Source organism: Mirounga angustirostris, unplaced genomic scaffold (assembly GCF_029215605.1).
Source record: "Mirounga angustirostris isolate CCGP_5_RB_7025 unplaced genomic scaffold, mMirAng1.0.hap1 SCAF_2, whole genome shotgun sequence".
NCBI lineage: Eukaryota > Metazoa > Chordata > Mammalia > Carnivora > Phocidae > Mirounga > Mirounga angustirostris.
The window spans coordinates 167,950,855-168,052,366 of NW_026991710.1; the positions used below are offsets into that span (position 1 = coordinate 167,950,855).

The window sequence follows — 101,512 nt, forward strand, 5'->3', positions numbered from 1 at the left end:
ATCCATTCATCTGTCGATGGACATCTTGGCTCTTTCCACAGTTTGGCTATTGTGGACATTGCTGCTATAAACATCGGGGTGCATGTACCCCTTTGGATCCCTACATTTGTATCTTTGGGGTAAATACCCAGTAGTCCTTTGCCCATTTTAAAATTGGATTGTTTGTCTTTTTGTTTTTGAGTTGCAGAAGCTTTTTATATATTCTGGATATTAAATCTTTATTAGATGTATGATTTGCAAATATTTTCTCCTACACTGAAGACTGTTATTTCCTTTTTTTTTTTTTTTAAGATTTTATTTATTTATTTGAGAGAGAGAGAATGAGAGACAGATAGCAAGAGAGGGAAGAGGGTCAGAGGGAGAAGCAGACCCCCAGCCGAGCAGGGAGCCTGATGTGGAACTCGATCCCAGGACTCCAGGATCATGACCTGAGCCGAAGGCAGTCGCTTAACCAACTGAGCCACCCAGGCGCCCACTGAAGACTGTTATTTCTCTCTCTCTCTCTTCTTTAAGATTTTATTTACTTGACAGAGAGAGAGAGAGAGAGAGCACAAGCAGGGGAGTGGCAGGCAGAGGGAGAAGCAGGCTCCCCGCTGAGCAGAGAGCCCAACTTGGGGCTCGATCCCAGACCCTGGGATCATGACCTGAGCCAAAGGCAGACGCTTAACCAACTGAGCCAACCAGGCACCCCTGTTATTTCACTCTCTTGATAGTGTTCTTTGATGCACAAAAATTTTTAATTCTAATGAAGTCCAATTTATCTATTTTTCCTTCTGATGCCTGAGCTCTTGGTGTTATATTTAAGAAACTGTTGCCAAATCTAAGGTCATGAAGATTTGTCCCTATGTGTTTTTTTAAGAGTTTTATAATTTTACTTAAATTTAGGTCTTTGATTGATTTTTAGTTAATTTTTGTATATAGTATGTCAAAAGTTCAGAAATAGAAGTAAAACCAATGAATCACCTAAGTAGTAATTAGTAGAAGTTTATTGTGCACACACAAAAAGGATACTTCATGAACCGGTAGCACTCAAACCAAACATGCAATGAGGTTCAGAAGTATATTGTTATAAACCAACTTATATAGTGAGGAGACAGGACTGTTTATTCTTTGCAGTGATTGGTTATAATGTTAGAAAGTTTTTAAGTGACAAGGAATTGGTTAGTGGTTACTTCATATCAATTTTGGGAAAGAGTTTTAAGTTATGATTTTCAAAGGCATAAGCGAGGAGTGACCCAGGTCAAGTTAGTCTCACTTGTCTTGCAAAATAAGCTAAATTAAGCTTTGCTTGTATGATTTAACTGGTTTTGTCTGCTCAGGGAATTTTCAAGTCTGGTCTCTATTTGTGTTTGATTTTAACAGTTGTAATATAAAGGTCCAATTTTATGCTTTTATAAGTGCATACCCAGTTTCCCCAGCATCATTTGTTGAAGAGACTGTTTTTTCTTTATCGAATGGTTGTGCCCCCTTCTTAACAATCAGTTGACCATGTGAGGGTTCATTTCTGGACTCTCAATTCCATTCTATTGGTCTGCATATTTATCTTAATGCCAGTACCACACTGTTTTGATTACTGTTGCTTCACAGTAAGTTTTGAAATCAAGAAGTATGAATCCTCCACTTGGTTCTTCTTTTTCAAGTTTGTTTTGGCTATTTGTGGTTTCTTGAGATTTCATACGCATTTTATTAATTTAATTTTTAATTTAATTTTAATTTAATTTTTGAGGGGGAGGGGCAGAGGGAGAGGGAGAGAATCTCAAGCAGGCTCCATGCTCAGTGCAGAGCCTGACACAGGGCTCAATCTCATGACCCTGAGATCATGACCTGAGCTGAAATCAAGAGTCAGATGCTTAATTGACTGAGCCACCCAGGCACCCCTCATATGAATTTTAAGATGGGATTTTCCATCTCTGAAAAAAGCATCATTGGAATTTTTTTCCATTGCTTTTTTTTTTTTTTTAAGATTTTATTTATTTATTTGACAGAGAGAGACACAGCGAGAGAGGGAACACAAGCAGGGGGAGTGGGAGAGGAAGAAGCAGGCTTTCTGCAGAGCAGGGAGCCCTATGGGGGGCTCGATCCCAGGACCCTGGGATCATGACCTGAGCTGAAGAGCTGAAGGCAGAAGCTTAACGACTGAGCCACCCAGGCGCCCCCCATTGGGTTTTCTTAAGTTTATTTTTTTTTTAGTAATCTCTACACCCAACGTGGGGCTCAAACTCATGACCCCAAGATCAAGAGTCACATGCTCTTCCACTGAGCCAGCCAGGCACTTCTCCATTGGGATTTTGATATGGATTACATTGAATCTGTAGATCGCTTTGGATACTACTGTCATGTTAACAATAGTGAGTTTCCCAATTCAGGAACGTGGGATTTTTTCCATTTATTTAAGGCTTTCTTAATTTCTTTCAGTAATGTTTTGTAGTTTTCAGTGTACAGGTCTTTTGCATCCTTGGTTAATTTTATTCCTAAATATTTAATTCTTTCTGATGTTATTGTAAATGAAATTATTTTCTCAATTTCCTTTTTGGATTGTTCAGTGGTAGTGTATAGAAATACAACTAATTTTTGCATGCTGATTTAGTATTCTACAACTTTGCTGAATTCATATATTAGCACTAACAATTTTTTTAGTATGGATTCTTTACTGTTTTCTACATGTAAGATCATGCTATTTGTGAACAGAGATAGTTTACCTTTTCACTAAGGATGCTTTTTATTTCTTTTTCTTACTAATTGCTCTGGCTAGGACTTCTAGCAATATGTTGAATAGAAATGGCAAAGTGGGCATCCTTATCTTGCTCTTGATCTTAGGGGAAAAGCTTTCAATCTTTTATCATGTTGAGGAAATTCCCTTCTATCTTTGGTTTATTGAGTGTTCTTATTATGACAAGGTTTTGGATTTTGTCAACATCAAACTTTTTCTGCATCAGTTGAGATGACCATGTGCTTTTTTCCCCTTCATTCTATTAATGTCACATATTACATTGATTTTATATTTGCATTCTTGGAATAAGTCTTACTTGGTTATGATGTATAATCTTTTTAATATGTTGCTAAATTTGGTTTGCTAGTATTTTGTTGAGGAATTTTGCATATCTATACACAAGGGACATTGTTCTATAGTTTTCTTTTCTTGTAGTATCTTTGTCTAGCTTTGGTATTGAGGTAATGCTGGTCTCATAGGATGAGTTAGGAAGTGTTCCCTCCTCTACAGATTTTTGGAAGAATTTGAGAAGCATTAGGATTAATTCTGCTTTAAATGTTTGGTAGAATTCACCAGTGAAGCCATAAGATTTTGTTTTGTTTTTTTCTTTGGTGAGAAGGTTTTTTTCTTTCATTAGATTTTTATTTAAATTACAGCTAGTTAATATACAGTGTAATATTAGTTTCGGGTGTAGATTTTTTTTTCAGGTATAGAATTTAGTGATTCATCACTTCTCTACAACACCCAATGCTCATCACAAGTGCCCTCCTTAATCCCCATCACCTATTTAACTCATCCCTCCACCCTGCTGGGAGGTTTTGATTCCTGATTCAGTCTCCTTGTTATTGATCTATTCGAATTTTCTATTTCTTCTTGAGTCAGTTTTGGTAGAGATTTGTGTTTCTAGAATTTGCCCATTTTTTCTAGATTGCCCATTTTGTTGGCATACAGTTCATATAATCCTTTATAATCCTTTTTATTTTTGTAAAGTTGTTAGTAATGTCCCTTCTTTCATTTCTGATTCTAGTAACTTAAGTCTTCTCTCTCTCTTTTTTTTAAGATTCTTTATTTATTTATTTGTCAGAAACAGAGAGAGAGCGCACACAAGCAGGGGGAGCAGCAGAGGGAGAGGGAGAAGCAGGCTTCCCGCTGAGTTGGGAGCCCAATGCGGGACTTGATCCCAGGACCCTGGGATCACGAACTGAGCCGAAGGCAGACACCCAACCAACTGAGCCACCTAGGAGTCCCCCCACTTTTTTTTTCTTAGTCAAGGTGCCATTCACTTCTATTGCATTACATTGGAAGGCATGTAAAATCTGGTTGTCTCTTTTTTGATAATTAAAATTGATTAGTGGGGTTTGCTTATTGTCAGTCCAATTGGCTCATCATAAAACTCTCCTTCAGCTCTCACCTAATGGTTTTATCAGCTTTTGACAATCATTGCCTACATCCATATTTCATAAGGAAATGCTGAAGTTTTAAAGAGGAACATATTTTAATGAACTCAAATGTGCCAAGACAGAATGAAAGATGTATTTTCAAAGTCCAGCTTTCTGGTTCTGAAACTCAGTGTGGTAGAAAGGAAACACATCCAAGAGTGAAGAACTTGGGGAGCAGTCACATGCTGTAAGATCTTATTAGATAAATCACTTGCCTCTTTAAGTTTCAATCTGTGAAAGTAGGGCACTGAATGAGATGATCCGTCAAAGCACCTCACAACTTTGACTCTTCAGAGGTCTATTATTTTAATTTTACATGTAATTAAGGTTATGAGCAGTTAGCTTAGCGTTCAGAATACTGAACCCTTAGTTCCTCTCCCTCATTTTACCAAGACTTCTTTTTTTTTTTTAAGTAGGCTCCATGCCCAATGTGGGGTTGAACTCACCACTCTGAGATCAAGAGTGGCATGCTTGGGGTGCGTGGGTAGCTCAGTCGGTTAAGCGTCTGCCTTCGGCTCTGGTCATGATCCCAGGGTCCTGGGATCAAGCCCCGCATCGGGCTCCCTGCTCGGCGGGAAGCCTGCTTCTCCTTCTCCCACTCCCCCTGCTTGTGTTCCCTCTCTGTGTCTCTCTCTGTCAAATAAATAAATAAAATCTTAAAAAAAAAAAAAAAGAGTAGCATGCTCTACTGACTGAGTCAACCAGGTGTCCCTGAAAGAATTTCTTGTTTCAAAGTTTCATTTAAGATTATGGTTCAATCTACTCCACTTCCATGGTTATGTTTATCACGTGAGACATCACTCCAGACAAGCTGCTCAAAGGGAAGGGACCATCCCATCCCTTTATCAAAGTGCTCATTCCCCCAAACACTGCCCACACTTGGGCTGTGCAGAAAGAAATTTCTCCCATTCTCCCCAAGAATGTCAAATGTCTTCACATGTTCTACCTCTTGGGCAATCTTTTCTCAGGAAAGGATCTTGTAAAGTCATTCACCCCAAGGAATAACTGACCAAGAGACTTTCCCTTTCAGAGTCTTTTCATTTTATTTTTTATTTTTTAAAAGATTATTTATTTATTTGACAGAGAGAGATACAGAGAGAGAGGGAACACAAGCAGGGGGAGTAGAGGGAGAAGCAGGCTTCCCGCCGAGCAGAGAGCCCGATGTGGGGCTCAATCTCAGGACCCTGGGATCATGACCTGAGCCAAAGTCAGATGCTTAACCACTGAGCCACCCAGGCACCCAGAGTCTTTTCATTTTAATACAAGCTTCAGTAAAAAGTATGCATTTATAATGATGGAATTTTAAGAAGAATTTTTTTTCTGGGAGGAAGGCAACTTTCTATCTCCCCCAAATCACTTTATATCATCCTTAAAACAGCAGGGGCCTGACAATGGTTCTAACAACATTTCTTTTCTTTTTTTAATTAAAACAAATGTTTTAAGTTTATTTATTTAAGTAATCTCCATACCCAATGTGGGGCTGGAACTCATGACCTCAAGATCAAGGGCCACATACTCTTCTGACTGAGCCAGACAAAGGCCCCATCTAATAGCATTTCTTGATCCATTGTTCTTTCTGGTGTGCTACATTGTCTTGGAAGGTGTACCCAGGAAAGGTCTCCTTTGGAATCTTCTCCAAAGGGGGTTCCTCAACCCCAGGGGGTTCCTCCTAGGATAGTGAATCAGGGAGGGAGCTACCCTTGGAGGAGGTGATAGTGGATGAGAGTCCTAGGGGCAAGTCAATCAGGGAAAGAGTGTTCAAGAAAAACTGGTGGGATATCTAGCCTTGGGAATGAGGAAACTTTTCAACAGGAAGGTATTACCTTTTGCCAAATTCAAGATGAGAGGGGAGAACCAAAATTTAATGAATATCATATCTGTAAGTTTGAATGTAACTAGGAATGAATGGATAAAGGTAAGGCATCCAGGATTGAGGCTGAGAATGGTGAGTAGATGACAGTGGGCCCTTTTCCAATGTGCCTGGCTTATTAACCAAATCAGGCAAGGCAGCTTAAAGAAGCCACACCAATCCAGAACTTTTGCTTATGCCAGTCCTACCATCCAGGATGCCATTTGTCCTTTTCTATGCCTTTCTCCATCTTAATCATCTGCTAAACATTCAACTCTAATTCCCGTCTCCGTGAAGTTTTTTCCTGACCACCCGCATCTGGAAGTAATTTCTTCTTCCTCAGAATCTGGCTATCACTGATGCCCACTTCCCTCCTTCTGCCCTTGTCATATGGCAGTTATTCTCTTGTGTGTAAGTCTCGCCTTCTAGAATGAAATCTGTTTGAAGGGAGCTCTCACGTCTGATACCTCTTGGCCGCTCCCAGCACCTAGCCTGGTGCCCAGTGCACGGTTGTGGCAGTAACGCCGACTGATGAATAGGTAGTCAACACAATGGGGCAGGCATTCTTTCTCAGCGGTCTTCTTCCAAAAGAAGGACTTGCCTGTGGAATTTCCCTGGGACAAATGACAATGAAACAGGGAGAGCTGGCTAGCCAGCGACTTGTTCCCTCTGAGCAAGCAGGGCTGGTGCTGGGTTTAATTTAGGCTGCGCTGCCTTTCATGCTTTAAAAGGACTTTCCCACGACAGACTCGGGACCTGCATTTCTGTGTCATTAACACCACTACTGAGAGATGAGTGGGGAGAGATGCAGCCAGGTGTGCTGGCCTCTGACCTGGCTCCGCTTCTGCGCTGGGCTTGGAGCTTTTGGCAGCCACGCGGTTTGCGGTTTCATTCCCAGCTCAACAGACGGAGTGCGCCCATAAGGAGTGCAAACTCTGGGCTTTGGTGTGGGGGTGTGGGTTTGCATCTATGGGTGGGTGGACTTCAGCTGGGTGCACATGAGTATGCATACGGATGTGATGACTCTCTTTGGTGTACATCAGAGTATTTGAGTTTCTGTAGATTGTGTGTACGTATCTCTGAGTGTGTGGGTCTCTGAAGGTGGGGTGTACTTACCTGTATGTGCGTGTGTGTGTGTGTGTGTGTTGTGTGCATGTGATACGTGTACCTATCCAAAGTGAAAGGAAGCGGCTCTCCAACTGGTTTTCAAGAACAATGGCTCCTTTTTGTCCTCAGACCCTAACCATGGCATGACATGAAACAGATTCCAATTGGACCGTTGGCTCCTCCTTCTCCTTCCTGAGAGGGGAATGAAGGAATGGAGGGGTCCCACCCTGCCCCTAGCAAGGACTCTTTTCCTTCCTAATGCTATTTCTTCTTGGTACTCTGTGGTTCTGAGAGGGCCCCGGGACCCACAGGAGCCCTAGGCTTTGAGTGTCCATGGCATCATTTGGATATTTTAATGGGGTCCAGATGCCAAAAAGGGAAGACCCTTTTTAGAAATCCAGGGCTGTCTTCCACTGCCCCCACCTCCCAGGAGAGAGCTGACATTCTTAGCACTGTTTACATTCTTCTCCTCCTTGCTTCTCTGTTCCCGCCCCTTCCAGGACCTTCTCACTTTGGGCTTGCAGATAAACTGTGCCCCTATAAACAAAGCCCTCCTTCCTGCTCTGGAGGAGCCCAGGCCCACCCTGACCACAGCAGCTCAGAATCCTACTCATCCTTCACCCATTCTTCTACACCCTCCTTCACCACTGCATTAATCCCTTCATCTCCTTCAGGGGATCAGGGGGCAATTCCAATAATTCCAGGAAGCAGAGGAGGTCCATGTTAATGACCTTGCTTCCCGTCTCCAGCCCTCCCTACACCTCTACTCCCCTACCCTAAACCCCAAACTGCTCTCCAGCAGAGAAGATGGAAAAAGCTGCCAGTCAAGGCCAGAGGCTGGAGATCCAGGACAACTGGTTTCGCTTCCCAGCTTCATTGTGCCATTCCTTTGTGACCCTGAACAGTTTCCTCACTTCATCTGAATAGCACAATTTGAAAAAGATACGTGATCATCCCAGCCTCCTCTCGCTAATATCCCAGCTTCGTCTCTGCTAATATCTTGTGAAACAACATCTTCACAGAAGTCCAGGACTGCTGGGGACAAGCTCAGGCATATGGGAGGTTGTGAGTGTGACCCAGGATTGAGTGCAGAGGGTTAAATTCTAACTATCTCACCAGTGGGAAAGGGCCTTTCTGCTCATGGGGGGCTGGGTAAAATGTACAGCAGGTTCTCCTCTAAGATGTCACCTTGATGTCCCCAAGAGATGCCCTCCTTGCTTTCTTTCTTTTCTCTATCATGGGATAAAGCCACCCTATCCGATGTCTATGCCCAAAGCTGCCTACCGCAGCACTGGCAGGAACAAAGTGAATCCCAACTCCCTCTTTGGGGGTTGGAGCTTTCTACCCAGTGGGCAGGGGATGGGTCCTAGTCACCTGTCTATCACTGGGGACTGGCACAAGAGAAAGTGTGCAGAGCTGTGACCGAGAGGCTGGAAGACCCAGGCTGCCACACCTCCACCAGAGAGGTCCAGCCTGATGACTCAGGCTGAATGGAGAGCCTGAGGATGTCTCCTCCTCCTCCTATTGCTCATTTATCATGGGAGAGGAAGACAGCCCCCTCCTGCCTGGAAGCAAAATGTCTTGCCTTTTCTTGGGATTAAAAAAAAGTGGCCTTTTCCCCATCCATGACTTCTTCAAAAACAGGAAACATTTTCCTCTTCCCCCTGCCACAGCCTCTCCCGTGGCATCTGGATCTTAACTACCCCCAGACTTGATTCTCCCCTGATGGGCTTTTGGCCATCTCCTAGGGTTTGTGGGGCTTGGCTTCCTTCCTCTTTCTAGCCCAGGATAGCTCCTTGCTCCCGGCTCAGTTGGAGGGGTCGATTCCTGCGAGGCATTGGTTTCTTTGGTAGAGGAGAAACTATCCTGGTTGTTTTGTTCCCTTTCTTTCCAAGCACCAGCCACCCTTGCCTCAGGATCTGCTTCCTCAGGGAAGGTATGGGTTGATGTGAGAGAAGGGGCTGGAGCATATTCAGCTTGAGTACCACCCTCTTGAGCCAGACAAGCTCCAGCCTTGTTTGAGCTTTCCCTCAAGAGTAAGGAGAGAGATCACAGATCTAAGAGGTGTGGTGGACCTGCCCTCTCCACGCTGACTCCTTCTCCTGATCAAAGAAAGGAGGTGCAAAGAAATCAGCCAAAACAGTATCCTTGGAAGGCCAGGAGAGAAACTTATCTGTGGGTTGGTGGGCACATCCTCTCGTGCTCTCTCCCTCCCATACTGGATTGGTTTCTCCCCTACCTCCCTGGGAGATGGTGCTTTACTGAACCCCAAAGAAGTCTTGTCTGGGCTGCAGGTGGGGCGTGTGACCTTTCCCATCCCCTGGGGAGCAGCTTCGCCAAGAGTCAAGGACCTTAATGATGACTCAAAGAGACTAGAACAAGGATTTCTTTTTCTCCTTTAGGAGTGAAGGAAATATTTCCTGGTCTCTTCTTCTGTTGATGGCTAGAAACAAAGAGAAAAGGCATTGCTAGAAAATCCTAAATGTCCACTCTTTCTCTGCCTATATAAAGCCTTGTCCCAGGCTAGCACTTAGGCACCAGAGGACCTTTTGTCTCCCAAGAATGGAGGCCTCTTCTCTGCCTCCCTTCAAGCTCCTTTCCTTGGGAAACGTCAGATGTGTGTCGAGTTGGCCATGGCATGTTGCAGAACACAAGGAAAGTCTTAGGTTAGGAGCTTCTTTTCAGTTCCAGAGGCAGGGCGGTGGTCTATTCTGGGGCCCGGCTGGGAGTGGGGGGTGAGGGGGGGAGGTACTCTGGAAAAGGATCCAGCTCCTTGGATGCCTGTGCATCTGACAGGAATGAACTTCACTGTGGGATCGTGGCCAAGACTCAGTTTCCCCTCTGGGCCTTGGCCTTTTAATTCTGTAAAATGTTGTGTTGGATTTTATCTTTAAGACCCCTTTAGCTCCAATTCTATGTTCCCACCATCTTGTCTCCGTGGACTAATTGGAGAAGATAGGCAGGGTAAAGAATGGGGAGAAACTTCCACCTCATTTGTGGTCTCTTTCAAGAACTTTAAAGCAAGATGGAGAGATTATAAATCATAGACTATAGCACCTCTAACACATGTAGTCTTGGATGAGGTATAAGGCTCAGACACCTGAACTCCCCTAGGCTTCCTTATACCCTATCACATAGGCACACACACACACACCCAGTTGTGATGTGCATAAGACCAACCACAAGCTACTCAAGCAAGGGAGGGACAGCAACCCCCATTCCTTCCCCTGCACCCTGTTATTAGAACTTCTACCCAGCAGGCAGCCTCTGCCTGTTCTGGTTCTACTGACCACATATTCTAAATCACAGGCCATCACACAACTGCCCTCTTGCACAACAGGGTTACTTGCCTGCCTGGAGCCCCCAACACATCAACAGTCCAGGGGGCCTGAATTCGGCAGCTTCAGAGGTGCACATTCACTGCTTCCAAGGGCACAGAACAAAGGTCATCTGGGGCCCCGGGCCAGGGTGAAGCTCTCTCTGGGCACTGTATGCTTCTGCCCAGAGTTGGATGACCTTTACAGACTAGGCAGCTCTAACACCCCTGGGGCTAGTCATTAGGACCACTTCCCAGAGCAGCAGGTCACTTGCCTCCAACCTCTGTCTGGCCATCAGAAATGATGGCAACAGTATAATGGGTACATCGCCTGGGGAGGGTAATTTGGCAATAAATTTTAAATTGCAAATACATGTACCTCATGATACAGCAATTTTGTCTTTAGGAATGTATTCTACAAATTCAGTCACACACATGTGAAATGACATGTTTCAAGTGACTCACTGCAACATCATCTATTAGTAGAGATTGCAAGTAAATCAGTTGTCCACTAGCAGCCAACTGGCTTCATAGAGTATGGTATAGCCATGCAATGGAATATTAGAAATGGGACATTATTGCGTATTGGTATGGAAGGATTACAGATATATGTTATTAAGTGAAAATAAGCACGGTGCAGAACAGTGGGCATATTCCACTATCATCTGTGTAGAAAGGAGAGGACATATATTCATATTGACTTGTTTACATATAACATATCGCTGGAAGAAAAAACAAGAGACTAAGGGTGATTACTCCTAAGGGAGTTGAAAACCCCTTGATGAAGGCAACTTTCTATCACGTGCATTTGGAATATTTTGATGGTTGAATAATGTGAATGCATTACCTATCCAAAAGATTAAGTGAAAAAACACAAAAGCTGGGAAAAGAGAGAACAAAGTGGCAAAGTGGGGAGCCCTTCTCCCTGTCAGCCTCTTGGGCAGGGGGAGGCCAGACTAGGAATGGGAGTGGGGCCGGGCAAGCAGAGACAAGCACGCCAGGTGCTTAAGCATTGCTCTGCTTGCTCATAGAAGCCTTCACTAACTGGGGCCTGGAATTCCTCTGCTCACACTCTCCTTCAGTTATTGGCCTAATCAGACCCAAACTCAAGCATACTCATGTGGCTTGGGAAATCTTGTCTGTTTTGAAAATGTAAACATTTTTAGACACTTGGTCAGAATTCGAGGTCACCCCCTAAAGCAATGACATCCTTTGAGGTTGCTTGACTTCCTTGCCCACTTACCTCACCCAGCCCCCCAACTCTGATGTCCTGGAAAAAAAATTGCTGAATGACATGTATTTGTTTTAGAGATTACTCTTTAAGAATCTTATGATATCCCTTTGAGATAACTGGCAACACTCTGGGGTGTTGCAAAACCCAACTTGGAAGTGATTGCTTTGATGACCAGCAAGAGGCCACAGCCAAGACTCAAGTCCAAGTGGGGCCTACACCACTCGGGCAGGACTGGGGGTGGGGGGCAAAGGCTAGGCTCTTGACCTCCACCCATTGGGCAGCTCCGTGGATCCAAAGACCTGCTTGGGGGTACTGCATGTGTGTGGAAGGCATTGATTTGGGGGCCACGGACAAACCCTGCTTGTGGGTGAGCTGCTGGGTCCCTGGGAGACAAAATTGGTTCTTTCTCCTCAGGGATAATTTTAGGTCCTCACGTCTCTTCCCAACCCCTGGCTCAGCCTCCCAGAGGGATTGCTTCGACCAGTGACTATACAACGTTCTTTTGAAATATAGAGCTGTTCAAATGAGATATATGAGGGTATGGCCCTGGAGGCATTTTCCATGATAATTTTTCCCCTTTTGTCCCATTGTTACAGGCGAGGAAGGAAGACAGCTCCAGGATCAGGTTTTCTTTAATAAAGGTATTATGTCTTCCTGCCTCTCACCTTGAACCCAGGGGCTTCTTTTCCAGCCTCACCTGCCCACACCCTGCTTGACAAGAACTGGCTTTGAGATTGGGAGAGCTTGGCTGGCAGAAGCAGCCTGAAGTCTGGGGGAGAGAAAGAGCTTTGGGCTTGTCAGGTGAGGGAGCCTCTGATGGGGCTGTAGGAGAAACTTCAAGAGGCCTTATGATACTAGGCCTATCCTTTCACACACTAGAAGATGCAACATGTGAATTCCTCAGCTGAATGTCTTCTAATTTTTAAAAGTTCATGAATAAAACCTTCCAAGGAAGTAGAGTGAACATTTTACTATTGGGAGGGTAGTGATGGAAGATTTGTGGATAGCTGGGGGGTGATGGTGGACAGGCCTCATGCCTTAACCTCAAACCCATTTGTTCACTTTCAACATGTCTTTAAAGAATTTTAAAATGTAAAATATTAAAGAATTTTGAAATTTAAAAATTTTAAAGAATTTTAAAAGAACGGACCCATCTAGAAATTTCCTAGGTGGAAAGGTGTGTGGAAGGGGCAATGTGCAATGGGGAAGATGGAGAAATCGAAACTCTCAGCATCCCAGACTACATGAAGCCAAATCAAAATTTAAATCAGTAGGCAATGCTAAAGATTCTTGGAAAAAGTCGAATTTCTCCAGTAACTGAAAAGAGCAAGAACAACAAAAAGACAACCGAAAACTGGAGGAGCAGGGAGGGTAAATGAAATAGAAGAAGGGAAAGGGCACAAATTTCATCAGAATGAGGTCTTGGGAGAAGAGAGAAGACACTGGCTGACCTCTTTTACTTACAATATTTTAGAGAAGGACACTCAGGTAGATGAGGTGGTACCGTGGATCATTTTGCTTGCCCTGGGAGGGTTACCTTTTCCTCTAACAAGGTAAGGTGGTGGTGGGGGGGGAGTGCGTGCGGGGCGTGGTCTTCATTAGTCTTCAGCTAGCGTTGCTGCTGGATCTTCCCGGGGAATTGGTGCAGAGTTCCAAGAAATCAGTGCCGACGGAGTGCTGCGCTGAGTGGGTGCAGTGGTTATAGCAGGAGTGGGCACAACGGGGCAGAGAAGTCCCGGTGTCCGTACTCCAGATATATTTAAAGGAAAACTCAGACATCCATCTCTCTTCCCTCCCCTCCCTCCAGTTCCCTTCCTGACGCCCGGGCGTCGAGACTATTGGCCGCTGCCCCTTTAAGGGCCTCCACTCCTCCCCCCCTACCCGCCCCCCCAAGCGGTGGCACCAAGCGGGTTGGGGGTGGGGGGGAGGCTGAGCGTTCTCCGCCGGTCAACTAGGGAAGATGGCCCAGGCCGAGGAAATCGCTCCCACGCCCCGTTGTCCCCTCCCCTGAGCAGGGGGGAAGGGACCCATCTAGAAGGGAGACCCCCTCTCTCTTTCCCTCCCGCCCCACGCGCGCCGCGGGAATGGCTCCGTGGCCTCACGGGAACAGCTCTCTGGCCTCGTGGCCGGCTGCCCCCACCCCGACGCCCAGTACTGCCAACACGAGTGGGCTGCCAGGGGTGCCGTGGGCGGTGGCCTTGGCGGGGGCGCTGTTGGCGCTGGAGGTGCTGGTCACCGTGGGAGGCAACCTGCTGGTAATCGTGGCCATCGCTCGGACACCGAGACTCCAGACCATGACCAACGTGTTCGTGACTTCGCTGGCCACAGCAGACCTGGTGGTGGGACTGCTGGTAGTGCCGCCGGGGGCCACCTTGGCGCTGACCGGCCACTGGCCGCTGGGAGCCACTGGTTGCGAGCTGTGGACCTCAGTGGACGTGCTGTGTGTGACAGCCAGCATCGAAACCCTGTGCGCCCTGGCCGTGGACCGCTACCTGGCAGTGACCAACCCGCTGCGCTACGGCGCGCTGGTCACCAAACGGCGCGCGCGGGCGGCAGTGGTGCTGGTGTGGGTCGTGTCCGCCGCGGTGTCGTTTGCGCCCATCATGAGCAAATGGTGGCGCGCGGGAGCCGACGCCGAGGCGCAGCGTTGCCTCTCCAACCCGCACTGCTGCGCCTTCGCCGCCAACGTAGCCTACGCGCTGCTCTCCTCCTCCGTCTCCTTCTACCTCCCGCTTCTGGTGATGTTCTTCGTCTACGCGCGCGTTTTCCTCGTGGCCACGCGCCAACTGCGCCTGCTGCGCCGGGAGCTGGGCCGCTTCCCGCGGGAGGAGTCCCCGCCGACTGCGTCTCGCTCTCTGTCCCCCGCCCCGGCCGGGCCGTGCGCTTCGCCCGCAGGGGTGCCTTCTTACGGTCGGCGGCCCGAGCGCCTTCTGCCTCTCCGGGAACACCGGGCCCTGCGCACCTTGGGTCTCATCATGGGTACCTTCACTCTCTGCTGGTTGCCCTTCTTCGTGGCCAACGTGATGCGCGCTCTCGGCGGCCCCTCTCTGGTTCCCAGCCCGGCTTTCCTGGCCCTCAACTGGCTAGGCTATGCCAACTCCGCCTTCAACCCGCTCATCTACTGCCGCAGCTCCGACTTTCGCCGCGCCTTCCGCCGCCTCCTGTGCCGCTGCCGGCGGGAGGAGCACCGCGCCGCCGCCTCCCGGCCTGGCGACCCCTCGGGCGCCCCTGCGGCCCTGACCGGCCCCGCGGAGTCCAGGCAGCGCCCACCGCTCGACGGGTAGGTAACCGAGGCGAGGAGGCCGGCGGCTCAGGATCAGGAAGCATTCGGTGTCTCGTTTGGTCATTTCGAGTTTGGGGTTCGGTAGGATAAGGTGGGGTTGGAGAGGTCTCTGCAGCGAAAGAAGGGGGGACATGGAGTAGGGAACCAAAATGGAACCCAGGGCCCTTTCTTCTCCCGCATCCGAGCCACCTGCCCCAGGGTTGAAGCAAAGGAGGACAGAGGATTGTCCTTCACCCCAGGACCCACCCCGTGTGCGCCAGGAAGTGTGGCTGTATCCTGAGCCTGCCTGGTCAGCTCTAGATTTTCTAGCTCCGTTCTTTGGCCGCCCAGATTTCTTGCCACCACTTGGGCTGGCTTTGACTTGCAGAGAAGACTAGAGGCCTTCCCAAACTCTCGGCCTCAGGTTTGGATTCTTTGAAAAGTTTGACAGCTACGGAGTGATAGTGAGAATCCCCTTGGGTATGAAGGATAAACGGGAGTGGGGGGACCCGTGAGTGTCAGTTCTCCCTGGAAGGAGCAGGGCTGGGTTGGAGTTGGGGGTGGGTATTTTGTGGCTGGGTGGAGCCCGAATGCTTTTTTGTGTGATTACATGCATATGCTTTCCAGGGTCCCTGACTTTTAGTCCTTTCCTCTAGTGCCCCTGTTCCCACCCTGTGCCCCTCACCCCAAGATATGTTATCTACGTTTTTCAGGGCTTCCTGGGGAATTTCTTAAGTCCTGAACGACAAGAAAGAACTCTGTTGATCCAGAAATTTTGGAAAGCCTCCAGTCCCTGTTTAGAATGAGCCCTGTGGAGTTTCCCAGCTGGAAATCTTTGACCTCCAGAAACTGATGACTTGGCCTCGGGATAGGGAGGGGGGCCAGTTGGGGAGGGGAAATCCTTACCAAGTGGGTTTTCACCATCCTCTTGTCTCTCTCTTTCTGAGTTTTCTAAACCCCACTCCTGAACTTCACCACTACCTCAGCGGCCGAAGTATCCAGCGGCCTGAGCTCAGATGCCTCAAGCAGCGGGACTATCACCTTGCTCGTTTCTGTGCTGTGTGTTTAGGGCAAAGGGAGCACTCCTCCTTCCATTCCTTCTGCTGCCTGCACCTGATAGACCACGCAGTGCTCTTCAGGCTCGGTGGCCGAGGCTGGGAGCGGAAAGCTAGAAAAGGTCCAGGTTTGGAGTTTTGTCCCCAACTCCATCAGTACGGATTTCTAAGCACCAGCCTCCCCCACTTTGGACACAGGACAGCTCTGATCTACCTCACAGCAGTGTCAGAAGGACTTCTTCAGGGTTTTGGGGGGCTGGAGGGTGAGCCATTAGAATGGATTCCTTCTTTTCCTTTAAACATCAGATTAATAAATAGTACTGAATGCAGTTCATCCCCTGCCTTCTTTTCTCCATTTCTTTCCCCTATAATCCACTTACTCCCTTCTTAGAGCTGGCTTTTGAGCAACGCAATAAATTAGGACTAATCCTTGCCCCTTTCTTCCTCATCGTCATTAAACAAAAGATGAAAATTCTGTTTGGGTGAAGGGGAGTGAGCTTAAGCCTTTGCCACTCCTGCATCCCCATCTTTCCGAAATTCATGGAATCCAGTTGTAAGTGGGTAGCAAAGTCAAGCTGCGCAAAGGACTTGAGTGCAGTGCTCATGGGAGAACATAGTTTGCTGTGCTCAGGAGCAGGGTCTATGGGGTATACGTCAGCTCCCATGCTATAAGCCAGTGGTGCATTCGTAAGACCCCATTGCCACTGGGAACGAGTTTTGCCTAGTGTTGTGTGTGTGTGTGTGTGTGTGTGTGTGTCTGGAGGCACAGGGCATTGTTGGTGTTGGGCAAATGTCTTTGGTTATAAATATATTCTGATGTTTCCCATCCTTTCCACAACCTCTCCCTTTCCTGGGCTGCAGAAATCAGTGTTATCCTTTTGAAGTAAAACTGGAGTTACAAGTTTGAATTAGTTGATAATTTCCCCCCCCTTATTCCAATTCTTAAGAACCTTATCAGGCAGTTTCCTATGGAAAGAAAATTGCTGTGGAAATCGCTGAATCATTTTGTGAGTTCTTATTTAAACTCCGTAAGCAGAGACCGTCGTCCAGGCTGATTTATGGGATGGTTAGTAAATCATCAAATGTTTAACGTGCTGTGTTACAGTAAGGTACGATGCACCAGCTGGGTTCAGGGGCTCCAGAGTTACAAAGCCTCGATCTGCCCTGAGGCTAAGCTCAGTGGATTTCCACATATGGGTGTTCCCTGTGAATTGGACCCAGGCTCTGCTGCTCCCTTTTCTCCAGGAGCCCAGGTTTTATTTCTTAGGATGTTTGCATGCCAAAGATGACTTTCTCCTTCTCAATCCAGAGCTGTGTGAGATCTCTGGAGTCTGAGGTGTGGGAGGTTTCTTGGCAGGGACTCAACTTTTGAATACTTAGTGGAGAAGGCAGTCTTGCTTTGGCCTGGGAAGAAGTACGAGGGCCTCCTCTCTCCATCTCTGGATATTTTTCCAACATCACTGAGGAAAGTTGTCCAGTCAGTCCTAGGCAGGGAAGAAGGATGATGTTTGGGCGGGGCAGGGGTGGGGGTGGGGGGAGTGGGGCTCTGGTTTGTAGAAATGTCCTTGAACATTATCCAAGAGCTCATACTGCGTGAGTCTTGCTTGACACACACCCATGTGTCAGCTGTCAGGCCCCCTTAGAGTGTTTAGACTTGCACTGGATTGTGGACTCCGTCTGCAAATTGTCACCAGGGCATCCGACAGATGGAGAGTCAGCCATTCTGGTCATCCCCCCAGCACCTTGTGGCCAGGTGTCAGGCTGAGGGAGATTTACACCTTGGATGCCGAGCAGGCTGCTTTTGCTAGCATGGGCCCTGAGCACTTGACCTGTGGAAGACAAACAACCATCCTCCGAACCCAGAGAGGTGAAGACTTACAGACCAGTGAGAACGAAAGAGCCTGTGGGACGCTGGCCTTGCTAGAGTTTGTTAGCAGGAGCTGGGCATGGGCAGAAATGATGGGGCGAAGGGGGGTGAGCTCAGTAGAGAGGGAATGAGGAGTGGCTGGGTTTTCCAGAGGTGACTTAACCTTCTGCATCAGGTCATCAGGTGGAACCGCTAAGGAGGAGGCAGAATTACGGTAAGGAGGAGGTTGAGAAAGGCTTTCCTAGGACTCTCCCCATGGTAGATTCTTCTGGGGGATGGTGGTAGGTGCAGGCTGTGGGCCTCACGGGTAGTCATAGGGCTTTAATCCCACACCAGCTTTATCCCTCAACTCTTAGAGAGTAGGAGCAGCTTCTCCCCTTTCATTCGGGGGCACAGGTGAAGGCCACAGGAATAGTGCTCCTTTATGCTTTGATCCTGAAAGCCAATCATCTGGGCCCCCTGGGCTCCCTCTCGTGCTTCCTGGCTGCAGACCTATGTCTGTGTTTGCATGTCTCTCCAGAAGTGGGGACCTGCAATGGGGAGGGGGTACAGCTGATGCTCTCCCCCACCCCATGCAAAAAGCCCTGGATCCACTGTTGGCTAATTAGTTGAAACATAATATGCAACTCAGTTAAATTAGCAGAAACTCCAGGAGGCCATCTAATTTTCATAGCTATTATGACATTAAGGAAAATCAAAACGCTTTCCTCAGCGTCCTCATCTATAAAGTAAAGGGAGAAAGGTTGACTTTCTCTCTTCTCTTGCCTTTAGAGGGGGAATGAGGGTGCCTGGGATGGCTGGCTCTCCTAAAGCTCTGTACAGTCCAAGGCAGAGAGAGCGTCCAAGTTTCCGTCTTGCTCCACCCCAGGCCGTGCGCCCCCTGATGGTTATAGGAGGTACAACAGGTGTGGGCTTTGCAGTGTCGGTCTGTTGACTAGAGGGGCTGCAGGAATGCGGTTTTCCTAAGGCCAGGGACTATCAGAGCTGGGAGAGATTGTAGAAATGATTTAGTCCAGTCCTTTGATAAAGTGGATGAAGAAACTAACTTCTAGAGAGGTGAACTGTAAGTAGCCAAGATTACTTTAGTCTGAGAAAGGCAACACTGGTAGTTTAGAGAGCACCAAATTTGGGTCTGGAGAAGCAAGGAAGGGAAAAGGAAGGAAATGGCCATTTATTGAGCACCAATCCACATGCCGATACCATAAGAGGTGATCTACAAATGTTACGTTAAGTGACAACAAACAGTAGAGCCTCATAGAAATCAAATATCTTTTAACCCAGTCTACCAGACTCCAAAGTTCATTTTATTTCCCTTCCACACACACTGATAATCAGTTATGTGACACTGAGCAGGTTACTTGGCAATTTTTTTGCCTGTGAATCAAATGGAGATTCCATTATTGTTCTACTCAGCTCACGCAGACTGGTTTTGAAGACCAAATGGGAGACCGCATATAGAACAGTTTGGAAACCGATAAGGCTCCTCTGGTGTAGTGTCATCGGAGTAGGGAGCAAGGATTCGTCTCAGGCCTCCTGGTTTTGGTCTGTGGATAGTCCTACTTCCACAGACAGCCTAGATCTTGGACTTGTTTTTGGCCAGGGTGGGCATATCCCTCCTGATTTTTCTTCTGCAGGTTCACCCCTGCCTCAGACAGATGCCCCTGGTTTCATATTCACATCACGGCGCACACACACACACACACACAGCTCTTTTTTCACATTCAGACTCTGGTCTGGCCTGTGCCTGACATTTGGTCCTGGTTTGACTCACCCGTCCACTTCCCATGCAGCATTTGTGATGAGCTAAATCTTAAGGATGGACAGGAGTTTAGGATAGAGGGCACTTCTGGATGTGAGAGCTTTAGGGCACATTATAGGAAAGGTTCATTAGAATTGAGCCCTAAAGAACCAGAAAAGAAGATGATCTCTTAGTTTGCTAGGCCCGGTATAACAAATTTCTTTTCCCATGGTTCTAGAGGCTGGAAGTGAAAAATCAAGGTGTTGGCAGGATCATGCTCTCTCTGAAGGCTCTAGGGGAGGACTCCTTGGTTGGCTCTTGTAGCTTCTCACGGCTGCAGGCAATCCTTGGCATTGCTTGGCTTGTAGCTGTGTCATTACAACTTCTGCCCCCATCTTCACACGGCCGGCTCCCCTTGTGTGTCTGTGTCCACATTTTCCCTCTTCTTGTAAGGACACCAGTCATTGGATTAGGGCCCGACTTAATTCAGTATGAGCTCCTTTTAACTTGATTACATCAGCAAAGACCCTATTTCCAAATAAGGTCACGTTCACAGGTTCTGGGAGTTAGGACTTCAGTGTATCTTTAAGGGGGACATGGTTCAACCCACAACAGAGGGTATCATGGGGAAGGAGGAATACTATCATCCTAGCTTTTCTGTGTTCATCTTATTCCTGCTGTTTTAAACCCACATTTTCAAGGTTCTGCTTCATCCTGTACTCAGTTAGAAGGGTGGTTGGGGTGCTATCTATTCGTGGATTTCCACTTCTGGACCTTTCTTCCCTTCTTCCTGGGCCCCAGATTTGAGAAGCCACTGAGCAAGTCAGACCTTGTGTTTGTTGTCTCCTGTGGACAGAAGTTGCTCTCCATTCCCCATTCTTCCCTTCTTCCTTTAGTGATAGAACCCCTAAGTTTTAGCTGGGCACATGGTCTTGCTAAAGACATTACAGCCTCCTGGCAGATACAGGTGTGACTATGTGACTACGTTCTAGCCAATTGAGGTATTCAGCTTCCAGGTCTGCCATTAAAGGGAGAGGGCATATCCTCCACATCCACTTCTCCCATTCCCACTGGCTGGAATGCAGGTGTGATTGTAGGAACTGAAGCAGCCATCTTAGGTCATGACTCTGTGTTACAGGTGGCAGAAGAACCAGATAGGAGGAGCCCGGGTGTTCAAAAGTGTGCAGTCACCATGTCCACCATGGATTGCTTATGCTTAAGACTCTTACATGAAAGAAAAATAAACTTGTATCTTGTTTAAGCCAGAGTTATTTTAGCCTTTTTTTTTTTTTAAACAGCAGCTGAATCAAACAAATTCATCAATGAAGGGATAATAAAGGAGGGTATAAATGAATGGGCATCTGCTGACCTTCTGTGATGAATGTAGCTTGGGTGACAAAGCCGCCTTGTTTTGGTCCTCTTAGGGCATCCCTGATCTCTGGGAATTGGCATCTCTATAGAGTTGGAGTTCATGTGGCCCCCGAGACCACCAAGTCTGTCTCTTTGACCTTGATTAGCACAGGGACAATGATCAATGAGTGTATTCATTTTCCAAGGCTGCTGCAACAAGTTGCCATGATCTTGGTGGCTTAAAACAACAGAAATTTATTCTCTCATAATTCTGGAAGCCAGAAGTCCGAAAGCAAGGTGTCAACAGAATTGGCTTCTTCAAGAGGCTCTGAGGAGGAGTCTGTCCCATGCCTCTTTCCTAGCTTCTGGTGGCTCTGGCAATTTTTAGCATTCCTTGGCTTGTAGACATATCTCACTCCGATCTCTACCTCTTTCCTCACTTTCTTCCTGTGTCCATGTATGTCTTTTTTCTGTCTCTTATAGGGACACACATCATTGGATTTGGAGCCTATCTTAGTCCAGGATAATCTCATCTCAAGATCCTTACCTTAATTATATCTGCAAAGACCTTTAATCCAAATAAGGTCACATTCTGAGATTCCAGGTTGACATATATTTGGGGACTACCATTCCACCCACTATAGTGAGAGACACTTATAAATCCTTTCACTGAGAGTTCTCATCTTGAAGATTATCATCCACTCCAGTCGCCCCTCAGGAAAGGGCTGTTCTCTCCAGAAGCTCATGCTCTGTGGTAGGCAGAACTGAGAACTCTGAAGGACCCCTGTCCTCGTATAATTCCCTCCCCTTGAATGTGGGTGGGACCTATAATTTGCTTCTAGGAAATAATAATATGGCAAAGGTGATGGGATATCACTCCTGGGATTATGTTATATTAGATGGCAGAGGTGAAAGGATTTCAAAGATGTAATTAAGGTCTCTAATCAATTGACTTAAGTTAATTAAAAGGCAGATTAGCCTGCGTGGGCCTGACCTAATCAGACAAGCCCTTTAAAAGGAGGTCAGAGGTCAGAGATGGAAGAAGTCAGAAAGATACTCTGGCTGGCCTCCATGAAGCTAGCCACCATGAGTTCCACAAGTGCAAGGAAGTGGATCCTGCCAACCACCACGTGAGTTAGAAGAGGACACTGAGCGTCAGATGAGACTGCAGCCCTGGCTGACATCTTCACTGTAGCCTGGTGAGACCCTGAGCAGAAGATCCAGCTCCCCCGTACACAGACTCTTGAGACATGGAAACTGTGAGGTAATAAATGTGTGTTGTTCTAAGCTGTTAAATTTGTAGTAATTTGTTACACAACAATAGAAAACAAATGCAGATTCACTGCACAATTCTGCCCGAAGGCTGCTCTTTATAACAGTCCTTCTCTGGTGGTGTTTTGTTTTGTTTTGTTTTGTTTTTTAAAGTTTATTTACGTAAGCAATCTCTACACCCAACGTGGGGCTCAAACTCACGACCCTGAGATCAAGACCTGCACACTCCACTGACTGAGTCAGTCAGGTACCCTTCTCTGGTGGTGTTTTTAAAAGTTTCCCATCAGAAACAAAACTCCAGTGGGACCACAAGCTCAGGAAGATCCCATGACCTGCCATGGTTTACTATTCTTTCAAAGGACTATCAGAGACTCTTGCTTGAGTGTCTGAGGAACGGGGTCCTTTAGTCTTTGTCCTTCATGAAGGCCTGAGGGAATGACTAGTCATTCTATGATTCCTTGGCCCACACACACCTTTTTAAGAAAATGGGAAGCTAAAGGTTCAAAAGTGATTTATTTCTGAGTTGCTAGTGAGGAGCCATCCTTTATACCACAAAGACACAGCAAACACATTTACCAAAAATCTCTTTAGCAAGAACCAAGAATTGTTGTTTCCACTGTTGGTATTCCCAGAAGGGAGAAGGGATGGGTCACTTCTTCCCAGGGAAGAGAGAAGTGGGAACAGGAGAGCTTTGGATCAGCTCAGCACCACCCACAGTGTCTCTGGTTTCTCTCCAGTCACTGGATCATGTGAGTGAGCCCTTCCTCCCAGGCCTCCCCCTGGACCCAAGTCTGAACCTAATTGATGTTGGAATATTCTCCCAGAACCACAGGGAGGGGAACTAAGGGAAGAAGTATAGACAGCTGCTTTTCCAATGGAGAAATTCCTACCATTTTTGGGGAAGGAAAAACATATGGAGCTGATGGCGAATTTTACTGCTCCAGCAACCTCAAGATCTAGAATCTAGCTTCCCATTTTCGAGGGAGGAACTTTTTTTTTTTAAGATAGATTTATTTATTTATTTATTTATTTATTTATTTATTTATTTATTTGAGAGAGAGAGAGCGCACATGCGTGCAAGAGAGCGTGCTCGAGTGGGGGAGGGGCAGAGGGTGAGGGAGAGAGAATTTCAAGCAGAATCCCTGCTGAGCGTGGAGCCCGATGGATGGACAGATGGACGGACAGATGGACAGGACATGGGGCTGGATTCTAGGACCCTGAGATCATGACCTGAGCCAAGATCAAGAGTCAGATGCTTAACCGACTGATCCACCCAGGCGCCCCGGGAAGAACTAGTCCTAAGAACAAACTAGTTCTTACCCCTAACCCACTCTCATGCTCCTCCCCTTGGTAGGGTTGCTGGCTAGCTGGTATTGACCTGGGTGGTCTAGTATTGGACTTTTGACCTCACGAAACGAAAAAATATTTAAACTTTGCCTTTTCTGTCCTTTAACATTTTTTTGCAAGTTGTTGTAATAAAAAATTCTTTAAAAAACAGGAGATAGAAAAGTTGTAAAAAAAAAAAAGTGGAAATTATTATTGACACACAAGATATTGTTTAAATTAAGTGGATATTTTTCAGGACTGCCCCTGCTCGTCAACACCTTCCTCGATGCTTGGTCTGGTGCCTGGTATTTTTAGGGAGGACATCTGGCAAGTTTACCCATTAGCCACTGCCATAGCTCGGGCCTTCATCACTTCTTAACCAAATTAACTAAAATAGTCCCCACTTGGCCTGCCGAGTTCTGGCTACCCTCCAATTCATTTTCCACAAGCACCCAGAGAGATTCTTCTAAAATATAAATCTGACAATGTCATTCCCTTTCTTAAAATCATTCAATGGCTTTCTAAAGCATTTGGGGTAAGATTCAGACCCCTCAACACAGAGGTGTGGCATTAAATGGGCAGTGCCTACCTTCCTTACCTGATTTCCCACCTCTCTCCTCCCCCATATACTGTTAATGCAACCACACTTATATTTACTAAAGAACTCATTTTCTTTGTATCTTCACACAGTACCCTCTGTCATCCTTCTAAACACAGATTGTACACTGTGCTCATCCACTCATCCACCCATCTTGGCAGTAACAGTGAGAATAGACTCTAGATATATTACAGGGTAAAACTGATACAGTTTGCCAAAGACTTGAATGTAGGGTATAAGAGAAAAAGACATCAAGGATGAGACCAAGACTTTTGGCCTGACCACCTGGCAGAATGGACTTGCCATTTACCAAACTTGGGTGGGGCGGGTGATAAGGGAAGTGGGATATGAAACTATGAGTTAGTTTTTGGACACAATAAATTTGAAAAGTCTATTAATTATTTGTTGGAATATCAATAGGCATTTGGATTTCCAAACCTATAGGTTAGGAGGAAAGTTGGAACTGGATAGATAAATTTGACAGATGGATATTTAAGCTCATGGAAGTTGATGAGCTCATCGGTATGGTGACCATAGAAAGAGAAGAGAAAAATTCAGAGTGTATCCTACTGTTTTTTTTTTTTTAAGATTTTATTTATTTGACAGAGAGAGATACAGTGAGAGAGGGGACAGAAGCAGGGGGAGTGGGAGAGGGAGAAGCAGGCTTCCCGCGGAGCGGGGAGCCCGATGCGGGGCTCGATCCCAGGACCCTGGGACCATGACCTGAGCCGAAGGCAGACGCTTAACGACTGAGCCACCCAGGCGCCCCCAGAGTGTATCAAATCAATATATTGTACACCTTAGACTTACACAATGTTTGTTATATGGCAGTTAGATCTCAATAAAGCTGGAAAAAAATAAAACAACTTCAGGCATGGGGAAAAAAAAAAAAAGAAAGAAAGAATTCCAAGGACCGAGGCCTGGAGCATTCTAACATTTAGAGATCAGAAATAGAAGGAACTGGGGCACCTGGGTGGCTCAGTCGTTAAGCGTCTGCCTTCGGTTCAGGTCACAATCCCAGGGTCCTGGGATCGAGCCCCGCATCGGGCTCCCTGCTCGGCGGGAAGCCTGCTTCTCCCTCTCCCACTCCCCCTGCTTGTGTTCCCTCTCTCGCTGTGTCTCTCTCTGTCAAATAAATAAAAATAAAATCTTAAAAAAAAAAAAAAGAAATAGAAGGAACCAGCAAAGGCAACTGAGAAGCAGCGCAGTGGGGAGAAAGGAGAAGCATCAGTAAGTAGTATCCTGGATGCCGTGGGAGGAAAGTGTTTTAAGGAGGAAGAGGCCAGTTGTGTTATCTGCTGCCGACACATCAAATAAGAGGAGGAGGACCGAGAACACACCATTGTCATCTGTGACCTCGATGAGAGCAGCTTTGATGGCATGGAGGTGATGGAGTGGGCTCGACAGAACTTGGGAGGTGAAGAAGTGGAGCTAGAAAGTATAAAACATTCTTCCTATAGCTACTGTTCTGAAGAAGATCAGAGAAATGTGGTGGGTGGATGATCTCGTTGTCATCTTAATGAATCTGGGCATCCTGTTTCCCAGAATTCTTGTTAGATTTTGGGTTAGAGTTGACCAAAAGAGGAGAAACCTGCCGAAGATATGAGAGGCAGAAGAGAAGTGGCACCCCTTAATACCCGAAGGACTTCAGAGTGAGATATAGAAAGCAGAGGTGCTGGGCAGGGCCTGGCTTGTCTTCAGACTGTCCTCCGTGCCAGGTCCAGAGCAGGTGCTCTGCTTCCAGAGTGTGAGCTCTGCCGACTGTCGGATCACACACCACTGAGCATGTGGCTACAGACCCACAGATGTGGGAGCTGCAGAGAAGCCCTATCCTCCCATAGACCTCTCCACGCATTTCCCCTCTGAGTCCCAATTCAGCAGGTGGATGTGTCTGGCTTCTCAGATTTCCCTGTAAACTCTGATTTGCCCACCTGGGGGTGCTTCGGGAAGCCCGATTAAGGATTTTTCTTTATTATTTTTTTTAAGATTTTATTTATTTGACAGAGAGAGAGAGCATGCAAGAGAAGGAACACAAGCAGGGGCAGAGGGAGAGGGAGAAGCAGGCTTCCTGCTGAGCAGGGAGCCCGATGCAGGGCTCGATCTCAGGACCCCGGGATCATGACTTGAGCCGAAGCCACACAATCACTGAGCCACACAGCGCCCGGGGATTTTTCTTTAAATCTCCAATTCCCTCCCCTGGACCTTCCTTTCCCTGGGTCTTCTTTCAATTGTGTGAGGTCTAATTCCTACAATACCCACATCGCTCACAGCAGTTCTGCTTCTTTGGTTGAATTCTGACTCACGGGGTAACAGCTGGAGAGGGGAGGGGAGGTCACCGGAGTGTTGTTTGTTTTTTAAGATGGGAGTTTCGCTGCCTGTTTGTATGGTCAAGAGAATGTTCTAGTGAAGAGGGGGGACTGGCGACAGAGGAGAGGAAAGACAACTGCAGGACAGTGTAGCCAAGACACAGGGCACAAAGGCAGAGGGTGGACGGAGACGGGGCCCAGAAGAGGTGGGCTCAAGCACGGTACTAAGAGAAAAGACAGAGGAGGCGGGTACTTATGCAAGTAGATGGGCAGCTGTGATGGGCGCCCGTGAAACTCTCTTCCGATAGCTTTTCCTGTCTCTGTGAAACAAGTACCCTCAGTAGTTGACTACTGGGAGGAAGTGTGGGGTGTTGGAGGAGAGAGGGAAAGGGGTGATATAATTGTGAAAACTGTCTTTTTTTGGCTGCCCATCCTGTGCACCTCTTTCTAAAGTTTGGAGAATTCTCCATTTTCTGACTCTCTTTGGAAGGCAGTGTCCACCTGCCGTAACTGAAGCTGTAAAGACCAGACCCTCTCTCCCACCCTTTAACTAGCGCCTTGGGGGCGGGGCAGAGGATCACGTGAGTGGGTTCAGCCAATCAGGCACAGACTTCCTGGTCTGTGGTCCTTCAGAGCCGGGAAGTTGGGAAGGAAGGACCATGGAGGGTCCTGATCCGCAGCAGTAGTTGTGGCAGCAAAGACCCATATCTGGGACCTGCAGTGGCAGCCGGCCTTGGTGGCCAAGCAGAGGACTGTGAGGGTGGGGCCAGTCACTGCATCATCTGATGTTCAGCAGTAGGGTCCCCACCTGCTTCCTTTCATGGGGCTTCCTGCTCCCAAATCTCCAGCCTCCCTATCAATTATGTGAGCCACTATATATATTTTCAGTAAGTCTCTCTTACACATAAATCAGCTAGAGACCATCTCTGTTGCTTGCAACCAAGAATCTAAACGGGTACTGACAGGAGACTTGAGCCAACTAACATGCTTTTTTCCAATTCCTCTTCACTGGCAGTTGGCGTCATTTTGGGGGTTTCCTACATGGCGGGGTCAGTAGCTTCTGAGACTTTAAAGTCGTTCCCTTATAGCTCTATGACTAGAGAGTAATGAATGGCTCTTCTCTGTCAGCTCCAATAAGACTCCAAGAGCCCAGGTCTGAGCCACATGCCTGTTCTCCGAGCAAGCTCTGGTGCTCGGGATTCAGGGACCAAAGCTGGAGAGTGGGGTGGGACCTGCAACCAGAAAGAATAGGGAAAGGGTTTCTGGTGGACTTAGTGAAAAATCACCACCTTCCACCTTTTGGAAGCTTATCAGCCCATATTTTTTTTCCCACAAACATGTAATTTTAAGAATGGTCAAAACTAACATAATACGATGTTTCTGCATGCAAGTAAAAACTCACTCTCTCCTCCCCAAAAGCAACAACCCAAACTCATGTCCAATATCCAGCTCAGAGTCAGGATCTCTGGGTGAGGTGCATTTTCTTCATCTGAAAGCAACTAGCCATAATACTGCAGCTTATGGACTAAAACTGAATTTATTCCCTAATACATCCAATGTTCAATGCTGGGAGAGAAACGGCTATAAAGGCCATCTAGAAAAGCAGGGAAGGGGAGCAACACACAGTGATCACTTGTCCAGAGCACGTACCACATTTATGTGGACAGGGACCTCAGGTGCAACCATTTTTTGGATCCATGTTCCTAGCAATGGAATGAGCTCTTTGGATCAGCTAATAAGGGCACCCTCCTCTCCCAGCTCTTTAGGATTTTTCTTTACCCTTTGTCCTCCTTGGCTGAGCCTGTGAGGACTATTCCACTTTAGCAGCCAACTTCTGTGAGCATGGTTACTAGAACCTGTTCAAATGTTAGTTTGAACCACCAAATACTCTATATTCTATAGTCAAAACTTCCTTAGACATTGATTTTGTAGTTTCTGTCTCTCTTGGTAGCCTGAGGGACATGCTCATTTCCATAATAAACCTCACACAATTCTATAATATTGGTTTATCCGCATTTTAAAATGCATGGGGGTGCCTGGGTGGCACAGTCAGTTAAACGTTGGACTCTTGGTTTTGGCTCAGGTCGTGATCTCAGGGTCATGAGATTGAGCCCCATGTTGGGCTCTGTGCTCAGTGCAGAGTCTGCTTGGGATTCTCTCTCCCTCTCCCTCTGCCCTTCCCACTCATGCATACACTCTCTCTCTCTCAAAATAAATAATAAATCTTAAAAAAAATAAAATGCACACACTGAGGTGGAGATATTTTAATTTTTTTTTTTAAGATTTTAGTTATTTGCGAGAGAGAGAATGAGAGACAGAGAGCATGAGAGGAAGGAGGGTCAGAGGGAGAAGCAGACTCCCTGCTGAGCAGGGAGCCTGATGTGGGACTCGATCCCGGGACTCCAGGATCATGACCTGAGCCGAAGGCAGTCGCTTAACCAACTGAGCCACCCACGCGCCCGAGGTGGAGATATTTTAAACCACTTACCTAAGAGTATATAGGTACTAAGGGGAAAAGCTGAGATGGAAAGCCAGATCTGCCTAGCACCAAAGACCCTCCTCTGTCCATTCCACTATGAGGCTCTAGTTGACAGCGGGGGGTGGGGATGGGGGTGGGCCTTACATCTGAGTGCTGTGGCCAAGAGGGAGGTAGATAAGAGCTGAAGGAACTATTTTCAGGGGACTCTGAGGGTTATAGACATGTACTGACTGCTCTGGTAGGTGAGAGTATGGCTTTGGAGGCTTTAAGAGAATGGATCCTCGGCGTTCACACTGAGGTCCTGTAGTTGTCAGAATGGGCACCTGTGGCAGTGGGAAAACGCCGCACCCAAGTGATGTCCTGCGAAACAGATGTGGACGAGGAGGCTAGGACTGGATGAATGTGAAAGAATTTTCCCCAAAGTCACACAAGAACACCCTAAGAATAGTCAGGAACAATGGGGGAAGACTAAGATCAGCTAGTGGTCCATACTGTGTAGGAAAAGGCAGGTTATTCTAGTTAATTGAACCATGTTTGTGCCTGGGCTGCCGAGAGATGGCTGATCAGCTCCCAGGCAGAGCCTCTGGCCCAAGCCAGCCAACTCCTCCATGATGACTGCCCACCTGCTGTCACAGTCTATAGCCTGGGGTGGTCCAGAGAAAAACATTCCCTGCGTCCCATGGCTGCTGAGACAGCAACGGGGACCCTGAATGATTATCGGATTTGGAAGTACAAGGCCAACACACATAAAAATAGGCATTAAAACTGGTGGTTTTTAAGACTTCAGAATGGATGATGCAGTGAACACTTGCTGACTGCCTTCCCAGCATCCCTTCCCCCCATTCCCATTTTTAAGAACCCTTGAGATCTCTTTTAGGGAAACCTTCTGTCCTTTCTTAGTTGTGTGGTCTGGGAGGGATCCACCCCACCCTCAGCTCTAGGTAGTTGGCTTAAACTCACTAGAGTATCCCATCCTCAGCCATGATAAGGTCAGAGATGGGCCAGTGACTCACTGCAGCCAAGAGAAAGGAAAAAGGAGGCTGGGGGCTTCAGGGAAGAAAACGTCCTCATTCTTCCAGGGGCCTATGAGAAAAGATGCTCTCCCTTCCTCTGGGCTGTAAGGGTGTGATGTCCAAAAGGCTGCAGCCATTTTTAAAAACATGAACACGGTTTTTGAATGGGAAATCTGTGCGTTTGGTTTAGCATTTCCCAAGTACATAATGGCGTACAGTGAAAAGCAAGTCAGCTTTCTTCCCTATCCCTGTCCATCAGCCACTCAGTTCTGCTTTCCAGAGGCAGAACTGCTACTGGTGTGTATCCCTCCGGAGATTTTCCATGCCTATACATGCAAATGTATCTTTTATTCCCCCCCCCATATGTCCCCCCAAATGTGGCTCCACTTTGCTCTCTATTTTGTACCTCCCTGGTTTTTACTTACGGAGGTATCTTGGAGATTTTTCCACATCTGTACACAGAGGGCTACATTTAAGAGCTGCATAGAATTCTATTATATGGATGTCCCATTATTAATTCAAACATGCCTTTAGTAATTGGCATTTTGTTTATTTGCAAATAGAGCTGCGTTGTAAATTTCTTTCAAATGGGTATCATTTTGCACTCACTACATTCACTTTTGCTCCTGTGCCCAGAGCAGAAGAACAAAGCTGAAGCATCCAGAAGAGCAGAGCCAAGGAAATCACAGGGAATGAAGCTGGAGCTCTGGTGACACGTTGATACTCGGGACTGAACTGCGATTGAAGTCAGATGTACCCTGGCCTGCCCAGTTATAGAGCCAATAAAAGATCTCTCTTGCTCAAGCTAGTGGCTTGGGTTTTTTATTACTTGCAACAGGAACAGTTCTGATTGGCGCACATGTTAGCATCCTCACAACTGAAATGTGAAGTGAAAAATGTATGATGCCAATTACATGTACATTTTGATTTCAATTGTCTTAAAATATAAACATCATAGAAGAGAAACTGAAAGGGGGTGCACCAAAATGTTAAGTGTGGTTGTAGATTGATTGTAGCAAATCGGTGTTCGTCATTATAGTTTTTTGAGGTTTTAAGGTTTTCTACAATTATAGGGATGATTTTCATAGTCATTTGCCATAAGGTGAGTTCCCCGGAAGCATAGCCTGAGAAGGGGATTTGGGGCTCACGATTTGCAGAGGGAGCACAATGTAGGAGGAACCTGTAAGGAAGCAGAATTGTGACGGGGAAACAGGCCTTACAAGGATGTGGTCCCAGGTGAAGTCTAGCCTTGACCTTTTTGGGGTGGGCCGTGCAAAGGGTATCTGCGTGAGACACCAGCAGTGTCTACAACAATCACTTACAAAGTTATTTTTTTAAACAAATTTTATTTTAAAGATTTTATTTATTTGACAGAGAGACACAGCGAGAGAGAGAGCACAAGCAGGTGGAGGAGCAGAGGGAGAGGGAGAAGCAGGCTTCCCGCAGAGCAGGGAGCCCGATGCGGGGCTCGATCCCAGGACCCTGGGATCATGACCTGAGCCGAAGGCAGACGCTTAACGACTGAGCCACCCAGGCGCCCCCTACAAAGTTATTTTTAAAAAAATAAAAAAAGAAAGCAAATCACAAGACTGATCCTACAGAGGCCAGCTCTTTGCGCCCTTGATTTCTGCCATCTACACTTGCTGCTGGGCCACCAATGAATAGGTTAACAAGTGTAGAAGTCTTGGCTCTAGAACTGAGAGAAAATAGGATTGGCTTGCGGAGTTGCTGCTTATCCTGTTTCTAAACATAGGATTCTTTATTTAAAATAACTATGGAAGGAAACAGTGCTTTCTTTCTATTCCTTTTAAAATGTGGGGCCCTTAGCAAAACAAAAGTAGAAGCTTTTTAAATGTATCCCTCAACTTGCATTACTGCTGGGTCTGAGGTTTTCACTTCTGCACCCGGTTCCTGGGCTGCCGGGCTTGCCCTATCTTCCAAGGGCTGCCTTGTTACTTTGGATTGGGCAACTGGGAGCCAGAGAAGGCAGTGAGTTAAAGAGAGGTCCCTGGAAATTCCAGGTCCTCCCTCCCTCCTCCCCCATCTCTGCCCACTCTCTCAGGGGATCCTCCTCAACTGCCATGGAATATTCCCATAGGCTTTGGGGATCGCCACCACGGAGACTGGGGATTGTAGGGTTCTGTTGCTCTGGTGACCAGGTGTCCAGAGCCTCTGTATTGGATCTGCCAGGGTTCCGGGAAGAGGCAGGCCTGGCTGGGCCGGTCTTGGAGGAAGGCTCTGGAACAGGAGCAGGGAACAGAGTAGGCTTGGCTGTACTTGTATTTCAGTGATGCCTACCCTTTCGGTGTTCATGGATGTGCCCCTAGCCCAGAGGCTAGAAGGCAGCTTGTTAAAGACCTACAAGCAAGACAATTGTCCTAACAAGATTTTCCTGGCCTTTAGAGGTAGATGCCTTACGGTTTTGGAGCGTTTTAAGACTCTTATCCTGACTGCCTCTAGGAGAACAGTCTGCCCTTGCCACGGAGGAATCAGGAGGTAGCCACGCCTCTGCAAGTGGAGAGCTCTGTTCTTGTTAACAGAATTGCCCGGTGGGGAAAAGTGCAAAAAATGTCCCGGGTCATTCTGTGCCCTTTGCCCTTAGCTGGGGGCTTCCGGGGATTTGGTAAGAGCTACGCCTTCTCCTCCAGTTCGATGCTTCGGGGTCTGCATGGGCACTCTACTTTCTTCAGCCTCTTCCTTCTCCCCTCCCCTTCCTCTTTTGTTCCTGAACTAAGAATGGTTCCCCAAATGGACCCTTCTGAAATGCAGCCAGCCCTAGCCACTGTGAAAGTTGGGGTTACCTTTGTTTAGCCTCATGGGTCTAGAACTCCCATGTGGTATGTCATGTTTGCCCTTTAAAATGACGCAGGTTTTAAAAAAAATGGCATAAGCTTCAGCTGTCTTCTTTAAAAAGACAAAAATTATACACATTCACTCGGCACATTGTTTTTATAAAGGGGAAGGAAAAAAAAAAGAAAGTTGTCTTTTCCTGGGCAACTTTCCAAAGCCCCAAGAAAGCTGGGCCCGATGTTTGTTTGTGGGCTGTCTGCAGAGCCCTGACTCGGAGGCCCTGAGGCTGGGCATCCAGAGCTCCCTCTGTGGCTTCCCTCACAGTCTGCATGACCAGCGAGGGCCATCCTTGGGTGTCTTCCGTGGTGCCCAAGATCCGACTGCAGATCGCGTATGATCCCTCTCTGAACTACGAGTATGTGCCCGTGAAGGGCATGAAATCATTCACTGAGGCCTCCTTGAAGCTCCTCTTTGGAAAGCACAGCCAAGTCATTGTGGAGAACAGGGTGAGATGAAGGGCCCTTTGCTGACTCACCCGGACTCAGCGAGTGGAGCTCCGGGGCTGCATAGTCCTTATCCAGAAAGGGGCGTTGGAGGGCTTCCTGGCATCGACAGAGGGGGCCGGGAGACTCAGAGTCCGGAGACTTGGTCGGTGGCGGACAGAGCCAGGATCCGAACCTGAAGCCACTGTTCTTTGCATCAGCCCACATTGCTGATGTACAGGTTCTTTCCAGGAAGGAATCATCTGAACCTGAGGCAGTAATAGCATCATTATCACTCTTTTAAAGAGTTACTTCTGTTTATTTTCTGTTGGCAGGTAGGGGGTGTGCACTCGGTTGGTGACAATGGAGCCTTCCAACTTGGGGCCCAGTTCCTCAAAATCTGGCGAAAGGATTCTCAAATAGTGTACATTATTTCTTCCAAAAAAGGTGAGTTATTATGCAAAACGGGGGTGACAGAAGGTCCCTCTCTCCTGTTCCTGAGTCCCACCCCATTTGCAATCTTCACTGTTGCCCTTCTCACTCTCTGTCATGAGCAAGATGGTAGACAAGCCAAGTATGCTTGTCCTTTTCCTGTTATTGTCCCACCTTCCACCAGTGACCCTCAGACCCATTCCCTGGCGTGTCTGCCTCCATTTTCTCAGTACCAGCTGGAGGGGGGCTGTGTTCCCACAGAACCCTATGGACTCGTCTTCCAGGACATGGGCTTTACAGTTTGTGAATACTCCTTCTGGGACTCCAAGCAGCTGTGCATAGACTCCAACGTGCTCCTCGATGTGGTAGAGGTAGAGGGGCCCCGCTCAGAAACTTCTCCGCAGACCCGATTACAGTTTTATTTTCCTTTCATCCCCACCACCCCTGTTGTCATGAAAGGCCTTTTCTAGGCTTGGATTTGCCTGGCCCTTTAGTAGGAACCAACATGGAGGATGATTTCTCCTCCATATGCCCTAGTGCCACTCCCACTTGGTAGGGGAAGTGCCTGATGAGACAGTGTCTACCTGCAGCAGGCCCCACATGGCTGTATCTTCGTGATTGGGAACCTTGGTGACTGCAACTTGACACAAAGTCAGTGGGCAAGGTTGATGGCCAGCATGAAGGTGAGCCCAACATCCGCCGGACTTTCTTCCCTCTCGCCATCTACCATCTCCTCCACCAACTTCATCCTTTTTCCAATCTTCTTTCTCCTACAGAGCAAGCAGATATTCCCATTTTTTGACATTCCCAATCAAGGTTTATCCACCGGGGACTTGGAAGAAGATACTGGATTCTTACAGTACTTCGTGTCTCAAGGCTTTGAGTTCTTCTGCAGCCAGTCTCTGTCCAAGACTTTTGGCATCTATGGTACGGAATGGGCCAAAGGGGAGGGGAAGGCCTCGTGCTGACGTGGTGCCTTAGCCATGGCATAAACGTTGTGCTTGATATCTCCTACCCTCTGGAGAGAGCCAAGGCCTCCAGAGAGAGTACCATGGAGGCAGAAGGGAAGAGCACTGAGGTACGAGTCAGGTTCTGCGGTATTGTCTCAGCTCAGTTCCTAAAACTAGCTACTAAAACTGACTCCAGTTTTTTTTTTAATTTTATTTATTTATTTATTTATTTATTTATTTATTTATTTATTTAATTTTAGAGAGGGAGAGAGGGAGGAGAGGCAGAGGGAGAGGGAGAGAGAGAAACTCAGGGGGGTTGATATCATGACCCTGAGATCATGACCTGAGCTGAAATCAAGAGCCAGACGCTTAACTGACTGAGCCAACCAGGTGCCCCAAGACTGACTCCTGCGAAATCATTTTGCCCCTTTGGGCCTCTCTTTCCTCAGCTATAAGGTGAGGGGGAGGGCTTGGTGATCTTTCAAGTGCTTCCCATCTTTGAGACTCTTTACATTTTATTTATTTTTAATTTTTTTAGATTATTTATTTATTTATTTGTCAGAGAGAGAGAGAGAACACAAGCAGGGGGAGCAGCAGGTAGAGAGAGAAGCGGGCTCCCCGCTGAACAGGGAGCCCGAAGCGGGACTTGATTCCAGGACCCTGGGATCATGACCTGAGCTGAAGGCAGACACCCAACTGCCTGAGCCACCCAGGCATCCCCCATCTTTGAGACTCTTATTTATAGCTACTTTTTTCTGGAAGAAGAGGCTCTGGCAACTTCCTGGGATCTGGATACCTGCTCGGCTGGGCTGGGAGGGGGGCCCGGTAGTCCAACCCTCTCTTCTGCAAGGTTGGAGGTAAAGTCATCAGGGAAGGCCCTGGTAATGGAGAAGGAGACTGAGGGGTTGTCTGTCCCAATGCTGCAGATGAAGGAGTTGGGATCCTGGTCGTGGTAGCACTCAGCAACCAGCTCCTGCTATGCGTCCTCTCCCAACTGATGAAACTCACCCAGGCCCTGTGGCTAAACCCCCCTACTACGGGGGCTCGCATTATCACCTCCGTCCTCTGTAACCCTGCTCTTCAGGAAGAATGGTAAGGGCAAAGGGTGGGGGCGGGAAGGGATGGCAGAGCCTCTAGACATACATATAGACTTGCCCATTCACAGGATTCTTCCTGCCCAGTTGCCTCTTTGACTCCATTCATTCATCAACATTTGCTGAGGACTCATTGTGTACCAACACCTTGGGGGAGTGGGCAAGAGGACATTCTTTTGGGACATAGGCCAATGAATTATTTGAAGTCTTCCAGATTGCAGGAGATTAGGCAGCATCAAGGACTTGCTACTCTGGCAAAATCTGCCTACAAGCCTGCGTGGCTGGCTTAAATTAACATGGGCTGAAACTCCTCTCCCACTTGTAATCAGATTCTGGGCTCCACCAGTATGCCCTCGGGCACTATCCTTGGGGCTTTTGAAGGCAAGAAGAGTGCAATGGCAATGAGGAGCTTGACAGCAGGGAAACCTCATACTTTAATTTCTTGCTGTCTTTTCTTTGGCAGGAAGCAGAGTCTGAAAGGGCTTGTAGAGAACATCATGCTGATCAAGGAAAAGGTGAAGGAGAAGCTCCGGCTCCTGGGAACGCCTGGTTCCTGGGATCATATCACAGACCAGAATGGGCCCCATAGCTATCTTGGACTCAACTGTAAGTGTCTAGGAGGGGGTAGCTCCCCCTTTTCTGACCTTGGGATTGTATTTGAGCATTAAGCTTCACTGACTAGGTGACCAGTCCCTAGCTGTTTGATTTGAGGGAAGTAGAGTTGCTTTAAAGACCCTTCTGGATCCCCAGAAATGCTGGCACTTCCTATGACCTCTAATCCACCCTGGGCTAGAGGGGAGTTAGTATCTCAGACCCTGGGATGATCACCAGTCCAACAGGTGGAATACCTGGTCAAGAAAAAGCATATCTACCTTCCCAAGAATGGTCGGATCAACTTCAGCTGTATCAATGCCTGCAACATAGATTATATCACTCAGAGCATCAATGAGGCTGTCCTCTCCACCAAGGGCTCAGAGTAACATCTTCAGAAAATTGATGACTCCGGGTCGGAATAAAAAGCTTTAGTCTTTGCAAAAACTCTGTGCTGAGTATTCATTCCTATAATTCATTTCTCTGCAAAGCATTCTCTCTTTCCACCTGTTTATGAAGCACTGGTCTGGCCTCAGCAGAGAGAAGTTAAAAAGGCCCAGAGAAGAAGGGAATGTCTATCTTCAGTGACCATCTCATATTTATTTAATAGCTACTATATTAAGGCCCTGACCTGGTGCCTTAGTTTGTTTGGGCTGCTACACCAAAATACCAGCAAATTCAGGGTCTGGTGAAGGCCCTCCTCCTGGTTCATAAACAGCATCTTGTAACTGTAACAGCACATGGTGGAAGAAGCAGGGCGTCTCCCTAGGGCTTCTTTTATAAGGGCACTAATCCCATTCATGAAGGCCCTGCCTCCATGATCTAACCACATCAAAACACGATCACATTGGAGATTAGGTTTCAACATATGACTTCTGAGGGGACAGGAACATTCAGATCATAGCATCTGGGCATCAAAGGGAAGGCAAAAAACCAAGTACAATCCGGTCCTTTTTCTCCAGAAGCTTAGAGTCTAGTTGGGAGAAGAGCCTTAGTCCTATGAAAGCTAAGTAACATTTCAAGGTTGAATATAATAAAAAGTCACATCGATTATCTGGACAGGAAATATGTCAAGAATTTAGGGAAGAAAAACCTTAATATGGGCCAGAACAGTTGGGGAAGATCTCACAAGAAACTACAAATTGGTTTGTGTACTGATGGACAGCTAGGAGTAGTGATAATAGGTAGAAGGGATCTAGAAGGATATCCTAGGCACAGAGCAACCTGAGCAAGGGCCACTGACATGATTGTAAAATATGATTATTTATTGGGCATCTATCTGCTAATATATGGAATTCTTCAAGCCCCCGAGATACTAAAAGTTATGGCAGTTGCTTCTCTTATGTTGGCCTCCATCCTAGCTGGGGAGACACCACCTACATGGTAAAAATGTCATTAAGAATAAAAGGTGACATGGGGCACCTGGGTGGCTGAGTGGTTTAATCATCTGCCCTTGGCTCAGGTCATGATCCCAGGGTGCTGGGATCGAGTTCGGCATCGGGCTCCCTGTGCCACAGGGAATCTGCTTCTTCCTCACCCTTCCCATCCCAACCCTGCTCTCTCTCTCTCTCTCAAATAAATAAATACAATCTTAAAAAAAAATAAAGGGTGACATGTAATATGTGCTAGATGAGTGTCAGTAAATGGTTAACTCAGGAGGACTTGCTTGCTCAAACTGTGTACATCTCAAAAGTCTTTGGGACTGGTCCTTGACTGGTTCCTGGGAAATGAACTCTGAGCCCTTGCAGTATCCTGCTTGATAAAAGTGGCTTTGTATGCCCAAGATCTTGAGACAAGTTTGACCTCTGGGGGCTGGAGATTGACTGGTTAAGGTCAGTTACACGGGCACTGCATGCCTATGTGACTGACCCCCAATAAAACTTTGGATCCCAAAGTTTTGGTATCCCTGATTGGCAACACTTTATACACATTATCACCATTGGTGCTGAATTGAGCTCTGTTTGTGCTGGGTTTAGCACAAGGACTTGGGCAAATACAATGCAAGCTTCCTTGCATTCCATGAAGACCATTCTTACAGGGCATGCAGACAAGTGATCAGCCTCATGGGGTTGGGCTTCAGATCCCAAAGCCTGTCTGCCAAGACTAGTGGGTTCCTGCCTGGAAAATAAATAGTACCTTTCCCATAGATTGTAATTCTTAGGATAGGAGGCGGAGCCTCTGTCTACAGGTCTCATAAGTGAGAAGGATTGCAAGCAAGTTCATGGAACAAGTGGAGCCCGCTCCTGTTGCTTACAGATGGATTTATCTTGAGTCCCTGTGCTTCCCCACAGATGCAGGTTCTTCTCTTAGGTCTTCAGAAGACCCTTTTTGTCCTTAGCTTTTAAGGGCTTCTAGCCTCAATGTCAGAAGAACTTTTGCGGAACACTCAGTGCATATGGGTGGTATGTTTTAACCACTCTTGAAGGTGAGTTAGCATGAAAATAGAATTTATTCAACCAGGTTTTCTCAATCTCTAGGATTCTTGCTTTTGGAACCCAAGCCACTGGTCTGTGGACAATCCAGGCAGGCTCACTGGGAGTCATGTGCAGGTATTTTGGCCCTGGCCCTCGTGGAGATCCCACTGACTTGAAAATACGAATTAAGATTAGAGACTTGATCAGATTCTGGTTTATTGTTATTATTCCTTGTCTTAGTAAGGTCACATCATAGATGGTGGTGGTATGTTTCATCAAGAAGCATATGATACTAGCTGTTTTTCTGTGATGTTAGTAGTTATTGATGATCATTGCCTAGCTTCATTAATTCATTAGTATTGCAGAATAGTGATATTCTAAGTCTAACATTATTTATTCATTTTTTAGCTAGAATACTTTTACAAATAGGAATTTCCGCTCACCGTGATTTGATGAATCTGAGCTGCATTTTATAGAGGAAAGGCAGAATTAATGCTTGATTCTGTCCCGCCATTTACCAGTTTTTAAATCAATGAGTTATTATACTAGCATTCTCTAAAGGTGATTGATGAGATATTTTATTTATTTTTTTAAGATTTATTTATTTATTTATTGACAGAGAGAGACACAGAGAGAGGGGGAACACAAGCAGGAGGAGTGGGAGAGGGAGAAGCCGGCTTCCCGCGGAACAAGGATCCCGATGTGGGACTCGATCCCAGGACCCTGGGATCATGACCTGAGCCGAAGGCAGACGCCCAACGACTGAGCCACCCAGGCACCCTGATGAGATATTTTAAAAGGTGTTATGAATGTATGGGTTTAAGCCTATTTTTTTTAAAGATTTTATTTATTTATTTGACAGAGAGAGACACAGCGAGAGAGGAAACACAAACAGGGGGAGTGGGAGAGGGAGAAGCAGGCTTCCCGCGGAGCAGGGAGCTGGATGCGGGGCTTGATCCCAGGATCCTGGGATCATGACCGGAGCCGAAGGCAGACGCTTAACGACTGAGCCACCCAGGCGCCCCGGTTTAAGCCTATTTTATGTGTTTTATTCCACTGCAAACATCACCCTTATTGATATTAAAAATGTCCCATCTTTGACCTGCAGGAGCCAATTCAAATTAGTTTCTGAGATCTTTTGATACAACCCTAGTACTCTGATGGCTCCTCTGCTTTCTGGCATGACAAGATGTTCCAGGAAATTTTGAACATCTTCTGCCCCAGACCTGGAATCAGTCATTTCTCAAAGGAGCTGTAATCGCTTTTAGCAGATAAAAGGATTTATAACACCACAATCTGGGCTCTTAAAGTGTTCATTGCTGCTGGACTGGTCATCATTTCCAAGCCTTTTCAGTAACATAAAATACATTGAGTGCATACTGATGTTCCAGTCACAATTCAGAACTTCAGTGTTTTTATTGACCCCAATGATTCTACATCTCCTTACAATCTCCTTTCTCTCATGCTCCAAGTCCTAGTGTTTTTGACAACACCAGTATGATTACTTGTTTTACCTGACACCACCTACACAGTAGCTTCTGAAAAATAATACCAATACCAGTACTGATATGATTACTAAAAACAATTAAAAATATATTTTTTTGCAGAGTTTTTGTCCTTGGGTTACATCCCACTGGGGATATATACCTGAATTACTTGTTTTAAAGATACTTAGAATAGTTCCTCTGTGTGGTTATGCCACCAATTCAATCTACAGTTGAATTCATTTGTTTTATTTCACTGTTGTTTTAGAGAATAATTTTTACTTTTCTTTTATGATTATGTAAAATACTTACATAAAATCAGATCTGTACTCTCCATGCTACTCCCTTCTCCCTCATAGATAACATTTGTACAAATTTTATGGTTTATTCTTCTATTTTGTTTCAAATGGTAATCAAATATCTATGTGCGTGTGTGTAAGTATTCCTAACTTTTCTTAGGCAGTAGCCTACTAAACATATAAGTAGTATTTCATTGGTTGATCTCAAATTTAAATGCTTCAGTCTCAAGAAGTATCTACATCCAGGGTGCCTGGGTGGCTCAGTCGTTAAGCGTCTGCCTTCGGCTCAGGTCATGATCCCAGGGTCCTGGGATCGAGCCCCGTATCGGGCTCCTTGCTCATCAGGAAGCCTGCTTCTCCCTCTCCCACTCCCCCTGCTGTGTTCCCTCTCTTGCTGTCTCTCTCTGTCAAATAAATAAATAAAATCTTAAAAAAAAAAAAAGAAGTATCTACATTTACCCTATCCGCATCCTATGTTCATTTGGCTTTCATCTTTCTAGACTGGAGTCTAACTTTGCAATTTGAAGTCCATTCATTTCATGAATAACCAGTGAGATTCTAACTAGATGTGTATCTTTGACTAGTCATTTCCTTTTTCTGGGGCTCATTTAATAAATGATAGGTTGGAATAAAATTTTCTCAAGATCTTTTTTTACCTGGAAACTTTATTATTCCCTACACTTTCTTTAGCTGGTTATCCTTTTCTTAAATTTCTTAATGTAATTTTTAAATTATCTTAAATTTTTCTTTTCTTTTATTTTAGAGAGAGACAGAGAGAGCATGTGAGAGTGGTAGGGGGAGGGGTCGAAGGAGAGGGAGAGAGAGTATCTTAAGCAGGCTCCATGCTCAGGGTAGAGCCCAACATGGGGCTCAATCTCACGACCCTGAGATCATGATCTGAGCCAAAATCAAGAGTTGGACGCTTCACTGACTAAGCCACACAGGCGCCCCTTAAATTTTCTTACATTATCTTAAATTTTCTTAAATTGCCCAGAATGAAATATATCATCTCCTAAACTTTCTTCTGGTTCTTAAATTCTACAAGACTATGTCAAGCATTTGCCAGGCTGTCTTCTCTAGAAAACAGCCTTTGGGAATTAGGAACCTTTTGCTCCAAGATATTCCTGTATCATTTCAGTCATCATCCACAGTAAATTTTGAACCTCCTTTATGTTTTGTATGAGGAACATTTTTAGCTCATTGGGATACAAAGAGGTATAGGACATTACGAGTTGTGTTGTTTAAATGTCATTAAGAAACACCAATTCTGACCAATAGTATTTGCTTTCGGTTCCAAAGTAAAACACACATACACAAACTTGTTGATTTGCAACATATATGACAACAAGAAAAATAATACATACCTTGGGGTGCCTGGCTGGCTCAGTTGGTAGGACATGTGACTCCTCTCTCGGGGTCGTGAGTTCTAGCCCCATGTTGGGTGTAGAGATTACTTAAAAATAAAATCTTTTTTTTTTTTAAGATTTATTTTAGAGAGAGAGAGTGAGTGGGAGGAGAGGCAGAGGGAATCTTCAAGCAGACTCGCTGCTGAGTGCAGAGCCCCACATGTGGCTTGATCCCATGACCCATGAGATCATGACCTGAGCCGAAACCAAGAGTCAAATGCTTAGCCGACTGAGTCATTCAGGCACCCCACTTAAAAATAAAATCTTGAAAAAAAAAAAAACCTTGATGGAAAATGGACATAAACAAGCAATTTATTAAAGGATTTAGGACATTAGCAAGCAATTTACTAAAAAGGAAACATTTAACCTGAAGAAATTATTATTCATTATTAGTTAAAGAATGCAAACTAAAATAATTGGCAAGAGTATGGAGAAAGATTCAACAGACAATAAGGATAAAACAGTTAATCTCATCAGCATCTGAGGGCAGGAAATGAGATACATATATCTGTGATACTGCATGGGAACTGAAAACTTAGGAATCAATACCCATTTCTCTACTTCTCTTTAAGAGAGGGAAAGTATTGATTAATTATAGTAAGACTGTCTGCTTTTGTGGAATGCTCACTTGAGTAAGGTTTTATGGTTTCCTCCAGCAAAATTCAGTTACTTATGTGCAGGCTTGGAGTAAGAAGGCAACCAGGTGTGATCAGGATGGGGATCCTGCAGTAAAGAGTATGACAGAAGAGAGGAAGGCAAGAGGGACACGAGAACATGAGGCAGCCGCTGGTGTCTGGACATGGCACCAGGGCTGGCTGTGAAGGAAAGTTGACGTGAAGGGAGGAAGTGATGTCAATGAAAATGGTGCTGTAAGGACCTCTGAAAATTCTCTCCTCCGTAAAAGCAATGAGAAACTGGCAAAAATTATCAGAAGCAACTTTTTCATAACTCTGGAAATTAATCAAAGGTTTGCAGCAACTTAGGGAGTGTTTATTCAAGAAAAAACAGCTGACTCTTGATAAGAGCAGTGAGCGTTGTGGGATTTTAACTTGCCATGTTCTCATCCCCTCTCTCTAGCTCTGCATAGTCTTAAAAACCAACAGTGAAAAACCAAACCAAACAAAACAAACCAACAGTGACAAACATGGTGAACGCCAGCATGTTGGAGCTCCTTCAAAGCCTTATTCTCAGCTGGTGTGCAGCTGAGATTCTCCTAGTGCTTCTTGCAGAAGAAATTGCACCTAAGTTATGTTCAAATTATTCCCTAATATATCAATTGTGTTGGAACAAATTCAAGTTTTCAAAACAAGCATTATAGCAGAACTGCTGTCCCATCGGCCTTTTTCAAAAAATAGATATTGAGGAGCTGATTCTAAAACCACAGTCAGATATCACCTCACACCAGTCAGAATGGCAAGAATCAAAAAGATAAGAAATAACAGGTGTTGGTGAGGCTGTGGAGAAGAAGGAACCCTTGTGCACTGTTGGTGGAAATGAAAATTGGTGCAACCACTGTGGAAAGCAGTGTGGAGGTTCCTCAAAAAATTAAAAATAGACCTACTATGGGGCGCCTGAGTGGCTCAGTCGGTAAGGCTCCAACTCTTGGTTTCCATTTCAGGTCATGATCTCATGGGTTGTGAGATCAAGCCCTGCATTGGGCTTCGTGCTCAGCAGGGAGTCTGCTTGGGATTCTCTCCCTCTGTTCTTCCCATCCCTACTCTCTCTCAAATAAATAAATAAATAAAATCTTTAAAAAAATGGAAATACCATATCATCTAGTAATTCCACTACTGGGTGTTTACCCAAAGAAAATAAAACCATGAATTCTAAATATACATGCACTCCTACATTTTTTGCAGCATTGTTTACAGTAGCCAGGATATAGAAGCAACCCAGGTGTCCATCGATAGATAAATGGGTAAAGAAGATGTGGTACAATATATATAATAGAGTATTACTCAGTCACAAAAAAGAATGAGATCTTGCCATTTGCTACAACAGGAATGGACCTGGAGGGTATTATGCTAAGTGAAATAAGACAGAGAAAAACAAATACCATCTGATTTCACTTATATGTGGAATCTAAAAAAAAAAAAAAAAAAGCAAATGAGCAAACAAGCAAAATAAACAGACTCTTAAATATGGAGAACATACTGATGGTTGCCAGAGAGGAAGTATGTCGGGGAACGGATAAAATAAAACCAACAGACAAGCAAACAAACAAATAAATAAAATTCATGTGGAAATGCAAAGGACCATGAATAGCCAAAACAACTTTGAGAAACAACAAAGTTGGAGAACTAACCCTACTTGATTTCAAGTCTTATAAAGCTATAGTAATCAAGATGGTGTGGTATTGGTGTAAAGGTAGACCGGAATAGAGTTTCAGAAATAAACACACACATGTATATGGACAACTAATTTTTTTCTTTAAAGATTTTATGTATGTATGTATTTATTTATTTATTTATGCATATAGAGAGCACAAGCCGGGGGAGGGGCAGAGGGAGAAGGAGAGAGAGAATCCCAAGCATACCCTATGCTGAGCACTGAGCCCAATGCTGGGCTGGATCCCATGACCTGGAGATCATGAACTGAGCCAAAAATCGAGAGTCAGACGTTTAACTGACTGAGCCACTCAGGGGCCCCTGGACAACTGATTTTTTATGAGATGCAAAGGCAATGTGACAGAAGGGGCTGTAAATGTTGGATATCCACATGCAAAAAAAAAAAAAGGAAAAAAAGAACTTCAGTCTTTGCACCACATATAAAATTTAACGCAAAATGGATCATAGGCCTAAATGTAAAATGTAAAACCTAAAAATATAAAACTTGTAGAAGAAAGCACAGGAGAAAATCTTCGTGACCTTGGGTTAGGCAAAGATTTCTTAGATATGACATCAAAATATGATCCATAAAAGAAAGAACAGACAAATTTGAATTTATTGAAGTTAAACATTTCTTTTTTTTTTTAATTAAACATTTCTGCTATTTGAAGTCATTGTTAAGAGAGTGAAAAGACAAGTCACAGACTGGGAAAAAATTTGCAAATCGTATATCTGATAAAGGACTTGTGTCTAGAATATTTAAATAACTATAAACTTAGTAATAAGAAAACACAATTTTTTAAATGGGGAAGATTTGAACAGATACTTCACCAAGAAAAAACAAGATCTACTAATGGCAAAATAAAGCATGTGAAAAGATGCTCAACATCAGTAGTCAATAAGGAGAGTCAATAAGGAAATACAAATTAAAAGACTGACCAAACTAAGTGTTGGTGAGGATGTGGAGAAACTGAAACTCTCATACAATGCTGCTGGGGATATGAAATGAGAACCCCACTTTGGAAAACATTTTGGCAGTGATTTAAAGAGTTAAACACTACTTACCATATGATCCAGTTATTCCATTACTAGGTATTTACCCAAGAGAAAAAGAAATATACATCCATATAGAATCTTGTGCATGAATGTTCGTGGCAGTTTTATTTGTAATAGCCAATAACTAGAAACAACTGAAATGCCCACCAACAGGTGAATGGATTTGAACAGATTTATAAATTGTGGTACAATGGAACATGACTTAGCAATGAAAACTGAATGTCCGTATCGAGATACATGAACATGAATAAATTGCAAAATATTTATGCTGAGTAAAGGGAACTAGACAAAAAAGTGCATACTGTATGATTCCATTTGTATAATATTCTAGAAAGCACAAACTAAGCTGTAGTGGCAAAAAGACCAGTGGTTGCCTGGGAGGGACGGATTACCAAGGGACACAAGAAAACTTTTGGAGGTGGTAGATTCGTTCATTATCTTGACCATAGTGATGATTTCATAGGAGTGTACATATGTCAAAGCTTATCAAACTGTATACTTTAAATATGTGTAGCTTAGGGCGCCTGGGTGGCTCAGTTGGTTAAGCGACTGCCTTCGGCTCAGGTCATGATCCTGGAGCCCTGGGATCGAGTCCCGCATCGGGCTCCCTGCTCAGCGGGGAGTCTGCTTCTCCCTCTGACCCTATCCCCTCTCATGTGTTCTCTCTCATTCTCTCTCTCTCAAATAAATAAATAAAATCTTAAAAAAAAAAAGATTTCATTAAAAAAAATATGTGCAGCTTATTATGTCGATTATAGTCCACTTTAAACAAATTATGAGAGGAGTGATAGAAAGTGAAAAAGTCACCGGAGCCAGTGAATTAGAAGTCTTGGAATCAGATCAATATAGAAGGTGATGGTCTGCGGGTGGGAAGTTAGACAGGATTTCCATTTTCTGGTGGAGTCAACATGGGAAAGAATACGTTTTCACTTTTTGTTCTTAGTGGCCTCTTTTCCTTTGTAACCCAGCCTAGGACACCGGAAATATGGGTACCTAGGTTGAGTAACCGCCTGCGCCCTGCGGAGAAGGAAGAGCTGCCCAACTGCGTCCCCATCGGAGCAGATACAGTCCTCTGCGTTGGGGGTGGGGGACACTTGGCGCACAGAGGGGCTGGTAGGGACAAGGAGATACAGGAACAGGTAGGAGGGACAGAACGGTCAACAGGCTTTCTTGGGACCGGAAAAGCGCGGGGAAGTACGCGCGGCGCCGCCAGCCACTCGGGAGCAGCCGCGGGCGCGGGTGGCTGCAGAGAAGCCCGCCAGCGGCCGAGCCTCGAGGCGGGGTCTGCACAGCCCCTGCGGCCCCGCCTTTTCTGGAGGCAGTCGAGCTCCTCTCCGGCGTTGCTGCCCGCCAACGTGGGCCCCGCTAGCGCAGGCTTCTTCTCGGATCTGTGCGTCGGTGCTGTGGGTAGGACTCGGAGGAAGTATTCCGAAGGGCAGTAATCGGCGCCCCGCGGCGAGCCCTGACCTGCCGTCGGGGAGCTGCATCTCTAAGGGAATCCGCCTCTGAAAGTGCCTTGCAACTCCGACGTTCTCCCAGTGGGGGCACGCTGAGATTCCAGAGGGTTCCGTGGCATCCCGACGACGTGCGCCCTCGGGTTTACTGAGGGGTGCGGGCGCCCGAGCCCAGCAGTTTGTGGGTGCGCGCGCTGAGCTTTACCCAGCATTTCTTGGGCTGCCTTCTCCCCTTTTCCATGGGCCGTGGGTCCCCGCAAGACCTCGTAGTGAAAGAAAAGGAGGTGGGGGCAGGTAGGCCTGCCCTGGTCAACAGACGGCTGCGGACGCACAGGAGGAAAGCCTGGCACTGGGGCGCTTTTTCCAGGCCGGGGCCCGGTTCTCCGCTCTCTGCAGGCAGAGACCGCCCCAGGCTTGGGCCCCAGCTCCCCCCCCCCGCGCGCGCGTGTGTGTTGGCGGGGGTGACCCCTCGCTTCGGCTGAGAAAAGCCGAGGATGGGGTTCTGGGGCGGAGCAAGGGCTCAGCCTCCAGGACCGCCCGGACCGCGGGGACCCCATTTCTTGCTGGCCGCGCTTCCGACCTCGGGCGCTGGGGCCGACAGCCAGCCTGCCCCGTAGGTGGGAGCCCAGAGGTGGGAGGAAGGCGTTCTCCACCCAGGCATCGGCTTGGGGCCCTGGGCTAGTCAGGGCTGGGGCTCCCGTCTCCGGACAAGGACTGGAGGGCGAACCGCGGAGGAAGCCCCACAGCTGACCTGCGGGGGCTGGGGGTTAGGGGTGCGGGTGGAGGAGGGACTTGAGCGCCCCCAGCAGGCCTTCGCCTTTGCTCGAGGTTTCCATCCTGTTCTGACTCTAGGGTCGTCCTGGGCAGCCAAATCGGTGAACTCGCCTACTCCTCTGCCGTGGACCTGTAATAGGGACCCTCCCCCAACTCTGTGATACAAGATTTAAGCGATTTAAGCGCCTTCTCTCGCTTGTTCACCACACTGCAACCTCACCGGTCTTTTTTCAGTTCTTGGAACATCAGTAGGGTTTCCTGTCTCAGGCCCTTTGCACACGCTCTCTCTTATGCCAGTTAACACTGTCTCTGCTTTTTGCAAGGTCAGCTCTTTCTCATCGTGTGGCTCTCACTTCTCAGCTTAAATGTCTGCCCTCTCAGAAAAGCTGTAATCTAACCCTCCTGCAAAGTAAGGTCTCCGCTCCCCACAAACATATTTCTTTCTTTTTTCTTGTTTCCTTTATCCTCTTTATGTACACTTTGTGTTTATTTTATTTTATTCTCTAACTTTGACAATTTAATGTAACATAAAGCAGGGAACATATTGCCTTGTCAAGCTTGTGACCGGCAACATAAGAGGTTCTGAAGTTCTTGTGATCACACTTTTATTAATTCATTAACTTCTTGCTCGGTAGAACATTAGAGCCAGAAAAATGCCTCCTGGGACAGGGCAGCCTCCCCAGCTCTGCAGAAACCTGTGTTTTTGCAGCAGCTCCAGTCTGTCAATATGTAAGTTTGGCACTCCGGTATAGTCTTCATTCCCTTAGGAAGGTATCTTCCCTTAGAGACCTAAGTCAGGTGCCTCTGTAGGGCAGTATTCCTGGGACCTCATACTCAGAAGCTCAATAAATATGGGACACTGAGTGTGGGTGGGCTGCCCCCCACCCCCAGCCTTGGCTTTTCACCATTCTCCCTTTGAGGCAAATTCAGCACATCACCCCATTTCTTCAAAACTGATCTTACACCACAAAGGTGAAGCTGTCATGGGGACAGAGAAGTGAATTTACCCCATATGGAAAAAAAATTTTTTTTGGCCTTGAAATGCCAAGATATAATTGAGTAGCATTTTTCTTACCGTACAAAAAAAATCATTGATCTACCTACAATCCTTTTTGTTTTTTGTGTTTGTTTAAGTTTACAAACCTTTCTATCTTTTTAAAATTAGTTTTAAAATTTTAATTCCAATATAGTTAACATACACCATTATATTTGTTTCAGGTGTACAGTATAGTGATTCAACACTTGCAACATCACCCAGTGTTCATGGTAAGTGTGCTCTTAATCCCCAGCACCTACTTCACCCACCCCTCCACCCACCTCCCCTCTGGTAACCAGCAATGTGTTCTCTATAGTTCCGAGTCTGTTTCTTGGTTTGTCTCTCTCTCTTTTTTCTTCCCTTTGCTCATTTGTTTTGTTTCTTAAATTCCACATATGAGTGAAATCAAATGGTATTTTTCTTTCTCCGACTTATTTCACTTAGCATTATACTCATTAGCTCCATCCATGTTGTTGTAAATGGCAAGATTATATTCTTTTTTTGGCTGTATAATATTCCATTTTATATATATAAATACTGCCTCTTCTTTATCCACTCATCTATTGATGGACACTTGGGCTGCTTCCTTAATTTGGCTATTGTAAATAATGCTGGTATAAACATAGGGGTGCATGTATCCCTTTGAATTAGTGTTTGTATTTTTTGGGTAAATACCCAGTACTGTGATTACTAGATCATAGGGTAGTTTTATATTTAAATTTTTGAGGAACCTCATACTGTTTTCCACGGTGGCTGCACCAGTTTGCATTCCCACCAACAGTGCACGAGGGTTCCTTTTTCTCCACATTCTCGCCAACACCTGTTATTTCTTGTGTTTTTGATTTTAGCCATTCTGACAGGTGTGAGGTGATATCTCATAGTAGTTTTGATTTGTGTTTCCCTGATGATCAGTGATGTTGAGCATCTTTTCGTGTGTCTGTTGGCCATCTGGATTGCCTTCTTTGGAGAAATGTCTGTTTATGTCTTCTGCCCATTTTTTAATTGGATTATTTGCTTTGGGTGTTGAGTTGTGTAGATTCTTTATATATTTTGGATACTAACCCTTTATCAGATATGTCATTTGCAAATATCTTCTCCCATTCAATAGGTTGCCTTTTAGTTTTGTTGACTGTTTCCTTTGCTGTGTGTAAGCTTTTTATTTTGGTGCAGTCCTAATAATTTATTTTTGCTTTTATTTCCCTTGTCCCAAGAGACATATCTAGAAAAATGTTGCTAAAGCTGATGTCAGAGACATTACTGGCTATGCTCTCTTCTAGGATTTTTATGGTTTAGGTCTCGCATTTAGGTCTTTAGTCCATTTTGAGTTTATTTTTGTGTATGGTGAAAGAAAGTGGTCCAGTTTCATTCTTCTGCATGTTGCTATCCAGTTTTCTTGACATCATTTGTTGAAGAGACTTTTTCCCATTCAATATTCTTTCCTGCTTTGTTGAAAATCAATTGACCATATAATTGTGGGTTTTATTTCTGGGTTCTCTATTCTATTACATTGATTTATGTGTCTGTTTTTGTGCCAGGACCATACTGTCTTGATGATGACAGCTTTGTAATAGAGCTTGAAGTCCAGAATTGTGATGCCGCCAGCTTTGCTTTTCTTTTTCAACATTCCTCTGGCTATTCGGGGTCTTTTGTTGTTCCATACAAACTTTAGGATTCTTCATTCTAGTTCTGTGAAAAATGCTGTTGGTATTTTGATAGAGATTGCATTAAATCTTGTCAAATAAATAAATAAAATCTTTAAAAAAATCTGTAGGTTGTTTTGGGTAGTATGGACATTTTAACAATATTTGTTCTTCCAATCCATGAGCACGTGATGTCTTTCCATTTCGTTGTGTCATCCTCAATTTCTTTCATCAGTGTGTTTTATAGATTTCAGATTATGGGCCTTTCACCTCTTTGGTTAAGTTTCTTCCTAGATATTTTATTGTTTTGGGTGCAGTTGTAGATGGGATTATTTTCTTAATTTATCCTTCTGATGTATCATTATTGGCATATAGAAATGCAACAGATTTCTGAACCATTGATTTTGTATCTTGTGACTTTACTGAATTCATTTGTCAGTTCTAGTAGTTTTCTGGTGAAGTCTTTAGGGTTTTCTATATATGGTATCTTGTCATCTGCAAATAGTGAGATTTTAACTTCTTCCTTAGCAATTTGGATGCCTTTTATTTCTTTATGTTGTCTGGAGTAGTGGACTTCCAGTTCTATGTTGGCTAAAAGTGGTGAGAGTGGACATCCTTGTCTTGTTCCTGACCTTGGGGGGAAAGTTCTCAGTTTTTCCCCATTGAGTATTATGTTCACTGTGAGTTTTTCATATATGGCCTTTATTATGTTGAGGTATTTTCTCTCTAGACTACCTTGTTGAGGATTTTCATCATGAATGGATGTTGTATTTTGTCAAATGTTTTTACTGTGTCTATTGAAATGATCATATGGTTTTTATTCTTTCTCTTATTGATGTGATGTATCATGTTGATTGATTTGCAAATATTGAACTACCTTTGCATCCCAGGAATAAATCCCGCTTGATCATGGTGTATGATTTTTTAAAATGTATTGTTGAATTCCATTTGCTAGTATTTTGTTGAGGATTTTTGAATCTATGTTCATCAGAAATATTGGCCTTTTGTGTGTGTGTGTGGTGTCTCTATCTGGTTTTGGCATCCCATATGGCAAACTTAGTAAATTCCTTATTAGACTTCCCTGTTGTTCCCTGAAAGTCCTTGGCTGGTTACTAGCTACCTCCTTTTCCTCGCCTTCCTCTCTCCTGTTTACACCTCACAAATGTCTTAATGATCTTGAGCAGCTTAGTTCAGACCCCAAGCTTATACTCTCCGTTCAGCAGTGTCCAGGCTTTAGAAGGCAGTTTAGAAAGCACCCCTTGTTACTGGAGCACCTGGGGGTACACCTGGGGCTACCATCTCCCTCTACACACACCTAAACAGCTTATTTAGTATTTCCCCAATGAAAATGGATTTCAATGGAGGGAGTGAGGAGGAGGTAGGGTATATTCTGTACTTAAGGGAAATGAGCTTTTCTCCATTTTATTACAATTAAAAAAAACCCAACAACCCCAAGGGACAGCCTAGTGGTCAGGAGGATGTGCTTTGAAGTGAGGCAAACCTGGGTTCAAATTTGTGCTTTGACCTTGGGAAAATTACCCATTATTCCTAAGGCTCAGTTTTCTCCTCTGTCAAATGAGGATTAAAATACCCACTTTAACGGGTTGTGGTGAGGATGAAGAAGGTCATGTCTGTAAAGAGCATAATAAGTGCTTAGTAAGCGTTATTATTAGCAGAAATCTTCCAGAAGTTTCTGTGGTCACTAAGTCACTAGGTGAGAACTCAAGGAGCCACACAAGGCCATGGTGGGGTATGAAAGGCCTCTGTTTAGCCTGCTTATCTCTCTGGCTTCCCAGGAACGTCTGCAGATTATAACCCTCCCCTCATGATTCCACTTCAATCGTTCTTTCAGGCTCTTTGTTCCAAGTTTCCTTCTGTGATGTCCTTGCCACTCTTTGATGTCCTTACTCACTCAGTCCACAATTGTGGTCAATACAAGGCAAGGACACTGTTGGGCATCATGTGGTTCACCGCCATTGATTGATCAAGGAAGGAGCTGGATAAATGAAAGCTCCAGATGCTAATCTCCAAGGGTGGCTGTCGGTGGCTCTTAACTTTTTCTGGGCCAGGGACCCCTTTGAGAATCTGAGGAAAGGTAGAGAATGTCTCCCTAAATACATATATTCCCACAGGCACATACAATTTGCGTACAATACTCAGGGAAGCTGGTGGATCCAGTGCCCTGTAGGGGACTCGTTCTTTTGCTCCTTCCTGGAGCAAAACTCTCATAGAACTCAGCAGCAGAAAAATGAGCAAACCTCAACTCTTTTCTCTTGTCCTGCCTTCTCTTTGTCAGGAGGTGTCAAAACAAGGCACTAAAACTGCTTTAAGGAGAGGAGAAAGAAAAACAAAATAAACCAGTGTTTATTTTTTAAATTTTATTTTATTTATTCATTTGAGAGAGAGACAGCACAAACAGGGGCAGAGGGAGAAGCAGACTCCCCATTGAGCAGGGAGCCCGACATGAGGCTGGATCCCAGGACCTGGAGATCATGACCCGAGCCGAAGGCAGACGCCTAACCATCTGAGCCATCCAGGCGCCCCTAAACCAGTGTTTAAAGACAGCCAGTGGGAAATTGAGAGATGGCGAAGCTAATGGAGTATATTTGGTGAGCTCCATGAGGATTCATGAGATCAATTTAAAAAATATATGACAATGAAGAAGAACTTGAGATCATGAGAGGGGACAGGAGGGGTGGGAGTTGGGGGGAGAACGGTGTTGAAAATGTTACCAGGATTAAGATGAAAAGAGTTCTGGACACTGTGAATTACTTACCCCTACTGAACTGTACACTTGAAGATGTAAATTTTAGGGGCACCTGGGTGGCTCAGTCGGTTAAGCGGTTAAGCGTCTGCCTTCCGCTCAGGTCATGATCCCAGGGTCCTGGGATCGAGTCCCACACTGGGCTCCCTGCTCAGCGGGGAGCCTGCTTTTCCCTCTCCCCCTCCTGCTCATGCTCTCTCTCAAATAAATAAATAAAATCTTAAAAGAAGACAAACATGTAAATTTTACGTTATGTGTGTTTTATCACAATTTTAAAAAATTACTGGGCAGCATGTCCCCCATGAGAACGTTTAGGGGTCTACCGCCCTACCAGCCCCTAAGCAGTTAACCACCCCTTCCTATCAGGAAGTGCAGAAGCCGGGGACAGACTTCGGTCCGGGACCTGCTCTAATAGCCGAGGTTACGTGGGTGTCAGAGGGATGGTTGCGGTGCTGCTAGTGGTGGAATTAGCAGAAAGCTGTGGGGAACTGGTGGGTTTTGACAGGGGAGGGCTGGCGTGGAGGAGGGAGACAGGGGCCGTTCAGGAGAGGGCATAAAGCTGGCCTGCAGGGGTGTCCTGCCCTCCCTTTTCTAAGAGTCTTACAGGCGCTGTGAGGGGGGAAACCTGAATCTGCAAGGCTCACACACACTGCGGCTCTCTCCGGTTTCCCGACTTTGGAGACAGCAGATGGCGCTGTTGAGTAAACTTGGGAGCCCAGAAGAGGAAACCTGAACTTTGAACTTGAGAAGTAGGGCATCTCTATCCTGGTAACTCTCTCCCTTCCAGCGGCCAGAGCGGAGGAGGGTGTGGGAGATGGGGATCATCTTCCTCTTTGAGCTCTTTAGGGCTCTTCAGCTGGCCCCGGGAGGAGGGAGGGCTGGGATCTGTTCTCTTGCGTGGTTCCCACGTGCGCTGGTATCCCAAATGTCTTTGGAATGCAGCTCAGGTGAAATCCTGGGTGGTGGCCACCAGCAGTTTGGGAGGGGTAAAGAAATCCGGAGGCATCCTTACACACCCCTCCATCAGCCGGGCTGACTCAGCCTGGACCCAGCTCAGGGTAGCTTCCCTGGCTTTGCCTGCTCCTCTTAAACTCCTGGGAGTCCCCCTCTCCCCACTCCCCTTAGAAAGTTCAAACTGCTCTGCGGAATCTGGAACTCCTCAGTAAAACAGACCAAACACTCGGGAAACCTCTCCTTCATTGTAGTTTTAGATTTGGGGCCCTTATCCAGTGAGCTCAGGTTCCAGAAAGCATCCATGGGGACTAGTTGGGGAACTGGGTGCTTTGCACTGGGTTAGGGCATTGGATGAGGTAGGAGGTCTCCTCCTATCCAGTGAATCTGGATTTGATTGTATTGCCAGGCTTTGTCCCCAACAATGATAGGACTCTGGGGAATGCAAACACAACACTGGTTTGACAGCTTCAGCAAGTTTTAAGCCCAACACGCCAAAGGCCAGTGTGCCTTTGGAACTCCACGCTTGCCAGTCTCACTCTCGACACGCGTTTATGTCCCTATCCTTGTTTCTCCTCTGCCTCACCTTTCTCGGGGTGTTCTAATTTATGCTGTTTGACTTCACTTACGTGATTTTGTGAAGTCTTAAATCCTTTTTGAGACAGGGCAGGGTACAAATAAAGATAAAGAAAAACACAACTCGGAAAGGTCAGATGTTTTGATATTGGCTAAACCTTGTGCTAATGTAAGAAAATGACTACACCCTTAGTGACCATAACATCCAGAATCTTCCACAACTCACAGCAGAGAAAGGCTGTCTCCTCATGGAAAGAGGTGACAAGACTGCAGACTTGACTTTTGACTCCTGGCATTCCTGGTGCCTCCCCCTGGGCATCTTGCTAGGGTCCCTGCTGTTACTGCCAAGCTTTAGGGCAGGGTGAGGGCTGGGGACGCTGTGCCCCTTTAACCTTTTGCTACTGTGGACTCATGACCTTTCCCTAATGCTCCCTGCAGAGCTCTAAACTCACAAGACCGGAACATTTGAAATGACTTCTAAAAAGACTATTAGATGAGCAAAACGTAAGCAGAAAATAGCATGAAACTAGGTCATCTAAGCGATAGCTCCTGATATTTTATTTTCCATTACACACCACGTGGTGACTTCAACATTCATATGAAAGCCGATCAGGTTACTGGTCATATGGTTTTTTTTTTTTTTTTTTACGATTTTACATATTTATTGGGGCAGGGAGAGCACAGAGGGAGAGTGAGAGGGAGAAGCAGGCTCCCCGCTGAGCAGGGAGCCCGATGCGGGGCTTGATCCCAGGACCCTGAGATCTTGACCTGAGCAGAAGGCAGATACTTAACCAACTGAGCCACCCAGGTGCCCCCGGTTATCATATTCTTACACTAGCTACAAACCTAAACAATTCTCAAAGTGCAGGACCTCGTGTTCCCCTTCCTCAGCAGGGTGGTCCTTCTAGCACCCCTTTCTAGAGCAACTTTCAAACGAGATGATGCTTCATAACTTCAGCACCAAAGTTGGCTTTCAGTTTTAAGTCACACATTTCCCCCCCCCCCGGCCCCCCTGCAATCTTAGAAGATGAATGTAGCCATCCCCAATACTTAGAAGTATTTCCTGCTTTCTCTGAGGTATTTCAAAGGTTTGTGGTCGGAGGCATCTAAGTGTTGAAAAGCCATTTTTTACCATCAAATTGGATTTCAAAGGATCTTGGAGATGTAAGAGACCGTAGAGACCATTTATTGCCATTCGCGCAGAGTATTCAGCTGGAAGTGATTAAATGACTTGCTGACGGTCCCAGAGCTGAAGAACATAAACTAAGATTTATGCCTATTGATACCCAGACCATTCTTTTTCTCACTGCGCTACCCAGCTTGGCCTCTTGCACATCTGAATAGAAGTATAATCGTGACTGGGACTTTCTTTACAGAAGTAGATATATATAGAAGCAAACACACACACACACACACACACAAACATGTAAGGTAACAGAATTAGGAATTAAAATAACGGAGGAATGATTATTTGTGTTGTGTGCACAATTTTAGCTGTTTGTGATGAGTGTCTTAAGATATGCACAGATGCAAATCTGGACCCCCAATAATTGGAATGAATGAGTCTGAGGGAGAAAAAAATTTTAATTTTATCCATTGAATGCAGAACTCTAGGGCAAACGATGAAATTTAGGCAAGGCCCTGCCCTCTAGAAGTTCATGATGGGTAGACATAGGCTTAAATAATTTCTAATATAAAGCTGACTTTGATCATCACTGTCACAATTTAGTAAGGAGTTTAGGATCACTATATGCGAAAAAAATAGTAACAACAGGGAAACTTACCAGTAAGTACAAGCAAATTATGTGTGTACGCCTGTGTCACAGGCATGTATACACACGTATGGATACGTAGCAGCTGCCCATTCACATAATGTGATTTTTCAGTGTATTGTAAGTATCCAGCAAGGATGGTGTCGTTTGAGATGAATTCTTGTACAGCTTCTGCTCGGCTTTATGCGCACAAAGATACTTCATGGTGTGTCTCTTATCTCTTGGTTGGGTTCTAGGTCCGATGAAGAAAAAACACTTATATTTCCAGGCCAGACTTCTCTGAGCTCCAGACTCGTATTTCCAACAGTCTGTTTGCCATCCTCTTGGGGTGTCTCAAAAGTACCCAAAGCTCAACGTGTCCAAAAGAGCCCCTGATCTTTCTTTCAGGATTCCCTATCTCAGTCAGTGGCATCATTGTCCGCAGAGTTATGCAAGCCAGAAATCTCCCTAAGGGCAGGGACCCGGACTCTCTTGTTTTCTGCTGTGTCTTCACGACCTAGAACAGTGCATGGCACAGAGAGGGTGCTGATTATGTCCTGTGGAATGACTGTCTGCAATCTCTGGATTGCATTCATTTTCCTCCATCTCAGCTCCTTCCTCGTTAGTATAGTGGTGAGTATCCCCGCCTGTCATTTTCCTCCATCTCCATCATTACCGTTCAGTCCGGCCGCCATAACCGCTCACTGGCATGACTGCAATAGCCTCCTGACTAGTCTCCCTTCATCCATGCTTAGCCCTATTTCTATATATCTTCCACGGTGGCCAGTGATCTTTTCAAAACAAATCTGATTCTGAGACAAGTGCTCTTGCCGTGGCCTCTGAGGTCATACATGGTCTGTATCCTATGACTCTTGCAGCCTCGTCTCATATCATGATCACCTTGGGTCTTTAGATTCCAGCCAGATAGGCTTTTTTACAATGCCTGTGATCACTTGCTCTGTCCTGCCACCGGGCCTTTGCACATATTGCTTTCTCTGCTGGGACCATTCTTCTCCTCTTCACCCACTTAATTTCTACTCATCCTCCTGATGTCACTTTCAGAGCTTAGAGTACTAGTTCCTGTAGGTCCTGATGTCAAATGTATTTGACAGAAAAGTCATAGTCAAAATAACTTGAAAAATACTGGAAAGAGATAGCTCCGTAGCACTTGTCGTGGTTTTTTTTTTTTTAAGATTTTATTTATTTATTTGAGACAGAGAGAATGAGAGACAGAGAGCATGAGAGGGAGGAGGGTCAGAGGGAGAAGCAGACTCCCTGCCGAGCAGGGAGCCCGATGCGGGACTCGATCCCGGGACTCCAGGATCATGACCTGAGCCGAAGGCAGTCGCTTAACCAACTGAGCCACCCAGGCGCCCCTGTCATGGTTTTTTATATTTGTTTGTATAATTATTTTCTGCATGAAACTTCACAACTTGTAAGACGTTTTAGTCTGTCTTCCCATATGAAGTCAAGGACCTAGTCAAGGACCATTAAAACATAAGTCATCATTTCTCTCTTCATGTGTTTTTGGAAGGTACCATCGAATATATTTACCTGGTATTCTTTTTTTTCTATTAGATATAAATCCTCCGAAGATTACAATATTTGATAAAAATCTCCCAGGATGCTATCATCTCAGCGAGGTCCTCCTTAGTTAATTAATGCCTTAGGGGATGGTTTAAGTGTAGTTTAGCCTGGAGACAGGTTATCGACCTTTAGAAGATATTGCCTTTGCCTGTGATATCAAGATTCAATAAAGTTAAGCAAAGAAAGGCTTATCCAGGTTGTCTTCTCCAATATATATCTTCTCTTTTCTTGAAAGTTCCCGAAATGGGTAAGTTGATGGAATTTTACATATTAAGATGGTTAGAATCACTCAGGCAGACTAGGTGTTTCAAACAGACCCTGTAAATATAGGTACTTATTACATGATAAGGAAAGATTATAAATCCAATTAGGGAAGGGTCAGTTTATTCAACAAATTATCTTTTTTTTTTTTTAAAGATTTTATTTATTTATATGACAGAGAGAGAGACAGCGAGAGAAGGAACACAAGCAGGGGGAGTGGGAGAGGGAGAAGCAGGCTTCCCATGGAGCAGGGAGCCCGATGCGGGCCTTGATCCCAGGACTCTGGGATCACGACCTGAGCCGAAGGCAGACGCTTAACGACTGAGCCACCCAGGCGCCCAACAAATTATCTTTTAATATTTAATTAGCAATTCGTGGGAAAAAGTAAAATTTATCTTTAAACCATGTGTCATGTACCAATATAAGTTCCAGAAAGATTAACATGCTAAATGGCAAAAATTCAAGCCCAAAAAGGCTATATGAAAACATAAGTGAATATTTATCTCATATCCACAGGGAGGAAGACATTCTCAGCTTAAGGGCAATGGAAAACATTATTCCCACCCCCCCAAAAGAAAATGACCACATAAAAATGAAAAATTAATGACCAAGTTAAAAGGTAAACAACAAAATGGAGGAAAAATAGATGATCAGAAACTGTACAAAAGGTCAATGTCTGTATTACATAAGGATGTTTATAAATTAGTAAACAAGTGCTAAGACCCAGTGAAGAAATTGGGCAAAGGATAGGAACAGACACTTTACATGTAAAATATAATGATTGACACATGAAAAAATACTCAGCCTTGCCAGAAATGTAAGAAATGCAAATTACACATTTCACAATTGCATAAATGCAAAAATCACTGTTTTAATCTATCAAATTAACAGAAATAAAAAGTGTAAATACTCAGTATTGGAGAAGGATGGGGGAAATCACTTTCCCAATACATTGCTGGGAGGGGTGATATTTGTCATTATGAATAACGAATATTAAAAATGTTTGCAGCTTTTGACCTATTTCCCAGAATATATCATCAGGAAATGTGTTAAGGAAATAAATCTAAGTATGGGCATTGTTTTATGCACAAAGATTTTCATGAAAGTATTATTTATAGCATCATGTTTAATAATAAGGACATCATTAAAAAACTAGTGTACATTCGCATGATGAAATTAACCGTTGGAAATTTAGTATATGAAATTTTCCAATAAAATGAGAAAACGTGGGAAAAATAGGATACAAAAGTGTGTATACAGTATAATCGCAACTGCGTGTAAAGACAAGTGTGCATAGAATAACATGTTGGGTTTTTTGGGGCACCTGGGTGGCTCAGTTGGTTAGGCATCCGTCATCGGCTCAGGTCATGACCCCAGCCAGGGTCCTGGGATCGAGCCCCATGTCAGGCTCCTTGCTCAGCAGGGAGTCTGCTTCTCCTTCTCCACCTCCCCCCACTCATTCTGTCTCTCTCAAATAAATAAATAAAATCTTAAAAAAAAAACTTAAAAAAAAAGAAACTAAAAACTTTTGTGAAAAAAAAAAGAAAAAGAAAAACATGCTGTTTTTCTGTTGCTAGTTTTCCAAGATAGAATATAAATTTTTTTGTTTTTATGTTTTTCTACTTGTCTTTGCTTTCTGGATTTCCTATGAACCAATCCTCACTCCTTTCCCATGTGAACACAGAGCCAATGCCATAAAAACAAATCAAGTCCTGACACATGCTACGACTTGGACGAACCTCGAAAACCTGAGGCTAAGTGAAGGAAGCCAGACACAAAAGGACATATTATATGAAATGTCCAGAAAAGGCAAATCCATAGAGACAGAAAGCAGATTAGTGGTCTCCAGGGGCTCGGGAGGAGGAACTGGGACTGATTGCTCAGAGGCATGGGGTTTCTTTCTTGGGTGATGGAAATGTTCTGGACCTAAATGGTGGTGATGGTTGCACAACATAGTGATGATCCTAAAAAACACTGCACTGCACACTTTAAAATGGTGAATTTTGGGGTGCCTGGGTGGCTCAGATGGTTGAGCGACTGTCTTCAGCTCAGGTCATGATCTCGGGGTCCTGGGATGGAGCCCCACATCGGGCTCCCAGCTCAGCAGGGACTCTGCTTCCCCCTCCCCCTTTCTTCTCTCCCCCTGCTGTGCTCTCTCTCTCTCAAATGAATAAATAAAATCTTTAAAAAATAATAAATAAAATAGTGAATTTTAGGTTATGTGAATGGTATCTCAAGTAAATACATAAATAAATAAAGGAAGGCTTGGTATTAAAAAAAAGGAAACTGAAGTGAATGAAGGTTTTAGGTTAAGAGTTTAATAGAGTCCATATTCAAAGGGTGATCTCTTTGCATTCTCAAGGGAGCTCTCTTTTCCCTGGTAGGCCTCAGAGACCTCACTGGCTGGTGTATATATCAGAGAAGAAGAGAGAAAATGAAGGAGAAGGACCGAACATGGATTTTATTTTTAAGTAATCTCTACACCCAACATGGGGCTTGAAATTACAACCCTGGGATGAAGAGTCGCACAATCTTCCAGCTGAGCCAGCCAGGCACCCCAGGATCAGAGAGGTTTTACAAATTATGAATGGCTATTAAAAATGAAAATGTAGGGACACCTGGGTGGCTCAGTCGGTTAAGCGTCTGCCTTTGGCTCAGGTCATGATCCCAGTGTCCTGGGATCAGCCCTGAATCGGGCTCCTTGCTCAGCAGGGAGCCTGCTTCTCTCTCTGCCTGCCACTCCCCCTGCTTGTGCTCTCTCTCTGACAAATAAATAAAATCTTAAAAAAAAAAAGAAAATGTAAAGTGATACTGTTTACAATAGAATCAAAAACATCAAATGCCTAGGAATAAATCTAACAAAAGATGTACAAGCCCAATGTAGAAAACTACAAATGTTGAGAGAAATTAAATTTAAAAAGAATCTATCTTGCTCATTGTTTGAAAGATTCAATATTGTAAAGATGGGAAATTTCCCCCAAGTTGATCTATAAATCCAATCCAATCTCAATTAAAATTTGAGCAAGTTTTTGTTGTTTTGTCTTGTTGTGTTTTAGAAATGAACAAGTTGAGGGCGCCTGGGTGGCTTAGTCGGTTAAGCATGTGACTTCGGCTCAGGTCATGATCCCAGGGTCCTGGGATTGAGCCCCACATCAGGCTCCCTGCTCCGCAGGGAGTCTGTTTCTCCCTCTCCCTCTGCCCCTCCCCCCGCTTGTGCTTTCTCTCTCTCAAATAAATAAAATCTTTAAAAAAAAAAAAGAAATGAACAAGTTGATTCTAAAATGAATATGAAAACACAAAGGGCCAAGAATAGCCAAGAAATTTAGAGGGATGAAGGAGAAAGCTGTAGGCTTTACATTAGTAGATATTGAGAAGTATGAGAAAGCTATAATAGTAAGACAGTGTGGCATTGGCTCAAGAACAGACCAGTAGACCAATGGACTAGAATAGAGGTCAGAAACAAATCCACACATAACCCTGACAGTGAAGAGCTGGTTGGGGGAAGCTAGGTTTTTCAATAAATGGTGCTGGGTCTATGGGATATGTTGTGAAAAACCAAAAGAATCTTGATTCCTGTCTGATACTATATGGTTGGAAAAATTTATGCTTCCATGGAAAACTGCATTTTTGTAGCATAGCCTCTGGGTTATCTGATTGTGATTTTATGGCAACTCTTTTACAACTCTGTAAATTGTAGATAGCTGATAGCAAAGCAAAATTCATGAAAATAAATTCTGTCTGGTGGAGGGACACCATCCCCCCGCCCCCGTGGAAAAACTTATTTTGCCTCAATTTGCATATTCATTTCAATATTCCTGATCTATAAATGTGTCTGTTCTTTGGACCCACTTTTGAACAGGCCGAAACACCTTGCCAGTTTTTCTTCTTAATAAGTTAAATAAATTTTTAATGGGTGAGTTTTTATATCTGTACGAGAGTCATGATTTTATCTTTTAAAAAATTATCTTTTCTGCCGCTCTGCCTACTTGTGATCTCTCTCTCTGTCGAATAAATAAATAAAATCTTTTAAAAAATAAATAAAAAATTATCTTTTAACAATTCATACAAATTTTTTTTAAGATTTTATTTATTTATTCGACAGAGAGAGAGACATCGAGAGAGGGAACACAAGCCCCAACAATTCATACAAATTAATTCCAGATGGATTGCTAACCTAAATGTGAAAGGTAAAGCAATAAAGCTTCTAGAAGATTATAAAGGAGAATATATTCATGACTTTGGGGCAACAAAGGTTTCTTTAAACATGGAGCACCTGGGTGTCTCAGTCGGTTAAGCATCTGCCTTCGGCTCAGGTCATAATCCCAGGGTCCTGGGATCGAGCCCCACATCGGGCTCCCTGCTCCGATGGGAGGACACAAAAGCACCAATCATAAAAGAAAAGACAAGTAACTCAAATTTCATTAAAATTTAGTACTTTTCACCCAGGAACACCACGGAGAGTGAAAAGGCAAGCCACAGAGTGGGAGAAGATATTTGCAATGCATTTTTGGACCAAGGTATTTAATATATATACATATATTATACATACATAATAGAATTCTTGAAATTATGTATTATATATAATACAAATATATAAATATCACAAATCAGTAAGAACACAGATAACTGAAAAGAAAAATGGGCAAAAGACCCGGATAGCACATCACAAAAGACCATATCCAAATGGCTAATAAACAAGTGCCCAACCTCATTAGTTATCATGGAAATACAAATTAAAACTGCTGCACATCTACCAGAAGGGCAAAATACAAAAGATTGACAATGCCAAGGTTGACAAAAATGTGGAGAAACTGGATTTCTCAAACATCCCTGGTGGGAGTATAAATTGGTATAACTGCTTTGAAAAATTATTCAACAATATCTCTTAGCACTAAACATATACCCAAGCCGATTCAGTAATTCCATTCTTAGGTGTGTGCGTATGTTTATGGATATGTATATGTACAAAAAGACATACGAGAATGTATAGCAATTTATTCTTTCTTTTTTTTTAAGATTTTATTTATTTATTTGATAGAGAGGGAGGGAACACAAGCAGGGGGAGTGGGAGAGGGAGAAGCAGGCTTCTCGCCGAGCAGGGAGCCCGATGCGGGGCTGGATCCCAGGACCCTGGGATCATGACCTGAGCCGAAGGCAGATGCTTAATGACTGAGCCACCCAAGCGCCCCTGCAGAAACTCGATTTCTAAACAAGTAGCATTCACAGGTTCCAGGGATTAGGATGTACATATATTTGTGGGGTGGGGGGGCATCATTCAACCCACTACAAGCCCCAAACTAGAAACAACCTAAATGTCTATCAACTGTAGAATGAAAAATAAATTGTGATAGATGACTATAAAACAATAAAGATGAACACATTACTGCTACATGAACACCACCAGTGACTCTCATAATAATGAGTGAAAGGAGCCCGACCCCAAATAAATACCCAGTGTATGATTCATTTATATAATGTTCAAAAATAGCAAGACTAATCTAGGAGACAGAGCTGGGATGGTGGTTGCTACCCTATGGAAAGAAGGCAGTGACCGAGAGGGATGAAGGCATGGTTTCTGCACGTGCCAATACTGCTCTATTTCTTGATATGGGTTGTGAGGACTCACCATGCCGAACACTTCTAAGCACTTTCTATGCACTTTTCTGCAGATAATGTTTATAGGACACTTTCCTTTTTCACCTTCTTCACATTTTCTTCTACTTCCTGTATATATTAGATTTCAATACCTCTGTTTATTAAAAATTATGAATGATTATTGACAATATTTTCTTTCTCATTATGGGTTTAGGTGCTACCATAGCTCAGGAGTGTCTGTTTTGAGGACATGTATATATACATTTTAGTCTAATGGGTTTTGATGGAACCTTGAATCGGGGGACCCAATGGGGCCACAGAATGTGCTGTTTTGTAATTTGTTCCCAAAGTGCTCTATAAGCCCTTAGTGTCACTGACTTTCCTGGCTGAAGGTGTTCCCCAAACTTGGAGTGCCAGTGGTTGGGACGGCAATGGGAAATGTTACTTCAGGGTGAATGATTAGACTTAGGAAAAGGGCTTAGACTTAGGAAAAGTGTTATGCATCCTAGGCTAGGTAAGGGGTAGCATTTCCCGAAGTCAGGCAGAGATTCGTCAGAGGGACCATAAGGGCAGGTAAGAAGAGGGTACTTAAGGATAGAACCCGGTTTGAACCTGGGTCGCCTCCTAGAGGGACACCTTGGTAAGGAGTCTTATTCTGGCCATGCCCACCCCCACCCCACCCCAGCCTTGGAATTGGTGAAATGTCAAACACTGGGCTTGCCTTGAGGCTTCCAGGCCTATATTATAATTCCTTTGGGTCAAAAGTCAACATACCCGTCAGCCTCATGCCATGCGCTGTGGGGTCAAAAGGGAAGAGAAGAAAGGGGTGCTGGGGCCGCTCACACCACTTCTTGGCCAGCTCCGCCTCTGGGTCTGTGCCCAGGGGTCCCGGCGGTTGAGAAGGGGGAGGCTCATGGCTTATATGGAAGAGGCCAGAAGGAGAACAAGTCCCTGAGGGGTGGTTTCCAATGGGACAATTCAAGGAGGAATAAACGCTCAGAGCTTCTGCTGTCCTCTTGTATGTCGTGAAACTGATTCTGGAAAGGTGAAGTACAGCTTGCGCCGATGAGGAACACATATTTCTTTTATAATCAGAAAAAAATGAACCTAGATTTTCAAAAGATGGTTATATCGGGTGGTGCTAAAAGGCTTCAGAGTCATCTCTGCCTCTCCCACTTAACCCGACCGGCGTTCTGTTTGCAAGGCACAGGAGAGTCGGAAATGGTGAGGACCATGTCTCCTGCCTTTGAGATGCTTACAGGGGAATAAAAGAAGCACTGAATCAGAGTCTAAGAAAGAAGCTAGGAGACCAGAAGCCATTCTGAATGGGAGAGGCACAGCAGAAGGCTTAGTGGAGAAAGGGGAAGGTAAGGGGTCCACGTTCTCTCTCTACAGTCTGTAGGACTGTAGTTGTAAGCTTCAAGGGCCTTCTCTGCCAATTAGAAAGATAATATCTTTATGTTATCTATGATGCAAGTTTTGTTAAAGTAATAGGGGGTAAGGGGGAAGTGTTAGCCATTGGCTTCTTGAGACCATCCTGTCCAGTGTGGCTGTAGTTGTTTTTTGTTTTTTGTGTTTTTAGATTTGAGAGAAGGAGAGAGGAGACTGTGCATGCGCATGAGGGGAAGGGCAGGAGGAGAGAATCTCCAGCAGACTCCCTGCTGAGCGTGGAGCCCAACACAGGGCTCGACCCCACAGTCCATGAGATCATGACCTGAGCAGAAACCAAGAGTTGGACGCTTAACCAACTGAGCCCCCCAGGTCCCCTCAGTGTGGCCATAGTTTTAACTTCCGTATTGCCACACCCACTGGGGCAATGGAAAGAGAGCCTGATGTTGGGGACTTGTTCCCCTGGCTCGCTGACCCCTGAAGCAGGAGCCCCTTACTCCCAGAGCTGACACCTGGAAAGTAGTCTCCTTGGTCAGCCAAGTGGGCAAGAGTCTGAGGCAGCTGGACCTGGAGAAGCCAGAAGGCTGTTGACAAGCGCTCCAGTGAATGAGTCATGTGTGTGGACGTTTGTCACCACACCCCAGAGTCCGAGGCAAAGGAGAAAGACAAGCAACCATTACTAGCCACTTTATGCTCCTCCCTTGGGACAGCCCATTAGCCCATGCAGAGCACCCAGAGGTGTGGGGTTTTGGGGGGGTTTTTTTGAGGAGGGAGAGGAGCAGTGGGAGAGCGACAAGCAGACCCGCACTGAGCGCAGAGCCTGATGCAGGGCTTGGTCTCACGTCTCTGAGATCATGACCTGAGCTGAAACCAAGAGTCAGCTGAACTGACTGAGCCCCCCAGGTCCCGCCCCCCCCAGGTGGTTTTTGAGTTAGTTCCCTTGCAGTTGGGGGTGTACTGAGGACCTGTGGGCAGAAGTGGTTGACAGTGGCAGGGTGGTAAACGTCTCTCCCTCTGCTGGCCCTTCCTCCCCACCCCTAGCATGGCTCTGCACAATGTCTTATCCTGGGGGATTGTTCCTGGTTGCTCCCAAAAGTAAATCTGCGCTGGTCATCTAACTGCACAGCTGGTGTCTGGGAGTCCCAGCATGTTCTAGTCTGTTGCTTTGGGAGGAGGACAGATGGCTAACCTGTCCAGTCCAACCTGCCACGCACCTTGTCCTCGCGCTCAGGGCCAACAGAAACTCTTTTCTTCTTTCAGTCAGGGCTAGAGGCGGGCCGGTGAGAGGAACGAGAAGTCAACTCGCCACACCCTGGCTGCGTGTTTATAAAAGCTCCTGGAATGCAGTGAACCTGTGAGGGGTCAGCCGCCCCAGGACTGCCTGGCCTGTGGGAGAGGGTGGGAGGGATGCCCAGGTGGATTTCTCTGAAGGCAGGTAGGGAACAGGACCGGGTGGAGCACCAGCCCTGTCGTGGTCCTTGTCGTTGCACCTGCACACCCCCCAGCCTGGACTGTGGGGCTATAAAATTGGGAGAAGACAGACTTACTCCCAGGCGGTCAGCAAGTGAGGCTTGAAGGACAATGTGCTCTGGCTGGAGGAAGGGAGAAAACAGCCACCCAGGCATTCTAGCACCAAGTGCACCCGGTGCTCTAGCTCCTGGCTTCTCTCTCCCCTGACGTATTTCCAATTCCTGCCTCTAGTGAGCCCGACTCCTCTGAGTTAATCCATGCCAACGTCCAGTGTCTAGAGGGATCTTGATCTTGATTTCCTGGTGGTGGTGGGACAGCTTTACCCTCTCAACCTACCACCTCTGCTTTAACCACAGAGCCTATGTGTGTCTGACAAAACCCAAACACATGAGGTCACAAGGTAGTCATAATTTTTCCTTCCCTCTTGCCCCCACCCCCTTTGTCCTCTAATCCTTTCCATGAATGGAAGGGATGCTTGGTGTCCTACTTAGCCTGTGAGGCTGTCCGGCTAGGTTTCATTCCTTGCTATCTTTATTGTGGGGCAGCACTAACAATGTGAGTGTGGGGGCGGACAGGAGAGCTCAAACTCTTCACTCCCAGGGTCAGCTTGGACCCCAAATCTCTGACTTTGTCCAGCTGGGATGTAGTAGAGCAGTGCACAGGTAGGAAAACCAGTAGGGAAGTCAATGCCTTATTTAATAAAGTACCAAGTTGGAATAGACAGCAAGGATGGATAAGTGGCAGGGTAGGGTGAGGCCAGAGGCAGACAGGCCCCAGGTGAACATGAAGGCATCTGGCTGTGACCCGCCATGATATTGGGTGCTGGGTGACTTCTGCTCATACCTGCCTTACAACGTGAAACACAGCCTCATCACACCATTGCTCAAAATCCTCTGAAGGCTGGTTCACCCTGGCCTAACACTGTGGTGTAAACTCCTTAGTCTGGTGTTCGTGATCTACATGATCTGGGCCCACCTACCTTGTCTGTCTTATCTCTACCATCCACCCCCAGTGCCCTCCTAAAATAGCCCACATTCCAGCCCCCATGGGGTGCCCATTACCCCTAAACATGCCATGAACTTTCTGGCCCCCATACCGTTGCTTAGGCTGTTCTTTTCTCTCTTCCTGAAATGCTCTTCCCTCGTGTCCCCCTCTCTGCCAGTCAAATCTGGTATATGCTTTAGGGCCCAGCTCAGTGTCACTGCCTTCATAAAAAAAATCCACCTGCTTAGAGAAATCACTCCAACCTCAAAACCTCCAAAGCATTCTATTAGTATAGGACTTCCTTTTTTTTTTTTTTTTTAAGATTTTATTTATTTATTTGTCAGAGAGAGAGAGAGGGAACACAAGCAGGGGGAGTGGGAGAGGGAGAAGCAGGCCCCTCGCTGAGCAGGGAGCCCAGTGTGGGACTCCATCCCAGGAGAGGCAGACCTGAGCCGAAGGCACTTAAGTGACTGAGCCACCCACGCGTCCCTAGGACTTCCTTTATAGCATTTGTCATGGTGTGCCTTGAAACTGGATCTTGTTCAGAGGGCTTTGTGCCCTCCGTAGCTCCAGCACAGGCACCAAGTAAGGTCTCAGTAAATCTTTATGGTAATGAATGGAGCCATGAGGTTGAATGACACCAATAGATGGTCAAGAAGCAGAAATGGCACCAAAACAACAGAGTTCTATTAGGGCTTGCCCATCACTTATCCGTCTGATGCCTCCTTTCATTTCCCTTTCTATCACCATTACATATTTACAACGTACTGAATAGGTCTTTCCCACTCGGGAGCCACCCTCAGTGCAAATCCCAGGCATTATGCATCTTCTAATTTCCTCCATGGGAAAAGGATACACTATGTGCTCATGGTTGGCTGGTATAACCTGCACACTCTTCAATTCCATAGCACTTCCTGAGGACCTACTGTGTACCCAGGTTTCTGCCAGGGGCTATGGAAGGGACAAGTTAAATAAGTCACCACCTGGTCCCTGCCCAGACAGGGACTACTGGAAGATTACCCATGGAGTAAATGCGAGTGAAGTCTTACGGTCAGCAGGACCTGGGAATGAAGGGAATCTGCCAATCCAATGGACATCTGGAACAAGGAAGTGAATGATTGGAAGCCCAGAGACAAGTAGCAGGGAGACACTGACGAGGATCCACTCAGGGAGAGCTGCGGGAACTGGGGTGGGGGTGGCACTCTGTTCTCCTTATGTCTGGTTTGGCAATCCTATTTTCAGTTCCTCCTTTATTCGCCTTCCCTAATTTAGCTTCTTAGCCTCACCTTATTTGGCGAGGGCAGGCAAAATAGGACACTCCCACATCACCTCCTGACCGCCCCCCCCCCCCTTACCTTCCCCTTTTCAGGCCCTCAAATGATCCTCCTCCTTCCCGACCCACCTGGCGCCATCCCAGAGTAAACCACCGGCTGGCCAAAATCAAAAGAGCAGTGAATTGGGGATCGCGTTCATTATCACCCTCATAGCTACTCTTGATTGAGAACTCACCGTGTGCCAGGCTACATTATCTTTTTACAGCAACACTAGGAGGAGATTGTTATCTCATTTTATGGGTGAAGAACCTCAGACCAAAAGATGTTAAGTAATCTGTGCCAGCTCACACACCTGCCAGTTGGCGGTGCCAGATTGGAAATGAGGTCTGACTCCCAGGGCAGTGCCCCGGTCAGTTCCTGTTGGGCTGTGCGACCTTTGGCAGTTGGGGACCCCGTCCCTTAACCAACACGTCTCGCACCGGAATTCTCCAAGCCCCAGCCCCCGCCCCGGCCGCGCCAGCCTTCCGCGCCCCGGGTGCTCGCCCGCCCGAGCCGCAGAGGCCCGCGCGGCGCCGGCAGGTGGGGCGGGCGGGGCCAGAGCCGCGGCCCGGACGAGGAGAGGCGGGGCCTGGCGGGGGGCGTGGCCGGAAGCCTTAAAGAAGCTGGGGCGGCGGGGCGGGCCGCAGAGGCCGCGGATCGCGGCGGTCGTCTCCTCGCTTCCGAGCCGACCGCGGCGCCGTCACCATGTCCCTGGCGGCCTCGGCGGGCCGGGGCCCGGGGGCCGTGTGGTCCCCAACGCACGTGCAGGTGACGGTGCTGCAGGCGCGGGGCCTGCGGGCCAAGGGCCCCGGGGGCACGAGCGACGCGTACGCGGTGATCCAGGTGGGCAAGGAGAAGTACGCCACCTCGGTGTCGGAGCGCAGCCTGGGCGCGCCAGTGTGGCGGGAGGAGGCCACCTTCGAACTGCCGCCGCTGCTGTCCGGCGGGGCCGCGGCCGCCGCCACCCTGCAGCTCACCGTGCTGCACCGCGCGCTGCTCGGCCTGGACAAGTTCCTGGGCCGGGCCGAGGTGGACCTGCGGGAGCTGCACCGGGACCAGGGCCGCAGAAAGACCCAGTGAGTGCGGGCCCGGGGGAGAGGACGGGGAGGGGCGGGCCGGGGAGCGGAGCAGTGCGGGGTGGGGAACGTGTGGCTGGGCGCTGAGATCCTTTTAGAGCGAGCGCGGCGGTCCCCGCGCCGCTGTGTCCCAGGGGGACGGACGGAGAGAGGCCTTTGGACAGGGATCCCCCGGGCCGATAATCATAGTCTCACCTAGCTTCAACTTCTTCGGCTGTCCCGCCCCAGCTGTCCCAGTGTGTGGGCTCTTTGAAGCCGGCGCTAGGGGTGGGGGTGGGGGAGTACCTGGGGTGTTTTTGAATCTGCGGGACGTCGCTCAGTGCCCGGAACTTAGTAAGCACTTAATGAATTTTCGATGAATTGAAAATACTTGTGGGCTGGCAAATTCTTCTTACTAGTGTGGGTAGTGTGAATGTTTGATACACTCATTAGCTTATGTGGAAAGCCTCCTGGGTATTTAACTGTCCTAGGCACTGAGTGGGAATGGCTGGGCCTGGGAGTAGGGAGGGTCAAGGTGGAGGGTGAACCCCACGGACACTCTCTGGCCCTAGAGGCTCACCCAGGGACAGAGCTGGGGCATTACAGTGCGGGGTGGAGGCTGCCCAGAGATGGCTGTCCCTCACCCCCACCTCAACTACGGCCTACGGGCTTGGTGAAGAGAATCTGCCCCTCCCTCTTCCCCTTTTCTTCCCCCACCCCCGCCCCCAAAGCCTGCTAGAACAGTTTGGTCTTCACTTTCAGACTGAAAATTATTAACCCGGTTTGCCCTGAGCCCCAAAGTTAGTAAGGATTTCCCAGTGCTGGTTGGAGCCAGGGTCTGCCCTTGGCCCAGATGAAGTGGGAGGTAGGCTGTGTTTCTTTTTGGCCTTTGTCAGGTTCTCTCTGGTCCTCCTCTGAACGGTTGGCTGCTCACCTGTAGCTTCTCAGTCTAGAGTTGTGTGCTAGGGTATCTCACTTCCACAGGGAGAGCTGGGCACCACCCATTTCACTTCAAGGTGTCACCCATTTATTTGTTCTCTTTCGCAGGTGTTTGCCATGGAGCGTTTGATTATGGAACATTTGATTATGCTCTTGTACTGTACCAAAAGCTGGCCTCCTAGCTTAATTGGTTACTTTGCTGGAACTTAAATATGCAAGTCAGTCATATTACCACAACTCCTATTTGTGAAGCACATGGATTCCCATTGGGTGTTTTAGATATAAATGGTATTTTAACTTTCCCTTGTGAAGGGGGTAGGAAAAGCCAGAGGGTTTGAAGTTACCAGACTCCCTTTTCTGCATCGTGGGTCCAATTTCAGCTTGCATGCTTGCAAATGCAATACCTGATTCACTTATTTGGCCAAAGATGAATAGGCATTTCTGAATTCAAATCAGATAAAAATAGAGAGCCTTGAGGTGAGGATGGGTAGGGTATCTCTTGGCATTAACTTACAAGCCATAAGGTGAGCAGTGCCTTTGCTAAGGAGGTGCTGAAGCAATGCTAATTTTCCATTTGATTAAATGACATTTGGGGCTTTGGGTTGGCTTCCTTTTCAGCTTCAACTGGGCGTCATTTGGCCATCCTTGTCTTGTTCCATCCCAAGATGCGTGGGTATTATCATCTGTCTCTGCCGTCTGTTTCTTTTTTTTTTTTTTTTTTAAGATTTTATTTATTTACTTGAGAGAGAGAATGAGATAGCATGAGAGCGGGGAGGGTCAGAAGGAGAAGCAGACCCCCTGCTGAGCAGGGAGCCCCAATGCGGGACCCGATCCCGGGACTCCAGGATCATGACCTGAGCCGAAGGCAGTCGCTTAACCAACTGAGCCACCCAGGCGCCCCTCTGCCGTTTGTTTCTTGTGTGAACATTTTATTCCCTTGAAAGACAGATCGCGTGTCCCCGCCAGAGATGAGGATTCCAGATTCCTGGATCTGGTGCCCACTGTGGTCCTGACTCATTGTTAGGCTTTGGGCTGCTCGGTCTCTAAACACCCAAATTTCCCTGTTTATACATGGAGCTTGTTGCCAGGCTTAATTGGTATTTATAAGATGTTTCTGGGTTCCTGGATTACTGGGGCCTGTGTATAGACTCAAAAGGTTCTGTTACTGCTTTGCGAGAAATGAAAACCTTAAGTTCCCTATTTCAGGAAGGGTTCAGAGGTCTGCATCTTCATTTCTGTCCTCCTCTCCATTGTAATCCTAAACCTAGATGGTTACTTCTGTCTCTGTTTTATGACCACTTAGTCACAGTATCAACCTGTAAGAAAGTGATGCTTAGTTGATGTGTTGGGGTTTTTTTTCCCCCATAATTGCAAACGAAGTCTTCTTTGCCCCTCAGCAGTAGGTGAAATTGCAAGCTTTCCATCTGGCTTCCTGGGACTTTCCAAGGTGCCGGGGAACCTACTTAAACCAAGCCTCTCTGCTGCCCCGGTATGTCCCTTGGGTGCTCAAGATAGCTGAGATTTGGAGAGTGAGATATATACCAAGAGGCGGAAGTTTACCAGAAAGAAACTGGTTGGGTTAGGAAAGTCATTTGATCTAGTTATTAGTGGTTTGACTCTACCTTAGATATTAAAAATGAGCGACAAAACAAAAGCTCAAATTTTGGTCTCTAGGTTTGTGTGTGTGTGTGTGTGTATGCATGCATGTGTGTTAATCTCGAGCAAAGAAGAGTATGACTCTTGTCATGGGTCCAGAAACTCAAGATGTCAAGAGCTAACTGTGCTAGAATTTCCCTTTGTTCTCTTGATAAGGCCTCCTCTGGCATACATTTGGAGGCAAGAGAATATGCTTTTCAGGACTCAGATTTTGCCGAGCTCAAATTTAAAACACCACAGAGGCTGACCTATAGGTAGGATACTTTTAATAGGGAGGAGTGCATGGCCCCTGTCGTTAAGAGGAAATTGAAATGCATTGATTTTGCACTTATCCTTACCTGTTAAAGACCCAGCGTCAAAGTTGGGCCTTGGTTAAATGGAAACCAGTTAAGTCTCATGATCATAAAACAGACATGAATCTGCGAGGCAGAAACAGGTGACCAACATGTGGGATTCTCTGCTCAGCTCTCTAGTCTCACGTAGTTTGGGATCCTAGGTTGATCTAAGGGGAAAAAAAAAAAAAAAACCTTTTTGGGATACTAAGAGCAACAAGATGTGGGGAAATAATCTGTTTGGGGCAGATTAAAATAAACCTCCGTTCAGCCTGGCAACCGGAAAGCCACTGTGTAACTAATATCATGAAACTTAATACTGTAATAGTCTTCCAGCCATGAAGAGAGAGTGAATGATGGAGAGTCATTTTCTTACATCTCTTGAAGATGCAAGAGGGAATTTGGTTGCATATGAAAGGATTTGATATTAATAGAGGTTAGAGGTTTTGAGGAACTGTAAGTGTAGTAAGATGCTGTTGTAAGTTGCCAAAGGAAGTCCGGGTTATTAAAAAGAAATAAGGGCTCGATAGTTGTTTTCTGGAAGAGTCGGTTGCAGAAAAAAGATGTAGATGAGCAAAGAGATAGACAATAAGCAGTCTGTGTTTGTGCCTGTACTATCAAGTCTCCTAGGTGCGTTTAGGATTTTTTGTGACAAATTGGAAAACTGGAGCAATGATACTGATGAAGTTTTTCCTTTCTTGGGATTCCCCATAAAGATAACATTGGGCCTTACTGGAAACCGTCCCACCTCTCACAGGGCCACAGTCCCCTCCCGCTCGTGTCGCAAACCGACGGCTGATGGCTCCGGCTGGAGATGCCAGAGCCTGAGTTCTCTGTCCGCTCTGGGTGAAGTAACCCTAACCTGCCTATAGCCATGGAATGAAGTGACTAAGAAGAGGGAGGGTTACTTTAGAGTCATTGTTCTGGTGATGTGAAAGAAGTTCCCTTGTGGTATTATTTGATTATGATTTCATCTGTAAGACATTCGGTTAGCCTGGGGAAGTTTCAACTGCTTTTTTTTGACGTTAAAATCTGTATTTTTATTTATTTATTTATTTTTTTAAAAGATTTTATTTATTTATTTGCGAGAGAGAGAATGAGAGACAGAGAGCATGAGAGGGAGGAGGGTCAGAGGGAGAAGCAGACTCCCTGCCGAGCAGGGAGCCCGATGCGGGACTCAATCCCGGGACTCCAGGATCATGACCTGAGCCGAAGGCAGTCGCTTAACCAACTGAGCCACCCAGGCGCCCCTGAAATCTGTATTTTTAGTGCATTGTTTTAACTGAAGTATAGTTGACACCCAATATTACCTAAGTTTCAGCTGTACAGCGTAGTGATTTTATGCCGCGCTCACCACAGGGTAGCTCCCGTCTGTCACATACAGTGCTGTTACATTGCCACTGACTGTTCCCTGTGCTGTGCCTTTCATCCCCATGACTTATTCTATAGCTGGAAGCTTGTAGCTCCCACTGCCTTTTACCCATTTTGCCCATCCCCCACTTCCTCCTCCCCTGGCAACCACCCACTTTGTTCTCTGTATTGATGACTCTGTTTCTGCTATTTGTTTTGGTTTTTTAGATTCCACAGATAGGTGAAACCATACAGTGTTTGTCTTTCCCTGTCTTATTACACTTAGCATTATGCCGTCTAGGCCCATCCGTGTTGGTGCAGATGGCAAGATCTCATTCTTATATTTTTAGTAAATATTTTTAATACCTACTGTGTGCCAAGCACTGGGGTGTAAACAATAGTGACCGAAACAGACATGATCCTTACTTTCAGGAAGCTCAGAGCCCTGTGGGGAAGATAGACGTTAAACAAATGAACACGTAAATAAATAATCATGTATTGTGATAAGTACTGTGGAGGAAGAGAACAGGGTATCATAAGAGGATGGAGGGGGAAAGACATGACTTAAAGGAGATGGCCAATAGCTTCTCTGAGGCAGAAACCTGAAGTACGAAGAGATTTTTCTGGTGAAAAGTAGAGGAAGGGGACCTGAGGGAGAGGGAGCTGCCTTTGCAAAGGCCCTGGGGCAGGAGCACCTGGGAAGCTGGAGAGAGTGTGTAGATTGAGGCCCAAGCAGAAGGCAGGGCTTTATTTAAGAGCAGTGGGAAGTCCCTGAGTATTAAAAGCAAAGGGATGTTGTGATCTGCCGTGGCTGTTGGGTGGAGAATGGATCTGAAGCAGGCCTCGCCTGGAATCAGACAGACAAAAATGGGAGGCCGTTGCGCTAATCTAGGCCACCGGTGGTGGGGGCTTGCCCTAGGGTGATGGTCATGGGGGTGCACAGAGGTGGTGGATTTCAGAAACATTTTGGAGGTTCAGTTGGCCTGCTTTGTGATGGGTCGCATGTGGGTGGGGGTGAGAGAGAGGAAGTGATAAAAATGAACTAATAAAGTAGGGAGAGCTTGCCGTTGAAAACAGACCAGGAAGTGGTGGCGATTTCTTTCCTTAGCAGCCACCGTGATACCGGAGTGAGGTCACCAGTACAAAGCCAGCTTTGGGCAGTGATACCTGTGAGTCCAGTCTTCTGTAGGAAACACCACTGAAACCAGGGTGTGTGTGTGTGTGTTTCCAAGTGTTTACAGTTTTAATACAGTCCACGTCTTTGTTTTGTAATAGTGCAGTAGCTAATGAAACCTCACTGGTGTGCTACCTAACACAGCTGATGAAGTCACCACTTCAAGGAATACAGGACTAAGAAAAGGAAAAAATCATACATAACATTAGGAAAAATAAACCGTAAGTGAAAGATAAAACTCTGGAGGCAAGTAAGGCAGCCACTTACATGTTTTTCACATTAGGGAAGGTAAGTATACAAAGGAGTCCTGTGCCTTTTTCACTTTGCTTAAACTTCCCTTTGGTTACAAAGACCTCTATTGTATTTCTGTAACTACCATCAGAGGGAGGTTTTCAGAAATAGTATCTGATATGTTATTTTAATTGTAGTGATTAACTAAAAAAATGTTCTAATTGCATTAAAAGCAATACATGTGCTTATTAAAATGCTATCCACCCCAACATGGATTTGCTGACCTTACTCTTTTCCCCCTTAACAGTAATCTCAGGTATCTATTAAAATACTACAATTTTAGTTGCCATACATCCTAGAAAACTCCGCGCTCTACGCTCTTGGAGACGCTGGCTCTGGCTTAGCTCCAGAAGGATTAAGAAGCCCTGGCTTAATGGAGAAAGTGATAAGAGGTCATTTCAGGCCTTATCTTCGTCCCAGAGCAGTCCCCTGGGTGGCCTTTGATTCTGGGTCTTGTGCAGATAGATCTCTAAGCCTCGAGGTCTTTGAATTCCAAAAAAATCAACACCCAGACCCTCGTTTTGGCCTTTGAAGAAAATCAGTCCCCTGCCAAGATCATTTGTTTTAGAAAAGACCCGGCAGTTGAGAACTCCTCTTGAGGTGTCCTGAGCTGGTGCCCCAGCGGGCTCCGGATTCCAAGCCTGACTTCGCCTGCTTTTCCCATGGCCAGGGACCACTTTGGTCTTGTCCTTTGCCCTGTGACCCAGGGCAGGAGCTCAGAACATCTGTGTGAGGGAGTGAGGGAAGGAGTGATGACTGGGTGAGGTCCCTGGCGGCACAGGACGGCCGGGCATTTGCCCTTCGTGGCTGTGGAGAAGGCTTTAATCTTATATTTGGCCCAGTGGATTAAAGACCAGGGGCGGGTGAGGCGTGAGGCACAGCTCTGTTTCTTGCTGTTTCTTTCCGTTTCTCAGCTTGGGCCATGGCTTGTTTGCCAGTTACCTTCTACTAACCGTGCCTTTGGCAAGGGAGCTGCTTTTCGCTACTAATGAGACAAGAAATTCCTTTCCTGCAGGGAGAAGTCTGTAGGTAATCTGCTAGAGAAAAATCAAGGATTTTAGTCTCCAGGGTGTCCCCGAGGGACACATTTTGGAATGTGGCTGTGGGGAGAAAAAAGGCAGTGGTAATTAAGTGTCCTTTCCTGAATGCTGGCCTTTGAATGGAGTAGAGGGGAGGCATTTATAAGGAATCCCAGAAAAATGTTTCTAGAGGTGTGGCCGCCGCGTACTTCGTACTTCGGCTAAGCTAGGTAGAACAGTTAAGGCTTCCAGAAAGCCTGGTCTGAAAAGGCCTCTTGTGATCATGAAGAATGGGTGTCCTGTGCGAAGGGCCCCAGGGCGGGCTGGGCTCCGGGGTACTTCTTCGGGCGTCTTGCCTTCTCTAGCACCAGTCTTGTGGGGTTTTCCTTGTACCCCAATGGCACTTCTCATTTTTACTAATCATTGGTTGTTAAAACAGGATTTAAAAATGTGGGGTTTTTTTTCCCCCTCCTTCTCGAGTCTTAGCTTGATGGCAGGGTAAATCATCCATACTCTGTTTCCTTGCCCAGAACTCTCACCGAAAGAGTGCGAATCTGTCTGTGGGGAGGGGAGTGGACTGGTAGGTCCCTTATGCTAGGGTGTGTTTGTTTTCTTTTGTCGTGGTCAAGAGATGGGGAACCAGGCCGCTGCATTTTTGTCCCATTCTTCAAGTCTCTTTGTGTGAGTGATAAAGGAACCCGTGATTGCTAGGAGATTGTTCTTTGACAGATCCATTGGGCAAGAGGCGAGGTACCGGATCTGATGGTAGAATATTAACATTTGTGGCTTTTTGAGATATGATCAAGTAAAAAAACAAATTGACAAATGATTACAGGAGGGGTAGACTTCCATGTTTAAAAACCTGTTGATTTTTCTAATTTTTATTATTATTTTTTAGAGATTCTATTTATTTGAGGGAGAGAGAGAGAACGCGTGCATGTGCCCAAGGTGGGGAGGGACAGAGGGAGAGAGAGAAGCAGGCTCCCCACTGAGCAGGGAGCCTGATGACTCGGGGCTTGATCCCAGGACCCTGGGATCATGACCTGAGCAGAAGGCAGACACCCAGGCAGCTAAGCCACCCAGGCACCCTGATTTTTCTAATTTTTAGAGAATCTTAAAATACTGATGCTTGCTATCTCTTTAGTACTCATCTACAGGGAATTTAGCACTGAGTGATTGCTTTCCATTTAAAACACAGGTCTTGATGGGGCACCTAGGTGGCTTAGTCTTAAGCGTCTGCCTTCGGCTCAGGCTCAGGTCGATCCCAGGGTCCTGTCGAGCTCCCTGCTCCTCGGGAAGCCTGCTTCTCCCTTTCCCACTCCCCCTGCTTATGTTCCCTCTCTCGCTGTCTCTCTCTGTCAAATAAATAAATAAAATCTTAAAAAAACAAACAAAGAAAAGCCAAAAAAACACAGGTCTTGGGCACCTGGGTGGCTCAGTTTTTTAAGTGTCTGCCTTTGGCTCAGGTCATGATCCCAGGATTCTGGGATTGAGTCCCGCATTGGGATCCTTACTCAGTGGGGAGCCTCCTTCTCCCTCAATGTGCCCCCCCCATGCTTGTGTGCTCTCTCACAAAAATAAATTAAAAAATTTTTTTAAATTCTTAAAAAATAAAGTTTATAAAAAAAATAAAACACAGGTCTTGATCCTGATACTTCAGTCAGTCATGCCATCTTGTCGAATCTCCACAAGGGTTTGGAAGCCTTCTGTTTCTTATCCCTGCTATGTAGAAACGCTGAAGAGTTGTATCTGAGGGTCAGTAAATCTCTCAGTAAGTTACAGAAACTATACACCGATCATGGTATTTTTAAAGCTCTTATATACTTCTTAATTTTAGAAATTATGTAATACAAACTGATTTTGTAACTGTCTTTTCCTCCTCCCTTCATATGCAAACCATTGTTTGGATTTGATGGATAAGGTCAGATAACTAGGAGTACAGCCAGTCAGAAATGTTAATATCTTAAATTCCCTTCCGAGAATGATCTGAATGGGTAAACCATGGTATACGTGCACTTCGCAGAAGGTCATGCAGCCCTTAGAAATGGCAGGTATGAAGACTGGAGGGCAATAATGTACAACACACTATAAATAAAATTGCATGTCTGCTCTGGTTACAGCTGAGTAAGGATTATAGCTATCACTTATCGAATGCTTACTAAGTAAGTGCCAGGCACTGTTCTGAGCACTTGACATGTATTGGGTCATTTTATCTTGGTAACATCCTGATGAGGTAGGTGCTTTTAGCCCTGTTTCAGAGGAGGTGCCTCAGCCACAGAGAGGGTAAGTAACTTGCCTAAAGTCTTTCAGCTGGTGATTGTTAAAATGTACAGGAGAAAGATTTCAAGAAGACACATAAAAAGGTAATAATGGTCAGATTCTCATGAAAGTTGAGTTCATTTAAAAACAATTAACAAAAAATTTTTCTTTTTCTTTCTTTTTTTTAAGTTTTTGTTTTGTTGCTTTTTAAAGATTTTATTTTTTTATTTGACAGAGAGAGAAAGACACAGTGAGAGAGGGAACACAAGCAGGGGGAGTGGGAAAGGGAGAAGCAGGCTTCTGCTGAGCAGGGAGCCCGATGTGGGGCTCGATCCCAGGACCCTGGGATCATGACCTGAGCCAAAGGCAGACGCTTAACGACTGAGCCACCCAGGCGCCCCTCTTTTTCTTTTTTTTTTTTTTCTCTTCTTTTCATAGACTCCCTGCCCAGCATGGAGCCCAACATGGGGCTGGATCTCACAACCCTGAGATCAAAACCTGAGCTGAGATCAAGAGTCGGTTGCTTAACTGACTGAACCACCTAGGCGCCCTAACAAAAAATTTTCTGTAACCTGTTTGCTCACTTTCTAAGAGAATTTCCATAGAGCAAATAATATGGAAAGGACCCAAAGCATTTTCAACCTGCTTTTTCTGTTCTCTCTCCTGGAGCATGGCACTTACCAGCTTTTAGGATCGAGTTTGGTGGCTGCATATAGCTTTTCAGTGCTGCCAGAATGGCTGTTTTAGGGATTGGGGTAAAAAAATGAGCCATTTGCCTCTCTCATGATTGACCACAAATTCTTCCAAGTTGTTGACAATGGGCAGAGAGGAAGGGCCACCTAAGGAGGCCAGGTTGGCCAATCGGGCATTCTGTATTCTGAGTTAGGTAATGATGACCAGCTACCGAGGGCAATCACAAAACTTGTTAAACTACTTAGCCTCTGTAGGGTACACACCACAAATGTTTTATAGGTTGTAAATATTTCTGTCCCTGTTTGCTCTGCGTTGCTTCCGGGCTACTAAGTGAAGAGTCCAGACATATCACCCATCTGGGCTCACCCCTTTTGAGAACACCTTTTAGATGTTCTCAGCTGCTAACCCCACGTGATTTTCAGCCTTATTTTTATTCTCTGGCGAAGCCAACTAATGAATTGCTTTGAAAAAATTCTTCATCTAAGAAAGATTGAGAGTGTCCTCTGTGTCAAACACTACATCAGGTGCTGTTCTGTTCTTCCTGCTTCTTCCCTCACCTGAGGCCATAATCCCCTGTGTCACAATGCTCGGTTACCGTGGGGGTGACTCACGCTACAAATCAGGTAGAGATGTTGCAAGGGGAGGGAAATAGGCAGTCCACCACAGACCCGGGGGTCCCGACTGGACCCACAGACACAGAGCCCTTGAAATTAACACACATGAAAATGTTGAAGTCACTTGGAGAGCTAGTGGTCTTTCTTCCCCTCCCTTTCTTGGCGCCTCCTGTGTCTAATACAAGTATGCAGTATTCATTTTGCTGGAGCCCCTACGTAGGTGGTTTGCATAGCCCCTTGGGATTTAATTTTGCCGAGGACCCTATTTGTGTGTGAGAGCCCTTACTTGGGATAAAATTGTACCCTTTATTTATTATTTTTTCCTAAAGATTTTATTTATTTATTTGACAGGGAGAGACACAGCGAGAGAGGGAACACAGGGGGAGTCGGAGAGGGAGAAACAGGCTCCCTTCGGAGTAGGGAGCCTGATGTGGGACTCAATCCCAGGACCCTGGGATCATGACCTGAGCCGAAGGCAGTAGCTTAACCGACTGAGCCACCCAGGCGCCCAAAATTGTACCCTTTAGTAGGCACTTCTTCCCGTGTCTGATTATTTTCTCGTGCTTCCAAGTCAGAAAGAAAAGGCAGCAGTGGTCCTAATGTAACACTTGGTGATGTTTGGTGAGCCTGGTCTCTTTCTCCCACTGGAGGGTAAGCTTTTTAGGGCAGAATCTGGCCCGTTTGTTTTGTATTTCCAGTGCCGGCTACGTAAAAATGTTTGAACTGAATCTTTGAAGGCACTGTTTCCCTGTACCTGTCTGCCTCTGGAATGTTTTAAAGGAAAAACATGTTTGTTTCAGCTGCAGAAAGATTATTTTTGAGACATACCAACCAGTCCTTTACAAGTGTAATCCCGAAAGTCTGCATTGCTGTGAGACTTTTCATTTCCCAAAAGCAGGAACCACACTGCCCTCACCCTGCCACATTCCGATGGAAGGCCCCCTGTGATCAGCTTTCCATGCATTTGAGCCGCATAGTGAGAAACGGTGCGCTCCAAAGCAGACTGACCCAGAGAATTGGTCATGGTTGGATAATTTTAGCTCTTCTCAAAATGACTGTTTAAACCCCGGGAGATTTGACAATGCGGATCCAGACAATAGAAGACATGAATGAATTTTTCTATATTTTTAGCCATTGCCTTGTCTTGTGTTTTACCAAAAAAAAAACCCCCAAAAAACAAAAAACCAAACAAACCCAAAAAACAAAAACAAAACCCCAAACCCAAAAAACTCCAAAACAGCAGGGCAACCTGTTTGGATAATAGGCATTTTTGTGTATATATGCCCAGGACCATCACTTGACTGAGCAGCACAGAGGGGTAGGAAGAGTAAAGTTTTCATTTTATACTGTTTTGTATGATTTGAATTTTTACCTTATGCCTGTTATTACTTTAAAATATAGTTTATGTGAGTCTTCTGTCACTTTCTATGTATTCAGAGATCCTTTTGATTTTTGAAGAACTTGGTTTTTAATTATAAGTTAAAATAATTATTTGTGGAAGGGATTGCTTGATTTTTCTTGATCGGTTGCAGGATTTTTCCAGAATATGGGCTTAAAAACAAACTCACTACCTTGGGATGATGGCTTTCTTTATGTACTCTGCCCTTTGGATTAGGAAAATGAACCTGGCCCTAATTTCTGAGATAATTCAAGCTTTCTGGGCCTCCATGAAAGGCAATGCTGGAAAACGCCCATTTTGCATCAGAGGCTGTGTGGCCCTGCTGGGACTTCATTATTTATGAACTACTTCCGTGAGGTGATGGAATTAAATGAGCTAAAAAAACAAAGCAAAACAAAAACAAATGGATAGAAACACTTAAAATTGAATTGAAGCTTGATGTTGAAACCTACAAATGTGTCTGGTTTGGGATTTCTTAGGGTGAGACATTCATGAATCATGGCTTTCATTTATTTTTGAGTTATGCATGTGCAAGAACCCTTGCTTAAACGGTTTGAATTTTTAATGATGAGGGTAATACTGTGAGAAGAAACAATTCCTGTCTTCTTTTCCAGCTTTAATAAATCCAGCACAGATTTTTAAAAATTCTGAACATTTGCATGGGACGCTTACCTATGATTCAGGCTGCTCTTCCCATCCTTAAATAGCCCTGTGCCTGTTCTTGGCTACATGGTGTTTGGTTTTAGGTTTGCCTGTGAAAATAAATGATAGGAACAGTTGATGAAGCATCTGTTCACACCTCCTAGTGGTTTTAGAGGTTCCCCAAACAAATCCCACTTTAATGCCAGGGGACCGAACCTGTGCATCGGGTAATAATAGGTTCCCCAGGGAGGATTCTAGAGTTGGTTGTAGCGTCACTCAGAACAGACTGGCGCTGATACTTTTGGAGAGGAGGGCTGGTCCCAGGAACTGTCGACAGCCTGCTTTGAAGGTCTCTGCATCTTTGAAGGTCATCTCTGCATCCCCTGGGAGGCTGCGGGTCGGGACTGAGTTGCGTGGAAGAGCTTGGGGAGGCGGCCTGACCCATGGGCCTCCCCAGGGTGGAGAGGTGAAACTGCTTGTGGCTGGTGTGGTCATCTGAGCTCCGCAGTCAGCTTTCAGCAACTTCCCCTTTCCAGGTGCCTGCAGTGGGTATTTACAAAAGCTAACCACCCTTCATCACCCAGGCTACCGTTGAGCCACATGACTGTCCGAAGAGAAGAATACAAATAATCTTCTGGACATCTAAATGACAAGCATGCAAAAGCTTCCAGGCTAGGTCTTGGAAGATATACTGGAAAGACACCAGACTGGCAGGGGTAAGGTGGTATTGTAAACACCTTTCATCTCCACTGCCCCTGCCAGCTGTGGCCTGTGGTTTTTAAAAACCATAAAAGATTTTCCCCTAAAGGTCCAGAATCATAGCGCACATCATCTTCTCCGATGTTGGCTGTATTTTTGAAATCCAGTCTAAGTTCTTCTCGATGGCTTTGCATACTGGACTTTATATGTAATCTTACGATTTATGAGGGCTGGCTGGGTATGGCGGGTTTTCCCCCTTTCTTCTGAGAACACCTCTTTTTTTCTTATGATAGGACTTTCACATGAGAAGCTTAAACTTGCCTCAGAAAGAATTTAAATTTGAGCCCTCCTCTCGTGTCTTGCAAAGGGGAGGTGAGTTAGGAGAGAGTGCGAAGCGGGAAGTTTGGTGTAAGAGAAAGAATAGGAGCTTTGGAGAAATGCAGAACTGACTCAGAATCCTGCCTATGCCCTTTGCCAGTTGCAAGACCTTGGACGAATCACCTGCCTTGTGTGCCTCAGTGTCTTTGTAAAATGGGTATAATGTCCATTCCATGTCATCCTTGTGAGACTTAGATGAGGACATCCCTAAGTGTGCACAATGCCAGGTATGCTGTAGGCGCTGTTTAAGTGTTAGATGTCGGCTTCCTCTGCCCCTTTCCTTTTAGTGTACAGTAAGCTGAGATAGTGGGGCAGCGATCTGCCCTGTGAGCAAGACCGGCTGAGGGTGAAAGAGGAAACTGTGCCCGTTTGAGCAAACCTATCATTTCCTTAACGTCCCCGGCCCTCAGCTCTTAACTAGGTCACCACACAGAACATCCAAATGTGGTTTCTCAGTCTGTGACGGTAACCCTGGGGATGGCTGTCAGTGGACCATGTATTCAGACTTTTCTGCTCTATAGTGGTCATGCTACTAATCCGGCTCACATTCTTGCAGTTCACCAGATGGAAAATGCCCACGGGAGATTTCCTTTTTCTGACGTTCGTCTTTCGGGAGAGTTGGACTGATAGAATATTTGCCATATCTTGAAGTAGTTTGCAAACGACCAGTTGAAATACTTGAATAGTGTTTGAAAGATTTCTTTTTTGGATTATTAAGTTAGGAAAGAATGCCTCCTTTCAATTTCCAATTTTTTTTTTTTTTTTAGGATGGTAAAACATACATCACAAAATTTACCATTTTCACCATTTTTTTAGTGTATAGTTCTGTGGCATTAAGTACATTCACATTGTTGTGCCGCCGTCGGCCGTCACCACCATCCTTGGCCAGAACTTTTTTCTCTCTCCAACTGAAACCGTGCCCATTAAATACTAATTCTCCATTCACTTCTGCCCCTGGCCCCTGGCAACCGCCATTCCTACTCTATGAATTAGACTGCTGTAGGTACCTCATATAAGTAGAATCATACAATGACATTTGTTTTTAAAGATTTTATTTATTTACTTGTCAGAGAGAGAGAGCGCACAAGCAGGGGGAGCGGCAGGCAGAGGGAAAAGCAGACTCCCCACTGAGCAGGGAGCCCCATGTGGGATCATGACCTGAGCCAAAGGCAGACGCTTAACCAACTGAGCCACCCAGGTGTTCCGCAATGTTATTTTGTGACTGGCATATTTCATTCTTTTTGAAAAACAAAAACAAAAAACATATTTACTCTGTCTTATATTTTCTATTATTCCCTGGCAGGGACTGTTCTACAAACTCTTGCTTTTTTTTCTGAGATGTGTGTGTGAATTTGCATTCTGCCTTAACTGTTTGTGTATGAGCTTTGCATTTTTACCCTGTTGACGGAAAATACCAGTCACAGGAAATGATTGGTTGGAATATTTGATTTATTTTATTTTATTTATTTATTTTTTTAAGATTTTATTTATTTGACAGAGAGAGAGAGACACAGCGAGAGAGGGAACACAAGCAGGGGGTGTGGGAGAGGGAGAAGCAGGCTTCCCGTGGAGCAGGGAGCCCAATATGGGACTCAATCCCAGCACCCTGGGATCATGACCTGAGCCGAAGGCAGATGCTTAACGACTGAGCCACCCAGCCACCCCATGTTTATTTTATTGTTAGAAATAGCTATTGAATCAAGATTTTTAAGTGACTGTACATTAAGTACAGAATCAGATCCTATCTTTGCCTGGTGGATGTCTTCTCAAAAACGAAACTGCAAGTTCTGCCCTCATTCCCCTACCCCACCCTCTACTCCAAAGAAGAGAGCCCAAGAATGTGCTTATGTAAGAGGTTGGTGGTAGCAAAGAAGAGAGACTGGTTAATGGGGACAGTGAACATTGTTTTAGGCTCTTTGATTCCAGGGTAACCTCTCAGCCTTTCTCCTTGTAGGTGGTATACCTTGAAATCCAAACCAGGAAAGAAGGATAAAGAGCGAGGAGAAATTGAGGTTGACATCCAGTTTATGAGAAACAACATGACTGCTAGCATGTTTGACCTCTCCATGAAAGACAAGTCTCGGAATCCATTTGGGAAACTCAAGGACAAGATCAAGGGGAAGCGTAAGGATAGCGCATCAGATACTGCTTCAGCCATCATTCCCAGCGTGACACCCTCCGCTGACAGTGATGATGAGTCTCCTTCCAAAGACAAGAAAAAGAAATCGAAGATCAAGACCCTGTTTTCGAAGTCGAATTTGCAGAAAACGCCACTTTCCCAGTCCATGTCCGTCCTGCCTACTCCAAAGTCAGACCGAGTGCTGCTTCATCCTGGAGACTTTCAGTCCCAGTGGGAGGATGATGACCATGAGGATGAATCCTCCTCTGCCTCGGATGGTAAGTTTTCTCCTCCTTCTTACTTGGGCGCTCTCTCTCAGCCTATTTGCATTAAGAGAGAAGAAGCAAATCTTAAAGAGGAAGGTTTTAATTCAGTTCCTGGGTTACTGAAATGATGATGGTGGTGGTGATGGTGGTGATGGTGGTTAATCTTGGTTAGAAAGGCTTCTCTATTACTAAGCCCTCTGGTTTCTAAGAATGTATAAATTTCTTTTCTAAAATGTCTGGCTCGGGGCACCTGGGTGGCTCAGTTGGCTAAGTGCCTGCCTTTGGCTCAGGTCATGATCCCTGGGTCCCGAGATTGAGTCCCATGTTGGGCTCCCTGCTCATTGGGGAGCCTGCTCCTCCCTCTCCCTCTGCTGCTCCTCCTGCTTGTGCTCTCTCTCAAATAAATAAATAAAATCTTTAAAAAAAAGTAATAAAAAAATAAAATGTCTGGCTCTGTAACTGATGTACATTAAAAAAGCTTTTGGAGTTAACAATGAATATATCCAGGCTTTTTTTTTTTTTTAAGTTAAGAGTAAAATCATAGAACCTTAGAGCAGTTCTGACATTTTATTAACTCATCAGATATTTATTGAAATCCTATTAATGTGTTTAACCCTCATGGGAATCATCTTTAATGAAAGTTGAGGAATCTAGTTCCTTTAACTGTGAATTAACTGTGGATTTGAACTTCAGTTTCAATGACCAAATCCTTACTGTTGGCCAGATTCTGCCCTTCTCATTGGTTTAATGCAGGGTTTCTCAACCTCCACACCGTTTGTAGCTGGGGCCAGATAATTCCTCATTGTGGGGACTGCCCCGTGCATCATAGGATCTTTAGCAGCATCCCTGGCCTCCACCTGTTAGATGCCAGTAACACACCCCCATGCCGATAACCAGAAATGCATTCAGACACAAGAGATGGTCACCCCCTTCCGGTTGTGAACCGGTCGTTTAACTTCTTGTTTCCTTTTGATCTTTGTTTTTCTTTCCACAGTCATGTCTCACAAGAGAACAGAGAGTGCAGATGCTAAGCAACTGAACCAGATCAATTTCAGTCTTCCCAAGAAGGAAGGACTCTCCTTTCTTGGCGGCCTTCGGTCTAAGAATGATGTCCTTTCTCGCTCTAATGTCTGTATCAACGGGAACCATGTTTACATGGAGCAGCCAGAAGCCAAGAGTGAGACCAAGGACAGTACCCCCTCCTCTTCCCCGTCCCCCCAGGGCTTCAGGAAGAAGCATCTCTTCTCCTCCACCGAGAACCTGGCTCCTAGGTCTTGGAAGGAGCCTGGAGATGGAGGGATGGTGTCTTCCGACAGGCGGTTCTCTGAGTCTTCCACAAAGGACTCTCCGAAATCCATGTCTCTGCCGACCTACCAGCCGCAGGGCAGTGGGGATATTCGGGAGAACACGGCTCTGGCGAGCTTGGAAGCTGCAAAAGAAACCAAAGAGAGCAAAAAGCAGGAGAACAAGAAGTCCTCTTTGCTTTCTCTGGTGACGGGAAAGAAGGACGTGGCTAAGGGCAGTGAGGGTGGAAGCCTGCCTACCATCCCAGGGAAGGAGAAGGAAGGCACGCTGATGGAAGTCCAACCAAGGGAGGACCAGCCAGGGCCTGATGAAGACCTAGTGAAAAGCTCTGAGAAGGACACTCTGGCTGTCATCTCTGGATGGGTTAAATCCCTGAATCCCTTTGAGGAAGTGCCGATCACAGAACCGGAAGCTGACCGAGAGCCCAAGTCAGAACCTGCACCAGCTGTCGGCTCTACAAGGGCTCCGCAGACCAAAGCTGTCAAGCCTCGGTGAGTCTTAGCCCCCCTGGTGCAGGGTCTGCACCTCACTGTTCGTGGTGGTCAGCAAGGTCTGCCGGTCGAGCAAATCTTGCATGTGGATCCCGGGTGGTACCAGTGTATGGCAAGCATTTAATGGCCTGAGTTATTTTTACCAGCCCATCCTGCCTGACCGCCTGCCTGCCTGGCTGGCCCACCCTGGCCCAGATTACAGTGATGTGTCCCAGCCCAGAGCCACTGCCAGCAGGCATGGGCTTTCCGTCTCAGTAAGATAATCAGCCCCCAGTGGAATGCCCTGGTTTGCAGCAGATTCTGAGTATTGCGAGTTGGGCAGACCAGATTTTGGTTGTGGCATGTGCAGAACATGTGTTTATTTAGAGTTCTTGTCACATATTTCCCTTTGAGGCGGATGATATCTTTCCTCCTTGCAATTTGGCATTGGTGTGCTGGCACGGGAGACCCTTGGCCCACTCTCGAGTGTGCCCGTTCTCTGCGTGTTCAGTGTGCATCTCGTTGCAAGAGCCTGAGTGAGCGTTGGGGGCTTTCTGCTTTCTCACATTCACACTGACAATATTTCTGTGGTCTGGGATGGGAGAGACTTTTTTTTGAGATTCTGCTTACTTTGATTTCACACACACACACACACACACACAAATACACAGACACACACACACACGGACACACACACACACGCAGACTGTTCCTCTTCAGGATTGGTGCCTGTTGCCTTCAGGTGCATCTTTTACTGCTTCGAACTTTGTAGATACTTTTTGTTTATCACCAAAAGAAACTGTGGGCTGTTGCTTTACCTGGAGCTTTCTGTTTCTGTTGCAATAGCCCTTCGTGTGGCAGGTGTGTTGGTGATAAAAGTGTCCCTTTCGTACGTTAAGTGATTGATGTTCCGTCTCTCACTTCTTAAGATATTGCCCCAAATATAAAAGTGTTCTCCCCTTTGGAGCAACTTTATTTGTAAGTGTTTCTCGCCTCTCACGATGCATCTGCAACTGACCTGCAGACTTTATTTTGTCCTTTTTGCAGACTGGACGTGTCTCCAGAGGCTCAACCCACAGCCAGGCTTCCTTCTTCCCCTGACTCTCCTCTCTTCTTCTCTGCTCTTCTTTCCAGTTCTGGCCACACACCAGTCCCTTCTAAATCGGGGCATGGTGCAGAGACACCGTCCTCTGAATCTCCCTCTGTCTTCTCTTTCTCATCTCCCATAGTGGCTCCCATTTCCACCTCCACGCCGGTTGAGAACTGGCCTTCCTCAGATAAGGGCCAAGCCTGTCCTGAAGAGCCATCTTTGCTCCTTAAGGCAGAATTGCCAAGGGAGAGTTTAACACAAGTTCCAAAGACTATTTCTGGTGGCTCGGGGTCACTTTCCAAAAAGCTACCCACTCCAGCTTGTAAAGGGACGGAAGATTCTCCCATGAGGAAGACCAGTGAGGTAGGCCCAGAGAGCACCGTCGGTAGTGACTCAGAAAAGTCTCTCCTGAAGCAGCCTGAAATGGGGCACCAGGGGGAAGATCTGGGGTTTCCCCCCTCAGAACGAGACTATGTCCCTTCATTTCAGGAGGCCCAAGAAGTAACATTCGCCCTTTCACTCAGAAGTGGGCAGACTGAAAGCCCAGTGGGGAGGCCTCCGATGGGGGCAGACACGGACTCGGAGAGTCTGTCTGCGTCTTTTGGGGAGAACGGACTTCAGGAAGACAGCATGACTTCTGCCATGAAGGAAGGGGTGCCCCCTCTTCAGATGGGAGAATCGGCTCCCCCTCTTGGCTCCGTGATGCAGAGACACGGAGAGAATGTGGGCGAGAGCCGAAAGAAAATCAAGAAGCACGTGTCATTTTCTGAGCAGCTCTTTACACAAGAGGAGCTAGAGAAGTCCGCCGGGCCGGTGGAAGAGGACAGAAGTGATCCCCAGGAGCTGACGCATGAAGGAGCCGCTGCTGGAAACGTGTCAGACCGGGAGCCTGCTGGGTCCCTTCACGCAGAGGACGCAGAGAAGGGCGCTGTGTCCCCACCCGGGCGCGCGAAGTGCGGTGTGCCGGCTTCTGAGGCAGACCCCCTTCCCCGCCCCTCATGCGAGGAGAGCGTCTCAGAAGGCCCCGTGAGTGAAGCAAGCTCAGGGAAAGACATTCCCCTCTTGACGATCGAGCCAGATGATATACTTATGGCTCAAAATCAGAGCAAAGCCAGTGATCACGAAGGTTTATTGTCCGATCCCCTGAGTGGCCTTCACTCTACCCCAGGTGTGAACTCTCCAGTCATGGCTGATCTGGCCTTAACCCTTCCTTCCATTCCTGAGGTGGCATCGGATGATGAGAGAGTGGATCAGGTTGAAGACGACAGAGAGACAGCCCAGGTGGCGGCCCTGGAAGGAGGGCCTTCTTCCTTGAGCCTGTCCCCTGCCCGTCCTGAGATGGAAAAGGGGCCAAGGGGCGAGGCAGACGGGTGGGCGGCGCCTGTGGAGAGCCTGCATGACCTCAGGTCAGAGGCACCTAAAGCATCTGCTGCAGCGTCTTCAGGTCCAGCTGCAGCTTCAGGAATTCACAAACCAGATCTTGGCAAGGGCTCACGCTTGGATAAACGGCTGCCAGGTCCTGGCGGTGGCAAGAAGGGAAAGCTGATGGGAAATGGGAGGCCAGGCCAGCCTCCTGATAGGGCCCTGGATTCTCCTATATCCAGCCCCTCCTTTTCTGAGACCTTTCCTGTTACACACTCTTCCCCCAGCAGCCCACACGCTGACACTCACCCCACCGGTACAGCAGAATCTCAAAAAAAAGCAACAGCAGAGGGCTCCGCTGGTAAGGTGGAAAATTCTAGCAAGAGGAAGCCGCTTCTTCAGGCCTGGGTCTCACCCTCAGAGACACATCCAGTGTCAGCTCAGCCGAGCGCGGCAACGGGGTCAGCCAAGCACAGGTGAGAGTCGGGGAAGATCGTTTCATCCATGGGAGCGATGCGCCGCCCCCCCCCCCCCAACCCTTTGCCTTCTGCCTGCGGGGGTTTTGGCTTTCTGCTTGCACGGCTGTCCCGATGGCACACCCGCGTGCTGTGCTGGTAGGGCCTGTTTTCAAAGGGTCTCCCCCCGCCCCGTGGTGGGAATACCTCCTCGAGACACTCCTGTGTTTGTAGGGAGAACATAGTGCCAGTCTTCAGAGGTAGTTTAGGGATTGTTCTGCCCAGTCAGAGTTGGGGCGCTCGAACCACAACGATGTCCTGTGGCCCGTCTCTTCCTAGCATCAGAAAGCAGCCGAGACGGAGTGGTAGAACCCAGCAGTGCTGAAAGCTTGCTGTAAGGTGAAGCTGAGGAACGGAAGGCTCAGTAGTGACTCCCACGGTGCGGGTCCTAGGCTGTAGTTGCCCCCAAAATCAGAGGCTGTCTTTAATGTTCTTCTGACATTGACAGTGAGACCGGGGGTCTTGTGAGAGCACCAGGACACCTGGCTGTCCGGTGTGCATGGTGGGCCTGCATGTGGCTGCCTCGTGCTGGCCGCCCTCCTATCCACAGGAACGCTGGTGTGTGTCGGACTGGAGGTGTGAACAGAACTTGTCACCACTCTGCCCTCTTGTCTGTCTCGCCGGCTGCCATCCGCGAGATGGACGGTTTCTCGGTTTTGTCATTACTGAAAGGTCTAAGGATCCTATCCCCTTCTCTTTAGACTCCACCCCGTGAAGCCAATGAACACAACAGCCACCAAGATTGCTAACTCCAGCTTGGGCACCGCCACCATCATCAGTGAGAACTTGATCAATGAGACCATGATGAAGGTATGTCTCCTCCAAGAAGTAGGCGTGCTAGTTAGGGATCTATGAAAAAACCCATTTCTAGAGTCACCATGATATACACCTTCTTCGGCAGCAGGTAATGCCAGGAGTGACTTGAGCATACAAACGTCTGGGTCTGCAGATAATCTTTGGAAGCCTCCACGCTTCCCAGGGGATTATTACTGCCCCCCTGAGAGTTACTTAGTTATTGTTGAATTGCTTAGGTCTCAAGCAACGTGATTGATACCGGTGCTGCTTTTTGGTGAGAAGAAAATGTCACCCACCATCTGGTCTGTTCCAATCAGATATTTTCATTTCCCCGTGTATTTTTTCTTATCTTTTGGCAAGAATGTAAAATTCTTGTGGTTGTCATCATTGCCTAGATATACTTTTTTGAAACTTTATTCTGCAATCGTTTCAAACTTAAAAAAAGTTGCAAGAATAGTACAAAGGACTGCTATAAACCTTTCATCAGTTGTTGACATTTTACCATATTGTCTTTATCACTTTCACCCTCTCTTTCTCCTGTTCCCTGTCCATTCTCTCTTTGTATATATATACATTTTTTTTTTTTTGTCTGAACCATTGGAGGGTAAGTTGCCTACCTCATGCCCCATTTACCACTAAATACTTAAGTGTGTAATTCCTAAGAATAAGGTCATTTAATCAAGGTCAAGACATGTAAAGTTGATGTAATCCTCTTTTCTCATCTGTAGCCCATACTTGAGCTTCACCTCTTGTCTCATGAGTGTGCTCCCTAGTTTTCTTGTTTTTCTTTCCAGTCCAGGATCCAGTCCGGGATCTCTTGCTGTTTTGTTGCCGTGTCTCCCTGGGCTCCTTTATCCTGGAACAGTTCCCCAGCCTTCTTGAAGTCTCTCAAGACCTTGACATTCTCTAAGACTTTAGATCAGTTGTTTTGTAGAATTTTCCTCTGTTTGGATTTGTCTGCTATCTCCTCATGGTTTGGTTGAGGTCGTGCATTCCTGGCAGGAATTAACCGTGCAAATCATGCGTCCTTCTCAGTGGTTCGTAGAAGGAGGCACATTACATCCGCTTGTCGTGGTAGTGGGCATGTTAACTCTGATGACTGACTTTAGGTGGTGTCCACAAGGCTCTCTAGTGTAAAGTTCCTATTTTCCCCTTTTACAATCAATATGAAATTCGTGGGGAGTTAATTTCAGACTATGTAAACATCCTGTTCTCAGGCTTTCGGATCCATTGGTGAATATGGCAGTGGCGAAATGGTGATTTTCCAGTTCCATCGCCCACATAGAAACACTGTTCGATTCTCTTTTTCATTCAGTAGATCATAAGCATTTTTGCATGTTGCTACTTAATTAGTCTTTGAAATGGTTGTACCAATATTTGCTTAACCATTCCCCTGTTATTGGATATTTGGGTGATTTTCTGTTCTTCAGTGTGAATAATGTTATAGTCAACAATTTCTTGCATAGAACTTTTCCCCTTCTTAAGCTAAATTTCCAGGAAGGATATCGCTTGATTAGAGGATCTCTTCTCTTTCAAAAACTTGGGCTAACTTTAAAAAAAAACAACTCCTGCCCACCAGCGAAACCAAGCCAACCCCCCAGATGATCTCTGCTTTGGAGCATCTCCATCCTGCCTTTTCTGGTTCTAAAGTCGGGAGGCTATGGAACACTGCCTCGTTGCAAACCTCTGGTCTTTGACTCATTATCACTTGGGCTGGAGGAGAATGATTTACGGAGGGACTGGTTGGCAAGGCTGTGTTGCGTTTCAAATATGTGGAGAGGAATTTCCTGACTACTGGGGACCACTGTCAGTAGAAATAAACTTTATTTCTATTTTAGTCCAGGGCATCTAAACGCTTCATTTAATGAGAATTTCACAGTCCTATGCACTGTAAAACATCAAGTAGTCTTTGCGATTTTAGAATAAAAATTTCTTGCTTATGTCTCCTTTACTCCTATAAGCATTTTTATATTTTTTAAGATTTTATTTATTTGTGAGAGAGAGAGATAGGGAGAGAGAGCATGAGCAGGGAGGAGAGGGAGAATCAGGCTCTCAGCTCAGTAGGGAGCTCGATGCAGGACTCAATCCCAGGACCCTGAGATCACGACCCGAGCTGAAGGCAGACGCTTAACCGACCGAGCCACGCAGGCGCCCCTGTAAGCGTTTTTAAAGTGCCAGTTAGTTGTTACCACCTGGGTTCCATTGCATCTCTGCCGCCAGGAGCTGGGCGAAGGGTTTACTGAAAGCTGGGGCTCTGAGGTTCAGGGAAGGAAGCTGAATAGTGGTAACAGATGGTCATGGCGAATGAGCTAGCATCTTCTAGCTGCCTTGCCTTCTCTTCCCTTGTACTGCGTGCTGCCGGGGCCAGTGGTAAGTGAGCATCATTCTGCTATGTTTTAGCCCTAGCCTAAAAATGCCCCATAACTCGCCCAGCTCAGCTTGGCGGGCCTCTGAGGGTGTGAAGAGGCAGCACTTACCTTCCAGGAGTTAACGATATTTACCAGGAAACCGGGCAAAAGAACAGCATAAAAGGGACAGTAATGAAAACTAGGGTCATGGAGCAGCCTCCCATCCCCTCTTGTACTGTGGAATGCAGCTGCGCTCCAAAGAGAAACAAACACCTAGCTCTCGGGAAGTGAGCAAGACCCTTGGCTCCCATTTTATTTATTCTTCAAAGCTCATTTAATCAGGGGCTTATCTCCTGGCCCTGACTGAGAGAATATCTTGCCTTAAAACAAAGGCAACTGCTGCTTATTTTGCTCATGATTTGTAAGCCCGGCAGCTGCCCTTTTGGCTGCCTGCAACAAAGCGCTTGGTCCTGGACCATACCTAGTAAATACTCTGAGCAAATATGGAAAGTTTCCTAGCGGCTCCTCTTGGCCCCCCATATAACAGATGCTTTGTACTAAGCCATAAATAATATTTACAAAAGTAACTACTCTTTGGAATGTTGCAAAGTACCAGCGAGGTTAGGGAAAGAAATTGCACAGCTGAAGTTATGAAAAGCTAACTGAGTCATTATCATAATGGGGTTTTTTTTGGGTTGCTGTTTTAGGGCCTCCATCCCTTATAGATGATTTATAACTTAGGAGTGTATTATTTACCCAGGTGGCTTTAACACTTCCATTTAAAAATAATACAGCCAACTACATCCAAAAATCATCTGTCCTGTTAATATGGAAAAAGTTAGACACAGATTTGAATATACGTCATTATTATTACAACTATGGTGGGAACATCCAAGGTGAAAATCCTGGAAGGAAATATGTGACAATGGGCAGTGTTTTTTCTTGAATTAATGGTTATTTTCTTTGTACCTCTTCCTCGCCATGGCTGTTGCTCACTTTCTGTAATGCTGGATTGTTTTATAATTTTTTAAGTCATCACATATCTAGGATTGCCTAATGATTTCAAAGTCTTACATTCTTTCCCCTTTGGGTTATGAAATCCAAATTGAATAGCTGTTTTATAGTTTGTAAGGTATGAAGTGCACATGCCTTTTCAACCCTACGCATTTATCATAAGGAAATATTTTAGAGACGTGATCAAAGATTTATGCTCATACATTTTAATAAAAATGTTATATATAATTTGAAAACTGAAAAAATCTAAATATCTAGCAAAGGAGATAGGTAAAATATAATGAAATTTTAAGTATCCATTAAAAATGATTTTTTGCTGGGGCACCTGGGTGGCTCAGTCGTTAAGCGTCTGCCTTCGGCTCAGGTCATGATCCCAGGGTCCTGGGATCCAGCCCCACATCGGGCTCCCTGCTTGGCAGGAAGCCTGCTTCTCCCTCTGCCACTCCCCCTGCTTGTGTTCCCTCTCTCACTGTGTCTTTCTCTGTCAAATAGATAAATAAAAATCTTAAAAAAAAAAAAATGATTTTTGCTAAAAAAAAAAAAAGGTGGGGGCGCCTGGGTTGCTCAGTCCGTTAAGTGTCTGCAGACCTTCGGCTCTGGTTGTGATCCCAGGGTGCTGGGATTGAGCCCCGAGTCAGGCTCCCTGCTTGGTGGGGAGCCTGCTTCTCCCTCTCCCGCTCCCCCTGCTTGTGTTCTCTCTCTCTGTCAAATAAATAAGTAAAATCTTTTTTAAAAATTATTTTTGCTAAAATTTAGTGATGGGAAAATGCTCACAAAGTAATTTTAAAATGCTTGAAAACCATATTCTGCATGATGCTTAAAGTATAAAACTTAGCATAAAGAAACCAAGGAAGAAATAAGAGACCCAAATGTTATGTGTTGGAGTTCCAGGTAATAATTTTTTCCCTCTTCTGCATTTGAGATTTTCCATTATGAGGAAATATCCCCTTTATAGTGAAAGCAGAATTCTGTTATTTTGGAGGAAAATTAATTTTTTTTAAAGATTTTATTTATTTACTTGAGAGAGAGCAAGAGAGCACAGAGAGAGAAGGAGAAGCAGACTCTCCGCTGAGCAGGGAGCCTGTCGCGGGGCTCGATCCCAGGATCCCGGGATCATGACTGGAGCCAAAGGCAGACGCCTCACCGACTGAGCCACCCAGGCGCCCCTGGGGAAAATGAATTTTAATTTGTCTTCAAAGTCTAGTTGAGCTGTCACGCCCCATCTTTGCAGTTTGTCCCGATTTCCTGTGTAGCAGAGGGCTTTTGGTTGTCCAGCTCTCTGAGCCCTAGTGTGTGAGGCACTCTAAGGACCTGGTCTCTACTCTCCAGGAGCACCTGCTGCTCCTGCCTCCAGGCTTCTTCATCTTTCTCTCTCACAAACCGTCTTGCCCTGTATCTTAAATGATCCACATTTTTCAATAAATAAAATCCTTGTATGACAGAGCTATAATCTAAAAACCCTTGAGGACATCAAGACAACTCCTTTTTTAAAAATTGTGGTAAAATAGGGGCGCCTGGGTGGCTCAGTTGGTTAAGCGACTGCCTTCGACTCAGGTCATGATCCTGGAGTCCCGGGATTGAGTCCCGCAGCAGGCTCTCTGCCCAGCGGGGAGTCTGCTTCTCCCTCTGACCCTCCCCCTCTCATGCTTGCTCTTTCTCATTCTCTCTCTCAAATAAATAAATAAAATCTTAAAAAAAAAATTGTGGTAAAATAAACATAACATAAAACTTTTACCCTCTTAAGCATTTAAAAATTAAAAAAATAATTTTCAATTCAAGCGCAATTAACATATAGTGTTATATTAGTTTCAGGTGTACAGTTTAGTGATTCAACAATTTTATACATTACTCTGCTTATCATAAGTGTGTTCTTCATCCCCATCATCTATTTCACCCATCCCCCCGCCCCGTGGTAGCCATCAGTTTGTTCTCTACAGTTAAGAGTCTGTTTCTTGGTTTGTCTCTTTTTTTTCTTTGTTCGTTTGGTTTGTTTCTTAAATTCCACATATGAGTGAAATCATATGGTATTTGTCTTTCTCAGGCTGACTTGTTTCGCTTAGCATTATACTCTCTAGGTCCATCCACGTTGTTGCAAATGGCGAGATGTCATTTTTTATGGCTGAGTAATACTCCATTATGTGTGTGTGTGTACCACTTCTTTATCCATTCATCAGACGAGGGACACTTGGGCTGCTTCCATAGTTTGGCTCTTGTAAATAATGCTGCAACAAACATAGGGGTGCATTTATCTTTTCAAATTAGTGTTTTTGCATTCTTTGGGTAAATACCTAGTAGCGGGATTACTGGATCAATTCTATTTTTAATTTTTTAAGGAACCTCTGTACTGTTTTCCACAGTGGCTGCACCAGCTTGCATTCCCAGCAACAGTGCGTAAGGGATCATAAGCATTTTTAAGTGTACAGATCAGTAGCATTAAGTACGTTCACCTTGTACAACCAGTCTCCAGAATCCTTTTCCAGACACTCAACTTTTTGGTTGAAGATGGTTTCAGAATTACTAATAGGGTGACTGAGGTCCAGAGGAATGTGTGCCTTCAACAAGTTAAAAAAACAAAAACAACAAAAGGATTAGGGGAGAAGTGGTTTTTTGAAAAAGTAGTCCAACATCTCGCCTGTTTCCGTGCAGCCTGTGTTAGGTGAAAACCTGCTCTGTGCATGGAATTGTCGGTGTGTGCTTCTAAGCCGGGACTACGAGCCCTGTGCTTTCCTTCCGAGCCAGGATAAGACGGATGGGATTTCTCTCTGATGTCTGGCTAGCATGTAGGCAGCTTACGTCGCTGCACTGAGCAGCGCCTTCTATCATGTTGTCAAAAGAGTGAATGATGATTCTGCTCTTGACTTAGCTTCTCCAGCTGGAGACTTGGTATGACGTGGTACTTTTCATTCAATCCTTATCTTGTGTTTCCTCACGGTTTGGGCCTGGTCACTTTGCAGCTGGACTCCAGTCATCCCAGATTATAAATGCTGATGGAGTAACTCCTTAGGGCTCCTGCTCTTGGCAAGAGTGGGGCCGCTCAGCCCTGGCACTGGCCGCTGTGTGCCCAGAGTGTGTGCCATGATTCTGAGCTGCTGACTGGGTGATGCGCCACCGTGGCACTTAGCTCTGACTCTGAACATGTCTCAAGTATGAAATGATTTAAAATGGGGTCTCTGAGTGGCCAGTGCATCAGCCTACCTGTGGACTCCTCAGGTAGTCCAGGAGGAGCAGCTGCGTGGGGTGGTGATGGGTGAGCATCGTCTCCTGCACCTTCTGTCACTAGGGTTTCTTCATGGGCCGCCTTAGCTTGGGGCTCTCAACTTCGCATTGATATTTCATTGTGCCAGCTCCTAGTGTCCAGAGACCTCCAATTGTTACATTTCCTAAAACCTCAAATCCAGAGTCTAATCCAGGGGTTTGTAGCCTGTGAGCCGAGTATGGTTTTTACATGTTTAAAAAGTCGTAAGACAGAACAAACGAACCAACAAAGAAGAACAGACAACACAGGCCATATATGGCCTGCAAAGCCTCAACTATTTACTCTCTGATCCTTTACAGAAAACTTTGTCAATAAACCGGTTTTCTACCGGAACTGAAAATACATTCCCAGGAGACTCCGATCGCTAATAACATTTTCCTCTTTTAGATTTCTTTACGATATTTGCCTTCTTTGCTGACTTTACCATTTTTTCTCCCCCTGTCTCCCCTTCTAAAGAAATACAACCCCTCGGACCCCGCCTTTGCTTATGCACAGCTAACCCACGATGAGCTGATCCAGTTGGTCCTCAAACAGAAGGAGACGATAAGCAAGAAGGAGTTTCAGGTTCGCGAGCTGGAAGACTACATTGACAATCTGCTCGTGAGGGTCATGGAGGAGACCCCCAACATCCTCCGTATTCCGGCTCAGGTCGGCAAAAAAGCAGGAAAGATGTGAATCGTCAGCCTAGGAGACGGAGACTGTTTTGTGAGTTTGTTTCCATCTGCTCCTGAGGCCAAGGACTCCGTATGCCTGATAACCAGCTTACAGGCTCAAAGTCACCAGCTGCCTCCCTTGCCTGTTATCTGGCAAGAGTCAGTTCCACCAACTGAAGCCAGGTTAATTATTACAATGAATCTTTTACTGTACATTCCCAGGGTTTTATTTTTAAATGCCACTGTGCCTTTAAGTATATTGTAAATGTTTTATGCTCTGACCAGAGATGTGGTCATAAGATCTGCTCCTGGCCCAGAGACTCAGATGGCGCAGGGTTATTCGTGTATTTAACATTGGGATTTTCTTTCTTCGATATTGACATTTAAAACTACGTACTCCTCCTCCCACCCCGCCCCGTCAGTGAAGTGTGGGGTGAAATGAGAAGGACCGGGCACATACTTGCTTGGCTTTTGAGTAGCTCAGGGTGATGTTTGGCTGCAGGTGCTAAGTTTTGATACCGTGTAAACCTCTGGGCTTCTTGGACTTGGTCTTGTTGATTTGACCGAAGCAGGGGAGGTTAAAGAAAGCCTCTGAGTGTGCCTTGTAGATTTGGAACAAGCTGCCTTTTCTAAGCACCAGCTGCACTACTCTTTAGCCTTACAGTGTGCTCCTGATCGGTCCATAGGGCGTGTCTGTGGGGACGTGAGAAGCAGAAGAGGGAATTCCTCACTTTGCACTCACTTAACGGGGGTTGGTCAAAGGCTCACGGTAGCCGGTAGCCAGGTTCCTGCTGGCTAGAGTGGCCTCGTCAGTGCTTGAGAAGGGATCGGGTGGCCCAAGCATTTACTCGGTTCCACCAGGTATGGGATCATCTCAGTAGGACTCCTGTGGCCTATTCCCCAGTGCCTTTGCTTGGCTCCCTGATTTCCTCAGCAACACTTCCTGGCGATTCCCGCCCCCCACCAACCCTTGTTACAAAATTACGAAGAGCAAGAAGATTAACACTTAGTTTTGGTTAGCTGTATTTTTAAATCTAGAAGAACACACCTATTTTTTAAAGCTAGGACGCTTCTGAACTAATAGCTCCAGTTCGGATTCCTCAGGTAGTTTCCTTGTACGGAACCTAATGCTGGAATTAGAATGTTTCTGTGTTGCTCGTTTTTTTTTCTTTCCTCCTGGTTGTGACAGACTGTTACCAAACTTTGACCTCTCTCCGGGGCGGAAGAAGATCACAGGCCAGCGTGGTGGGCAGGGCTTGAGGCAACAACAGTCATTAGACTGGGGGTCTCTTCTCTGTATGTTCTTGTTCTGTGGAGGGTAAAGAGGCAGGACGGTTGGCAGCAGAACCCCTTTTCAGGATCACACGTTGGCTGCAATGTTAGTTATATCGGAGCACTTTAACCTGAAGGGTGATACTATAACTTGATTAATCAGCTTTTGATTATCTTACAGGAGTGGGGACCACTGTAAACTTCCCAGATGACTTGTATTTTTGTAGTGCTATGAGAGTTATTTACATACCTATAAAGAGAACCATGTATTCGCCTCAACTCTGAAAACGTACATGTATATATATTCGTTCCGCAATAGGTTTTTTACTTAAAAACGTATTTTGACTGTGATAACCCAAGGGCACTGGGGCAGGGGTGCTCTGAATGATTTCTCCTTAGAAGAGCTGGTGTGGAGACCTGCATTGTTCACGAGAGGTGCTTGGTCTGGAGATATTATCTGCCGCTAGGACCTCGGGTATGTAACTCGGTCAGTGTTTGAGAGGGACGTCTGGGTAGAAGAGTGAATTCCTGTGCTCTGAAATGCCACTTGGGGACTCTGGAGGATGAAGGACAATTTACTTCAAGGGTGTCTGGCTTCTACCACTGCTGGGGAAAAAAATCCAATTTATAGCATTCCTGCACCTCTCAAAGTAGCTAACCTGGACGGCATGAGGTAATGAGTGTCCTGGAGGGCTCTACTTTGGTGGAGGATTTATCTAGGAGAAGCTTTAGTCTTCCCTGAGCCATTAGCAGGGGCTGGTGAATCGGAGTGTTGGAGCTCCTGTGCCCGGCACGTGTCAGAGGGCGCACGCTCACCTACACAAGGAGAGTTGGGACTCGCCTCTGGCTGCTAGAAATGCCAACCTGATGGAAGGACGCTGGGAGGAAGCTGTGTTCTGGAGAAGCAGGAGCAGGTCTTTTCCTGGCCTTGCCCAGCTGCCTCCAGAAAGAGCAGTCAGTACTTAAGGGAAGCATCAGATTAAACACTGAACACCTTGCAGTGAACTTCAGTTGGAGGTCAGCCTCCTGAAAAAAATGTCAATCCTTTGCCTGTTTCCTATCATCTCATTCCTTGGACTTTGACAGGTTTCCTGCCCTCCATTTTATTCCTGTGTTAATGCATATCACAGTGGAGGAACAAGAAAGTCTGCCCTTTGCCATGAGGAAGAGCTCTTGACCCTGAGTGGGAGGTGTGTGCACATGAATAGGGTGTGTGTGTGTGTGTGTGTGTGTGTGTGTGTGTGTGTGTGTGTGTGGTTTCCAGCTTTGCTAACAGTGGGAGCTCAAAAGGGCAGAGAGGGAGGAGGGCCTATGACACTCAGCCACATACCCAATTGAAGGCCAGAGGCAATTTACTGTTAAATTAGGTAGGATCTTCCCTCCCTGAGTCCCTTTTCCCAGTCGATCTTTTTATTTTCTTTTTGAGAACTACGAATTAATGATCCCTCAAGGCTGACAGATTAATTGCCTTAGGTGGAGAATTTAGCCTCCTAGTAATCATACCAACCTCGACTCTGTGGCTTCTCACTATCTATTATATGAGCTACTAACTTGACTTCTTCCACCCTCCGATTGAAAGATCGCCCAGCATTTTTGGATTATAAAATAATTTCCTGCCTTGTTAGTTTGGGAGTTTTTAATTTCTTTGGTTTGTTTTTCAGAAGTAACCTAAAATTTCTACAACACTAAATAAAATGGTACTACCTTTCAAAGATTTGTGTCTGTACTTTCATGTGGGTGCAATAAAAATGTCTTC

The 101,512-nt window shown here is 45.8% G+C and overlaps 3 protein-coding genes and 2 long non-coding RNA genes across 14 annotated transcripts; 4 read left to right on the forward strand and 1 right to left on the reverse strand.

The window, feature by feature from the left end:
* Nucleotides 1-13,070: 13,070 nt before the first annotated feature.
* Nucleotides 13,071-33,640, forward strand: ADRB3 (adrenoceptor beta 3). Of its 8 annotated transcripts, none has more exons than XM_054508605.2 (3): nt 13,071-13,208; nt 13,463-14,935; nt 20,716-20,844. In XM_054508605.2, exons 2-3 carry the CDS (start codon nt 13,740-13,742, stop codon nt 20,795-20,797), a joined length of 1,278 nt encoding a protein of 425 aa, XP_054364580.1. In that variant the 5' UTR covers nt 13,071-13,208; nt 13,463-13,739; the 3' UTR covers nt 20,798-20,844. The 8 variants fall into 8 exon arrangements, 6 of the variants coding, with proteins under 6 accessions (XP_054364580.1, XP_054364581.1, XP_064441620.1 ...); XR_010409685.1 differs by lacking the exon at nt 13,071-13,208 and adding an exon at nt 30,558-31,722 and having other exon boundaries at nt 13,334-14,935; nt 20,716-22,191; XR_010409686.1 differs by lacking the exon at nt 13,071-13,208 and adding an exon at nt 30,563-31,722 and having other exon boundaries at nt 13,334-14,935; nt 20,716-22,191.
* On the forward strand, nt 31,866-38,729 carry GOT1L1 (glutamic-oxaloacetic transaminase 1 like 1). The gene is made up of 9 exons (XM_045879839.3): nt 31,866-32,326; nt 33,036-33,217; nt 33,529-33,640; nt 33,887-33,996; nt 34,216-34,308; nt 34,402-34,552; nt 35,502-35,667; nt 36,133-36,275; nt 36,501-38,729. Exons 1-9 carry the CDS (start codon nt 32,212-32,214, stop codon nt 36,647-36,649), a joined length of 1,221 nt encoding a protein of 406 aa, XP_045735795.1. The 5' UTR covers nt 31,866-32,211; the 3' UTR covers nt 36,650-38,729.
* LOC135363694 (uncharacterized) lies at nt 33,329-41,957 on the reverse strand. The gene is made up of 3 exons (XR_010409687.1): nt 41,822-41,957; nt 34,210-34,395; nt 33,329-33,462 (listed from the first exon to the last, which is right to left on the reverse strand). It is a non-coding gene; the product is annotated as an uncharacterized LOC135363694 (long non-coding RNA).
* Nucleotides 41,951-61,980, forward strand: LOC135363695 (uncharacterized). Its single transcript, XR_010409688.1, has 3 exons — nt 41,951-46,385; nt 48,693-48,740; nt 60,425-61,980. It is a non-coding gene; the product is annotated as an uncharacterized LOC135363695 (long non-coding RNA).
* Nucleotides 61,981-69,414: 7,434 nt separating this feature from the next.
* Nucleotides 69,415-100,359, forward strand: RAB11FIP1 (RAB11 family interacting protein 1). Of its 3 annotated transcripts, none has more exons than XM_045879834.3 (6): nt 69,415-69,867; nt 85,246-85,688; nt 86,671-87,472; nt 88,499-90,379; nt 91,120-91,228; nt 98,288-100,359. In XM_045879834.3, the coding sequence occupies exons 1-6, from the start codon at nt 69,497-69,499 to the stop codon at nt 98,504-98,506; spliced, it is 3,825 nt and encodes a 1,274-aa protein (XP_045735790.2). In that variant the 5' UTR covers nt 69,415-69,496; the 3' UTR covers nt 98,507-100,359. The 3 variants fall into 3 exon arrangements, with proteins under 3 accessions (XP_045735790.2, XP_045735791.2, XP_064441622.1); XM_064585552.1 differs by lacking the exon at nt 69,415-69,867 and adding an exon at nt 82,012-82,052; XM_045879835.3 differs by lacking the exon at nt 88,499-90,379 and having other exon boundaries at nt 69,417-69,867.
* The last annotated feature ends 1,153 nt before the right edge of the window (nt 100,360-101,512 follow it).

Coding starts and splice junctions, on each gene's coding strand:
- ADRB3 (XM_054508605.2), top strand. CDS start 13,740: ATGGCTCCGTGGCCTCACGGGAACAGCTCTCTGGCCTCGTGGCCGGCT. Junction 14,936..20,715: donor CAGCGCCCACCGCTCGACGG/GTAGGTAACCGA, acceptor TCTGTGTTACAG/GTGGCAGAAGAACCAGATAG.
- GOT1L1 (XM_045879839.3), top strand. CDS start 32,212: ATGCCTACCCTTTCGGTGTTCATGGATGTGCCCCTAGCCCAGAGGCTA. Junction 32,327..33,035: donor GATTTTCCTGGCCTTTAGAG/GTAGATGCCTTA, acceptor CTTCCCTCACAG/TCTGCATGACCAGCGAGGGC. Junction 33,218..33,528: donor AAGTCATTGTGGAGAACAGG/GTGAGATGAAGG, acceptor TTCTGTTGGCAG/GTAGGGGGTGTGCACTCGGT.
- RAB11FIP1 (XM_045879834.3), top strand. CDS start 69,497: ATGTCCCTGGCGGCCTCGGCGGGCCGGGGCCCGGGGGCCGTGTGGTCC. Junction 69,868..85,245: donor CAGGGCCGCAGAAAGACCCA/GTGAGTGCGGGC, acceptor TTCTCCTTGTAG/GTGGTATACCTTGAAATCCA. Junction 91,229..98,287: donor TCAATGAGACCATGATGAAG/GTATGTCTCCTC, acceptor CCCCTTCTAAAG/AAATACAACCCCTCGGACCC.